The sequence below is a fragment of the Lagenorhynchus albirostris genome, chromosome 8 (assembly GCF_949774975.1).
Source record: "Lagenorhynchus albirostris chromosome 8, mLagAlb1.1, whole genome shotgun sequence".
In the NCBI taxonomy this organism is placed as follows: domain Eukaryota; kingdom Metazoa; phylum Chordata; class Mammalia; order Artiodactyla; family Delphinidae; genus Lagenorhynchus; species Lagenorhynchus albirostris.
Window position 1 is genome coordinate 26,847,070 of NC_083102.1, and position 123,094 is coordinate 26,970,163.

Genomic DNA, 123,094 nt, shown 5'->3' on the forward strand with positions numbered 1-123,094 from the left:
CCACCAGGATGTTGCTGAAAGCTCTCCAGCCCGATGCTCAATCTCTTGGGGTCAGTCTACCGCACGCAGGATCAAAGGCAACGCAGGAAGCCTAAATCCCCAGGCCTTCCTCCACATGAACATAGTTCATTCTTATGTGCCTGTGCTGCAACTTGGGACATGGCAGCCCGCATGTTTGCTTCCTCCCAGAATCTCAAATGGTGAGTAGAAGGGTGAAAGAGTACCTCTCCATTCTCTGTGTTCCTTGCACTTAAAGAATGCCTGGGTCTAGGCCAGAGCCAAAACCCAGAGAAGGAAAAATGCAGAGACATCCACTCTCTTCATTCTCCTACTGTCCTCTTCTTCCCATAATTACCCTTAGTTTGAAAGGAGTGTGTTTTACCCCAGAGAGGGCCTGGCTGGCCACCATAGGTAGAAGGGGAAACATCTCTCCATCACTGGTTAACTGCTAAGCTGAGTCTTCTAAGCTTATAAGGCTGAAGTCTTACTGCACAATCCAAATGTATACGTCAGAAGAAGAATTTTAATTTATTCTATTTGCATTCATCATATAAACAAATTTTAGATTCATCCTGCACAGATGGAAGCTTTCTTAACACCAAGGTAAAAGTCATGAGTTCAGAAAAGCAAAAAAGAAAATTATATTATTTATGTTAAAAATTACCAATCCTCACATCAAACTTCTAAGATTGGTACGCTTATTAATTCTATTTTAGAAAAGAAATAATCGATGCTCATAAAGGTTATGTAACACAAATTATAAGATGACATTATTGGGATTTCAAACAATTCTATCTACCAAGCTCCTGCTAAAATGCCTTTCCTTGAAATTTTTGTGGTTAATCCTTGCAAAGAGAAGAAAATGAAAGTAGAGGATTCCAACACAATATGTAATACAGATGACTATAGACTGACTTAAAGTCTACACCCTAACAAGGGCCCCAAAAGTAAATAATCTGAAACAGAATCAAGTCATGTATTGGTTAGGAATGACATAAGAGAGCAGAACATCCTTGCAGAGAGAAAGCTGGCATTATACTGGGCATGTGCTCAAGGGTTACGATCAACTCCAAAATCTGAGTAGCTTAACACATAAGTTTACATTTTTGTCCACATTACACCTCTCATATGAGTTGGCAGACTTTCTGCTCCACACGGTCATTGAGAGACCCAGGCCAGTGGAGATGCCGCCATGTTGTAGGTGCACCAGCCTGAGCACGCAGCTTCCTCTGGTGTTCAGTTAGGGAAAGAGGGAAACGAGGCACTTGCAAAGGCGTTTCAAATAATACACTTACATCCACTAGTATTTCACTAGTCAGAACTAGTCCTTTGAACCCATCTAATTGCAAGGTGACCAGGAAATGGCAGGAGAGCAAATGGGTTTGATCTGCCCCTGCCACGGCCCCATGAACATAATTCATGTATCCAGCCACCTGCCTCCTCCTTACTTAAGTTCTTTCATTTCCAAGGTTGCCTTTAAATTCAGGATAAATATTATTATCCTTGTTTTCAGGATAAATATTATTATCCTTGTTTTAGAGACTGCTTTAAATATTGTGATCAAGGAAAAATATTGCAAGATCTTTACAAAGCTTTATTAAATGCTAAATTACAGTTCTAAGATCATTGTAGGTAATATTTTGTGTGTGTGTTTTTTAATGAAGCAGTGTTTATGGCACGAGAACTCATCTACTCTTATACCTGTTAGGAATAAGGCACCACACAAGTAGAAGCGTGGAGTCTACTGAATGCATGGTTTCTATCACCACAGCTTGCCCATAACCTTGGCCTTACTTCTGGTTTAAATACACAAGAGTGACTTCAACGTTAAACATCTGATTGTGTTGCAACTGGCTTTTCAACTACAACTGACTGGTTTCCATTTACAAAATTCCTTATTACATTATGAGTCTCGAACAACAGAAGTTTGTGAGTCAGTATTAACACAGGGAACTTGAACCTACTATAAAAAGTTACTTCAGAAGTTGAGGTCTTTAGGAAATGTAAGGAAGTAGCACCACCTGGTGGGTAAGAATGACAGGAGAAATTGGAGATTTGCTTATTAAGAAATGAGCAGTTGTGGGCGCTTTTAAATATTATTACAATTGCTGTAGATATAATCAGTTTTCCAAACAAAAGCCTTTTGAGAGCTTTGGAATTGATACCTGAGGAATGAAATTCTCTCCTTAGAAAACAGGGACAAATAGAGGGTGTATGACTTTTCACCTTATCATTTCTGGTTGATGGCTGTTCACCAGGATCTGGGGAAACCCAGGTCAGTGAAAATGGCCTGTGGTAGTGATGAGAGGGTGGTTTACAACCAACCCAAGACTATTATCATCAAAGAGCCGAGAGTCTTGGTAATTTTAGAAAGTTTACACGTGCTAGGCCAAGGCACTGAGCATAGGCCTCCAACTCACTTAGTACTTATTAGTAAAGTGTGAGCAGGGGGCCCTTCCTCATATCTGTTTATTGGTCAGTATCAGAATTTAATGGTGAGATTCTTTTTGAAAAAGGCATGAACAACAAAAGTTTTCAGCTTTTCAGCTTTCAAGTATCTGTGCCCCATTTATTTAGCTGACATTTTCGCACAGCTTGAAGATTGCTTTGTTAACCTGAAACAAATATTTCTGCCATAGTTCTCCAGCCAAGATAGGTTTGTTTGGGATCAGTAAAGAACTGCAGTTCAGGGTCTGCAACCATGTCAAGCCATGTGCAAGTCCCTGCATGGCAAGGGAAGGAGCAAGCTTTTATACAGGGGAAAAGGAAGTTAGGAGGACTCTAGTAAACAGAGTCCATGGCTTTTCATTGCCTGAGTCCTTGCCAGGAAAGAAGAGGGGTCTTTTTCTGTCCAATGGGCTCTGTCATTTCTACAGGGTATGAGAGCTCCTCTTTCTGGTCTCCCAACTCTATTTAACTGAGGCTTCTGTTTATTAATTTTTCATAGCTTCCTTGAGAAATTAAATTTGGGGTTCTATTTAGCCATTTTTGAAAGCTGAACTTAAAGAGAGCAACAATGTAATGAACCTGCTCTGGAATACCCCACGGTAACACTTTAATCCCAGCTTTTTCTGATATGTTCAGCAGCAACAGGACAATGGTAGACCTGATCTACAGTAAGGAAAGGTACAAGAATAGTCAGCGAACAGATGTTGAAACCTCAACATGTTACCCATCAGTTTATCATTGAAACTCATTAAGCCAGGCTCCCTTAAGGGACTGTTTTCACCTGACTTCTCCCCCCTGTGCATATCAAAGCCAAATGTATTTTATAGTCTTCAAGTATATAGAGCAAGAAGTTGTAGTCAGCAGGCTTCGGGGGTCAAGAAAGATGCCTTAGTCCAGGAGCTGAAAGTCCAGATTTTGAACCAGATTTTTTTCTCTTTTGAGATCTTGTTACCCATTAGCTTTACCTTCCCCTCCCCACCCCCATTTCCCATCCCTCTCACCCTAAGCAACCACTAATCTACTTTCTCTCTACAGATTTGCCTATTTTGGACCTTTCCTGTGAATGGAATTGGCTTCTTCGTTATTGGCTTCTTTCACTTAGCATACTGTTTAGCTTCCTCCATGTTGTAGTATATATCAGCACTTCATTCCTTTTTGTAGCTGAATAATATTCCGTTGTATGTATGTACCACATTTTGTTTATTCATTCGTCCTCCAAATGGCATTTGGATTTTTCCACCTTTTGGCTATCATGAATAATACTGCTTTGAACGTTAGTGTACACATTTTTATGTGAACATATGCTTTAATTTCTCTTGGAATGAAATGACTAGATCCTAGAAATGGAATTGTTAGGTGATATGATAACCATGTTTAATAAAGAGTACCTGATTTTTAATCCTGGCTCTGGTGTTTCTAGCTCTGTGTTTTTAGGAAAGTTATGCCTCAGTTACTTTATAAAATGGAGCCAACAGTACTTCATATGCTTGTTTTAAAGATAAAGGAAGTTACTATATAAAAGGCTCATAGGGACTTCCCTGGTGGTCCAGTGGCTGAGACTCCGCGCCCCCAATGCAGGGGGCCCAGGTTCGATCCCTGGTCAGGGAATTAGATCTCACACACCACAACTAAAATTAAAAAAAAGATCCCCACATGCCACAAAGATCCCACATGCTGCAACTAAGACCCAGCGCAGCCAAAATAAATAAATAAATGTTTTTTTAAAGGCTCATAATATATTTATAAACATCACATAAGTGTTTTGTTTTTGTTTTTGTTTTTTTAATCAATTCCCATATCCTCTTCCCTGCCCCTTTTGTGACAAAAGGAATAGTTTCAGGTTTGGTCAGATCTGGACAATTCTTCCTGTATTGTCCCAACTCTACTAACCATTTTCTGTTTTCCCAGAATGTCTAACCCCACATTGTTCTGTGTTTAAATTGTGGCTTCTTTTCTTTAGTGCCTTATAACGGTTAATAAATAGTGCTTATTCTTTACATTGGCAAACGATCAAAGTTCACTTAAATATAAGCTTTATAGAGCCTTCGTTTCCCTGCAATATAGCTTGCAAACAGTTGCCTTCCTGCTTTACTTGTAAGCTGTGGGGAAGATATTTAATTATTTGCTTGGCCCAATACTCTTAACGCTAGTGTCTTACCCTATATGTCTCTGTCCCACAGGACTCAAGGAGCCAGTTTTATTCTGCTCCATTTTGGGTAAGAATTCCTTGTTTGTTGGGGTCCAAGATGAAATGGCTCCCACCATGGTGCAGTACCATGACTCTCCCCGGTAACTATTATACATTCCACTAATCATATTTCTGATTAAGCCAGTCATGCTTACAACCAAGGAGACTACGTTGATAGTAAGCTCTCAAGTCCTGAGATGCTCTATTTAACAATATGACTCAAAGGACATTGGGTCTCAGATTTTATCACTGTAAAAACAGTCCGCTTGGCATAAAGATAAAATATGCTTAAAGTCAACTATCTAGCAAATACATCAAATTGTTCTTAAGCAAAGAAGACAGAGGGGACTTTTATTTACTGAGAGCTTACTATGTGGCAGATGCTAGCTGCTTTAAGTAATATTTTGGACCTGCTCAAGGCTGAAGCATGAAGTCCTCTATTTGTGCCTAATAGCACAACTTCTTGTTACAAAATGTCCCAGGGGCTTTGTGACCATCACAGAATGCTCCTAAGGACTAACACAGATGCCCAGACACACATCTTATTTTGCATGGGCCCAGGATATCTGTAGGTGAGAACTTAAACCTGGTCCACATATTGTGTTCAGGCATCCACAAACCAGTCTAGGGGACTGGGATTCCTTGAAAGAGGCTGGGGACCTTAGAAACTGTGAGAAGATATGGAAGAGCAGGTCTAAGCTGGTACCTTGCCTGAATGTCAAAGGGAGCCATGGATGTGGCAGCAGGAGGCTGCACATGACCTTCCCTGACATTGTTCCTCACCAAGCGTGAGTGTGCTATGGCTGGGACCTACCTGCAGATCTGGTTCTAGGGGCCTAACTTGAAATATCTCTGATCATGAGACTTGAAACGAGTTTTTCTACTGTCCAGAGATGGAGAGAGGCATGAGGGCAGCAGCCTGGGGCTAAGAGCAGAGGACGTGAGAACAAAGTGACTGCAGGCAAACCTCACCCACAGGGCCTCCCAGACAGAATTAAATGAATGGGAAGGGCTGCCACCAAAAAACTGATTTTTCTACTAGTCGAGCAGCTGTGGACTCAAAGCCTTGAGATTCGGGATATTATTATAAATGTGAAATACTTATATGTCCTGTCAGGTGAAACCTAAGGCTATATGTGTTATGTGCATTTAACCTACACAATTGATTTTACAGAAGAAAAACTGAGGCTGGGTGAGGTAATAAGTCACCTAAGTGCACAGAAATAAGCAGTAGAGCCAAGAACCAACACCCGAGCTGTGTGACTCCAAAAGCCAGGATCCTTCCCCTATACAATCTGCTTCTGGAGATACAGAAGATTCAGTGGAGCATAAACAGCATGCACTTATAGTCTTCCAAATAACAGTGGTAAAAAGCAACACATGTTGAACAACTATTCTATGCTAAGTGATTTGCCTATGCATCAGTGTGATTTTCTGAGAAATTAATTAATATTTTGATTTTTTTCTATTGTCTTTACACCAAGAATAATGCTAGTGCCCTACGCCTTTGAAATCTAGATTCCCTTTATCCTCAGAGTGAGAGTAATAGGACTCATTTCAAAGCCCTCAGCCAATATAGGGATTAAACTGAACTATCCCAAAGGGGATGAAAATGGAGGCTTCAGGAAACTGGTCCAACCCTGGAGGTTGTTCCCCGATTGAATCATGGGGAGGACTGTAATTTCTTCAAGTGCCTGGACTCAGCACTCTGGAGATAACAAGTCCTTGTATGAGAATGGATGTTTGAATACCTGTGAGAATTGGCCCTAAGTGCTGCAGCTTGAGCACCTCGAGTAAGTCGTTTGTGGCTGAGGAGTCAGCAGAGAGGAACATCTCGAGTATATATTGGTCAGCCCACCCAAGGAGGCCATCTCCAGTATATGGCATAGAAGTGGTGCCCAACTATTGTTGCGCATTTAGAAGACTGAGCTACCATCCGTGTCTGTGAAGGTTGTGTCCCAGTATATAGCAACTAGATGGAACCACGGGGAAAAAGAGCCATCCTTATTGACCAAGAGCCAGGCCCTTCCCCATGTTCCTAGGAATATGTAAGCCCCAGGGATTTTGTAAACTCAGTTAATCACTTACATTGGACTTCGTAAGTCGACCTTGATAAGTTGCTGATTTGGAGATGGCTTTATTTAGAAAATAAGGAACCATGACATCTCTTGTACCTTGAGTGTTATGGAGATATTCATACTTATTATACACTTTCTATTCACATAAAACATTCTTGAGGTTCTAGTATCATCTTCTATTTTACAGATAAAGAAATTAGACCTATGAGAAGTTGAGCAACTTGCCCATGTTCACACAACTCATAAGCATTTCTTAATACAGAGAATTTAGGCCTTTCACACTTGCCAGCCATATAAAAGGCACTGAAACACAGCATCATCCACATGCCTTGAAAACTAATTCAAGGAGTCTGTCACCAGAAGCTATATAAACAAATCGTTACCTAGTGTAAATAGGATTTGTAGCAGAATTCACTCTTATAAAACACTTATTGATATTCAATTATATATAGAACATAGCGGGGTTTTCTATAATAAGCCACGTCTTAGAATTTAGTTGGCGAGTAGAACATATATCAGTAAAGGTACATTTAACTGTCAAGAGACTGTTACAGATAATCAATGCTATAGGAATTTGTACTGGATCACTAGTAGATGGTGCAATGGAAAGACCATTAGATAACGCGTCAGAAGACATCAGTTCCAATTCTGACACCAACTGTGCCACTTCTAGCTCCTTAACCTTCAAGATTCTGAATTTCCCTCTGCCTCAGATTTGTCATTTAGAAACTGTTGCTAGCAATATGCTCCCTTCTTTCCTCACAGGGTTTTTAACATTTGCAAAAATGTTTACAAAACTATGATGAACTACACAGAGATACTGTTTCCCTCTTTTCATTAGCGCCATGTTTTCATGATTTGTGGTAACTATGATTATTATTTTCATGTGTCAACTTGACCAGGCTATAGAGTACCCAGGTGTTTCATAAAATATCAGCCTAGATGTTGCTGTGAAAATATTTTTTTTACATTGTCATTTAAATCAGTAGACTTTGAGTAAAGCAGATTACCCTTCATAATGTGGATAGGCTTCATCCAATAAGTTGAAGACCTTAAGAGAAAAACTAAAGTTCTCTGAAAAAAAAGGAATTCTGCCTCCAGGCTGACTTCAGACTCAAGGCTACAACACCAACTCCTGCCAAAAATATCCAGCCTACCAGCCAGCCCTGCAAATATCAGACTTGCCAGCCCTACACACGTATGAGCCAATTCTTGAAAATAAATCTCTCTCTCCCCAACCAATATGAAAGGTGTATGTATATATGTGTGTGTGTGTGTGTGTGTGTGTGTGTGTGTGTGTACATACATAAACAGTCATCCCTTGGTATCTATGGAGGATTGGTTCCACGAGCCCCCCATGGACACCAAAATCCATGGATACTCAAGTCACGTATATAAAATGATGTAGTACAATGAATAGAGTTGACCCTCCTTATCTGCATATATGGAGAGCTGACCGTATGTGTATATACACATATATGTATATGTACACATGCACATTCATACACACACACACACGCACACATCCTATTGGTCCTGCTTCTCTGGAGAACACTAATACAATAGCTGCTCTGAATGAAGAACTTACTTTGACAAGAAAAATGTGAAAAGCAATCAAAGAAAACTCTGAAAGTACTATTTTATTCTTAACATATTTTCTGTTGGTCCAGTTTTGAATGTATATGAAATAGTAAATATATAGGATGTTACATGATAACATTTCATTATTCCAAAGAAATACATATACTTGATATACCCAAGTAGGAAATATGATAAAAAGAGAATGTTTGCTTTTCTTTGGGGGAGCATGTTGTGGCATGAGTGTATCTTTGCTCAAGGCACTCTTTGCATTTGGAATCCTTTCCCTCCTAGTCATCCTTTGTCCAAATGGTATGTAGCCCATTTTCTAAGGCACAGTTCAATGACGCTTCTAAGGGGAAATGCCCAATTCCTCTAACTGAAAGTTGTCACTACCTCTTTTGAACTCTGTTCCTCTTTACAGTATTCATCACTTTATGTCCTGAATTACAGTTATTTGTGTGTTTGTGTTGTTCCCACCTCTGGAGATAGCAATATTCTTGAGGACAGTAGTTACTGATAAATCATAGTTTTCATCAGAGCCTCCTATAGCTCCTTGCCTAAGGTATCTTGATAAATACGTACTGAATAAATAAACCTTCGTGGGTCATTTTGGTCTCTCGAGTTTAAGCTGTTTTCTCTAATTTGTGCTATAACAAATCCTATAAGTAGTTTCTATCAGAGTGACTGTAATCATTCAGATGTGGTAGTGGTCTGGTGGTGAACATTTATTAGGTAGTGAAGGAATGAAAAGCAGCAGCATGGGGCTTTAGCTGTGAGGCTGAAAGTTGGCTTAAAATGACATTTTAAATGAGGGAATTTTAGGAACAGAGGTAGTGAAATCACACAGGCTTTGAAGTGTACTCTGGTGACTGCATAGTAACCAAGGTACTTCCTTGTTCTCCCATGAAATGTTCTTGATATTTATCAGTGATATAAACCGGCTGCTAAATATGTAACAAAAGGAAAGTACAAGCATCTGTGTACACAGCAAATATTTCACTTTCAAAGATATTGCTCTGCCCTCAATGAACAGTGTGTACTTTCCATCTAAATTTGGAACACTTTACTAACTTCACATTATGTGAATAGACACAGTGTCACAAAGAGTTAAAATGACTTCTCAGGGGTAAAAGGCAGAGCTGAAATCTATTTTAGATCCCAGAATTTTAAAATTCCAACTTACACAACCAATATTGGCAACCAATATTCCTTACATCTCTAAACGAAAATTCATTGAAATGTATGGTTGGAGAGCAGGGATTTTTTTTTGAGTGCTATTCAACTAGTTTTACACTTTAATGCACCTAAAAGTCCTAAAACCAGCATTACTCTAAAAGATGAGAATAATAATCTATAATACACTCAATTCATGGATCCAGTATCTATTGATTGATAACATATAATAAGCACTATAAGCACATAAGCACTATACTGAGTGCTGAGGATCCATCCATGAAGAAAACATCGCTCCCACCCTCAAGAAGACCACTGACCACTGGGAGGGGGTGGACATACACACCAGACCAACTGGTCAATCTTGATTGTTGTTTAATGTTAGTTTTAGTTTTCCCTGCAGTCAATTCACTGTGGTAAAATAAATTATCTCCTCTTCTGCCTTGCACCTGAAAAGGTGAGATCTCTTCTCCCGTTATATTGCAATTGCCCCATCCCCACTCAGTAAACCCAAACGGAACTCTTCAGAAAGAAAGTTAAACTGTTCTGGATTCAGGCCTACTCAGCAAGATTATACTGGATTATCACAGAAGGGGAGTGGATAGAGGTTATTATTTGGAATTGAAGAAGGGGTGTGACTGAGACCTGGAGGTGATTTCCTGAGGTGGGTAGGGGCTTGGATCTTATTCCCACTCAGAATTTCATTAGGTGGAAGGACCCCTGATAGGGAATGTATGTAGGAAGCTGGTGGCTCAGTCTCTATTGCTGTGGTCTTTTGAGCCTTGGAGAAGGCTTCCGGGGTTGAGACGACAATGGAGGAAGGGTACTACACAAGCAAGAGAGTAGCCTACCTTAAAATAGGTCACGGGGGCTTGAGCAACGGACATGACAACTAAAGCAACTAGAATGAACTCAAGTCAAGATTTCTTTCCTGGGAACAATTCCCTGGTGGTCCAGTGGCTAAGACTCCACGCTCCCAATGCAGGAGGCCTGGGTTCGATCCCTGGTCAGGGAACTAGATTCTGCATGCCGCAACTAAGAGTTTGCATGCCGCAACTAAGATCCCGCATGCTGCAACGAAGATCCCTCGTGCCGCAACTAACACTCAGTGCATCGAAATAAATAAATAAGTATTAAAAAAAACAGAATCCTTTCCTCCATGATGACATAGGATAAACTATATAATCTCCCCTGGGAATCATGAACAACCTCAAGGAGGAGCTCTCTAGTAATTGGTATTAAACATGTTGACAAGAGAGTTCAGAGCAAGGCTTATTTTGATTTTTCAAAATAAGTTAATATGATTTTTGTTTCACCCAAATCTCATGGGGAAATTCATATTCCTTACAGTCAGATACATGGATATAGAAGTACTAAAACAGAGAATGTACTGTGCTAGAAATGTTCCTAGAAGAAAGGAACTACCCCACTTGCCAGATTTTAAAACTTGCTTGATCACTTTAGTGTTTCTCTATTGGAACATGTCTTAAACCTGATGCATATCTTTAACGTTCTATTTGTTTTGCTTCGATTTTCAAAAAACGTTGCTATTTTAGAATCAAGAAAATATTATCAATATAATTCCCTGTAGGAAACTAAGGGGGACAGGAAGGTATCATAGAGCAATTGATTTTTTTTAATGGACTCAAAAGATGGGTAGTGAACAAAGTAGAGTAAATACAAAATATTTGTAGATGGAAATATATGGAAAAAGCACCGTGAATGCAAGAAAATCTAAACATCATTGGCAGGCAAACGGCCTGGCACCTCTTTCAACCAATATACAAAAACTACTTGTTGAAGATTTACTTAGGGAGTGTGGAAAATTATATCAACAAAAAATTCTTCATAGAAACAAATTCCTTTACTGATTGACGTCTACTGGTCAAAGCAGTCAATGTTCTGAAAAAAATGTGACCACTTAGTGGGATGCTTATCCATAGATTAAAACTCTAAATAAAAAGATCAATCATGTCCCCATTAAGCAGCATTGTGACCCGTATCCTGGACCTTGGCATCTTGACTGTTACTGCTAGTTTGCGAGAAAACTCAGTATAGCTAGCTAATTCTAGCAAGAAGAGTTTTGTTTTGTATTTTTATTTCTGCTCAAGGGCTTGCCTCTTTTGGCAGAAGTGGGACCAAAATTTGCATTTTGCCAAGGATGGCAGGTCAAAGCCTGCATTATCTGGCAACATATTTTCAATGTAATTCAGGGCTGTGCAGCACTTTTATAAGTTGGCACCTGGCTGGGGCTGTCCATGTGGCCCATGCCTTAATCTAGCTCTGAGATCAAGGAACTTTAAGAAGCAAAAATGTGCTTATGGCAGGGATGGCAAATGAGGCAGTATAGTAAATTACTGTTTTAATGAAATACTTTGGCAACACACCATCTCTCTTGATCCCTACATCATCTGCTATAGGTATCATCACTTCCGTTTTAAAGATGATGAAACTGAACCTGAGGAAATTAACCTACCTTAGGATGAGACTAATCAAACAATAAATAAGTAGAAAATGGAGTGTAGGTCCTCCGAATCTCAATTCATGCACTGCCCACTAGCCCCCTTAACAGGCACTGTGATTCTCTAATCCAAGTGAGAGATTCCTTTGTTTGTTCAAAGAAATCAATATACTTAATTTTTCAATAATTGTTTATGCCACAAGTATTAAAGCAAATGAGAGAATGAAAGTCAATCATCCAACTGGTTTAGATTAGAAAAACACCACATCTCCCTTTTTGACACTCAGTGTAAAGGGGTCCCTACACAGTTATCAGGCTCCCAGTTGCTAATGGTGGAAGCTACAGCTCATTATCTGCCTTCTTCTAAAATGTGAACCATAACAAAAGGGACAACCACATAATTGGACCCTGTGACTGCCAGGGCCCCTCCCACATCCTGGAAGGTTCCTGGTTTTCAGTGGAGTTGGGAGCCGTTGTGAAAACTGGCAAATTCAAATCCAAGCAGTTGTGGTTTGTAAAGCTCTTTATAGAGTTAAGGTAAGCAAATTTATTTGTAGCAAAATATACGCAATGAAAGTCCTTTGGAATAAACATTCCTAAATAAGTCGCTGAAATACTGTGGATTTTTAACCACTAAGTAATTCCCTAGTAATCAGTTTTGAATGTTTACAGGCTTGTTTTCTTCCTCGTTTCTTATTTCTGAACCTTTTAATTCCTTTCCTTAGCAACAGTGAGAATATTCCAACGTAATTCTTTCCAAGGACTCTCTGTCAGCAGCTGTGAAACCTCTACACTTCTGTTCTTATTCGGCTAGTCATTAAGTGAGGTCAGTGTGGAGCTTATGTGACACTTTCTAGTGGAATTAAGCAGCTTCTCAACTGGTGAAAAATGAAGATTCTTGATTACAAACATCCCAATAGTTTCTAAAACCTACCATGGTATTGCTATTATGGAGTATACGAAAAGTCTGTGCTAAATTTCCAACATGTTGAACTCATTCATCTGACAACTTATTTTTTTATTGTGTAAATACACAATATGTTTAGTTTTTCCTTGCCGTCTTATTTTGGTAAATAGACTGAAATGAAAGAATTTGAAAAAAATCAAAACTAGAGATACTTTAATATACCAGGATAATATTATTAGACAGATGGGAAACTAAAGGAAATCACATTCAAACCACAGAATTAAGCCCCCTTTTACAAGTATACTCTGCTGCAGCAGCAGCAGCCAGGTACCTTCTGCAGGAAGTTCTTGCTAAAATAATAAGATTAGCTTATGAACACAGTTTATGACTATTATTTGATTGAAAGGGAGTGACTAAATGCTATTATGCACGATGGTGATTCAGCATATTGTATTGTTTTGGTAGAGTTTTAACACACCTACGGAAGTTCCTCTTCAGGATCTTAATGAGTTGTCTGAATACAGATGTGTACTCATCCAGGTCATAAAGTCATAGTAGTGAGAAGCATAGGTACTTCTCAATATTTCTTCAAGATCCTTAAGTGGTATTTAAAGAACCTTTATATTTGGTTCACAATTACCTTTCCAAACTTACATTTGTCCCCTGTCAACACCTAACCTACCCACAGCAGCATGAAACAAACTTTTCTGCCATTGCTTCTTTGTACAAACAATTCTCTTTGCCTGGAAATACTGCTACTCCTTCTGTGTCTGTGAGCATTTTAACGTTCTCTACTCACATAGCACCTCCTCAGTGAAGTACTTTTCAATGACCTTGGTGGGGTGGTGTTGAGCAGTTACCCTCTCTGTGTTTTACTAACACTTTGTTTATACCTGTGTTACAGTACTTAACAGGATAATGTGTGCTCTACCACTAAACACCACTAACATTTACAGAATTTTGGAAATGTGACAAGAACTAGAAATACAGTTAGAAAAAACAACCAATCAACCAAAACTTGGGGAAAAGTCCCTGATAGAGGAGGCAAATCAATCCATATAATTATGTGCAACTTGAGGCTAATGATCACGCCTGATTCATCTTTGAATTATCAGTACTAGGCCAGGACTTGATGTATAAAAGGCATAAAGTGAAAATTTATTGAATTGAATCAGAATTTCAGAGCTGAAACTCAGATTTCCTGATCATGAATAAAAGAGGAACATGTCCTTAAACAGGTATCTGTTCATGTCATTGCTACACTCTAGAAAAAGGCAGAGGTATATTATATATTTTATAGAGGTATAAGAGGTATAAAGGTATAAATATTTTATATTTATTTTCATAATGATAAAAAATAATTGTAACTATTAGTTAAAAATCTGGCCTTGAAAAATTCTAAGTATGGTTAAACCAGTTTTAAGTGTGTTCTGTGGGATGTTAATATGTATTACAGGAAAAAAGGAATTCCACAATTAAGTAAATTTAGGAAACATTGAGTTAAATGAAGTTAAACAAGTTTCTTTATTGTATAACTTCTCAAGTGCTGGTATGTGTTGTAAACTTCTAAGAGAAGGATGGAGCGTGATTCATTTCCTAAACTTATCTGATGAAGGAATCTTTTCATCAATGAGGATTTCATGAAGGATGACCATGAATTTATTGCTCAAACTGAGCAACTGCTCTTGAATGCAAGAGAGAGCTGTTAATAATTATGTCAGGACAGTAGGTGTAAACTGGGATTATGCCTGGCAAACCAGGATGTATGGTTATCCTAATTCTACAGGATTAGTTTTCTTTTGGAATGCACTTTGAAATAAAACTAAACTAACAGGTCAAAGTTCAAAATTATTTTTATGTTAATACATATCCAACATTAGTATTTGAGTTGAAAACAGCAACAGGAAGATCACAAAACTATTAAACACAATGATATATTTTTATTTTTCCAGCACAAGAATCCTCACCATTTTTACCACTTTTCCTTTGAAACTGTATAATTTGAATGATGGAAGTGATGACAGAGTTATGCTGTTGGGGAAGAATAATACACAGTGGAATTCCTCACTTAGCAGCTGGGAAGATAATTGAAAAATATTGGCTTCTGCCCATGAGGTCATCCCCATGCCACTCAAAATACTAGGATTGCAGAGACTAATGCTTTCTCCTTTCTTTTACGTTATGAGCATTGACCATATTGTAAATGATTTCAACTACAGAAAGGTAGCAGTATTTCACGCTTTGGTGCAAGGGTTAAAAAAAGCTCCATAAGCAAGTCAGCACTTGTGAAGTAACCCGAATTCTAGACTAGCACCGTCCATACAAACACGAGAGCCACTATGTAATTTTAAATGCTCCAATAGTCACCTTACAGAATGTTTTAAAATAACAGGTGGGACCTAGAGTCTGTCATACAGAGTGAAGTAAGTCAGAAAGAGAAAAACAAATACCGTATGCTAACACATATATATGGAATCTAAAAAAAAAATGTTCTGAAGAACCTAGGAGCAGGACAGGAATAAAGATGCAGACGTAGAGAATGGACTTGAGGACATGGGGAGGGGGAAGTGTAAGCTGGGACGAAGTGAGAGAGTGGCACGGACATATATACACTACCAAATGTAAAATAAGTAGCTAGTGGGAAGCAGCCACATAGCACAGGGAGATCAGCTCAGTGCTTTGTGACCACCTAGAGGGGTGGGATGGGGAGGGTGGGAGGGAGACACAAGAGGGAGGGGATATGGGGATATATGTATACATATAGCTGATTCACTTTGTTATACAGCAGAAACTAACACACCATTGTAAAGCAATTATACTCCAATTAAGATGTTAAAAAAATAATAAAATAAAATAACAGCTGGAATTCAATAATATTTTTAACTCAACATATCCATAGTAATATTATTTTAATATACAATCAATGTATTATTGAGATATTTTCTTTTTCATACTAAGTCTTTGAAGTCTGGTGTGTATTTTACACTTACAGCCCAACTCAATTCTGACCAGCCACGTTTCAAGGGCTCAGTAGCCATATGTGGCCAGTGGTTACCAAACTGGAGAGCGACTTCTACTATCCAGATGATTTCTGGGTAAAAATAAAAATATATCATTGTTTTTTTGGCATTTCTTATTTTCCTACATGCTAGCCACTTGTGTCAAGTGTTTTACATATATTGTCTGATGTAATCCCTGTGCCTGTGAGGTAGCTACTATTTGTATCCCTATTTTATGAAAGAGAAAACTAAGGCTGAGAGGGAAGAAATAATTTGTCCAAGGCAGTTAGGTGATAAATAGGGCAATGTAGTGCAGTGGATAAAGCAAGGATGCTGATCCAGCTGATCCAGTGGCCCAGCTTCGAATTTCTGCTCAATCCCTTATCAAATGTGATCATTTGGCAGGTCATTTCCTAAGCAGAGTAACTTCTGGTTCTGTGGTAAGGATTCAGTGAATACACTAATGTAAAGATTTAGCACAGGGCTTCCCTGGTGGCACAGTCGTTGAGAATCTGCCTGCCAATGCAGGGGACACGGGTTTAAGCCCTGGTCTGGGAAAATTCCACAGGCCGCGGAGCAACTAAGCCCGTGCACCACAGCTACTGAGCCTGTGCGTCTGGAGCCTGTGCTCTGCAACAAGAGAGGCCGCGACAGTGAGAGCCCCGCGCACTGCAACTAGAGAAAGCCCTCGCACAGAAACGAAGACCCAACACAGCCAAAAATAAATAAATAAATAAATAAATTTATATAAAAAAAAAAGATTTAGCACAAAACCTATCACATATTAAGCTCAATTAATGTTGGCCTTGTTAGTACATTATTTCTGTTATTGTTATTATAAATATTATGAAGTAGCAGAGCCAGGAATCAAACTCAGGTCTATCTGATTTTATGGTAATATATACTTCACGACAGCTAATTCCAAAAATACAATAATATTACTTGTCATTTTATGAGTTTTTGATGTGTACTCAATGTATTTGTTTTTATTTTGCAAACTTCCCTAAGATGTTCAAAAGGTCAAAGAAATATATGAGTATTCATGTTGTAAAAACCAGTCAAGGTCAATCAGTTTGAACTTTTTAGAAGAAAGATATTTACATAAATCCAAGAAAGTATAATTAACATGTTTTAAATTATTATGACATTTCAGGCAATCAAGCTTGATCCTCTCCTAAATCCATAACATTAAAAAGTGTATCTAGAGATGAAACATTTAAAATAAATTTGAAAATCTTCAAACATACTCAAAATAGAATTTTATAATGAACCCATATGTACCAACCACACAACTTCAACAGTTAAAGCACAATCTCATTTCATCTATACCCCTACCACCACCACACCATCATTATTGCCATTGTATTATTTTAAAGCAAATGTCAGACATCACATTATTCCACCTCTCATTACATACTTTTTTTTAACATCTTTATTGGAGTATAATTGCTTTACAATGGTGTGTTAGTTTCTGCTTTATAACAAAGTGAATCAGCTATACTTCTAAAAGATAAGACTTTTCTGTGGAGAATTTCAGGCTTATACTGAAGATACTACTGTCCAAAAGATAGACTTCATTTGAGAACCTCAGTTACAATTTCCCCTCATTGTCACTTTCCTAAGAAATTTCCAGATTATAGCAGTGATGTCAGCATTTCACTTGGTTCTGGACAATAGTTCTCAAACTTTTTGTTCTCAAGGCCCCTTTACACCCTCAAACTTATTGAGGATCTCAGAGAGCTTTGGTTTTTGTGAGTTCTTCCTATTAATGCTTACTATATTAGAAACTGTTGCTGAGAAATTTCTTAAAAATTCATTCATTTAAAAATAACAGTGAAGTTTAGTTGAAATGTGGAATCATAAACCCAATAATACATTAATATGAGTAGCATATTTTTATGGAAATAGCTTTATTTTCCAAAACAAAAATAAACTAGTAGAAGAGTGGCATTGTTGCACATTTTTGCAAATCTCTTATTGTCTGCTGGATAGAATTCATCTGGATTCTCATATCTATTTTTGTATTTAATCTGTTGCAATATATTAGTGGTTGAAGAATATAAAGTATAGTTAATTCAGGTAAGAATCATCAATATAGGATAAAAATAAGGGTGAAAGTTTTAAGAGGAATAGGACATTTAGATAGTTAAAGTATCTCCCTCCTAATTATTTATGAAGTACAAATTCATAAAAATTAAAATTTGGGAATTGCAATTGTAACTTAACAGTGGAGAAACCTAGTGGACACCACCTTTATAGAGCTGACATCATCAAAATGGGAAACTGACATCATGTTCTCCTGATGTGGTTCCTGAGAAGATCACCTTTGTTATACTTGTGTCAAAAGATTCATAATCTGCCTTCTAATCGCTAGGAAACTCCTGTCAAAGAACACCATACAAAACAACTGTCCCAGACTCTTAAAAATATCACTGTCATGAAAGACCATACCAAAACAAACAAACAAAAGGCTGGGGAACTTGCTCTAGATTAAAAGCAACTGAAAAAGACATGGCAATTAAATGCAATGCATGCTCTTGAATTGGACCCTGGATTGGCAGGGGTCAGGGGGTGGGGAAGTAGGGGGTGGGGATGGAGGTATAACACAAAGAGAATTGCCAAAATTTAAATTTGTATCGATTAATAGATAATTGCATTAAATTAGTGTTAAATTTCATAAGTTTGATCATTGTACTATGATTTTATAAGAGTATCCTTGTTCTCAGTAAATACTAACTTAAGTATTTTGGGGTAAAAAAGTATGTCTGTGTCTCTCTCTCAAATGGTTCATGAAAAAATTAATATGGATAGACAGATAAAGGATAAAATACAGAGTAATAAAACAAATGTGGCAAAATGTAAATAACTGATGAATCTGATTGAAGGGTACACAGGAGTTTCTTGTGCTCTCTTATGTCTTCTGTAGGAAAATTATTTCAAAACAAGTAGTTAAAAATAAAAATACTAATTTGGAATTTTAGAAATTCAGCTAAAATTTCTCCCAATTAGACTAAGTTATCAAAAGGCTTATAGAAATAAACACGTTAATGAAGAAAATTGCCCTAATGCCTTTCTTAACTTTCATTTTAAAAACTATAAAGAAAATGGATAAATGAGCTCATGATGGAATTAAAGTAATTGTTATTTATTAATACATTTTCTGAACTGAATACTTTTTGTAACAATACCAAGTTCTGTTTATAACCAAAATACACTTATCTAGGACACAATCTAAAAGTACGTCACAGTTTTATAGAAATAAACAAATAGTCTTTTTAAATCAATTCAAATGAACATGCATGCAGTAAAACCTATCACATACTATCAGTGATATAAGTACCTGGAAAAATGAAAAATAGAAACAGAGAACTTATCCTTAAGAAGTTTATAATTTTATCAACCTAAAAATTTTTGTATGCATAACTTAAAAAGTAAAATATATGGCATATGATTGACTGGCCAAATGTTAATTATCGGTTAGCCTTGTCCAATGGAAATACAATGCAAGCCACTTATGTAGTTTTTAATTTTCTAGAGCCACATTTAAAAACGTAAAAAGAAACAGATGAAGTTAATTTTGGTAATATGTTTTATTTAACCCACTATATCCAAAATATTACTTCCACATACAATCAATATAAAAATTATTGAGATATTTTACATTCTTTTTTTTTTTTTTTTTTTTTGCGGTACGCGGGCCTCTCACTGCTGTGGTCTTTCCCGTTGCAGAGCACAGGCTCCGGACGCGCAGGCTCAGCGGCCATGGCTCACGGGCCCAGCCGCTCCGCGGCATGTGGGATCTTCCGGACCGGGGCATGAACCCGCGTCCCCTGCATCGGCAGGCGGACTCTCAACCACTGCACCACCAGGGAAGCCCTACATTCTTTTTTTAATACTAAGTCTCAGAAATCATTATTTTATATTTACAGCACATTTCAATTCAGATCAGCCACAATTCAAGTACTCAACAGACCAGTATGGCCAGTGGCTACAATTTTGCACAGAGCAAGTATAGATCATGATGGGAGAATTTCTTCCATAAAAAAAAAAAAAAAAGCAAAAAACAAACAAACAAAAGAAGTAGACACATATGGAACAAGATATGTGGAACAGATCAATGGAACAGGATAGAAAGCCCAGAAATAAACCCATGCACTTAAGGTCAATTAATCTATGACAAAGGAGCAAGAATATACAATGGAGAAAAGACAGTCTCTTCAGTTAGTGGTGCTGGGAAAACTGGACAGCTACATGTAAAAGGATGAAATTAGAACACTCCCTAACACCATATCCAAAAATAAACTCAAAATGGATTAAAGACCTAGATGTAAGACCAGATACTATAAAACTCCTAGAGGAAAACATAGGCAGAACACTGACATAAATCGAAGCAATATTTTTTGGGATCCCTCTCCTAAAGTAAAGGAAATAAAAGCAAAAATAAACAAATGAGACCTAATTAAACTTAAAAGCTTTTGAACAGCAAAGGAAACCATGGACTAAACAAAAAGACAACCTACTAAATGGGAGAAAATATTTGCAAATGGTATGACCAATAAGGGATTAACATCCAACATATATAAACAGCTCATATATCTCAACATGAAAATAAACAGCCCAATTAAAAATGGGTAGAAGAACTGAATAGACATTTTTCCAAAGAAGAAATGCAGATGGCCAACATTTACATGAAAAGATGCTCAACATCGCTAATCATCAGGGAAATGCAAATCAAAACCGCAGTGAGATATCACCTCACACCTGGCAGAAGGACTGTCATCAAAAAGAACACAAATAACAAATGTTGGTGAGAATATGGAGAAAAGGGAACCCTCTTACACAGTTGATGGGAATGTCAATTGGTATAGCCACTGTGGAAAACAGTTCAGAGGTTTCTCAAAAACTAAAAATAGAACTACCATATGAGCCAGCAGTTTCATTCCCAGTTATATATCTAAAAAAGAGCAAACACACTAATTCAAAAAGATTCATGTACCCCAATGTTCATAGCAGCCAAGATATGGAAGCAACCTAAATGTTTATTAACAGATGAATGGATAAAGAAACTGTGCTGTGTATATATGTATACACACACACACACACACATATACGTATATATATACACACAGCCATAAAAAAGAATGAAATTTTGCCATTTGGAGCAACAAGGTTGGACTTGAAGGACATTACGCTAAATGAAATAAGTCAGAGAAAGACAAATACTGTGTGATATCATTTATATGTGGAATCTAAGAAATACAACAAACTAGTGAATATAACCAAAAGAATCAGACTCACAGATATAGAGAACAAGCTAGTGGTTACCAGCTGGGAGAGGGAAAAGGAGAGGGACAATATAGGGGTAGGAGAGTAAGAGGTACAAACTATTATGTATAAAATAAGTTACAAGGATATATTGCACAACACAGGGAATTAGCCAATATTGTATAATATCTATAAATGGAATATAACTTTTAAAACCTGTGAATCACTATAGTGTACATCCATAACTTATATAATATTGCACAGCAACTATACTTCAGTAAAAAATATAAAATAAAAAAACAAAATTTAAAAAATAGCACAATGGTAGTTATGGCTTAGACTGTACCTATATGACCCTTTTGTAAATTTAATCCAAGTTTCCCCTGGTGTCATCATCCTAGGGATACAAAAGAGTTGTTTTTATTGATAGCAATTACTCAGATTTGGTGAGCTTGTTGTTCTTTACACTTCACAGGACAATAGTCTGTTGCAATATTCCACTTCATCAGCATATTTTTTCAGTGTCCAGGGATGTCTTGCCTGTGTTCACCACCAATCCCCATACCTACTTCAGTTAAGAAGCCACTTGAAGGGATGCATCATCATTGTCAAAAGCCGTGTCTCCCAGTGCATCCCAAATCTACAGTTGAAGGATCAGAAGTGGCACCACATTCCAGTCACAATTTATTGTACCAGTGCAGCAATGTCTTGCTCCAAAATGTAGAAAATGTCCCTCTCCCAAATCTCACCTTCTGTCATAAAAACAGCTCCTTCAGCTTCCACCCAAATCACTTCTTCCCCAAAGGCTCTCATTTAATAGGAGATCGGGAAAGAGACATGGTGCCCTCCGTAGCATTTGTTTCTAGAGCCCAGGCTCCCATGCACTAAACTTCCTCAGACTTCCCATAACTCCAAACCAAAGTCCTCCTGACAAGCAACCCATGAAAAGCAGGCTCTTCTGAGGCTTGTGCAAGCAGTTTTCAAGAGATGCTTAGTCAAGACTAAATCCTGGCGGTGGACCCAGTCCACTTTGAAGTTGAGATCCCTGTCACATAAGGATTTACATGTAAATTAAGGTAATTCAAATGCAGAGACCTATAGAAATATACCTTACTTTATGTAGTATTTTCCTGAAACTTTTATATAAATTGAAAATTTGTAAATTAATTCCTATTTAAAATGGAATATAGAATAGTAAGTGTTTGATGTTCTCCGGGAATAGCCTCTTCTGATCCAATTCCTCTAATTTCCCAGATGAATAAAGTGGCCCAACCAGTTTAAGCCTGCCCTTGAGATAAATGTAGTCTCCCCTATTTTTCCAAATTGCTGCAGGTCTTCCACTTCTGGTTCAGTGGGCTTTCCATTACACCAGTTGTCTAGGAATGTTTGCTACTTTAAGGATTCATACGGAGAATGATGACAAAAAGGTGTGTGTGTTTGGGGGGGCACTCTTTTTGTGTGTCATTTAATGGGGAAAAAAAAGAAAAGGGAATCCAGAGATTGAAATTAAGAAACCTAAATCTAAGTCCCTGTCGAAAATTGGCTTCACTCAGCATTTTATACATGACACAAAGCAAAGTGACTCTATTCCTGCATGTATTTTTTTTTTGTCTTATTCCAGAACATGGTTGAGAACTAACAACAAAGTCATTAGTTATTTTCTATTTATAATCCTAGTATGGAGTATAGAACATAGACTCTAATGGCATTTTTTAAGACTTAGAAGGTTTTTTTTTAATATTTGAGATATTTGATGAGTTGTTCAATCATTCATTCATTCAACAATTACTTATTTAACACTTATAATGTAACAAGTACTAAGCTAGTTTCCAGGTATAAAGAGTGGAAAAGACAATTCCCTTGTCTCATAAAGACAAGAAGAGACATAAAAACAAGAAGACAAGGATATAAAGGATAGAAGGACAAGAAGAGTTTCAGGGAGGAAGTATCAAGAGATGAGGCAGGTGAGATATACTTGAGTCAGATCAGGAAAAGCCTTGAAGAATGTTAATGATATTGACTTCACTGTAGGAGAATGGAAGGTTTCCAAGGGGTTATGAGTAGCTGGTTTGCATTTCAGAAAGATCCTATGACTGCAGAGTTGAATAAGAATCAGAGGAAGAGAGATTCATCAGTCGTAGGTATCCCAGTGACAAAAGATAGACACTTGATCTAGGAATGTGGTAACAGAGACAGGTAGGAGCAGCAAAGGACAGATTTAGCAGTTGAAAAAGAGGCGGACTTGACAGGATTTGCTCACTAACTTAAGGGCAGGGCAGGGGAGCATACCTCACTGGTGAGCAAAGCATAGAGGCAAGAATCTGGCTTGTGAGGTAATGTCCATTCACTGCCTAGCCAACTGCCATGCAGGACATGGTGTGAAGCAAATATTTTATGAACGGATGGGTGAATATGGATTCACTGATTGACTGACTACTTACATTTATTCATTAAAAAAGCACAGAACCTGAGGGGAGAGATTAAAACAAAGAATGAACATTGCTAAAGAAGAAGAAAGCTCAATTTGAACAGCTCGAAATTCCCATCTAGGTTGAGATTTCTGTGGTATCTTGTGAGATCTGAATCATAAGCTTAAGGGATTTAAGTAAAGCAAATAGTAAAGATTTGACTCAAACAATGCATTGGTTGATGTAAAGAGAACACACACACACACATACATACACTAAGGTAAAACTGAGAAAGCTAATACCATGTGAGAAATGCATGCTAAGTAAAAACATTTTATGTGATGAGCATATAAATACACTGTAGTTATCCTTTTCCAAACTAGTATAAAATTGAGCTAGTACAATTTAATATAAAATTTAAAAACCAATAATGTAATCTCAGGTAGTGATACTTTACACTTATCTTATTTTCCATAGAAAAGAGGGAAAGAAATTAAAAAGAATAACAGAGCAAACTTTACATTACTCCTTCATATATTATTCATAATTATAATTATTAAATAACTGAAATAGTAAATGTCTAATTTTTTAAAAGTGTAAAACTAGGGACTTCCCTGGTGGTGCAGTGGTTAAGAATCTGCCTGCCAATGCAGGGAACACGGGTTCGATCCCTGGTCTGGGAAGATGCCACATGCCGTGGAGCAACTAAGCCTGTGTGCCACAACTACTGAGCCTGTGCTCTAGGGCCCGTGAGCCACAACTACTGAAGCCTGCGCACCTAGAGCCCGTGCTCTGCAACAAGAGAAGCCACTGCAACGAGAAGCCCACACACCACAATGAAGAGTAGTCCCCGCTCGCCGCAACTAAAGAAAGCCCACACATAGCAACAAAGACCCAATGCAGCCAAAAATAAACAAATAATAAATTAAATAAATTTGTTTAAAAAAATGTAAAACTAAGGCTCAAGCCTGATAAACTACAGCTTGTGCAATTCTTTCCCATACAAGTGCACAAACAGGAACTCATACAAGAAGAACATGGACCATTGTATTAACAGCAAAAACTTCTGAATTGACTGCCAAATCTAAAGAAGCAAGTAATAAGACTGAGCAAGAACCAGGAAAAAGATTAAAGGCTGCCAGTAGCTTCCACAGACAAGAATAGACTTAAACCATTATAAAAATATTCTACTGAGGCAATACAGGTTCCAGTGACATAGAAAAAAGAAAATCAAATCAAGACAACCAATGAATCTTAGGAGACATCATGTTGTGTCATCAATAGTTGGTACTATGAATCTTTTTTCAGAGGTGTTGTATAGTCTGCCATCAAATTCAGTTTTTTAACTGGAACATCGGCTATCAGCTTCCATTGCTCATCAGTTGGCGGATAGCCCTCTGGGTTCTTTGATCTGCTCACCCCATGGCACTTCCACTTTGACTTGAGGCAGAAAGTGCCCAAGAAGCTTTCATCAGGCAAAGCTCAGTTTTAAGCCAGTTTTCTATAATTCCGTTCCAAAGATACCTCACTTACCATTGGTTTCCCTTACTATTCCATAAGTCACAATTTCTATACCACATAGTTCAACTAATGGGACCTCTGTGCTGTCCACAATTCTCAGTTTCAATTCCAGTTTTTTGCCTAGTTGCTCATTCCCACCACTTAGATTAGGGGCCATTTATTTTTTTAAACTTCAGTCTTTGGGTTTGAAATTTTGTTCTAGAAACATCATTTTAATGGTTGGAATGCTATTATTTGTGCACCACCCTCACAGATGACAATTACATCTAGACGTCAGAGTATCACATGTCTGATGATGCTCTTTCCACCCACTGTAAATTTTGGTGCCCACTTTACTTGAATTGTGACCGGATATTGCAGTTATCCATGGATTCTATCCACTAACCACTCAGCTTCCAGTCTTAGTGACCTCTCTCCGAATCCAAGTAATTAGAATCATGTACAAACTACCCATAACAAAAATGCCAAAATATTATAACAACCAAAATGTTCTAAACTGCAACCAATATACTAGCAGGAAGGTGAAATGCTATAGCATAGCTCAACTATAAGAATATATATGGAGGAAAATTATAGAATTACAAACATATGCAAATGATGAGCTGAAGAGAAGAACAACAATTGATATGGATTGAAATCAAATACAATTTCAAACATAAATAATGGCTATAGAATTATGTGTGAGAGCAGCAACTGACAGATTCCCCTGATGTACAGTAAAGTTGTTTTCTCTCCTTTGTCATGCAAAATAATTATGAATCCATGAGGTAGAGATACAGAAGCACAAGCAATAAATTCAATAAATCTTATCAGTGACCATACAACTAAGGATAGTCTTTATGTAGATGTAATAAGGAAGGAAATGTTGGTCATGGAGTAGTTGTAATACCATCAATAGCATTTTACCATTAATCACAAACCTGGATCAGCAATGAGGCTCATTTCTAACTGTAAATGTCATTACATCTGTACATCTATATCTACATATATTGCAGTGGTTCTCAACTGGGGAAACTTTTGCTCCCAGGGGGATTTGGCAATGTCTGGGAACCTTTTTGGCTGTTACAATGGAGGATGCTACTGGCATCTAGCGGATAGAGGCCAGAGATGTTGTTAAACATCTTAATGCTGCACAGATGCCGCATTAAGCAGCATTTATTATATAAACATGGCTGCACTTATTTAAACAGTTGTCCTTGGGGGAGGGGGAGGGAAGACTGGGAGGTTGGGATTGGCATATACGCACGACTATATGTAAAATAGATCAGGGGTCCCCAAGCCCTGGTCCGCGGCCTGTTAGGAACCGGCCCACAGCAGAAGGTGAGCAGCGAGTGAGTGAGTGAAGCTTCATGTGCAGCACCCCATCGCTCGCATTACCACCTGAACCCCCCACCGCTTCCCTGAAAAAACTGTCTTCCACGAAAGTGGTCCCTGGTGCCAAAAATGTTGGGGACCACTAAAATACATAACAATAAGGACCTACTGTATAGCACAGGGAATTCTACTCAATACTCTGTAATGACCTATATGGGAAAAGAATCTAAAAACGAGTGGATGCATGTATATGTATAACTGACTCACTCTGCTGTGCAGCAGAAGCTAAACAACATTGTAAATCAACTATACTCCAATAAAAATTTTTAAAAATAAAAAAACACAACAAAAACAACAAAAAAGTAAACAGTTATCCTTGATTCTGATATTTCAACCTAACTTTTAGTTTAAAAACCCTCCAAAGCGAAGAATTAGCCAGTCCAAAATATCAATAGTGCCGAGGCCCAGCAACCCTAATATATAGTTGCTGAAATCCCACTCTTGAAGGTTTCAGCCTCATGACCAAACTACCTCCCCAAAGCACCACCTCCTGATACCATCATGTTGGGGATTAGGATTTCAACATATGAATTTGGGGGAGAGGAGACATAAACATTAAGTCTATTACAGCTGGTAACCATACCCTTTTTTACTTTAGAAACTATCAACCCTAGTATTCTTATATCTGGTGTGGGTGGAACTGACCCATCTTCCCCAGGTGCATGATGCAAATTTATTAGTCAGACACCGCAAAACTCCGTGCTACAGTGATTAGTTAAGTAACATGATGCTTGTCAGAGTAATGAGAATCAGACCTAAGACTTTTGCTCTAGTTGTGCGAAAAGAGGAATTTGCTTGTGTGTTTTCCCCTGGAATTATTGCTAAACTGGTAGGTGATAAGTCCTAGAGCTGCAGGGAGCCAGTACACTGAGAGTCTGACCAAGAATCATGGTCACATAGAACAAAGCTGAAAGGTAGAGAATGAAGGGCTGAGACCTACTGACATCAATGAATGACAGATCCAGCTAAGCCTTAAGAGGTCTATCTTGAACTTGTCAGTTAACAGACCCAGTTCTCTCCCTCTCCTTTCTCCTTCTTCTCCTTCTTCTTTTCTTTACATATGCTAGTTGCACTTAGATTCTGACACCTGCAGTCAAGAGTCCCTTTTATCAAAGACATTTTGAGGCAACAAAAGGCATACACAATAAAATTATTTAAGAGAAAATCAGAACCAGGAATAGGAGAGCAAAATAAACTAATCCTAACTTAACACAGTTCAATGTTTTCCAGTGCATGATATATGTACTACTAATAGTATGTGAGATGATTTTAAGCATTATACAAATCATTTATTTTGACAGTTTAATAATATTTTGATGTGGATTAAAAATATAGCTAGCATATCAAACCCAAGTTTTCTTTTAAAATACATTTGTTAAAGTAAAAAACTGCTTTGATTAAGATTAGAATATAAATTCTTTTGGAGGTATGAGGATATGGCAAACGTCATGAAGGTATCATGCAAATGTCTGAAATTTTGAAAGCATTGACATAGTTGATATGATAGCATCAAATTTTGCTCTGAGTATTTGAGCAGCCTGAGGTGGGCCAGGTGGGGTTGGGAGGGGGTGTGTGGAAAGAAATACATTATTTTACAACTATCATCGGAAAAGAGAAATTGTACCAATGCTTCTGGACAGCTTATTCTCTGTAACTAAATTCCGAAAGAAACTTCTCACTTAGCACTCTTATAGAGAGACTATTAACTTATATTACTTAATAAAAATATCCTGAACAACAGTTTTATCATCAATATAAAAGTGAATTCATAATACTTTTTCTTACAATAATCTTCTATTAAAATCAAGAGTTTTACACTATAACTTAGTGCACTTGATTCTATAAGTGGCTTAAGTTAATGCAGTACAACCATGCGGCCTCCCAGGGATTGAATTTAATGCAAAAATAAAAGTTAAGTTACCTAGGGATTTCGATGGAGAGCATTTCCATTGAAAACTTTTCAAAATCCCACATTTCTCACTGGGTTTTGAGAGTAGCTGAATAGCAATAAATTATGGTTTATGCTGTCTGAGGTGGTTTTGAAGGAATGGTGTTCTACATTTCTACTTGAGGACAGACTCAGACGTTTTCAAACTCAAGAAAACAAAGGCAACTATTATTGATGACCAAAAGAAAAGGCTTTTTGTAATTCAAAGAGTTCTGTAGCAACTACAATTAGGAACCTTGTCATAATAGGTAAGATATCAACATAATGTCCCTCAGAAGAGAAAATAAGCTATTAGAAATCCAAATTTAGTAGGCATCTTCAGTTAGGAACTATGGAATAGAAGTTGGAGAGTGGGAAACCTAACAATCTATTTGTTGGAGAAAGAATAAGTATTATAATGGAACAACAGCAACAGGCAAATGAGAGAAACATCAGGACTTGGCCTTGGAAAGCTTATCTTCAGAAGGAAATTAAAATAGCTTTAGGAAGAGTAAAGCGATAAAAAATGAAACCTGACCTAACAGAAAAGAGTGATAGAACATATCGATAGACTAAAGCTCCTTGGGACAATGTTTTGCTATACTAAGGAAGCAAGAAGAGTATATTGCTTTCTATTTTTAGGTATGAAAATAGTTTTAATCATAGCCTTAGTTTAAATAAATATGAAGACTAGGATAAAGACCTGAACTGTTTTTGTAGTGAATTAGTTGAAGAAATGATGACTCTAGAAAGATGGACTACAAAAGCAGTTATTCCTTTAAGTCTTCATTTCTGGTAATTTAAACATGTAAGTTATTTTTTCTTTTACTTGCATAAATATTTGCAGGAAAAACTACTTCATTAGCATATACTACTTCTCAGAAATTTATGGAAACTAAGAAGGGAATTAAAGGCAAAATATTAGAGTAAGAGACCATAAGTCCCTTTCTTATCATATTTCCCATAGAATTAACAGATACCCAATAGTGTCTTTTTTTTTTTTTTTTTTGCGGTACGCGGGCCTCTCACTGTTGTGGCCTCTCCCGTTGCGGAGCACAGGCTCCGGACGCGCAGGCTCAGCAGCCATGGCTCACGGGCCCAGCCGCTCCATGGCATGTGGGATCTTCCCGGACCGGGGCACGAACCCGTGTCCCCTGCATCGGCAGGCGGACTCTCAACCACTGCGCCACCAGGGAAGCCCCGATAGTGTCTTAAGAGCAGTGACTTCTCCACCCAATGATTACATTTTAAACCCTTGACTTGCAAAAACCCCTAACATACTGTATCCCCAACAACTGTATACTGTCAATTTCTCTATTTACTTATACTGACATGGTCCCTCTTTCCTACTCCTGCCCAACTTGCTTAGAAAACAAGAAGATTGTTCTATACAGGCAATATCAGTGTGACAATTCATTTTCTTTAGTTATCACTTGTAGCTTTGTTAATTCAAAAGAAATACAAGGCAAGAGCTTCCAGAAAAATGTATGTTCAGTTTTCCATGAGAAACTGACAAGTTTTTTGACTAACATATACTTTGAATGGTGAATAAAATGTCCACAGTGATTAGCTTCTATGTCTTTAATGTTGCATTTTTGCAGTAGAAATATATTTAGACAGATTATTTAAATATAATATATAATTCCTGGGCAAACCAGTACTACTATTGAATGTATTTCTATTATTCAGAGTCATTGTCACCTTCAAAATAAATTTTTGTTTTCTTTGCTTATGAGAGTGTTATGTATCAAGAGTGTCAAAGAAAAGCAAGTAAGATTAGAGAGGAAGCTGGTACCTGGCAAAAGATCTCCCAATGAAAATCGGAGAATTTTGAAGTCTCACCTGGCTGCAGAGGGTAGCTTCAGCATTTATATCCTGATGGGTGAGAACAGAAGTCTTGGCCGTGATTCAAAAATTTTGCATTGGGAGAGCCAGGATTATTTAGAAGAAAAGGATATTGAGAACTACAAGGATATGAAGCAGTTTCTTAGAACTCTGAACAGTCCTCCTTCAGTTTTTCCCTCCCTTCCTTTCTTTCCTCCCTTCCCTTTCATGTTTCTCTAATTCTTAGTCAACAAATATTTATTGAGAATCTGTGCTAGGCAGTGGGGGATCATGTAACTGAAAAATACACATATATGGGGTCGTATGCACATAAAAATACAGGATCCATCACCTTAGAGTCAAATGAGGAAACAAATGAATACACATCGGTTTAATTCATTTTAAGCTGTAGTGGAATTGCATGCAAGTTTCGATGTGGGAACCAAGGAGAAAAGGGCACCTTACCTGGGAAATTCAGAAAAGCCTTCACAAAAGTGGTAAATACTTGACCTGGTTGTTGAAGGAGGGCTTGCCACACAGACAACCTTAGGGAAACAGGAGAGGACACTCCAAGCAGAGGGAATAAGGTGTGAGAAATGTGGCCTGTTGAAGCAACTCTAAGCACTGACGGAGTGTGAAGTGTAAGGGGTTGGGCGCAGGGGGAAGAGTTACCAGAGCATAAGGCTGAATAAGTTGGGAGGGATAAATATTGAAGGGCCTTATATATCTGAGTGAGGAGCTTAAATCTTACCCTGTTAAGTAATGAGGAATCTCTGAAGAAATTTTTAGGGAGGCTAACATGATCGGCTTCTCACTTGCTTGCTGGCAAAAATATACAGGATGAACTGGGGGCACAGCAGTGAGACTTAAAACAGGGAGACCAAGAAGGCAGTCAATGATGGTCTGATTTGGGGCATAGGCAGAAGAGACGAAAAAGAGGTGATGATAGCGAGTGAATAGAAGGTAAAACTGACAGGCTATAGCGACTGGAGAGAGGACGGGGACAGTGTGAGGAATAGGAGGACAGGACGGTTTTGAGGTTTCTGACAGGAAAAGAGTACACAGCTGTGTTATTCACTAAGACAAGAAAACACCTTAAGAAGAAAGATTTGCAACAAAGATCAATGAGTTCGAATTTGTGCACCATGCCTTTAAGGAGCTTATCAGTCGGAGCTACAGATCTAGATTAAATCCAATGGTGCTTGGAGAGCCTGAGGAAGAGAAGATTGGGATGTGTATGAACCTGCATGAAAACAGCAAGTTGTGAAAGAATGACACATTCTCCTTACGTGTGTCAGAACACTATAATGTGCATGCACATAGACACCATCATTACGTAGGAGCTGAGTCATTGTACCAAGTCAGTCTGGATGCTTATTAGAACTTCCCTCTTTCATCAATTCAGAGTCCTAGTCTAATTGAATATAACGTAAACATACAGGAATTTCAGTATGAAGAGTATCCAGGTAAAAAAGAAGTGCCAGTATTCCACTGTCTTTATCTTCCTACAAATCTTAAAGGAGGAAAATGGAAATGGGAGAAAGAAAATATGAAACTTAATTTTTAAACAACTTGTTCAAATTAGTTTAAAATGTTATCTTGGTCAAGGATCTTTTAGGTGCAGGTAATAGAAATGAGACAGGAGAGAAGGGGGCAGGGCACAACCATTAAAAGAATGACATAGCCATTGAGGATAAGACATAAACTGGTTGGAACCAACTAAGCCCAAGACGTGGAAGATTAGACTTTCAGTAGACCTTGAGCCTCATTATACACTCTTTATAATACACTAGCATGCTAAATGACACACCCACAGGTGTTATGACAGTTCTGAGGCCAACCATCAAAGGCCAAAACATAGCCCAGTTCCTGGAAATCCCCACCCACACCCCCAAAAGAGTTGGAATTATCTTCCTACTCCTTAGCCTATGAAATTACCCAGCCCATAAAAACTAACCACTCCTGCAGCCTGGGGGTTCTCTCACCTCTGGGATGGTCCACACTCTTATCTATGGAGTGTGTATCTCCCAGGGCTGTCTCACTTTCTGAGACGGACCCCATTCTGCCTATGGAATGAGTATCTAAGTAAACCTGCTTTCACTTTATTCTGGCTCGTTCTTGAATTCTTTCCTGCACGAAGCCAAGGACCCTCATTTGGCGGCCTGTCCCAGGGACTCAGCTGAGACCCGGGATATGACCACCCTCTCGTGCCCCATTTTCTTGCAACATCTTTTAAGGAAGGTGGTCTTCTACTCTTCCCCACTTTTCTTTTGATTATAAAAATGTAGCCCACTTAGTTCTTGGGGCAGAGCCCTCTTGCCTGCCCGCTTGAATCCTTCACAAGCGTCCTATTTTAATAAATCTACTTCTTACCTATCACTTTGCCTCTTACTGAATTCCTTCTGTGCGAGACATAAAGAACCTGAGCTTCATTAAGTCCTGAGATGAGTTGTGGTTTTCAGTTGGAAGACTGTGGGTTCAAGTTCCAGCTGAGGTGCAACTGGGTTCCAGTACCACCTGAGGTGCACTTTCAGAGAGCTCTGGAATAAAGCAAAAAAGAGGAACTTACATAGGACGATGGAGAATCCAGGAACGAGAACTGATACTGGGCCTCAACTAGGAAATGGAAAGCTAGCAGGGATGGAGACTTCTCTTCCTTTTATCTCCCTCTCTAGAGATCACATGATCTCACATCTTTGCTTCTTTCTTTAAGTCCGCTTCATTCCAATTTCTCTCTGTAAATTGCTTTGTTCTTCTTTCATGAACACAGCAGAAAATGGCCACCCCACATTCCTTGAATTTATATGTCCTTAGTTTATGCAATTAGCATATACTAACATCTAGAATACATGATCCCCAGATCTCAGGAAACAAATTTGTTGGCCCAGAGATTATTTAGCCCTGGTCCAATCTTCTATGGCCAGAAGGGCCTTAAACCTTAGATGTGACCTTCTAAGGGCAAGGTCACAAAATATAAATGTGGCTACCACTACTCAGGATCATGAACATCAGCTTTTGAAAAAGAACAGGTATCTATTACAGGAAAATATAGAAGAGTAAAGATGACACATGGATTCCAGTGATCAGTAAGTGATCTGAAAGCTAGCAATGAGCACAAACTGAATGGGAAAAGTACAGCCAAAAGGAAATGATTTGAAAACATATATATATATATATATATATGCTGCTATGCCCAAAGGAGATACAGGGACTGGGAACTTAGACGGCCAAATACAACCTTCTAAGGTTATTTTAGCAAATAACTGTACTTGTCCTTGAGAAATTGCTATCGAACCAATTTCTCACCCTGTCTCTGCTCGGTGCTGTATTGTAGGGGGGTCACCCTTACAAGATACAATTCCCAGCTTCCAAATCAGCTGATTTCCAGCTGGGTTCACTCAGTGAGAGTGCTGACCAAGCAGAGAAAAACAATTATTGGACTTTGATGAAAAGATAACTTATATCCAAGTCCTATTTCACTTTAAACATGTCAGTATTGCTTTCCTTGCCCTGCTCAGGACTAGTTATTGAGGCCCTTCACTTGCAGCTTATGCTTTAGAGCTGTCACTAGTCTATTCAATGCTTTTGTAGGAATTAGCAAAAGATGTCTCCTCTGGGTGCCAGGGCACACGACTTGTCTAACAGAGTGTGAGCCAGATATCAGCTCATACAGATATAGAAATTATCATTTGGCATCCTGTGAGTGCAATGGAAAATCATGGATTTAGAAACCTTCCACTTAAAGGAACTACACTGTTGACAGTTTCCCTTGACCAGTTCATGCACCCAGCTCCCAGCTGCTGGGAGTGTTGCCTGCTAACAGCTCACAGTTGCTCCCTTCTCCAGAGATTTGGCATTGCTTTTGGCTAACGGGAGTCAGCACCCAAATCCCAAAGCTCCCTCTTCCCAAAGCCAATGGCTGAGTGTGTAATAAGTGACACACAAAAGGCTGATCCTCTTGCCTCAAGGTGACATTTCTGTGAAGTCAAATTTCATTTATGATCCAGTGTTTCATTGTCTTGGATCAGGCTAAGGCTAGACTTCATCAGACATGTCAACTGTGCAGTGATTTCCCCTTCCCTATGCAGCTTCCTTCATTCCCTTGTAAGTGTTTCCTGAAGAACGTTCTTTCAATAAAGCATGTGTGCCTGAACCCCTGTCTCAGGCTTTGTTTCTAGGGAACCTGCTCTAATACAAGCACTAATGATGATTTTTTTAAAAAAAATCTCTAGAGGACAAATAGATTCTGGAGAAACACAGGAATAATTTAAGCAATAAGATAAAATGGGTACTCTAATACTAAGATTTAGGGAGTCGATCCTTAAATAATATGCAAAGTTGTAATTATTGATGAGATGACAAAATATTTTGTTTGGTATTGGAAACTTAAGAACTGAGAAAACAGAAGGGAAATAAGTTTTAAAACTTGTTCTACACTCTATAGGGTGTTCAGGTTACAAGTTTACGGCTGAGTAGAAAAAAGGATTCTGGAAAATCTTTTTTTTTTTGTGGGAGATCCATTAACTTTAGTTCTATTTAGTAGCAATAGCTACCATTCAGTGAGCAACCATTAAGTGCCAGGTTTTGTAGCAGGTGCTGTTATATACATTATTTCAATTTTATTCCCTACAACCATGAGATAGGTATTATCTCTATTTTACAGATGAGAAAACTGAGCTACAGTGAAGTAATCTGACCACTGTAGAGCTGGTCTTCACCCTAGGTCTGTCAGACTATAAGGACTGCATTATTTTCATTGTATCATGCTGCCTCTCAGTGAAATTTTTAGACACATTTAATCGACAGCTGTTGCTAAATAACAAACCATATACATCCACATATTCTCTTATACTTTTCTGCCTTTTCCATTTTTAGACACGGGTGAACAAGGAGTTTGAACAAATAATTGCTAAGGCCCCTTGATTCCCAAACAAGGAATAAGGAACTTATTCTAACATGACCACTGACTTTGGCTATATTATTTGAGTGTTCAATGTTTTTCCTCAACTACTTAAAAAAAAACAAAAAAAACCCAAAAATATTAACTTCCAGCCATGGGGAATTGAGAGGCATGACTGATTTAACAATGATCAAGTATTATGCAATCTAGTTTTGAATATAAATGATACATATTAGAGCCATAATTCCATGAAACCACAGTCACAAATCACCCATTCCTTTCTACTGAGGTAATTAAAAGTAGGATATTTATGCTCAAGGGATTGTAATTCTTATCACCCCCTCTTAGAGGTAGGCTTATAATAAGGTTTACATATTCATTTCTATACCACCAAAAGGTTGTTTGTAAAAATAAAAAAAAATATTGTTTATATTCTCTTTTGCACTGCCTTTTTACCCATTACTTTTTAAAAAGCTGGATGTCTTTTCCCATGGGATTGATTATATAATTTTAAGCTGAAAAGGACCTTAGCAATCAGTAATTCATTCCTTTTATTTCACAAAGCAGTAAATGGAAGCATACAGAAGCTGAGTCACTTTACTAAGATTACATGGCTAGTTAATATCAGAACTCAGATTAGAACAGCTAATCCGTTTGCCCTAGCAGCTGTTTTGCCAGATGTGAACAATGAAGACATTGTCCCTCAGAGCCTACACTATCTAGGCTTCAAACTGACAAGAATATATCCCAGGGGGTTTTATAGCTCCCTCCCAAAAAAGCAATGGGATTCAGATACAGCCTGACATACACTACTGAGTGTCATATGTTGGGGGAGGAGAGGGAAGGTGCTTGTTGGTGGAGGTAACTTGAATCTTGAATCCCCTGGACGCCCTCATGGAGGCCCGGCCATCGTAATCACCCGGAAGGCTCTTTTAAACATGAACTGATGAGGTCTACCTCCAACATTCCTAATTCAGTTTCTGATTCAACGTGGTGCCTGAGATTTTGCATTGCTGACGAGTTCCCAAGTGATGCTACTGGTCAGGGGAACCACATTTTCAGAACTACTGGTCTATCCCCCCAAGATCCTAGGGATGGCCAGTCTACTATATCTTGTTCTGGTTCTTGTTCTTACTCCAGTATTTGCTTCCAGAGTTGCTTTCCCAAACCAAGTCAACCTTGATTTACTGTTCTGGCAATTGCACCAAGCTAAAAACTATTACTCCCAGAAACCCATAAAACATACCCTGTATTTCTCCTCTCAGACTGGGACCCTGGATATCTACTCCTGCTCAGGAAAAAAAAAAAAAAAATCACTTCATGCTCTGGACTTGCATTAATTTGCTGGTCATCCAAGGTGGAGGCCATTCCTGTCTACTGCTGTTAGCCACGACCCCTCTCCCTGCTCCCCTTAGGTTGTGTGCTGATTTCTGCAGATTGCATTTTCTCTCCCAGGGCTCGCAGAATATCACATGCTTAATACTCTGTGGCAGAGTCTGGACAAGACTCTAAGTTTCTTGACCTGATTTCAGACCATGTATAGCTATCTTTGTACCTCATGAAAAATATTCACATATTGTGCCTTGGATCAGATGTGATCACTTGATTTATAAGTATACATTTAATATTGTATAGGTTCAACATTAAGAAGATATCAAGGTGAATAAGACATGCTCCCAGCTCTCAGACAGCCTTAAGAATAACAATGGAGACAGACATTTAAAAAGTAATGATAATTTCCAAATGGAAAATCTGTATATCACTGGCTATGACAATATATTATATTAAAATGATACACTATGATTTTCTTTAATGGATTAGCTAGGTAGCTATTCATAGATAACTGACATCAAAATGTATTATCTTATGGTACCAATCCATTCAACCATTACTAGCTTTCCAAGGGCAAATAACCTAATTTATGTGGAGGGAAAAAAAATTGCTAGTTCATATTAAAGACAAAAAATGGAATAAAAAGGACTGCTTACTTCGAAGAGACAAAGTTTTATAATTCTCTCAGGTATGTATGTTATATGCATGTAATGCAGTACACAAAATGCTATCGTTATCACTTTCATAAAATTGGAAAGCAAGTACTATTTATGTTTAATATTTTATATTCTTGCTTTGTCTAAAAAGACCTCCTCTCCAGTCATCCAGTGTCCTAAAGTTCCTACTGTCTCTTGCTAACTTCTCCCCAACTAAATTAACTAGTTGCTGAGTACCTATAAATACTCCTCCTACGTTCAGGGAGCTTCTGACCTTATGAATCTGCAGATCCCTAAAGTTGAACCTGAAATCTCAGGCTCTCTTCCAGCTAGGGCACAGCTTTGTGACTTTTCTCTAAACAGACAACTCATGGGCAAATGTGACTTCAAAGCACATAAAGAAGCAGGTGGCACAAGGGTGGCAGCAGAAATATACAGCTTCTAGAAACCCAGAAGAATTCTAGTTTCTAGTTCTCAACTTTAGCATTGGATTTACAGTGTCTCTCCAGACATGACAACAGATCACTGTTCACTGCAGCAGTTCCAGAGTGAAACCTGGGTGTAGTTCCTAGTTGCATAGAGAATGAATCAGGAGGCCTAACATATGACCAACAGGTATTTCAGAAAGAGAAGAAAAAAACATCAAAAAGAGAAGAAAAGAGTGGAGAAAATGATGAGAAAGTGACACAAGAAAACTTTCCAGTACTAAAGGACATGAGTTTTTAGATAGAAAGGGCATTTGAAATACCCATTTAATACAATAAATGTTAAAAGATCCCACTGTTGGTATATCATCAAATTTTAGAATTCCATGAGCAAATAGAAGATCCTAAAAACTTCTAGAGACAATAGCCACACACAAAGGATCAGCATCAGAATAACATCATATTTGAACAGCAATGTTAAAATTAGAAATCAATGGAATAACACATCCAAATTCTGAAGGATAGAGATTTTCAATCTGAAATTCTAGACCCTGTTAAACTATCAGCCACTTGTGAGATTAGAATAAGACATCTGATGTGCAAGGTCTCAAAAATTTTACTTTTTACATATATTTGTCTAGGGAAGTCACTAATGAATACATGCTATCCAAACAAGGGAAAAAAACAAGATAGTTAACATAGGATCCAAGAAGCAGAGAACCCAACACAAAAGAGGCGAAAGGAAATCCCAGACAACAGCCATGCAGTCAAGAGAGCAACAGTCTAGATTAAGCGGAGGGCCCTGGGAGACAGGTCTCCGATTAAAACAAACAAACAAAAACAACATAAGTACATCTAATAGATTCCTGATACATTTGATTATGTGGAAAAGAGTATGGGGAGGGATTTTACAGTCGTTAAAGAATACAGAAGAAATGAAACAATTAAACAAAAGAAAATTTGAAGAAATCATCAAGGGGAAAATAAACCCAACAAAGTAAAAGCCCTACAGGAATGTAAATATTGTAATGTAAATACCCAAAGAAACAGTTCAGAGTGGAGGATGACTCTGGGGGGGAGTAAAGGGGGGGTAGAGAAGGAAGCATGGAGCTTCTGGGTTATGCTGTTGTTATAAGCTTTGTAGTATCGTTTTATTTTTTAAATCATGTGAATGTATCATTTTTAATAAAGCTAAAAATTGATTTTTAAAAATTTATATGTATTTTGCAATATGTACAAATATTGAATTACGTTGTACAACTGAAACTAATATAATGTTATATGTTAATTATATCTCAATTAAAAAAAAGAAAATATGTAAGCCTAGATTTCAACTCTGAAATGGAAAATGAACTACTAATAAACCTGAAGAAAAGAGTAATAAAAATGAACACAAAAATTACTGAAATAGAAATAACAAACTTGATCAAAATTACAACAAAAAAGTTATATGGTAGAAGAGTCCATATCCTTCATCTCAATACTTTCAGTGAAGTAATCCATGGAGACTCAAGACATCGTCAAAACATCATAAGTATCCAAACTGCCTACTCATCCATAAGGTAGACTGACCTTGAGCACACTAAAATAAAGAAGCCAATGTCTGCCCTCTCTCATTTGGAATAATCCAACTGAGAACCACTGAGTATTCATTAAAGTTAAAGAGCAGTGGAAAAGAAAAAAAAACAGTTAGCAGCATCCTGGGAACTATAACATACATATTTCAAATAATTTCTTGAATGAAGCTATGTATTAGGTATGTGGAGACTAGTGGTACTGGCCATGTAGTGGTAGTAACTATCACTGGTAATTCACTAGCACGATTAAGAATTCAGTTTTCCACTAAGACCAATAAGAAATCAGAATGGGTTGTAAATAAGCTGTCTATTTCTGAAAAAGTAAGCCCCAGAGAGGCTTGTACTCAAAATGAATTTAAAAGGGAGAGGGAGTGGAATATCGTTCGCTAGCTTACTTTTCAAGATTTTAGTTGATGAAAAATAAAACATTTAACTTGGGAGGACAAGGACAAATTCTCTTAAACATTTCTATATGCAACATTCGCATAAACGTGCAGAGGTATTTTACAAGGCGAATATTCTAAACCCATGGCACTTGGAGGTTGCGTGTGGGAAGTGACATTCACCACTCCTGCAGCAGCCAGGTTTGCTGTTGTTCTGTCTCTACAACTCAGCTCTGCCATGGGAAAGCAGCAAGTCAGGATTGGTAATTATGACTACAATGGCTGTTGAATGTCACAGATCCCTGTGCGCAGCTACCTCTACATTCCCCTACAAGGAAGGGTGTCATTCCATTTTTAAATGATTAACATTAGCAAGGGGGACAGGGTGCTTCAGAGGACTTGTAACAGTACATAAACAATGATATTTGTAAAGGAGAAAAGTGGATTAACAGAGCACTAGGACAGGAGAAATTGGCAAAGTATAACAGTAACGGCAGGGAATGCATCTGAAAAAAATGCCTTCGTTTCCGTAAATAAGCTACCCTAATGTTTTCTGTTAAAATGAGGACTTTACCTTAAAGGATTATAGCAAAGAGAGAAGAAAATAAAAGACCTAAAATAGATTCTAAGTGAGTCAAGGAGAGTCAATAGGAAAAATTAAACATGAATTGCCTTATTCTGAGTGATATCCATAGACATTTTAAGACAGCTTATGCATTTTATACCTATAGGAAGATAGAATCCCTACAGTCTTCTTCACCTAGCTTACAAACTTCAAGATACTTAGTTGAAGGGAAATAGAATCCTTCTTATTTCCTGGATCAAATCCAGTCTCTCAAACTGGGTAAAAAGAATTTGAGATAAGAAAATAACTTGCCAAAGAAAACAGAGAGAAGGTTGTCTTGTGTTCTGCCAAATAAAGGATATGCTCTCAAGAATCAAAGGAAGAAGGGGACTTGCTAAAACCTTTCAAACAAATACAGCTGGTACTGCTTGGTCTCAGGATGATCGTGGAAAAATAGAATCCTTGTATGCATGGTAAGGCAGGAAAATCCAAATATTGCTTGTTCACATGTTCATGAGAGTAAGGAAGTCCTATTGCCAATGCAATGTCCACGCTTACATTTCCCACAATTTAAGAATTAAGAACAAAAAGCTGGAAAAAGCCTAGAGAAAAGCAAAAACGACAATGAAGGGGTAGAAAATAAGAACTTAAATTGCAATTCTGTGGACAAAACCATATTTAAAATTTTGAGGAAAAGTTAAAGACATGTTTTGGGCTTGAGACAAAAGCCTATGGTCGTTATAATTTCCCATCCTCATTTCTAAAGAAAAAAGAACAAGGGCAAAAGAGTCAGAAAATTGCATTTAGAAATAGATAAGTTGTTGAAAATTTCCTGAAAGAAAAAAAATCAATTAAAACATAAATAGTCTAGACTAACAACAGGTTGTGAAAGGATTGGAACCCAACAGTTGTCAGCACGGGACAGATTCTTCAACTCATAGCTACTGTCCATTCAACTATCCTCCTATAGCTTCTTTTTTCAGTCCTTTTCCACATCTCTCTCTCCTATCTTCAAAATAGTTTGGTAGTCTGCAACGTTTAAAAGCTGGCATTCTGGCATAAAAATTGCTATCTTTCAGTTTTTATTAGAAATTAATATGATTCTGTCTCTAGATTGATAGTTTCAAAAAGTTTTGTAATTTCAGCATACTGGGACACATAAACCTATGTGACATAACATATAGCCTAACTAGAAATTCTGCTAACAAAGAAATTATGCCCCAAATTCACCACTATCTATCTGAAGAACTATATAGAGTCCCAAATACGAAGGACAATTTTCAAAGTAGCATGCTTAGATACGACCAAGGTAAAAGTACACATTTCAGCTCAACGCTTGCTCCCTTAGCTAAGGGAAGGCAGAGCAGACCACAGGCAAGGATGGTCAATGACAGGACAAATAGTATTTGAGTAACCACTCTGTATCAGGTATTTTACACGTTATCTTGGTAAATTTTGTAACTTTGAAGTATGTTGAATTATCTGTTTATGCTACACCTTTATTCAACAGAAATTATTTTCACTTTATGGATGAGGAAACAAACTCAGAATAGCAACTTGGCCAAAGTCCGTAAGGTTAGAATGACAGAATAAGAACTCCAACTTAGGCCTATCTGAAGCCTATACTTCTGTTACTATCCTGGTTCACAGGTTTGAAAATATTACGGAACTAATCTCTACTTCTCAAGAATTGGTAATGCTTTCCACTATCACTGTGGCTTTTATATATAGGAACCTCACTTTTTTTTTTGTTTTGCGGTACGCAGGCCTCTCACTGTTGTGGCCTCTCCCGTTGCGGAGCACAGGCTCCCTACCCGCAGGCTCAGCGGCCATGGCTGACGGGCCCAGCCATTCTGCGGCATATGGCATCTTCCCGGACTGGGGCACGAACCCCTGTCCCCTGCATCGGCAGGCGGACTCTCAATCACTGCGCCACCAGGGAAGCCCAAATTTTTTATATTTTTAAAGTGTATTGATAATGGTTTAGCAATCTGTTTAGTACATCCAAGATTTGTACTGGGAGCTTTCAGAAATATTAAAATCAAATAGTTTCACCAAATTTCATTTGGCAAAGGACAGATGTCCTAAGTTTAATATAGGTAACTCTTTTGTTTAACCGAATAGCAAGCAAACATGATGATAAAGTTTACGCAATAAATGCTAATTTGTTTAAAGTGGAGATGCTTATTTATAATTCATAGCAGTGGGTATTATTTATCATTTACATATTCCAAAACTTGGTTTTAATACAGCTGTCTAGTATTTAATTTACTGAACAAAGGGGGTTATCCTAGGTGGCTTTCAGTATTCTGAGACATACAAAAAAAAAAACAAAAACAAAAAAACTCCTGAGATCTATAAGTTCTAAGGATTAAATCACAATATGTATTTCCCTGGGTGACACCCCAAAATGGGCACATTCATTTTGGATAAAGAGAACACAAAGTCTTTGGGGTTTGAGAGAAAGAAAAAGACGAGAGGGGGGAAAAAAGAAATATTTTTTAATTCACAAAACAGGGGGGGGAAATGTGTGGAGGACCCTTCGAGAAGAGGCTGAACTGAAATGTTACAAACACATTTGTCCTACGAGACACACCAGCGGGCGGTAGAAATCTTTTCTAAGTGCGTCTGCTTTCTCGGAACATCCATCAGCAAGATCTCTGTTTCAGAATTCTGGGAGAGACCTGGTCCTTCACTCCCACTCCCACTGCTGAAGTCTGGACAAACTCTGAGAAACCGTAGGCACCTGCGGCTCTGACGGAACCAGCGAGGAGCACGGGGGAGCGCGTCCCTTCTCCCATTTTCCGTCTGCAGATTCCAGACCTTTCTGACAAGCAGCGTGAACGTCCGGCTGTCGCGCCCCAGAAATGCGACCTCGTCCGCGGAGGATGACCTGGGTCTGCACTGAAGCTCCGCAAAGGTGTGCGTCAGCATAAGACAGACGGGCAGCTCGGCCACGGAGACCTGACGCCAACTCCCTCCAGGGCTCTGCCAGCGGAAAACACCCGAGAAAGGAGCCCAGACCCGGGAGCCCGCGCCTGACCCGCAATCCCGCATCCGGCCGCCCCTCGGCCGGAAGGGGGTGTGGCCTCGGTCCGGCGCGGCGAAGCTAGCCGCGACGTGGGGGGGGGGTCCTCCCGGGGCCGCAGACGCGCGTTTCCGGCGCGCTCCCCCGCGTCTTGCGTCCTGTGGTCTCGCCCGTCCCCGCTGCCATGTTGAATTGTGCGGCCGCCGCCGCTGCTGCCGCCGCCGCCGCCGCCGCCGCCGCGGAAGGAGGGTTGGAGGAGGAGTTGGGAGTTTAGCGCAGTCGCCGGAGTGCGAAGACAACGAGCCTCCGGCCAGAGCCTGGGCCGGCCGGAGCTGGGAGCTTCCCTTTCTCAGCGCGGCCCGCCGTCGACTCCTCCTTCCCGTGGCCTCCTCCCCGCGCCGGCGGAGCTGCGAGATGCTGCGCCTCTGATTACCCTCCTCCCGCCCCTGTCACCGAGAAAGGGGACGAGCGCTCGCCCACTCGCTGGAGGAGACTGCCCTGGCCTCCCTACCCCGCCGGCGAAACCATGAGCTCCGGCCAGCAGCAGCCGCCGCCGCCGCGGAGGGTCACTAACGTGGGGTCCCTGCTGCTCACCCCGCAGGAGAACGAGTCCCTCTTCACCTTCCTGGGCAAGAAATGTGTGGTCAGTGGCCGAGACCCGCGTCGCCGCCCCCGACCTTACCTCACGGGCCCGGGCTGGAGGGCCGGGAAGTGGGAGTGGGGAAGGAGGCGGGAGCGGCGCGGGTGGGCGGTGGTGCTGCCGGCCAGGCCTCCCGTCGGCCCCGGCCCCGCGTCGGCCCTCCGGCCCCGCGTCGGCCCTCCGGCCCCGCGTCGGCCCTCCGGCCCCGCGTCGGCCCTCCGGCCCGGCTTCCTGGGTGCGGGCCGGCGCGGCCGGACGCCGCCTCCCGGACCTGCCCGGGGAGCACGCAGGGAAGTGTCACCTCCGCAGGCCTGCCCTGGAGCCTTGCTCGGTCGGACCCGGGTCCGTGCCCTTGCTGCTGATTCAGACTTTACTGTCAGGCCTCACGGGGATTTTCTTCTTGCCCGAGCTGCTTGATCTTAGTAACTGGGCCCCTGGACTGGCCCTCGCTTCTCCACCTACAGCCGATCTGGGGGCGCCTTCCTTCACAATGCCAGAGGTTTCAGGAGTGGGTCGGTCGGGGACCGAGGCCCAAATATGAATGAATCGGACCATAAGGTGGTTTTTTAATCTCCTTTGAGGATCTTCATTCCTTTGAGGAATGAAGTCGAGTGCGTCTGTTCAGAATGAGGGCAGGAAATGCTACTGCTCCCCATTGCAGAGAAACGAGGTTTATTTCTCCAGCGGTCTCGCCCAGGCCTGGTTTTTCTCTCCTCTCCACTGTTTTTTGATTTTGGGTTTTTTTTTGTTGTTTTCTTTTCTTTCTTTCTTTCCATTGGTGGGAGATGTTGCTCTCCCACACCAAGCGCAGAGGAACCGCAGCCTCCAGCAGTTCTTGGCCTTTGGGGGGTCTGAGAATGGTTCTTAGGTTGGTGCAGTGCGGCCTGGTCCAAGCCCCGATGGCCGGTTGGGAGCGAGCAGCTCTGCTGTGGGAAGCGGAATGTGTGTTGTTGACGGAAGCGTTCATTACACGGGCCGCTGGCACTTCTGCGGGTGGGGAGCTTCTGCTCTGCGGGGTAGGCCTCGTTAGGCTGCATCTTACTGCGCTGGCTGGGTTGAACTGTGGTTGAGTTTGTTGGAACGCTGTTTGGGTCCCTTTCTCCCCCCTTTACTGCTTAACACCTGCGGAGTATGTGCCACTGGAACCCGGGAAGCACCGAGTGAAATGCCAACAGGGCTGTACCTTTTACAGCTTTTCTTAGTAGTGCTAAGTGTGTCAAACCAGACTCCACCTGCTTGTTTGAGAAGTTGGGATTAGACAGGTTCTGGGAAGTTACCAGATTAATTGTTAATTTTCTAGGAGTTTACCCTTTGTATCCTGTGCCATCCAGTAGGAGATTGAATCATTACATTCAGTTCAGATGTGTTTCAGATTTCAGAAGTTAGACCTGATTAGAAGAATAAAATGAGGGGGGTGGCTTAAAATGAGAACTGGGGGAAACAACTGTAAGGGCAGTCAAGCCCTTTACTCCCCCCACACACTGTTTAAACCAATGAGAAAACTGAGCCAGTGAGCCCGAAGTCACCCAGCAATTTAGTAATGTAACCAGAACTAGAAAACCAGGACTCCTGATGCCTACTCTGTTGTACTTTCCACTACATCATGTTGTTTTAGAAGAGTTTTTTTTCTTACTTGTTATTGACTTATTTAAAAGTGGTATGAAAGGAATAGTAACTTCTATTTTTCATCAGAAACTGATATAATTAAAGTGTAAGACTCTTAAAGCAGCACTAATTTTTGAATATTTTCAACTTAGGAAAATCTTCAGTACTTTAAAAATGACATTATTTAAAGTTTGTGGGTTTACCACTTTTGTTGTGTAATCTGTATCAGAAAGCAAGTAGTTGTACCGTGTGTAACCTACCAGACGCATTAACTTTAAGCAGGAAGGACATTACATTTATACCCAAGTATACTGACTAATTGCTCTGTGCTTACCTGTAATGTTTACTGGTTTCAAAAAAATGACTGATGTGGAAGAATACAGCGATAGAGAATGAATTTCTGTCATTTAAAACCACACTGTTGTAGTTACCTGCTCTTGTGGTGTGAAATGGTTGTGGAGATTACTTTAATATTTGAAGTCTCCAATTACAGAGTAAAGAATGATATGTTAATTTTCTGGAACAGTCCTTTTTTTTTTCCTTTGCTGACTATGCAGTTTTTTGTACAATACTGAAATACATGGTCTCATTAAAAAAAAGAAATGAAGCAATGAGATTTATAGGTCAAACCAAATTTGTTTAGCAAGATGTATTCAGAACTCTATCTAAGAATTCAGGAAATGAAACAGGAGTAGTTGTAGTTCCAGCTCTCAAGGAGTTTCATTCCTTCTTTCACTCAGCAAATATGTATTGAGTAGCTAAATGTTGAGGTCAAAATCAGGGTTGATGCCTGCACTAAGGGAGCTTACTATATCTAAAAAGAGAAACAAATGTGTAAACTGATGAGTATGTCAATACTTCAGAGTGATGTGCAAGAGGCTGCATGTCACAATGGAAAATCCTGTATCCTGGCTTTGTAATCAGCAGATCAGGGTTTAAACTCATATGGTCACTTTGGACAAGTTTCTTAAGCCCCCTGTCCTAGCATTGGTTTTCTCTTTTCTAAAATAAGGATACTATCTCTTGGGGTGGTTGTGTGGATTAGAAGGACTATATGTGTAGATGCTATTATTTTTATAAAAGTTTAGGAGATCAGAAGAGAGGATGAGTAAACGCTTTTTAGAATGGTCAGTACCTGAACATTGAAGATTAGTAGGTATAGTCGTCATCGGGTGCTCAAGTCCCTTGCAGTCAGCCCTCCATGTCCAGAGATTTGGAGGGCCAACTACCCCCCAGATTGATGAGAGGTATGAAACAGCTTGGGAAGTCAGGGGACCTCCTAATAGTATGTTATGGAGCAAGAAGGGGTCTCAAGTTTAGGTATACATTGGAATCATTGGGGAGATTATTACAAATGCATATGGCTAGGCCAAATTCCTAGATAATATTCAAATTCATTGAGTCTGAGGTGTAACTTGGACATTTCTATTTTTAGCAAGCTTAATAGAAGTCTCCAACTTATATCACAGTTTGAGAACCACTGCTAAAATCCACTGTTTTCTAATAGGGTAATTCTGAAGCACTTTGGAAATGTGAATAGGTTTTCCCTCAATCTTTGGTCCATAAACTCTTTCAGGACAGCATTTCTCTAACCCCTTCAGATAACAATGTGTATTTCATAGGTGTAAGAGATGCAGTTGAGGAAGTATTGCACTAGTTAGTGGGGTACCACAAGATCAGATTTGACTTTTAGAAACTTTGGGGAGAAAGGTAGAGGCACTCTATTACAGAAGGTGGATTGAGGGTTGTTAGATTGGAGGCAAAGGAGATCAGATACGTGTTTACAATCACCTGCATGAAATATGATGATGGTGTGAATTAAAGCAGTGCTAGTGGGATAAAGGAGCAAAAGACTCCAGTAGGATTTCATCCCCCTTAGGTAGAGGGCATGAAGGAAGGGAACTGGGGAAAAGTCAGGTATAAAACCACCAGCAGAAAAAGTATGCAGAAACAGGCATGTGTCACTAGATGTAAATATGCCTAGATGTTAATGAAACTCTAGGTTGCTGATTGTTTTCATGGAGGAGGTGAATTTTCAGTAAAGCTATAGTTTTACCACAGTTTTTAAAAATAGATTTTGAAAAAGTTGAGGTTCATTTAAAGTTATATGTAAATATATGTTATGTAATTTTACATAAAGTTAATAGTTCTGTTGCAATTTATTAGCTGGTGGTATTTTCTTAGAACAATTAAGAAGGGTTAGAAACAAGATTACTAGGTCTAGTTTTGTAGTTAGTTCTGTTGCCTTTCATGTGTGTGATTTAACTTATTTTCTGTAAAGAGTATATCCATCTTGCCAAGAAAAGTTAAATATATACATTCCTGAATAAGTAAGAAATTAAGGATTGGGAGAAAACAAAACCTTATACTATCCCTCTGGTCCAGATGGATTGGGGTTAGAAATGTTAACTATTACCATTCCCTGCATACTCACTTGGTTTGTTTCAGGATTTAGTGATATTTAAGAAGGCATTTTTATTAACTAAGTTTAATTTTTATTTTCTTTAGTTCCTCAGCACTTGTTTTAAACTTGCTTAAAGTCTTTAGTTTTTTGTTTGTTTTCTCACCCTATATACAATTCTGGGAGATTAGACCTTATGCCTACATAGTCGTCTATAATTTTTATAATAACCAGCATACAGATCACTGAATACTTACTGATTGCATAATTATAATACCTAACTTGTTTACTCCTTAGGAGTTCATTCAGCATTTCTCATTGCTTGATCAGGTTGTTAAAACCTTCAGTTTCTAATACAGATGGTATCTGGACTTCAGTCTTCATTTATTAGGAGAACAAAGTGGTTTAATTCTTCTGCTGAACTAATGTAGTTGGTAGCAGTAGCTGTCCAACATTTGTTTCTGTGCTAAATTCTTAAATAGGTTTAGAGAGAGAGGTGCCTATGAGGGATGATTGTCTTGATGAAGCCCTAAATTGAGGCGGTCCCGGAGGGAAGTTAGTGCTGGGAATGTATTTCACCTTGAGTGATATTTAAGGAGAAAAAAAAAGGTAAAAATTCACAGGATTTGGAATAGACAAAGACATGAAGGCAACCTAGGCTAGTGAAGAGGGAAAAGGTGAGTACAAAAGTGAGTGTCATACGGGGTGAACTATAAGCACAGGAGATTTAGAAGAATCCAGCAGATATGGGTTTATATATCCTTTTTTTTATTATTCTTAGCTCTATAGTATAGTCATATTTCTTAACAAGTATGAGCCTTAGTGTCTAGATTTGTAAAATGGACTTAGTCAAGGATTTCAGAGAGTAATGCAATAATGTGTGTAAAGCTGTTAGAATGCCTGCCACTTACAAAGTGTTCTGGGAGTTGGAGAAGCATGTGAAAGAATGTTGTCATTAATACTATTCACTACTTGGTTTAGATTTCTTGTTACTGGCAGAGAGGTTTTAAAGTAAAATCTTGAACTGTATATTGTATTTGTTTTGATTTAGGTAAATTAATTCTAACATTTTGGCTTAAAGTCAGTACATTATAGAGTATGTAAATTAAGAGTTAAGCAGCAGCTGGAACAAATCTCTTTGGGGAATTTCTGGGCAGCCTAAGCCCCTCTGGCTGCTGACCGGAAAGGAAAAAAGGGATACTGGTATAAGAGTTAGGAGTTCCTGGGTTTTAGTCCATGCTCTGCCACCAATTAATTGTGAATGTGAACAGGTATCTACCTTCCTGAACCTCACTTTCCTGGTCTGAAAAGGAGTGGTTGGACAGGTAACACCACAGTCTTTCCACCTTTAATGTTCTACCACTCTAAATGTTCTAGTTGCCAGGGACTCTAGCAGGGAAAGAACAGAGCTTCTGTTAACCTTGGAATATGTGTGTTTTGCTCAGTGGAGACAAAGATAGTATATATCTAAGTGCAAGGTAGATAATCTACAGTCATTTCACTGCAGATTCCCATTTCTAACTCACCTTTTTCTTAGCATCATAATTTGATAGATATTTTACCGTAGAAAAACCAGGGTAAACAGAATTAAAAAGCATTAGTAATAGAATAATCAGCTCTCACTAACTTTGAATTATTAATTATTTATTCTAATTACAAGGAATTTTTGGCTTATTATAAGTATGCCTTTTAATTAAGATGGAGTTATTTTAAAGAGTTCCTCTTTTGTTAACCAGTTCCGTCTAGAACCTCATTTCTTGCATGAAACTTTATTAGTGATATGATAGTTTGGTGTTACCTTTTATTGCTTATTATCTAAGGTTAAAAATAAGTTTTTTTTTTTTAAGTTTTTAGTTTTAAGTGTTAGACTCAGTAGTTATAGTGAACTGACTTGGTTATTTTAGAATGATTAAAAGTTGAGGTTTAGAAGAGCAGATGGAGTTCAGCTTCATTATAAATTATTCTGTCTGAGAGTCATAGCTTTGATCCAACAGATAAGAACTCAGCATTATTAATAGAGTTCACTTTCATTGTAAAGGTTCTGGAAGCAAAACAAGTTTATACACTCTTCTCCAGAGTAATCTAATATATATTGTTAACTGTAAATAAAATTCTTATTGCTGTATAACTGAACAATCTAGTATTTTTTAAAGTATTGTTTACTAATTAGAAGACATTTGGCATATTTAACTATATTCATAAATGTAGTGTAACAAAAATGTATTGTTTTTCTTTATTGTATCTATCAGTATTCTTGGAAATAGAGGATTACATCACTATAGTGTTAATATAAGAGAGTGGAATTATTAGAAAACATCAGTTTCCCTTTGGAGTTAATGTGTTGTAAAGGACTTTATGACCCCTTATTTATTTAGAAAAGCATATTTAAAAAAATTATTTATTTATTTGGCTGCGCCGGGGCTTAGTTGCAGCATGCGGGATTTTTCACTTGCGGCATGCGGAATCTAGTTCCCTGACCAGGATGGAACCCGGGCCCCCTGTACGGAGCATGGCGTCTTAACCACTGGACCACCAGGGAAGTCCCTATTACCCTTTTTTTTTAAAGAAACCAAATAACTGGTGTAATGTTGAAGAGGTGAATCTAGAAGAACTCCCTTTAGAAAATAAAATCAAATGAAAGATTTGTAGTAACTTCATATTTCAATTACTATGACTATCTGTTAGTTTAATTGTTCTCTATGTCCTTGGTTCCTCTGCCATGATGATTTGGCTTTTTAACTTATTTTTTACTTGACCTGAAGATTACTATAGAAATCTGTCTCTATAAAAGGAGTACTCATTAAAGACCAGATAAATTGAAACAAAAGGAAATGCGAAAGACATCTGGGAATATAAAATGCTGTTAAAAATATGAGGAGATCGAAATTATCATCAGACAAATACACAGTAACTTTAGGACAATGAAATATTTTAAAGTTTGATTTTAAAGTTAAACTTTCATATTAAACTTGGAGAAGCTCAAATTATCTAGTGTTTTTAAGTATTAAAATAGAGGTGAAGTTGTTTATCATTTTTTTTGGTTCCAAAATAAAAAATTTTAAGTGAAATTCTCCCTCCAGTAAGGTGAATACTTTTGTTGCCATAAAAATATCAGAGGATACCTAAATACCTAAGAAATATTCATAGTAGTAAAGGAGCTTATTGATTTGTATGCAGTGCATGAAGCTAATCAAATGATTTCCTCTATTCTTATTAATAAAATATAGTCATGATCAAGAATTGAGGATTTGCTGAGTACATAACACCTTCCCGGTATCTTGGACTACATGGAAAGGGTAGGGAAGATTTAGTCCTTACCCCTCAGTTGTTCACTAAGCCAGGGAAGACAAAAATTATGCATGTAAAGATAGTTTTACAAGCCAGCATATAATAAAGTTTTGAATAATAGGAGAGATAGGTGTATCACTGTGGGTTTTAATACATCATTGTGGGGTTTGAGCATGAGAACCTTAAATGGCCTACAGAATTTATGTCAGAATAAGGAAGTAGCCCAGTTCAAGTGTAGGAAAATGTGTGAGCAACTTAGGAGTAGAAAATTTTCATGGAGTGTTCTGCAACACTGAATAGACTGACTTGGCTAGAACTGAGAATGGTATTTGCTTGAGGAGATAGTGAATGATAAGTTTGAAAGATAAATTGAGGCCAGATTTTAGAAGACCTTGAACGTCAAACCTAGGGATTGAGCTTTAGTCCCTAAGTAGGGAGAAGTCACAAAGATTTTGATTCAAAAAATGTCAAGATAGGAAGGATCTAGGAATGGGGAAAACCGGAAATTATTATTCGTAATAAGAATAATTAACACTTTAAAGTTTACTAAACAATTACTTATTCATTATCTTAGCAGACCAGACCTGGCCTGGCTAAGGAACCTGAATTGTAGCAGCATCTGGTACGGAAAAAGGATTATGAAGGATAGTAAATCCTTGGCCTTTGCTCTCATGGCAGACACCACTTATCACTAACAGCATTTTTTCCTACTTTGTCCTACACACAGCCACTACCAATCAGTCCATGTTCACAGTTGATGAAATCTAGTTGCCATTCCAAGGCTCTATTCTAGAAACATTGTGAAGAAAAAAATGTCAGTACTTGGTTGGCTTTGTGAATTCAAGATGACAACAGAACCTCCTTGTGGAAATGGCTAAATTGTAGGATTAGAGCTGTTGGAATCCTTTTTACAGTGTTGGTTGTCGAGGCCTTAGGAGTGGAGTTAGATCCGTGAAGGTGTCAGTGCACGTGAAGATTACAGAGGGAGGCAGTCTAGTCCATATTTGACTTGACCAACATTTGAAAAGGATGGGTTTCAGTGAGGAGTTGAAGGGGGAGAAAGATGTTCTCTTTAAATTACCAGAGAAGTGGTATTCTGCAACTTAACTTTTTCACTTATATTGTATATCTTTCAAACATTTCCATGTTCATTTATATCTGGTGCATCCTTTTCATTACTACATCCTATATTTTATGTATTTCTTATAGCTTATTAACCTCTAATAGTTTCCTAGGGCTAGTTTAACAAGGTACCACAAACTGTGTGGCTTCAAAAACAAATTTAATCTCTCTCATTTCTAGAGGCTGGAAGTCCAAAATCAAGGTGTTGGTAGGGTTGGTTCCTTTTGGCGGCACTGAAAGAGAATCTGTCTCATGCATCTTCTAGCTTCTGGCATCTGCTGACCATCCTTGATATTCTTCAGCTTATAGATTCATCACTCCAGTCTCTACCTATGTAATCATCACAGGATGTTTTCTACTTGTCTGTTTCTCTGTCTTCTTTTTGTATAAAGACACCAGTCATTGGACTAGTGTCAACCCTAATGACCTCATCTTAACTTGGTTACATCTGCAAAGAATCTTTTTCGATATATGGTCACATTCACAGATACAGGGGTTAGGACTTAAATGTATTTTTTAGGGAGACACAATTCAACCCATAACAATGGGTATTTTTATAAACAGTGTATTTTTAGAAACAGTGCTGTAATGAACATTCAAATACCTATTTCTTTGTATCCTTTCCAAGTATTTCTATAGAGTAAATTCAAAGCAGTGAAGTCAGAGAGCATGAGTATTAAAAAATAGTAATAGATACTGCTGAATTATCTTACAAAACAGGTGTTACCAAACTCTGTATAGTCACATCAACACTAGAATTTAAAAATCTTTTTTTGCTTCTGACAGTTTCACTGGTCAAAAAAATCTCATTGTTTGATTTGTAGTTTTTAGTGAAGTTAAATGTTTTTTCATGTCTGTTGGTCATTTATATTTCTTCTGTGAAATGGCTATTCTTGTCTTTAGGCCATTTTTCTATTGGGTTGTTTTTTCTTAGTGACTTAAAGAACTCTTTAGGGATAGTAATTTTACAGTATTTTTTGGCAGTCATCATTTTATTTTTCGACGAGTATTTTTGGTCATTGCATAAGTTTTAAATTTTGTGTAGTTAAATATGATAATCTTTCTAGTATATCAAGTTCTTATTTAATACTGTCCTAGTTGAGAACTGCAAAAATATTTACTCACATTTTCCTAGTACTTCTATGGTCTTATTTTGTACGTGTTGTCTTTGAGCTTTCTGGAGTGATTTTGGAAAACAAGGGTAGTAGAAAGCCAGTGCTACCTTTTTACAAACGATGTCATTTATTGAGCAATTGATTTTCTCCCATCTATTTGAAACGCTGTCTTACCAGATGTACTTAGATCCATTTCTACATTCTCTTATTTTTTGTTTATTTCTTTGCCAGTATACTGAATTTTTAATTAGTGTAGCTTTATAATTATGACATAGTTTGGTTAAAGTCCCTCATTACTCTCCTTTTCAGTATTTTCTAGCTATTTTTATGTGCCTATGCTTAGTATTTTTTCAAGACTACCTCCCACCCCATCTCCCACCAAAAGCATATTTGCTTTAAAATAGCATTGGATTTGTAGATTAATTTAAGAAAAATTGACATAGTGGGGATTTCCACTGGCAAGCAAGTCTGTTTTATTTGCCACTTGTCTTATTTCCTTCTGTAGTTATATAGTTTTCATATCATCCGTACTAGCCATTAAATTTTTTTTTTTTTTTTTTAGGTACAAAAGCGATACCCATTTATACTCATTGTTTAGACACACACACACCACGCGCACACACACACACATACACACACACACACACACACACACACACACACATGCAGTCTGCACTATATGGAGTTAAAAGGTAAAACAGCCCTTTACACTTCTCATCCCCTAATACAATTAGGCTCCATAGAAAGCTCTTAAGGTTTTGATGTGTCTCTTTCCCTTCCTTTTTGTTTGTATGTATGTATATGAATACGTATCTCTGCATTTTACCTGAAAGGGGTCATATTCTGGGCAGATTATATTATGTACATATAGATTGACCTCATGCTTTTTTTTTTTTTTAACATTTTTATTATGGAAACTTTTAAACATATACGAAGTAAAATAGGATAATGAATCTACGTGGACCTGTCACTGAGCTTTAGTAGGTATCAACTCATGGCCAGTCTTGTTTGCTGTATATCGCTACCCACTTTTGCCTTTCCTGTATTATTTGGAAATAAATAGCGGGCATTATATAAGGTTTTTTTTTGTCCTAATCAGTCTGGCTAGAGGTTTGTTATTTTTACTGATTTTCTTAACAGATTTAAGTTTAACTGATTTCTGTTGTTTTTCTTGTTTTCTATTTTATTGATTTCTGTTCTGATATTTATTATTTCCTTTTGCTTACATTGGGTTTAAATTGCTTTTCTTTTTTAAGGTGGTAACTACTTAGGTAATTGATTTGAGACCTTTTTCTTTTTCTAATGTAGAGATTTAGTGCTATACATTTTCTTGTAAATACTGCTTTACTGGCATCCCACATATTGGACATGTTGTATTTTATTTTTTATTTAATTTAAATTACTTTCTAATTTTCCTTCTCATTTCTTTGACCCACAGGTTTTCTAGAAGTATGCAATTTAGTGTCCAAAGATTTAGGGATTTTCCAGATGTCTTTCTGTTACTGATTTCTAACTTAATTCTATTATGTTAGAAAATACATGGATCCTTTTTATTGATAAGAATATGGTCTAAATTGGCATTGCACATGCCTTTGAAAATAATATGTACTCCACTGTTGTGTGGAGTGTTCAGAAAATGTTAATTATATCAAGATGGTCCGTGGTGTAGTTTAAGTCGTCTCTCTCCTTACTGATTTTCTGTCTACTTGCTCTATCAATTTTTTGAGAGAAAGGCATTGAATTCTTCCACTGTTATTACGAATTTGTTTCACTTTGCAGTTCTATCAGTTTCCCTTCACTTGTTTTGAACCTGTTTATCATGTACATAAACATTTACAACAGTTATGTCCTGTTGAAGAGTTGACCATCATGAAATGACCCCCTTTGTCCCTGATATACTTTGCTCTGAAATCAACTTTGTTATTAATAAAGCTACTGAAGTTTTCTTTTGATTGGTGTTATAATGTTTTTTGCATTCTTTTGTTTTTAATCTCTTTGAGTCTTTATACTTAAAATGGGTTTCATATAGGCGGCACATAGTTAGGTCTTGCTTTTTAAGCCCAGTCTGGTAGTATTTACTTTGGGTGTTTAGACCATTTACATTTAATTAGATGATTATTGATATGATTGGGTTTAAATCTACCATCTTGCTACTTGTTTTCTGTTTGTCTCACATTTTCTTTGTTCCTTTCCTCCTCCTCTTTCTGGCTTTCTTTAGATTGGATTAGTATTTTTAAATTTTCTTTTAACCTCCTTTTCTGGTTTATTGGTTGTAACTCTTTATTTTGTTTCTGTAGTTGCTTTAGAGCTTACAGTATATAACTTATTACAGTCTACTTTCAAAGGCTATTATATCACTTCACATTTAGTATAAGAACTTTACAATAGCACAGTTCCATTTCTTCCCTTCAAGCCATTATGCTATATTGTTGCCATACATTTTACCTTTAAATTCCTTGATACATTGTTATTTTGCCATAATGATTCAAGTATCTTTTAAGGAGATTTGATGGTAAGGAAAAAAAATTCTTACATTTATCCACTTGTTATCATTTCTGTTGCCTTTAATTCCTTTGTCTAGATCCAGACTTCTCTCTGCTATCAGTTTTCTTCAGAGTATTTTTTCCTCTCCCTCCCTCCCTTCCTTCCTTCCTTCCTTTTCTTTCTCCCCCCCCCCCAAACATCTCTTGTAGTACAGGTCTGCTGCTGGTAAATTCTTTCAGCTTTGTATCTCTGAAAAAGTCTATATCTTGCCCTGAATCTTGAAAGATATTTTTTCTGGATATATATATAATTCTAGATTGATAGTTTTTTTGTTTTTCTTCTTTCTGTAAAGATGTTGCTCCAGTATCTTTTGGTTTGCAGTTACTGCTGACAGGAAATTTGCTGTTGTCCTTTTCTTTAATCTTCTGTATACAACATGTCTTTTTTCTCTGATTACTTCTAAGATTTTTCTCTTTATTACTGGTTTTAAGGACTCTGATTATGATGTGCTTTGCTCTAGTTTTCTGATTGTTTCTTATGTTGGGATTTCTTAAACTTCTTGGATATGTGAGTTTATAGTAAGTTTATATCAAGTTTGGAAAATTTTCAGTCTTTTTTCCCCCCAAATATCCACCCCCCCCAAAAAAAACCCTTGACTTCAAAAAAGCTAGACACATATAGACTGCTTGAATTTGTCCTAGACTTCACTACTGTACAGCTCTTTTTTTTTCTTTCCATCTTATTCTCTCGCTGTTTCTTTTAGATAGTAGCTAATGCTATGTCTTTAAAGTCACTAATCTTTTTTGTCTACAATGTCTAATCTGCCATTAATACCATTTAGATGTTAGTTTTTTCATCTCAGATGTTATAGTTTTCATCTCTGGGGTTTAATTTGGATTTAAAAAAGTATATTCTGTGTTTCTACTTAACATGTTCTATCTTTGCTCTAGCATGGTAAGAGCTTTTTCACATACTTGGTAACTTTTTTATTGGATACCAGATATTGTGACACTTATCTTTGAATTTTTAATGGTAAGGTGTTATTTTTTATTTTCCATCAAAGTATTCTGCATTTGCTAGTTGCTGTATTTTAAGAGCAGCCTCCCCCCTCCTTCTGCAATAATAACTAATTAAATATATCTGAAGATACTAATTTTTTTTTAAGTTCTCATCATTGAAAAAAATTTTCAATTAATATTCATATAGTTGCTCTCTTCTTTGCTCCCGTTTCCTCAATTATCTGATTATTCTTGGCTGTGGTCCAAATTTATGTTTGAAAGTCTGATTTCTAATATAGATAGTTAGCTTGTATTTTTTTTTTATTAATAGACTTTATTTTTCAGCTGGTTTAGATTTACAGAAAAATCGTGTGGAAAGTGTAGAGGGTTTACGTTACCCTGTCTCCCTCTCCCCACCCCCACTTTCCCCTATTATGAATACCTTGCATTAGTATGATACATTTGTTAAAATTGATGAACCACAGGCTTCCCTGGTGGCGCAGTGGTTGAGAGTCCGCCTGCTGATGCAGGGGACATGGGTTCGTGCCCCGGTCTGGGAAGATCCCACATGCCGCGGAGCGGCTAGGCCCGTGAGCCATGGCCGCTGAGCCTGCGCGTCCGGAGCCTGTGCTCCGCAACGGGAGAGGCCACAACAGTGAGAGGCCCGCGTACCGCAAAAAAAAAAAAAAAAAATTGATGAACCAATATTGATACATTGTTACTAGCTAAAGTCCATAGTTTACACTAGGTTTTAGTCTGTACAGATATATAAGTTTTGGTTTTCACAAATGCATGTCATATACCCACCATTGCAGTATCACACAGAATAGTTTCACTGCCCTAAAACTACCCTCTCCTCCACCTATTTATCCCTCCTCTCTCCTGCTGAAACCCTAGGGTCCATTGATATTTTACCTTCTTTATAGTTTTGCCTTTTCCAGAATGTCATAGTTGGAACCATGCAGTAGGTGGTATTTACAGACTGGTTTCTTTCACTCAGCAATATGCATCTAAGATTCCTCCATGACTTTATGTGGCTTGATATCTTGTTACTTTTTATTGATGAAAAATATTTCATTTTAGTGTGGATATACCACAGTTTATTTATCCATTCACCTATTAAAAGAAATCGCAATTTCTTCAATGTTTGGCAGTTATAAATAAAGCTGCTATAAACATTCATTTGCTGGTTTGTGCATGGACGTAAGTTTACAGTTGATTTTGGTAAATATCTAGGAGCATGATTGCTGCGTCATATGGGAAACATGTGTTTAACTTTGTGAGAAACTGACAAACTGTCTTCCAAACTGGCTGTTGCATTTTGTATTCCTACCAGGGATAAATGAGAGTTCCTGTTGTTACACATTCTCATCAGCATTTGGTGTTAGCAGTATTTTGGATTTTAGTTATTCTAATAGGTTTATCGTCATAGCTCATCCTTTTAATTAGCAAGTCCTAATGCCATATGATGTTGAGTATCTTTTTGTATGCTTATTTGCCATCTGTGTATCTTCTTTGGTGAGGTGTCTGTTCAGTTTTTTTGCCCAAGTTTTAGTTGGATTGTTAATTTATTCTTATTGAGTTTTAAGAGTTCTTTGCCTATTTTGGATATACATCCTTTATCATATATGAATTTTGTATATATTTTTATTTAGTCTGTGGCTTTTCATTCATTTATCAGTTTCTTTTGCAGAGCAGAAGTTTTAATTTTTTTTTTTTTTTTTTTGCGGTACGCGGGCCTCTCACTGCTGTGGCCTCTCTCGGTGCGGAGCAACAGGCTCCGGACGCACAGGCTCAGCGGCCATGGCTCACGGGCTCAGCCGCTCCGCGGCATGTGGGATCTTCCCGGACCGGGGCACGAACCCGTGTCCCCTGCATCGGCAGGCGGACTCTCAACCACTGCGCCACCAGGGAAGCCCCAGAAGTTTTAATTTTAATGAAGCCCAATTTATCAGTTTTCTCTTTGACAGGTTGTGCTTTTGCTCTTGTTCCTAAAAAGTCATCATGAAACCCAAGGTCATGTACATTTTCTATGTTATCTTTTAGAAGTTATTTAGATTCACACTTGACAATTAAATCTGTGATCAACTTAGAACTAATTTTTGTGAAATGTGTAAGATCAGTATCTAGATTTTTTTTTTTTTTTGGTAAGTGGATGTCCGTATTTCAGAAAGATTATCCTTTCTCCACGGAATTGTTTTTGCTCCTTTGTCAAAGATCAGTTGGATATGTTTGTATGGGTCTACTTCTGGGCCCTGATGTTATTAATTTGTGTCTTATCTCTTTTTTGTCTTTTGATTTCTTTCCTCCTGTTTTCAATTGCATTGATTTCTGCTATAAATTTTATTTTTCTTCTTTTCTTTTGTTTACTTTGGATTTAATTTGCTCTTCATTTTCTAGTTTCCCAAAGTAGATGCTTAGGTTATTGATTTTAGATCTTTTTTTCTTTTCTCATACATGCATTCAGTGCTATAAATTTCCCTCTAAGCATTGCTTTTGCTGCATCCCACAGAATTTGGTAAGCCATGTTTTAATTTTCATTTAGTTCAAAATGTTTTAAAGTTTCTTTTGAGACTTCATTGATCCATGTGTTATTTAGAAGTATATTTAATCCCCAAATGTTTTGAAAATTTCCAGCTGTCTTTCTTATATTGATTCCTACATTGTTGTCTGAGAACAGACAACAATGTATGAATTCCTTGTTGTTGTGTTTTATGGCCCAGAATGTGGTCTGTCTTGGTGATTATTCCACGTAAGTTTGAGAAGAATGTGTGTTCTACTGTTGAAGTATTCTATAAATGTGAACCAGATCCAGATGGATGGGATTGAGTATTCTCTAAAAGATGAGCACTGTCTATTTTTTAGGTTCACTTGAAAACCACAACATTGTTCGTTTATTTAAGTGAATGTACTGGAAATTATTTCCTGCTTCTGTGCTCATCTTACTGGCCTTGACATGCTTTGAAAATTAGTGGGGAAAGTACATTCTTATTTTTAAAAATATGTTTTGACTTTGGTATGCTTTTTTTGTCCCCAAACCCTTGCTCACTCCCCTTTTCTGTGGGTGGAGGTTGTGGTGGAAGCAAATTCCTGTGTTTTGTGGCATTTAAAATATTAGGAATGTGGTTGCATTGACTGAAGTTTTTCACTATGTCATGTAGATGTTTTTTTCGGTCAGTGAAGTGCCAAGAAGAGAACTGTTGTCATCTAAAAATAATTTAAATAGCACAGATTAGCAATTTCTACCTTTTTGAAAAAGTATTTAAAATAATTTTGATAATGTAGCAATAATTAATATGATTCTAAGAAAGAATCCTTTCACTTTTCACCTTTCTCAGTTTATTTCATCCAGTGAATGAGTGCACACTGCATTTTAAGTACTGTGCTAAGGCTGAGGGACATACATGGCCCTTGTCTTTAGAGGATGAACAGTTTATTGGTGAAGCATACCTCACATAGGAATCTATAACAAGTCATTCAGTGATAAGTGCTTCATTGGATGTGTAAATGAAATGTTATGGCTTAAGGAAAAAGGAATATATTGGCTACCAGAGGATCCCATGGAATCCAAAACAGAATTGAACAATAAAGTTTCAGGAACAGCAGGAGGCTGGGAAGCTCTGAGAACAACAAGAGTCAGTGGAACTTCTCTCAACTCCATTCATCTCTTCCCTGAACTCCTCAGTCTTATGACTCAGTTTGGAATTCTAAATTCCTGGGAGAGAATCTAAACTGACTGAGCTGTAGCGCCTGTGCTTGTCCCTGGGAAGAGGCAGCAGTTCTCTAACAATTAGAAGTATTGGGGGTGGGGGACAGGCAGGACCTGCAAGATAAGTTTATCATATATATAAAAGCTAGTGAAAATCCTACCAAGATACAGTACATGATTATTTATTTGGTCTCTCACTGACCTAAACCTTCTTTAGGTGCCATTATTAAAAATGTTTACTCTGTACTATACTGGCGTACTTTTTTAGTCACAACTTTGATCCTAGATTTGCAGATAGTAAAGGTGTAAGAGTATCTTTCGTGTTTTTGGAAGCTTGGGGTTTTTCCTGGTTCTCTTTATTTTCATTGACCAACTTGCTGAAAACTGAGGAATGCTGGAACTCCAGTTACTAGTTTTTATAAGCTGGTAGTAGAGCTGTTCTTATTATATAAAATCCTCACATCTTCCCCACTCCCCTGCCCCTGCTACCCACAAGTTCTTGATCTATTAAATGGTAAAGTTCTTAAAAAAAAAAAAAAACTAATATGATATACCTTTTAAGTACAGTCAGTTTCCTACTCCTTTGTAGGGGTTGCAGTCTAACATCTAGATATGCATGGTCATTCGATTTCAGTAATAATAACCAGAGTTAGAAATGTTGGCTCATGCATTTAGAATAAAAATTGCCTTTTGAAACTAGCAACATTGAGCTTTCTGAGGAAGTATATAAAGCTTGTTTTGTTGAGTAAATTTATTTTTCAAATTACTGACTAGATCATTATTAATGTTTTACACTACAGTTTTAAGTCTCTGAAATTGTAATAAAGTGTAAATCTTTTTTTTTTAAATAGGTGCATGGAAGCTTGTACATATCTTTTTTTAAAATATTATTTATTTATTTATTTTTGGCTGTGTTGGGTCTTCGTTTCTGCACAGGCTTTCTCTAGTTGTGGCGAGTGGGGGCTACTCTTGGTTGCGGTGTGTGGGCTTCTCATTGTGGTGGCTTCTCTTGTTGTGGAGTACAGGCTCTAGGCATGCAGGCTTCAGTAGTTGTGGCTCACGGGCTCTAGAGTGCAGGCTCAGTAGTTGTGGCTCATGGGCTTAGCTGCTCCATGGCATGTGGGATCTTCCCAGACCAGGGCTCGAACCTGTGTCCCCTGCATTGGCAGGCGGGTTCTTAACCACTGCACCACCAGAGAAGCCCTATAAAGTGTAAATCGTAAAAACAACTTCAGAACTGTTCTTGCCTATCTGCAATCCCCACCCCCCTTTTTGCCTATCTAATTCTTATGCATAATATATGGGAGAGTCTCAGATGTTGTACTTAAAGTCCTTAAGTTAGGTTGTACATTGAATTTAAACTGTTACTGACTCTTAGATTAACCTTCTCTTTGCATGTCCTTCCCCAGCTTGATTGTACATATGAAAGTCAAGCAAATTAAATGTGCTTATATATATAATATATAAGCACATTCCTGTGATTGTCTTTAAAAGCTTGGATAATTATGAATTGCTGCATATATAGTAACAAATATAGGCGATAGAGCCAACTGTATTTTAAACTTGCTTACTTGATTAGTCATGTTTAAGAGTTCAAAAGACTCAAAGGGAAAGTTTGTGAAAGAAATCATAGACTTTGACCTTCATTACAGACATAGGCTATCTCCCTGTACTAGCCAAAGTTTGCTTTTCTCTTACTTTATAGCTTTAGACACTGTAGTATGTTATTTTCATCAGTGTTCACTTCTAATTCTTTTTAAGGGGAAGGCTTTTAAAAGCTACTAGAAATGCTTCCTCAGTTATAGTTTTCTAAATCAGAAAGATGATGTTTTTATTTTTCTCAGACTTATACCACGATATGACACGAATAGGTCTTTTGTTTTTCTTTTGTGTGTGTATTTTTCAAATCAATATTTAATTTTTTGAAAAGCTGAAATATTTACTTGGTTTAAAATTAAGTGTATGAAAAGTAAGTGAAAAGTTTCTCTTTCATCCTATCCTACATTTATTTGCCCAGTCCCTCCTTGCCCGACAAAACCCATACACACACAGAAAACCCCTAAACAGCTGGCAACTGTTACTAGCTTTCTGTGTCTTTTTCCAGATGGTTTTATGCATATTTAGGCAATGCAAATTATTTATTCTTGCTTCTGCTATTGCACACAAATGCTAGCGTACTATACCCTTCATTTTATATCTTGCTTTTTTCTCACATAACAATGTATCTTGAAGGTCTTTCTTTATCATGAGTTAAAGAGCCTCTTTATTTTTTTTTAAGCAGCTGTATAATATCCCATTGTATAGCTGAATTGTGGCTTATTTAATAAATTGAGTGGGTATTTTTCTTGATGATCTAGAAAATTCCAGTTGCCTGAGTAATTTTGGATAATTTTAAGGTTCTGAAGGTTTGAATTAATAAATGTAAGATTTGAATTATTTTAATAGTTTTGATGGAAGTGTTTCTAAAATGAGTTATTCCTTTACCCTGGTTTAAATAGACCGAACTGAACTTATTTTAACGCCTATATGATAAGGTAGGTCATCTATGTGAACATTTTGGGTACCATATATTTTACTGTGTTGTATTTCCTTGCCCCAAAGTCTGTTGTTACTGTAGGATGCAAATTATCTAATCGTCTTATGAATTTATTCATCTTGACCATGGTAATACTTTTTAGGGTTATTGCCAATCAGTTACAGCTCTTCTTTTATACTGTATGTTATATTATCTTTGATTATGTAATATTTCTCATCCCTCTTAATTACTAAAAACTTTTGTCTCAGTGTTTTATAAATTTATTACTGTTCCACATAGGCAAGATTGTTTGAGTAATGCTTGCCTATATTTTTCGAGTGCATGGGCTAGACTGCAGAGGATTTATGGCAACTCTGCTGTCAAGGAAACATTCCATTAGGCTTCCTTCTAGGAGAGTTGTTCTTAGTATCTGTGAGTGCTAATGGGGAAACCCCTGTACTAGCTACATCAGAGATTGTAATTTTTCCTGTTCCAGGCTTTTTTTTGTTTCCAAATGAACTTTAAGTTTCTCAGCATGTTTGCTTCTTGTTGGCTTTTAATTCTGTATTTCATTTTATTCTTTAGTATTTCCAGTCCACTAAAAAATATTTAACCCACTCATTTGTATAGTTTGAAAGGACCTAATTACCTAACCAGTCCATTGGCATTTTTGAAGAGTCTTCTTTGTTAAGGCCTAGTGAAAAGAGGCACTGCTTTCTCCCTCTAGTTTTTGATGGCTGAAGCTGACCAAAGTATTTTGTTAGGCAAGCTCATGTTGCGTATCCTCATAAGTAGTAGGCTATAATAGTAGGTTAAGTGTTAACACTTAAGGCATCCCATAGATGACCCCTGAACTGAGATTTGAAAGATGAATAGAGTTAGCCAGGTAAAAGGAGGGTGAGATGCAGGGTGTTTTGCCTTTGGGAGCATGGAATTGAAATGGAAGATCAGGATATGAGAAAGGATAATGAGTTAGACAAAGACAATCCCGTGTGTCTCCAATATGCAGTGTGATAGATGAGAATGAGGCTGTACATGCATTCCTTTTTGTGATTGGGAATAAATTATTTCCCCATCATTTAGCTAATATCCTGCATTGATGAGACCACATCTAAATATCATCTACTTCATTTTACCAGACTGATAAGGAATCCATAAATCAGGTCAGATGATGAATGATCAAAATAAATTTTAGCTGGAAAGGAGATGACCTGAGAAATAGGGTTGTGGGGACACATCTCTAGGGAAGTGAATGTTCTTGCCGCTACACAGGAGTCAGTACGCTGTAATTAGTGAGGACAGTACACACCTCCACTTTTATATTGCTGTAGCTACAGTACCTAGCGCTGTGCCTATCACATAGCAAACGCTCAACAGGTGTTTAAATGGATAATTAAAGATTAAAATACCTATGAGTGGTAATTGCTAGGAAAACAGGTTTAGGTTACGTATTAATAATTTTCTAACTGAGCTGCTCCATGATGAGATAGTTTTTTCCCTCAAGTTGTAAGCTCCTCATTACAGCAGGCGTTCAAGCAAATGCTATTTAGTCATCTATTAAGAATGTTATATGAAGGATTTGACTATAAAAGCATCCCCTCCCTCCTTCCCCCCCCAAAACACATAACTGGCCTTTCCAGCCTGTTTTATTTAGTGGGTTTTTTTTAAGTTGCTTAGCCTGTTTTCTTAGTGGGGAAAGGTCATTGTATGTTAAAAAATAACTATGTTAAATTTGGTTTGGCAAAAGGAATATATTAGCTTAGATAGTTCATTTTCTTTAGATTCAGAATTTTGTTGCTCTAATTGATGCATCATTTTCTCACTCCAGGTAAGGCTGATCCAGGTTTTGTGGTCTGAAACTTACTCAATTTGGAGAGGCTGTCTTTAAGAAAAAGAATCCAAAAACTAAATACAAAAATGAATGGTTATTTAGTATGAGCACAACAAATAAAAAATACCATAAACATTACAAAATTCAGAAAAGTAGCTCCTTAGTATTATAACTTATTTCTGCTACTACTGACTGATACACCTCCTTAATAGTTTTTATCTACTGTTTTTGGCCACATATTTATCAGCGCCTCTTTACATGACAACAATCTTATATTTTCTATAGAGAGAACCTTTCCTCTTGTCCAAGGCTTGGCAAACTATGAGCCTAAAATATTAACTGTCTGGCACTTTGCAGAAAAAGATTCCTGTCTAGTACATTTGATCAAAATTTATTGTTTCTTATTATTTATTGATAGCTGTAAAGCTGAAAGAAATTTTTTGAAAGCAGTTACAGGTAATGGCACATCTCTAATTTCCTTCACTTTGCTTAGAGGGTGCTTCTTGCCTTGGGAAAACTCCACCTCTTTGATCTCCGTTGGCTGGACCACTGCCACCACCCCCAGAAATGTCCATGAAGTTTGGTCATAGTATTCCACCCCCAGCAGGGAGCTGGACAGCACTTATTCAGATCCTTCTGCTTAGAGTTAAAGGTTGGGTCTGCGTGGATCATGTGGTCCAAGAGGGACAGGTTATTTCTGGGGCTGGGCAAATGTTGGGATAAGGCATCATTGGTGGAAATACCAAGATCACCACCAGGGATAGCTGGAGAGGATCCCCTGGGAATGAGAGGGGTTGCTGCTACTTCATGTGTCCTCAAAGGAGAATAAGCCAAGCCTTATAAGGGACTTTTCCAAGTAAAGGAAACTTAACTTAACCTGACTTAAACTTAATTGACTTCATGGTAAATCTGCCTATAACTTAAACTTAACTGACTTCATGATAAATCTACCTGTGTCCTCAGAACATAGAATGTATATCTGTTTGAAGTTTTTCTTTTCACAAAGATCCTTTTCTCTCAGGCACTAGCAATCTTCTATTTCCCACCACCTTCACCACTGCCAGCCTCTCCCTTCCCTCCCCCAAAATAAGGTAAGAATCTTAAACCAAATGGGATCAGTAGAGAAATAAAATTATATTAAGAGTATATTTTTCTTAGAGAATCATTTAGATGGGATAGGGCAAAAATATGACAATATAGGAACTAGATGAATCAATGAGTATGGTGTACAGTGAATAGAAAATGAGCAGCTAATTGGAAAATGCATCCAGAGCTGACCAATATATGACCTTTGGCAAATAAAGTGACCTCATCTATAAAATGAGGGGATTGTTTGTCATCAGAGAGCTTGGGTCTCAGCTGGTAACGTTAAACTTTGGTTAGCTGAGGTGAGCATCCTAGGGAACCCTTCCCACCTTCATTCCCTGAAAACCCAATCCTAAACTTCAGGTTTTACCATAAGCCAACTGACCTTGCAAGAGAGAAGCAGACAAAGGGAAGAGGCAACAAGAGAAAAACCCCTTTTAAGTAGGTCCACTTAAGCTGCAGCGAAGGGAGAAGCAGAAGAGAGCAAGCCATACCTGTGTGCTCACACTTTTAACAGTGTCCTCACCTGCTTGCAAATGTGACCCAGTCTGTAATGAGATCAGTATCCCTCTCAGAGCCTTAATCTGTATATAATTATCCTTGAAGTAGAAAATTAAGAATACAGTAAGCCTTGCCATTTGTAGTTTTAGCATCTGTAAATACCAGCATTTGCAGGTAATGCTGAAGATCTGTGCCATATAGTTTACAGTGTTCTAGATGTATGAATTTAAATCACAGGCACCGTGTGAGATGATGTGTGGCTGTGAGTTTACTGAGCGAGCTTCGTCTGTTGCACAGCGTATATCTTTTAGTAAGGCTTTCATTTATAAAGTGATTTTTTAAATGGTTTCAAAAAAGAGAGTGTACTGGTAATGAGAGTGAGCTCTAGAATTTTTATGATTTTACTTGTAATTTTAAACACAGGTCCAATGTAAATGGAATGGAGGCAGGAGCTACAGTTACCTATTATAGGTTACTGTGCTTTTTAGTATCTTAAAACAATCCCCAACATCTGTTATGTATTGCCACAAACAAAGCGTCTAAAATTTTTGTGACTTAAAGCAATATCAATTTATTTTGCACGATTCTGTGGACTGGCTGGGTGTTTAGTCTACTCCTGTCATCTGGGCTCACTCATGCAGTGGCGTTCACCTGGCAGGCCTGATGGGAACTGGGCTCAGCAAGTGCAGGTGACATGATTGGGCCCATGTTCTCCGTGTGGTCTTTTACCCCAGGGCAGCAGTTCTAAGAAGGCAAGGCACAATGTGCAAGTACTTTTCAAGCTCTACTTTGCTGAAATCTTACTGGTTAAAGCAAGTCATATAGACATACCCAGGGTCAGGCGGGGAGGAGAGTTTATAAAAGAACTTGGATTCTGAGAGGAATCAAGGGCCAATATAGGAACGATTAACCCGCTGTACCACATCTCCAAACTGTGTATCTCTGTTTATCTCTCTCAACTGGAGTTGAACTGTTTGATGTTGCTTTAATATTGGCTGTAACTTCATTCCATACCACTCTTTTCTTTCTTATCTCCCACCCCAAACAGCTTCTAAAACTCCCCTAGCACTTTCCCGTGGCAGGGTCTTTGTTGATGTGTCTACCTAGAATGCTGTTTCCTCTCCACTTCCCCCCAACTCTTTGCTCACCTGACTCATCCCTTTTCATCCTTCAGGTATAGTGTCACTTTAGGGAAGCCTTTCCATGCTCGGTAGACTGTACACACTCCTTTCATACTGGATTTTTCCTTTATAGCATTTGTAATAGTTATTAATGTCTGTCTGCCCATTAGAACTCATGTTTCACGAGGACCGTGTCTATCTAATTCACTTTTGTGTTTGACCCCACTTTTATTCCTCCCCACCCCCATTGATCAGTTCTGTGTTCATAGTAGGTGCTCAGTAAACATTTGATGAATGAATACATCCAGCACCAGTTTTCTTAAATAGCTAATAAGACCTAAAAGACTACTTGTGCTTGGTCCTAAGGCAGTAGCTGCTTTTATATGGCTCCATTTTTCCTCACTGTTGGGATCCTGCTTTTTACTTACTGCTTTTGTGCTCCTCCTCTTTCAGTCCTCCAGCTTTGCTTTTTTAAAATTACTACTCCTTGTGGAGCCTTTTGTCTTTGATGTATTCTTTTTCAATCTCTACCTTTTCTATTGTTTTTTTTTCTTTCTTTTTCTGGTTATTTCTCATTGTGGAAATTACCAGGTAATAAAAATCTCTTCTTTCCAAAGTGAATTATTTGTTTTCTTTTTCTGGATAATTTTTACTGGTACTTACCACTTATGAATCTTGGTTCTGTTTTTTAAATGGGTGGTTTCTGTATTGGGTTTTTAGGTTGCCATGTAACTTAGGTGGTGTTATAATTTAATTATTTAGGAAATTGCTCTTTGAGATCACTGTATAATTAAGTAATTATAAGAATTCAAATTTTTTACAGTTAAATTTTTTTTAATTGAGGAATAACCAAACTCCTTATCTTTCTTTACTTTTAAAATTTCTTTTATGTTTCATATTAAAATTTCATGTTCAGGATAATAATGGGACATTTCATGTGAATGTGTCATCAGAGTATCTAGGAACATATTTAAAGCTTAGTTTTTATGTATTAAGAAAACTTAGGATGGATTTTCCCAGATTCGTTTTTAGGAACTTGGGGCCACACACGCACGTAAAAAAAGCTGAAATCTTTTTTTTTTTTTGCGGTATGCGGGCCTCTCACTGTTGTGGCCTCTCCCGTTGCGGAGCGCAGGCTCAGTGGCCATGGCTCACGGACCCAGCCGCTCCGCGGCATGTGGGATCTTCCCGGACTGGGGCACGAACCTGTGTCCCCTGCATCGGCAGGCGGACTCTCAACCACTGCGCCACCAGGAAAGCCCAAAAGCTGAAATCTTTTTGACTATTAATCTAGGCCATTGTGATTGCAGAAAAGACTTTTATTTATTCAATCATATGATTTCCTTTTCCATACTCAGTTTATTTTTCATATTCATTGAAAATATATTAAAAATTTTTTCTTTAACACCATTGTATGTTTTTTGATTATTAAAACAGTAATCATTGTAGACAATTATTCAGTATTAAGTCATAGTACTTGTTGTAGACGGTTGTCAAGCAAGGATCTGTAACTCCTGGTGTTTTTCAGTCTTTTCCCTGTCATTAGCTGATTCTAAAATAAAAATCTATTTTCTTGACCTAAAATTCTTATTCTGACCTGTTATATAGTATGGTTGTTCTGATAATATGATTTGAGTCTTATTCAAGATGAAACTCCTTTTAACAAAGTTAGTATTAGTATAGAGGGACTTGGAAGAAGTGGCAGTTTTCTTAGTTTTGGGTCAGAGTGGCAGTGGCTAACGTGTAGAGGTAGCATTGACTCTGAGAAGAGAGCCACCTTCGCAAGCCTGTCATGACTGTGGAAGGGGGTTAAGAGTCTTGCATTGTTTTGAATCATTTGTGCTTTTAAAAATTTTCTATTTCAAAATAATTTCATAACTTACAGAAAAGTTGCAAATGCAGTACAAAGAATTCCTGTATATCCTTCGAATATATTTGTCAAACATTTATAACATTTTACCATGGGTTACCATTTTACCATTTATAACATTTTACTCTTTGTGTGTATATACGTGCATATTATTATTTTCTGAATCACTTGAGAATAAGTTGCTGATATGATGCCCCATATACTTCAGAGTGTGTATCCTAAAACAAAGGTCAGTCTCTTTTTCATTATCATAGTATCATTATCAAAATCAAAGTATGCAGTTTTTAATTTAATTTAACACGTGTCTGCTTACTTGGGGCAAAGTATAGGTGACGTAGAAATATAGGCTTACAAAACTATTTTAGGTGCTTAAGGGAGTTACAGTCTACTTAACGGATAGTAAATCAATATAGAAAATTCTGTTTTAGAATAAGATCTGTCACATGACAAGATTTTATACAAGATACACAAAAAGGTACTCTAGAAACACGAAGAAAAAGCAGTCGTTTCAACCTAGAGAATCAGCCAAATACTTCTTGACTGGTGCAGTCAGCCCCAGAGAGGTGGACATGCCATGCTGAAGGAGAGTGGGAGGGATTCACATCCCAGAATTCATCCTCCATTTTATTTCTGCCCTTGACAGTGAAAGTTCTGAGGACGGATGTGCTATTTATTGCAGTAACTCACTACTGAAATATCAGGAATGTGTGAGATAGGGCAGGTTCTGTTTCTACAAAAATTGATAGAGTACTTTTTTCCCCTTTTAATTAACAAATTTTAACCCTAACATTATTGAGCTAATAAGAAATAGGTTTCCTTTCCTAAGCACTTGTCCTTAGGTTGTTTTTCAAGACTACCTTCTTGATTATGAAAGACAAAAAGTAATAGAGTTGATTAGCTATAATTACTTTAAAGGAATGGAAGGAATGTTTTTAAAAACTTAATTAAGCGACTGTCAATCTAGAGTTCTAGGGATAGTCACTGTTGTTATTATTTCTGGCATTTGTATATTAAATGTTATGCTATTCTTGCATTTACTATAATTATTCTGAATTAGTCAGAAAAGGCTTTTATAAGGTATTATAGTATATAATTTTCAGACTTTTGACAGGTTAAGATAAGAAGGAATGAAATAGGCACACTTAGACTGACAATAACATTGTAGCAAAATTTTGAAAATCCCATTACTGAAAATTGCTGGTTAGTTGAGTTCTTTAGTATTAAAAGTTTATGAATTGGGGCTTCTCTGGTGGCGCAGTGGTTGGGAGTCCGCCTGCCGATGCAGGGGACGTGGGCTCGTGCCCCGGTCCGGGAGGGTCCCACGTGCCGCGGAGCGGCTGGGCCCGTGAGCCATGGTTGCTGAGCCTGCGCGTCCGGAGCCTGTGCTCCGCGACGGGAGAGGCCACAGCAGTGAGAGGCCCGCGTACCGCAAAAAAAAAAAAAAAAAAAAAAAGGTTTATGAATTGTTTATAATGCCAAACATGTTTGTGTGGAAAATTATAACATTGTTTCCAGGGTCTTTATTTCTTAAAAGCAGATGTTTTAGATTTTGTTTTAAATTTATGTAAATGTTTAAATGGGATTTGGGGGGTTTTGTTGTTGTTGTTATTAAGTTCACATATACATCCAGACAGTGTTTTACATTTGGTTTTATATTTGGTTCTTTTGACAAGGGGATTTCCATAATGGAATTTCATACTCTATTTAATAGCATATTTTTTTCTTCATATTTTTTTTCTGTAACTTCTTATTTTCTAGTTAAAACGTAAAGTAAGGTTCTTAGAACTTTATCTTGGTATCTAGTTTACTAATTGCTTTTCTGTTTAGAAATGACTGCAGTTTGACAGCACCATACTAAAAAGGGCTGTAATTTATATGAATTTTCCTTGGAAAACAAATTTTCTCATCTGATTTTGAAATTTTTCAGCTTGGTCTTTAACATCTTTGTATAATGTATGCAAAATCCATTTTTCTGATGGTTTCAGTGCTAGGGGTTTAGGGTCAGGGGGCCTGTGGAGGTATCATGCTGAGACTGTGCACTTGCAGCACACTGGTATGTTCTGAGCAGGCCAAAGGCACACCCACATTCTTCAATCTACTTTTTAAAAACCCAATGTCCTAGTTTCTAAGCTATCTTCATAATTTTTAAAATGGCTCTTGTGGAACTTTTCCTGCTGCTTTGTGTCCTGTTCATGACCGTCTATGAAATTCAAAGATGAGTTTGGTCTGCAAAAGTTAAAAACAGCATCGATCACTGTTATCTGGGAAAGAAAGTTCTTCTGAAATTCTGATCTCCAGCAGTACACTGATCTTACATTTCTGACTTTATTATTATTAGAAAAGACTCGCGTGTAGAATAGGTCTTTGGAATTCTCTTGTCAAAGGAGGGCATTCCCTAGGCATAGTTAAGTAACCCAAAACAGTGTCATCTCCAAATCTTAATGTAGTCTGTTTTTTATTACAGTGCCCAGTATTCATTGAACTGATGTACCAAGTTACTTAATTGTCTCCTATTTCTGGTTATTTAAAAAACCATAATTAATATATATTCATATAACTATTTTGGTTTTTATATTTATATTAAAAATACAATTTTTGGTTTTATTTTAAATTGTTTCCTTAATTTCTAATTTAGGAGTGAGATTGCTGGATCAGAAGAAATTATCATTTTTAGAAGATTTGTAAGTGCTGTACCAGTAATGGGTGTATTAATAACTCTTACAGAAACTGGGATTGAATAGTTAACATTCTAGATTATAATATACAGGAAACTTAAATTAGAGTTAAATGAAAGTTTCCACTGGTTCATGATATAGTCATGAGGGAGGTGGCAGCGTGGTGTACTGGAAAACCCTAATGCACGTTCTAAGGTGTCCATTGTATGTAATGAATTAGCTTCTTTACTGTGCATCTAAAAGAGTACTAGTTAGGTATATCCTTGGGATAATTGGGACAGTCGTCACTCAAATCACTTTCCATATCTTCAGTATAGCTTTCAAGCTGTATGGCCAGGTGCAGTTCACTTTAAATCTTTTTTTCCCCTCAGTTTTATCATCTTTAAAAAAGATGTTTGGGCTTCCCTGGTAGCGTAGTGGTTAAGAGAATCTACCTGCCAATGCAGGGGACACAGGTTCGAGCCCTGGTCTGGAAAGATCCCACATGCCGTGGAGCAGCTAAGCCCATGCGCCACAACTACTGAGCCTGCGCTCTAGAGCCCGTGCGACACAACTACTGAGCCTGCGCTCTAGAGCCCACGAGCCACAACTACTGAAGCCCACGCGCCCAGAGCCCGTGCTCTGCAACAAGAGAAGCCACCGTAATGAGAAGCCAGCGCACCACAGCGAAGAGTAGCCCCCGCTCACTGCAACTAGAGAAAGCCTGCATGCAGCAACGAAGACGCAACACAGCCAAAAATTAATTAATCAATTAATTATTTTTTAAAAAGGAGATGTTAGAATTTATCTTCATATGATAATATGTTCAAAGTTTCCAGCACTGTAATTAGTAAACATAAATCTTGCTTTCAGGTTTGACTTAGTATCTTTACTTAAGGGGTTAACTGCTTTATGATGTCAGACTTTATTGATACTACTACTTTGTTGATCAAATGTTCATTTTATTGGAAAACAGTATATAGTACAGGGAGTAAGAATACAGGATCTAAAGTCACAAATTGCCTGGATTAGAATTTCAGCTCAGCTGTGTGATATTGGGCAAATTATTTATCCTCTTTAATCTTGGGTTTCTCAAGCATAAAGTGAGGTTATAATAGTAATAACAATTGAGTTATGTTGGGTTGGCCAAAAGGTTCGTTTGGTTTTTTCCATAAGATGGCTCTAGTAGCACTTAATTGTCTTTAACTTCATTGCAAACAATTTTGTTAGATTGTATGTGACAGCTGTCATATCAGTGTGCATTAAAAAAAGACTTATCAAAATTGGTGAATTTTTGTGTAGCCATTTTAATATTGAAGATGGAAGAAAAAAAGCAACATTTTCAGCATATCATGCTTTATTATTTCAAGAAAGGTAAAAACACAACCGAAACGCAAAAAAAAATTTTGCAGCATATGGAGAAGGTGCTGTGACTGATCAAACGTGTCGAAAGTGGTTTGCGAAGTTTCGTGCTGGAGATTTCACACAGGATGATGCTCCATGGTCAGGTAGACGAGTTGAAGTTGATAGTGATCAAATCGAGACATTAACTGAGAATAATCAGTGTTATACCATGCGGGAGATAGACGACATACTCAAAATATCCAAATCAAGCGCTGAAAATCATTTGCACCAGCTTGGTTTATGTTCATCGCTTTAATGTTTGGGTTCCACGTAAGTTAAGCGGAAAAAACCTTGGCCATATTTCCACATGCACTTCTCTATTTAAACGTAATGAAAACATTCCATTTTTAAAACAAATTGTGACGAGCAATGAAAAGTGGATACTGTACAATAATGTGGAGCAGAAGAGATCGTGGGGCAAGCGAAGTAAACCACCACCAACCACACCAAAGGCCAGTCTTCATCCGAAGAAGGTGATGTTGTGTATATGGTGGGATTGGAAGGGAGTTCTCTATTATGAGCTCCTTCCGGAAAACCAAATGATTAATTCCAATAAGTACTGCTCTCAATTAGACCAACTGAAAGCAACACTAGACGAAAAGCATCCAGAATTAGTCAACAGAAAATACATAATCTTTCATCAGCATAACACAAGACCTCATGTTTCTTTGATGACCAGGCAAAAACTGTTACAGCTTGGCTGGGAAGTTCTGATTCATCCACCGTATTCACCAGACACTGCATATTCAGATTTCCATTTATTTTGGTCTTTACAAAATTCTTTTAATGGAAAAAATTTCACTTCCCTGGAAGACTGTAAAAGGCACCTGGAACAGTTCTCTGCTCAAAAAGGTGATAAGTTTTGGGAAGATGGAATAAAAAGATGAATATATTGTTCAATAAAGATCTTGGTGAAAATGAAAAATGTGTCTTTTATTTTTACTTAAAAACCGAAGGCACTTTTTGGCCAACCCAATATTTTAAAGTGCTTATTAGCACATTCCTTACACATTTTAAGCCTAAATGAATGTTAGCTTTCAATAATTATTTTTAGTATAGTTATTATATTAGTTATTACTACATAAGAAATTACTTCAAAAAGTAGTTTAAAATAACAATAAATGTTTATTTCTTCAGGTCCAGAATTTAGGAGCAGGTTGGCAGGGGGTCCTGGTTCAGGGTCTCTCACGAGATTGCAGTCAAGGTGTTAGCAGAAGCTATGGTTATCCTAGTGTTATTTTGAACCTAATGGCTATAAATTTTATATTTTGCAGACTATGTCTTCTGCAGTGGTACAGTTATATGCAGCAGATCGGAACTGTATGTGGTCAAAGAAGTGCAGTGGTGTTGCTTGTCTTGTTAAGGACAATCCACAGAGATCTTATTTTTTAAGAATATTTGATATCAAGGTGAGTTTTATTTTGCTTCCACTTAAACTGTAGGGTTTTCTACCTCAATTGTAATTTATAATAGTATAGATTTGTTTATCCTGTATGTAATATTTATATTCTACTTCAGTTAACACTAGAAGAGTGAAGCTTGGTTTTAGATACTGAACCATGGGCACTGTGACCAAATTGGGAATACATTCTAAACCAGGACATGAATAGTTCCCCATTTTATCTGTCTGCACACTAAAGGTTTTGTTGGTTTGTCTGTTTTTATTCCTTTGGGTCTTGAGCTTTTCCCACATTCTCTCTTTTTCTAATGATACTCTTCTTATCCCATCCTGTCCATTACAGACTAGTGTATATAGTTCTTTCAGAGAGCTACAAAAGTATATTTAGCCTGGTGTGTACTTACTTACTTCGGCCTGGGTTTAAAGCATTATACAATATCTATAATAAAGTATTTGCTACCCATTTTATGTTGTTTGTCAACATAGGTATGTTCTGATTTTCACAGCTTTGTATCCCTCACTCTTAAACATAAATCCACCTTGTCTTAGATTGGATGCCCTTTGTCAGGAATTCATCTCTGATAGTCACTAAAAATAATTTTTTGGCTGAGATGAAGTCTCCATTTATCTTTTAAAATCTTTTCCGTGGGTAAGCCTCCTTGCTTAATATTCATATGTGGCTATAAGTGTAATGGGATTGTAGTTACAGAAAAATAAAACTGAGTTTGAACTCCTGGACGATACTTATGGTTAGACAGATTGTATTCAAACTGGTTTACTTCCCTGGGCTCCGGCTTACTTATTTGTAAAATGGGATAACCATCTGGATCTGTTGCACAGTATTCCCCTGAGATTAAATGATATTTAAGTTACTGCACTTTGTACATTAGAAATTTGTAACATCCCCTTCTCCATACCCCAAGACAGCTGAGAGATGTGGCATACTCCTGTTACTAACAGTAGCTTACTTACTATGGCAGTGATTCTGGGGGATGGGGAACACATGCATAGTTTGAAAGACACTCCTAAGTCCTTTGATATATTTATTTCTCACCACCAAGGAGAAGCACTGTTTAGAAATCAAACGTACATATAACTCCACTGAGAAGAAAGGGATTCTATTACAATGGTCATAATGTGTGTACAACATTTTAAAATATTTTAAAATTGTGGTCTATGTAGAACCTTGCATTTCAGAATAGGACAATGGGGGCTTCCCTGGTGGCGCAGTGGTTGAGTGTCCGCCTGCCGATGCAGGGGACACGGGTTCGTGCCCCAGTCCGCGAAGATCCCACATGCCGCGGAGCGGCTGGGCCTGTGGGCCATGGCTGCTGAGCCTGCGCGTCCGGAGCCTGTGCTCCGCAGCGGGAGAGGCCGCAACAGTGAGAGGCCCGCGTACCGCAAAAAAAATAACAACAACAACAACAAAACCAGAATAGGGCAATGATTATATTTGTCTAACCATTCATCTCCAATTATAGATAGCCATTGCTAAGTACTTGGAATTAGCCACCTTTGGTATTAAGGTTAATTATATTTCTTGTACTACAGCTATCAATATGACAATCACCATGGATCTCCTAACCATAGTTTAACCTCGGTGCACTTTAATCCTCAGTCTCCTTCTGCACGTGATTGATACTGTTTATACCAATGTTTAATTAGACCACTCTGCAAAACTTAGGAATTCAAAGATTGTTAATGAGCAGTACAGAGAAGACTTATTTGACCCTCCCAGCATCTACAGAATTGAGGAAAAGAATGAAATCCTTCTGTAATATTTGATAGCATACAGTCTAGGTACTGCTGATGGAACTATGCATTGATAATCAGTGCATATATAAAAGTATCCTACCCCTTCTATCTGATGTTGATGATCTAGTAAGTGTTTGGTTATGTATTTGACCAAGTAACTATATTTGGAAATGCTTGGCTAATGAGATTATATCTTAGCATACTGAATTCAACTCACTTGGTATGTAGTTTTTATGAAAGAAACATTATCCAGTATTTACTGTTACTACTTACTAAATTATGTGATATGTTACTTATGTATTATACATATATGTGGTCTGTGTGTATGTAAAAGCTAGTATTAATATAAAGTTTCTTTAATATGAGTCATCTGCTTTTTTTTTTTTTTAATTGGCTGCATTGGGTCTTCGTCGCTGCACGCGGGCTTTCTCTAGTTGCAGCGAGTGGGGGCTACTCTTCATTGTGGCGTGTGGGCTTCTCATTGCCCTGGCTTCTCTTGTTGCGGAGCACCGGCTCTAGGCATGCGGGCTTCAGTAGTTGCAGCATGCAGGTTCAGTAGTTGCAGCACGCGGGCGTTAGAGCTCATGGCCTTCAGTAGTTGTGGTGCGTGGGCTCAGTAGTTGTCGCTCGCGGGCTCTAGAGCGCAGGCTCAGTAGTTGTGGTGCATGGGCTTAGTTGTTCCACGGCATGTGGGATCTTCCCAGACCAGGGACTGAACCCACGTTCCCTGCATTGGCAGGTGGACTCTTAACCACTGTGCCACCAGGGAAGGCCCATCGGCTTTGTTTTGTGTGTGTGTGTGTGTGTGTGTGTGTGTGTGTGTTTTTCCCAAGAGGCTTACTTATTGGTAGTTCTTACTTTAACTTTTACTTTTTTCTAGGATGGGAAACTATTGTGGGAACAAGAGCTATACAATAACTTTGTATATAATAGTCCTAGAGGATATTTTCATACCTTTGCTGGAGATGTAAGTCATATTTTCTTTATTGCCCTGTTTAATGTAATTACTGTTACATTTGTCTATGGAAAGTATTTTTGAGCTTTTTGTGTAAACATTGTATAAAATATAAAGAATTATTTTACTTTTAAAAGCCTCCATATTATGGCTTAGTAGGAAGCAATGGCTAAGATTTTAAGGGAAAAAAAAAGGTTTCAAAGAGTACTGTAAATGTAATTTGGTATGTAGAAAAGAGGTTTGTTTTTTCGTCTTCTCTTTCTTTAGTTAGATAGTTTTACCTCTGTGTGACTTTGGACAAATAGTTTAACCTCTCTTGAGTTTTAGTTTTCTTATCTATAAAAGTGAAACCACTAATCCATGGTAACTTTTAAAAATTGAAGATTATATTGCTGTTCAAATTATTTTGTGAAAGAATATGATCTAGAAGAGTACTAAAATATAATAAGTAGAAGGATTTTTATACCATATACTCACAGGACTTGTCTGAGTGACTGGATTATGGGTGACTTTAATTTTTTTTGTTTTCATATTTGTATTTCCTAAATTTTCTACAATAAAAGGTTGGATTAGATGATATGTCCATCTTTTCAAAAAGTGTTTTCTTCCTTATTTGTTATTTTTCACATTTTTCTGGATTGTATATAAATATATGTACATATATAAAAGTGTGGACTAAATGCCATAATAATTCAGGGTGTTTCCACACTTCTAATAATTTACATGAATTAAGGTTATAATTTAAATAATATCTGAAAAACATAGAGTTGATCTGCATTTGATCAATGTTTCCAGCATTTGCCTTTTCAAATCCAGATGTTCATAGAGCTCTTTTGAAGGATCAAATTCTATTTACTATTTTGTTTTTTTAATTGAAGATGAAGTATTCAGTTTAACATTTGAGTGTCTACTGTGATAGGTAACCTCTCTAATAGTACTCTTTTACTCTACCTTCTCTATGCTTTTTGCCTTCTTAAGTTATAACTTTTAAGTCATAAAGTAAGTTCTTGTCTGCTAATAAAGTGAAACTTTTCTTCTTCAGAGTGTACTTTTATTGGTTATTAATTTTTTTGTTAAGTAAAGCTAGATTTGTGGTTTTTGTTGTTTACCTTTTTTGATGAAAATATTTCAGACCTGTCAAGTTGCCCTTAATTTTGCCAATGAAGAAGAAGCAAAAAAATTTCGAAAAGCAGTTACAGACTTGTTGGGCCGTCGACAAAGGAAATCTGGTAAACTTTTTAAACAAAAATTCCTTTAAACAGGAGCTGGCTATGGCTCATGGGGCAGATCTGGCCTGCCATCTGTTTTTGTAAATAAAGTTTTATTGAAAAACAGCTATGCTTGTTGGTTTACATATTGTCTTTGGCTGCTTTTTTTCCACAACACAGTTGTCTAGTTATGACAAAGACTATGTGACGCATATCTGGCCCTTTACAAAAAACAAGTTGCTAATCCTTACCTTACAAGAAATACTGTTTTCATTGAGAGCTGATTTTTTTCAGGTTTATTAAAGAACTCATTCCAATAACCTTTTCTGTTGATAACATTTTACATATACTGACTCTTAACTTTGCATTTTTATGACATTATTTGTAACTTACATTTACAAAAATATTTTATAGTTTGTGAACAAATACTTTAGGCAAGCCTAGAAGCAAATAAGCAAAGTTGCAAACAAGATCTGTAAACATTGCCTTGTCTCTATTTTGTCCCTAATGTTGTATATTGTAAAATTATAAGGAACTTAGTTTAATGCATGAGACTTTAATACATATAAGACAATGAGAGAACGACGCAGGATAGTGTAAAGCTTTAAATTCATTGATGTGGAACTATTTGACAGCTGTCACATACCAGGCCTTTCTGTTGTAACGTGGGAGAAGGGTGATTAGGAAAGGTGAACCTCTCCAAAATCATCTTCTTAAGCAGGTCACTTTTAGGAGAAATAACATATGGGAGTTGAGATCAGCAAATAAATCCCCTTAAAACTAACCATGCCCATATATTCTTTGAAAAGTTTGTACATCCAAGTATACATGTTACCCCAGTCTGAAAATCACTGTATTCAAGGATGTGCTTTACCAATAGGAGGGAGTAAGTCATGAAAAAGGAAGGCACTGGATCCTGAAAACAGAAATGTAAACACGTGTGTTACATTTTATATATGTTTATTGTTATTTTAATGGGTTTCCGAGAGGAAGGTAATGTAAAAATGAAAATGAAATGAACTAAGTTGTTGCCTTACTTACTGCCATCTTATATATCCCCCTTGTCATGAGTGAATAGGAGAATGATTAGGAGCCTATTGTTTTTTGTTACTTCTTTTTGGGGCCAAGGGTGTTTACCACTTGATTCCATGCTGTGGAAGAATTTAATTCTGTGGAATAATTCACGGTTCAGTTCTTATTTCAATGACATGTTGTGGTGCCAGGCCAGGGACTCCCTGGGACTTCTTTTAGTCAAACTGTGTGACTAAATTTTCAATTAAAAAAAAAGTAAAAAATACTTCTTAAAATATCGAATAATTGACTTTTGAAATAGATAGGTCACTTGAAGGTGTCTTTTAACTGGTATGGGAATTCTGTTTTATACAGTTCCTAAGCTTTTAGGCATCGTGTTTTCAGAAGCAGAAGATCACAGCATATGGGAGACAGCTGATTGATTGTGGGGTAGCCCCTTCATGCTAAGTCAGCCTTCAGCCTTGCCTCTCTTTAACTTAGATGCATGGGGTCCAACTTTTGGAGCAACAAAGAATTAGTGTTTTCTTTTCCTTCCATTAGCCATTTAATGTTGGAAGCCATCTACCATGCCCTCCTTAGGCCTACACTTCTTTAGCTTAACCAGTTCCAGTTTCTTATTCCTCACATGATATGATTTATAGACTCATCATACTGTATAACTCACAGACTCATCATACTGTAGTCAGAGCACTATATACTGTGCTCTGAATGCCCTGTACATTTTTATGTCTTCTTCAAATGATGCAGATTTGAGAAAATGGTCCAGCTCAAATATGATGTCCAGATTTGAACACAGTAATCCAACAGTAGTATGACTAGTACTGTGATACTAAAAACGTCCCCTAATATGATTAAACACTGTTCTGCTAATGTTTCTAGCAAATACATCACACCATCAACTCCCATTCTTAGTTCAACCAAACCTTCTCTTTTTTTCATAAGAATGGCTCTCAAGCCACGATAGTGTCATGTTTCTAAGTAATTGCTTTTTAGAACTTATACTCTGAACTTTACATTATCTCAGCATATTTCCATATTTGTGGCACTGCCAATGTAAGAAGTATTTCCTTTGTGGATGCAGAGGTAACATCACCTTGGAAATTGGGGATTTGACATTCATTGACATTAGATAGGATGTGCTTACATCAAATGTTTCAGAAAATTACTTCATCAGACCACCAGATGGAGTAATACATTTATATTTCCCATTGCCAGGATTTTCAACTTGTCCCTCAATTAAATCCAATTAATTTTAGGATTGTGGCTGTTTATAAACTAAATATTTTATTATATTATTATTTATGGCTATTTGTCTTATAATTTTGGAAATTTTTGTATTAGAAAAATCTGTGGAAATTATATTTGTTGAAAATTCTTCAACCAGTTTTGAGCTTTCTTGAAACCAAAATTGTGTCAAACCTGATATGTAAGAGTATGAATGCAAAGGGTTAATAGAAGTTCTCCTGGTATTACTCCTACTTAATTGGCTATAGCTTCTAAGTATTATTTTGGTCTCCCCCATAGCTCAGGCATCTCTAGGTATTTTCATTATCTTTATGCTTTCATTCAGTCCCATAGCTTTGAACACTGTCTATATACTGCTGACTCCCACAGTTTTCTCTCTCCTGTTGACCTCGCCCCTGACTTTCAGACTTGTGTGCTCCAGCTGGGTGTCAGAATAGCCTTCAGACCTAGTATGTGTGAGCAGAACACCTGACCCGTGTTTCCCAAGCCCCAGTTCGACCTGCTCCTCCTCCTCTCCTAGCCGTCCCCATCCCAGTAAAAGGCGTTGGCTCCACCTTGTCAGTCTGGCTCACAGTGGTTCTTCATAAGCCCTATCAGTGAGTCCCATTTTCTCTATCTTCAAAAACAAGTCCTGGATCTGTCTCACCACCTCTGTTGCTACCACCCTAATCCAAGCTACCGTTGTCTGTCATCGGGACTATGACGGACTCCCTGCTGTCACTGTATGCCCCCTAGTAGCTCTCTCCCACATAGTAACCAGGCAAAACTTTTAAAAACATAGATTGGATCATGTCACTTCCCCTATTCAAAAACCTGTAAGAGCTTCCTATCATGTATAGAACACTATATTCCTTAACCCATGCCCTGTGGGACCCTACACGCTCCAGTTCCCTGGTTCTCCTTCTGACTTCTCTCCTTCCACTCTTCCTTTGGCTCACTGCAGTCCAGTGTTATGGTATTCCTTCATGTTCTTCCCTCCTGAGGGCCTTTCAATATGTTGTTCCCTTTCTTGCTTTATTCAAATGTCTGCTCCAATGTCAGTTCCTCAGAGAAACTTGTTAACCACTTATATATGGACGTAGGAATAAGACAGTTTAGATGAGTTGATTTTTTATGTTGATTTTTGTATTGCATATGTCTAATAATATTCCTTTATTTCCTAACAGAGAAAAGACGAGACCCTCCAAACGGTAAGCACTTTGATAATTATTGATCAAAAAGATTTTAGATTTAATTTAATCCTTGTGGAAACATGTATCATATATTAATACCTAGTATTTAATATCTACGATTAAATACTGTAGTTTATTGTGTTCTTATTTTAAAATAAATAACAGATGGGACTTAGAAATGTACTATTCTTTGGCTTTTTTCTAGGATGAGGGAAGACTGTATAGGGTGAATATCACTATTACTTATATCTTAATTCCTTATTCACAGTTGTTTAAGTTTAGAAATTGTACAACCTGGTCTTAATGTCTTCCTTAAAAGTGGTAAGTTTTATCTAGCATATTTGTTCATTTCCTATTTTCATGTTAGTCTTTTTTTTTCTTATTTCAAAAGATTACTTCATACTGGGAATATAAAACTAGTCCCTTTCAAGAATGAACACTTAACTATTCTGGTGTGTTTAAACAAATAGTAGCTATGCTTACTGTGCTGGTGCGTTTAGAACACATAGTAGCTGTACATAATTCTCCTTAATTTGCTAACGAATACTTGAAGTAATATGGATTCATTTAAAATATATATATTTATACCAAAGAATAAAAGCAGAATACGAAGGTCCCAGATCTCTAGGGCATAGAGTCTCATCCTGGGCCCCATAAACCCTCGCTGAAACTTTGTGCCAAATATTGTAAGTATATATGTTCTTTTCTCTGGGGAGAGAGGATCCGTGGATTTCATCAGATTGAAGTGGGACCCCTGACCCTATGATAGTAAAGAACATTGCTCCAGGAGCCTTCGTTATAATGGGGAATATAGCTGCTGCTTTTTAAAGGCATCTCAAATTCTCTCATCAGAATTTAGAGTGATTATTCAGGGAAACACTTAATATAGTACAGAGTCCTTAATATATGACAACTGTTAGTGGTTGTTGGGTATTTTTTCTTTTAAACCAATATATTGCCTTCTGATTTTGTCCTTAAATTTGTTTTCCTGATACAAAAACATGAACCAAATATTGCTGTATTAAATTTTGGTTTACTTACTTAAGTATAATTTAAAAAAACTCTGACTGTACCTTCAGTAGTGCTTACCATGTGCCAAGTGTTGTATACTTTGACTTTCTCTTTTAAATGGAAATTTTTAATACGTTATAGGGCTGCTTGGAGATAAATGAAGTAATCAAAGTGTTTAGCATGGTGCTTAATCAGTATAGTTATCATGATGAAGACAATGACAGTGATAATAATAGCAGCTACTATTTAGTGATCACTTACTACCTGCCAGGCACTGTCCAGAAACCATATGAAGTAGCTGCTATCATCCCTACTTCAGATGAGTAAACAGGCACAAATAGGTAACTTGCTTAGGGTCACAAAAAACTAGGAAAGTGGAGCAAGATTCAGTCTCAAGTGTTCTAACTCAAGAGCCTGCCCCCTTAACCACTGTGCTGTGTCAAGATGATTTTGAAGGAGAAACTGAGACCTGGAGAGAGTAAGTAACATGCCTTGAGGTATGCAGCTAGTATGTCACAGAAACAAAGGAAGCAGAAGCAGCTGAGCCAGAAGTCCTTCATCCGTGAACCTTTAATGTGGCGTTAGAATTTTCCCCCCTTGTTCTGTGCTCAATATTTTAATGTCTTTTTTAATTTATTAAACTATTTGGCATTCTGTGAGCATATATTAAATACCAGTGCAGAAGGCTTCCTAGTGGTACCATCTTTGGGGAAAGTAACCTGAGTGAGATTTTAAAGTGTGGATGTTGTACAAATAATATAATTAAAGTTAAGGATGTAAATACTTCATGATTTTTTTAAAATTTAATCTTTTCAATACATATAAAATATATTTTTGAAAAGGCACCTAATCCATAATAGAATTTGGATATTCTTTATGACAATGGTGTCTTACAATTTTATTACCCATAGTAAGAGAGATACTCATAATTAAATGCAGTTTCTTTCTCTGAGTTTGTTCTTGGTTTTAAATCTTTAGATCTAAAGTTTTAACCCTTTGATACAGTGGTGCCAAACTTTTTTTCATTAAATGAAAGAGTTTAAAAAAATGGCATTGTTAAAATGCGAAATTATACAGCATGTCTTGACAATATTTGCATACTTATATATTTTTAAAATATACATAACATAATTATTAATAGAAGTGCTAATATTTTCTCCTGCTGTGCAGTGGGTTGCCTTGCTCTCCTCATGGTGTGGAGACCACTATTTTGCAGGTGGCATATTACTTTTTTGCATTTGCTGCACTGCCACTAGGTGGCAGTGGACACCTTAACTGCCTAGCAGTGTCCATACAGGAGCTTTGTCCCAGATCCTCATTTAGAAGATCAGTTTAGCAAACCTTTTTCACATTGTTAACTATTAAAAAGACACTTTATGTAGAAGTAACATATATTCCTGAAATACAATTCAGTGTCTTCCTCATTAACTCCTAATCCATATATTTTTCTTTTTTTTCTTTATTGGTCAGTCTCACCTTTTAGCTTAGATGCTTTCCAATGATTTGTTCTCAGCTTCATGACTGCTTGACATTAGAGGCCTCTAGGCCCCCTATTTCTCAACTATTTTACCTTGGTGAGAGCTCTCTGCTTTTTATGTAATTAAGGGGAAGACTTTAGTTTGTTCTTTTAGTTTTAAAATTAACTAGAAATGCTGTTCAGTGAGAATATTAAAAAATCTTTTCTCTGACAGTTGTCCTTAATCAGAAGAAGGTAATTTGTCTTTTGACTGCTTTTTGAAAAAGAAGGGAAACAGTCCCCTTTATTATCTATTTACTTAGTACATGTTCTTAGGATGAGTGTAATTTCAGAAATGGAATAATTAAACTTTACTAGATATGATTTGAGTATTTCCATTACCATATCTTTCATAAACTTTATTAAAAAATGACTCTGTGCCTTATACAACTTATCACTTTTTTGGTCTGTCACTTTTGAAACAAATATTTAATTGGGCTTTAGAACATTATTTTAAATTTATTTCCTAACATCTTCAAACTGTAAAATGACGCTTGTCAACAGGAATATCCAAATACCTAATCTCTTAAATGTGTAAAAAGCCTTTTTTCTAAATTTTGAAAGTTATTCGTAAGTATTTCTTGAATGATGAACTGTTGGACTGCAAACTAAGAGAACTGATAAATTGGTAAAGAAATAAAATATAACATTTGTAAAGTTAGGATTATCAATCACCTTGTCATTTAACTTTTGTGAAAAAAGTTATAATAGTTAATAGAAAGAGTAGTGGAGTAGGAACCAAGATAGTAGAGTCCACCTTTCCCTTTGTCACTAATTGTGTGACTTTAGACAGGTCACCTGACTCTTCTTGTCCTTAGTTTTTATCTATAAAATGAAAGATTTAGAAAAGCTCTTTAATTTCCCAGCTAATATCAATTTTCTGTACATCTCTGTAATCTGGATTTTTCTATGTAGACTTAATTAAATAATGTTTTAACCAGTACTGATGAAGTTCATGTGTAAGGACACTAAGGAGCTAATGCCACAGCTTTATGAACTGCTTGGTGGATGCATAACAATATATCCACACCTGATTTTGGGGTAGAGAGAGGAGGGGAAACTTTGGTATTCATTCTGCGTATCACTTATATTTTATACCTGTCTTCTTCATCCTTGAGCTTTCTTCAGAGATGGCTGAGTTATTTTCTCTAGTGAGTTATAAATCAGGCTTATAAGAACCTTAACTTTATTGTTTTCCCAGAAAAGAATTTACTGGTTTGGATAATTTAAACTATTAACCTTACTAGCTCTATAGCATTTATGACATCCATAGTATAATTGGTTACTTTTATGTAAACTAAAGTAGCATCAAAATGTTTTTATTTTTGTTTTTTTCCTAAAAACTAATTATAATTTTAAAATTTTTGTTTCCATTTTTTTGGCATGCCACATGGCTCGAGGGATCTTAGTTCCCTGACCAGGGATCAAACCCCGGCCCCCTGCAGTGTAAGCGTAGAGTCCTAACCACTGCACCGCCAGGGAATTCCCAAATTTTTTGTTATTTTTTAATGGTGAATCTGGTTGTTCCTTCATTATTACTATTTGGACACCTATTTCAGGAAGGATGACATGTATAAAGAGAGTGCCTAACTCTGACTTACCTAAATCTGTCTCAAGGAAGTTCTTAAATGTTATTAAGTGTAAAGATAGGAGAGTAATAATTTGCAACATCTTAATTTGGATGGTGTTGCTGATGATGATTGGTAATGATAAACTATAAGAGGAGAGAAAGCAGAAAGGGAAGAATGAGAAGTGAAAACATATTACTAGATTAAGTCTATGAAAATGTTAGTATCACCCCAATTCAACCCTCTAACGCTCAAATTCTGGATATTTTTAATAAGTCCCTTATTTTGTGAAACTACAGTGAATTCTGAAATCTTGAATCTGAACCAGTTTGAAAATCCAGTTTTTCATCTGCTATTTAATAAGCCTTCTTTATTGTTTAACTAACCTTTAACTTTTGATCCAATTATTTTCAGATTATTCCTTGACACTGAATCAGCTTTTAAAGGTTTTATCCGTATTGTTCACTAGCTTCCATTTTTTCCAAGAAGAATTTTTATTTCTTGCCAATATGAGCAACTTCCCATGGAATTTTGTGTGAAATTATAAATAGAACTTTAGACATTTACATTATTATACTTATGTAATTAGACTTTGAATATTAAGGGAAAATAGATGAATTTTGCACCTCTTTCAAAATTGTTTGTCTGATAAAGTGGCAGATGGCATTTATAATTTTATTTTAACTCTGTTTTGTCTTTAATAGTAGAGTTGAGGGAGAGAAAATTAGTTATATATAATTTCCCATATAGGTAAATATTTTATTGCAGACAACTTTTATGAATAGGATGCATTTGAGGTTTTCAGCATAATTGAAGAATTATAGTCAAGTTAGCATTTAGTGATCACTCGATATACATTAGCCTGTAATGTCTTGGGATTTCTGTCTGCCATTCTATGCTTGCGTTGGGGATTCCACAGACCACTCCTCCAGTTGGTGATTCATTAGGGCTCACAGGACTGAGCACATAGAGGTACTCATGGCAAAGATTTATTACAGTGAAAGGATATAAAACAAAAATTAACAAAAGGGAAAGACACATGGGGTTAAGTCTGGGGGAAACTACACACAAGCTTCCAAGAGTATTCTCTCATTGGTCACAGGGGATATGCTTAATGTCTCCAGCAATGAATTGTTGCAACACACATGAACTGTTGTCTAAAGAAGCTCAGTGCCTAGGGTTTATTGGGGGCTAGTCACGTGGGCATCTTCTGTCTAGGACATACCAAGATTCTAGACTCCCAGAAGGAAAGCAAGTATTCAGCATAAACCACATTGTTAGCACAAATAGTTGAGACACAATGAGCCCATCTTATCAGGGGATAATGGGAACCCTCTTGAAATCCTAGATCCTAGATGCCAGTTAAGGGCCAACCTTGCAAAGCAGGCCTTTCTAAAGATAGCAGTCTCAGGCCTGCTATGTTGACTGTTTCTCTGCACAGTAGTGATTATATTTTATACAGTATTTTAAAAGTCATCATTAATATCATCTCAGAGGAATTTGGTCTAATAGGAAGTTATGTCAGAGAATCATATGTTAAAATGGGATCTCTAAGGAACATGTGTTGCCCTTTGGTTAAATTTTTTAAGGAATTTTTAAGATGAATATATTTCTTTCAGACTCATACTTTTAAGACCAAAATACTTTTGTGAATTACAAAACAAATTTTTGTGTGCTACGTTTAGTGTCATTCCTGAAGATGCTATTAATAATACCTGAAGATGCCTGAGATCTTTTTACTGTTGATCCTTGTGGAAGATGGAATGTTTTGAGAATTTTTCTATTTTAAATTTTTGAGGTCTGTACTTCTGCTAGCCAAAGTGTATGTATAATAATGGGGAGAATACTACTAGACTTAAGTATGACAGTTTTGGAAAAAAATGGTAGTAATATTTGTATAAATTTTTGTTCATCATAGACTAATAAAGTTGAAATAAAGAAGTAAGACTAGACTTCTTTACTAGATTTAAAACAAAGTAGATGCTTCTTTTACTCTTCCTATGTAATGTATGCCACTTTACCAATGAGTAATGTGTTGGATGTGAGGCTGTTACAGTCAAAATTTGATGGATCAGATCAATTAAATTTAAATTCTTGTTGAAAATTTATATTCATGAGATTTAATGTTATAAAAAGAGTTTGCTTTGAAATAATGTATCTATGCTAATTTGTTTAAGAATTTATTATAGTTGAGGTCTATCCCGATGGGGCTTTTTCTGTAAACCTACATCGTTGGAAACGCCTCATAGATTAACTGCGTGGTTTCCTTTACTCATAGAACTACCTGTTAGATCTGTGGGAAAGAACTACAAGACAGCTGCCAAGTAAACTGTGAAAAACCTAACAAACTTTTTATCTTAGGTATTGGCATATCCCAATGATCTGTACTAGGTTGTGATGGCTTAGGAGTCACTATGATTTGAACCTAATATGTTTTTAGAGGGTGTCAAATTCAGAACCAGGCAGATCCATCTCCTGACCCTAAACATGGTCCTAAAGTAAATTGCTTGAGGAAATTGGATCCCAAAACTTACAGGTGGGGAATTTTGAAGTGTGTCCATATTTCATTGGAGATCAAAGAAGCCTAACTAAAAGAATTGTGGGCTGACTCACATGATAACTTCTTTTTGAAAGGGCTGTTTTATCTTGAAGATTATGAGTTTGGAGGAACTAAGGTGATTGGCAGTGGAAAGAATCAGAACGTGTGAAATTCCTTAAAAATTTATTGACTTAAATAACTTTGTGTTACACATAATAAAAAAAAAAACCCTTTACACTTTGTACGGAAAGTCAGCATATATTTTTGGCTCGAAGTGTCTCTAATGTTTTCTGTGGAGGGAATAATAACATTTATCAGTTATAGTTCTGATGTGCCTTAGACATAAAAAATTGGGGGGAGCGGTGGCTGCTCACCTTATGAAATTCTTTTGCCCTTGCTCTGTTTTGGGCATATGCGTCTTGCTTTGCTTTCTCTTTTGCTTTTTCACTTCAGGTAACTGATGGTATAATCTGTAAGAAAGTTATATGGAATTAAAGACAGACACTTTAAAAAAAAAAAAGAATTTATTATAGACTTTGGAAATATAGGAATTTTTGAAATTATAAAAAATTAACATGCAGGTTTAAAATTTAAATAATTTATAGTAATGAAGTGGTCCTACCGCAGGAAAAAAATATTTAAATTATAAATTATGATTGTAATAATTGTTATCTTAAATTATATCCCTTTTATATTATTTTGACTTTATTTGCAGGTCCTAATCTACCCATGGCAACAGTTGACATAAAAAATCCAGAAATTACAACAAATAGATTTTATGGTCCACAAGTCAACAACATCTCCCATACCAAAGAAAAGAAAAAAGGAAAAGCTAAAAAGAAGAGATTAACTAAGGCAGATATTGGAACACCAAGCAATTTCCAGTAAGACAGTTCTTTTATTATTCTTATCTTTACTTTTGATTTACTCATTTCTGCTCTTGATTTTTTAAATTAGTTAGAAAGTTTGGTTTGCTTTTTGGGAGAACCCTTATATTTATCACTTGCATACCTTTTCAGCTATAAATTTTGTTGGAGTTTTTTAAAGGCTATTGCTCAATAGACGTTTTATTAATCTTAGTTTATTTACTTTTCCACCCATGAGAAAAGAAAAATTAGAGTTGTTTTTTCAACTAATTGTTGGACATGAAAAGGAAATCTCACTTTTCCCTATAAATGATATTTGGAAATTGCCTAAAGGCATTGTCCTAATCTGTTTGGGCTGCTAACAGAATACAATAGACTGGGTAGCTTATAAACAACAGAAATTTATTTCTTACAGTTCTGGAGGCTGTGAGAAAGGAAGAGGCAGGCAAGATTCGGTGTCTTGTGAGGTCCCACTTCTTGGTTGATAGACAGCCATCTTCTCACTGTGTCCTCACATGTTGGAAGAGGGCGAGAGAGCTCTCCAGGACCTCTTTCTTAAGGGCACCAATCCCATTCTTGGGGAATCCACTCTCATGACCTCCCCAAATCCTCATCTCCAAGAACTATCACATTGGGGATTAGGTCTCAAGATAGGAATTTTCGGAAGACACACTCAGTCTATAGTAGGCATCATACCTTTGGTATTTATTTGACATATTTCAAGCATTCTCTTATCCATTATTTCATTACTTCATTACAAAACACCTGTCCTCTCATACATATAATGCTTGTGTTCTTATGCTAGTTTGTCAGTTAAGGAAATGGATACTCAGAAAGATTGTGTAAAAATGTTACAGCCCAATTAGTAGCAGAGCCTGGGCTAGAATCCTGGTTTCTTGACTACTTGTACAGTTTTTCCCTGAATATGGTTATGTCTATGAGAACTGTTAGTTCAGGCCAAAAATTCACTGAGTGGATTGGATTTCATATATATTAGGTTTTTAATGCCATTTATGCATTTTATTTTTCTATATTTTTCTATCTACTGCTTTAGGCACATTGGACATGTTGGTTGGGATCCGAATACTGGCTTTGATGTAAGTGTCTTTTCAAGCCATAAGCATTATTATTCTAAATATGTGGGAATGTCATGGCCTATCTTTAGACTTTTATTCTTATTCATTTTTGTTAACTCTAGTGTTTATTGGAATGTGCTTGTATTTATGTTCATATTCCACTGAGGTTTTAAATCATAGACTGTTCTATCATTGATGGCTAAGTCTCTAAAGAGAAAGTTTTTTTTAACTCCTTGGCTTTATCTACTATAATGTAAAAACTCTATGTTTTGAAAGCCAAGAGAAGAAAATTATTTCTGCAAAGTGATCATTCAAGGGGAATATATGCCAAATTACTGGAAAGTACTATAATAAAATTCTGAATATCCAATTGTTAAAATTATCTAGATCTTTTTATTCTATTATTCTTTTTGGCAATTTCATCATTCATTAATTTATAGCATTGTGAGCAAAATAGTTGAAACTTGGTTACCTAAGTTACGTATTTAACATTTGGCAGATAATCAGGGTTTGGAAAAATTATTTGAAAAGAAATATTATTTGTGATTGGGGTCAAAAATTATTTTGGTTATTTTTGTTAGAACTACAATGTTAACACCACAGTGTTTTTGAGTGCCTCTTTGTGTTGGGCACTGTACAGGGTGCTTGGGTCATAAAGAGGTCCTTGACCTCAAATTTTCAAATGATTTACTTTTTTTGTGGTATTTGTGATTATACCTAAATCTTATTTAGGACAAGGTGGAATAGTAGGTGAGCATTAGAGGTGTCTGAGTCATGGAAGGATTAGTAAAACTTTAAATGATATGCCTTCTTTTTAAAGGTAGGGAACAAAGAGATGAGATAAAATATAAAACCTATTCTTTGTTCTTATCTTTTCTATTTTTTGTAAGACAGTTTAGTTAGCATATAAATTAACTATATTAAAAATTTATAAACATAAAAGAAAATAATTTCATAAAGGGCATAGATATGAGAATAATATTTCAACTTGCTATTGTAAAAAATTTGACATAGGTTTTATAGTTAGCAGTTATTTTGTCTGTTGTAGCTGAATAATTTGGATCCAGAATTGAAGAATCTTTTTGATCTGTGTGGAATCTCAGAGGCACAACTTAAAGACAGAGAAACATCAAAAGTTATATATGACTTCATTGAAAAAACAGGAGGTGTTGAAGCTGTTAAAAATGAACTACGAAGGCAAGGTAACTTTTATTTCTATTCAGACATTCTGATCTATTTTTTCTTTTGACTCTTTTGAGGTCAGTTTCATGGATGACAGCTACATACATTCACGTGAACCTTCCTTAAGCAGAATGTTCAAATTTATGGAGAACTAGTTTGGCCCAGTGTACTGTGTTTTACATTATTTCAGTATAATTGAAAAACTTGTCAAGGCTTTCCTTATCATTAAAAAGTCTTATATTAAATTAATGAAAATTCATACAAAATCTTCTGGCTATTTGTTTTAGAATAAAAAATAATAGTTGCATAATATTTCACTTACTGAATCTTAGAGACCACTATCAATGTTGTTTTTATTACAATTCAGAAGTAGTAATTTAAATATAATCATGAATTCTGTAATGTATAATAAGCATTTTCAGAATATAAATAATGAAAAATCTATTTATTTTGAAATACATTTTTTTTCTTGGCTAAAGTATAAAATTTGTCATTCGGTACCTGAGAGCACAAACAACTTGCAACCTTTTAAGATCTGATATTTTATTTAAATCACCTTGTTTTTTGGTCATATCTTAATAATTATCACAGTAAAATGCAAATACAGTTAATTCTGAGTTTTCTAATATAACTGTTATCTCTTTGCCACCTTATTCATTTGGGGTTACTTTTCTTCTTCCTAGTCTTTGCATACTCATGATAGATAGTGTAGCAAAACAAAAGCTCCAGTTAATCATAGCTTTCTTCTGAAGAATTTAACTCATTTTCAATTAGGTATTTGACTTACCTGTATCTTTTTCACTGCTGATGTTCATTCATTCACTCATTCATATATTCAGTAAACATTGTTATGTCAGCACTGGTCTCTACTCAGGATATTTCGATATAAAGGTACGGTTTCTGCCCCCAGAAATCTTAGTCTGGTGTGACAACAGGTATATAAACAAGTATACAGTCATAATTACTGTTGTGGAAACACAATGCTAGTCCCACTGAAACTAGTATGATGCTAATTTATCTTATTTCATGAAGAGATTACATTTCCAAATTCTGTGGATTTTTAATAAAAACATCTGGGGCACAGCAACATTATTGTTTTTTAATGCGGCCAGAATGAGTTGTAGTTACAGTTAGTATACAGATGATGGAAGGTCTTGTGGACCTCTAGTTTGTTCCTTGACTCTCTTTTTCTCCACTGTTACCACTCACCTTCACCTTATACCAAAATATTTTCAGGGTCTCTCTGAGTTCTCTGAATTTATAAGTTTATAAATACTCTTGACATTTGTTAGTCCATACTGCTGCCCTCTCACCTGAATATCTGTAACTGAGAGTTGTCTGTATTAACTTAATTGAGTTTGTTTTTTAAACTTACTATTACTGCTTTTTATTCTAATTGCTTTTAAAACATCAAATTAGGCAAGGTCTTTCCTCAATTAAATTACCTAAAACAAAAAAAATTCACAGGCATTACATAAAACATGCTTTGGGAACTTATACTCAAGATTCATATACTCAAGAATCTAACTCCCAGTTTGAAACCTTTTAGACAACCAAGATTGATTTTATAGAAGGTACATTTTTTTAGAGGAAGAATAAAAAGACAGATTAATGATTTTTATTAAGGAAATGTTTTCTAGGCAAAACATATAGTGTGTTCAGAAGTATGAAAAAAAATTAGAGACAGAGAAGTTTATGAAGTTATCATAAAAATATATTTTGTAAAACTTAAATCTCTTGAAATTTATTTTGTAAAATCATGTAATCAAATTTGTAAAAAGTAGGAGACCTTGTGATTTCCACTGTATCTTTTTGTGTGTGTGTCTTTGCAATTGTTTGAAGTCCATTAATTTCTAATAATCTGTTCTTAGGTCCACCACAGTGGAGTGGTATGTATGGGGGATGTTATTTGGCCCAGTGTACTAAATTATGCATGTGTTTATTTTCAAAGAAGCTACAACTCATTTATCCTGCCTCCAAATCTAACATCCAGTAAGGTTTTCTGCCTTCTATTCAAACTAATGTTTGGGGCTATGTAACTAATGTTACATAGATGCTAAAGTAAAAAAGGAAGTTTATTTCTATATGAGTCAGAGCTCATATTTCATCTGTAATTTAGATAATTTTTTTGAAATTCTGTGGATTACCTCTTAACGGCACCACTGTTTTTATTATTAATATACTTATTTTTAGTGATTGCTTTTCACAATTGGCATTATTTCAATAACCTACATAAAATATACTTACATTTTTACATTAATTTGGGGCAGTGGGGAGGACTAAACATAAGCAAACATGCAGTTATAAATGACTACTCAGAGAGTTGTTAGTATTCCCATAAGTTTAAATTTGTCTTGAATAATACTTGCCTGGTTTACTTCATCTTCATGAGAGTAGTTTCCTGAATTCTATAAAACTACATTTCTTTTAAATATTAGTTATATTTATATTATTTTACAATTTCTGCTTATAATTCCCTTAAATAAATATCTAGAGTTATCTACCAATTACTCTTAATATTAATTTGATCTGAAATAATATCTGAAAGTTAAGTATATCAACTTTTCTTTATAGTGCAGCATCAAGACGGGGTTTTTTCCATAAGCCTCAGTCTTTCTTCTTTTCTAACTAAGCTTTGATAGTAAGAACAGTTTTATTTGTTGTAACGTTTGTGTCATGCTTTTTACTTTATGTATTTATTAAATATCTAAGAACTATCATTGTCATTCTGATTCTGGTGTTTGTGTGACTCAGTTTTGAAAATCTGTAGGCCGCCAGACTTTTTCACAGTGGTGTGTGATCTGCTCAGCAGACATTTTTGTGCATGTGAACCTAACGTGCTATCTCTCCTCTCCTCCTGTTTTAATTCTTTCACATTTTTACCTTGGTATGATATGGCATATCTTCTGCATACTTTCCTTTTTTTATGTAGGCATAATACAGATTTTAAAAATAGAAAGTTGGTAATAGATGTTTTCCTCATGAAAATACAGAGATGTTACTGCTCACTTTTCAGATAATAGAAATGCTGAACTTGTGCTGTACCCAAACTTGGTGCAGTTGATAATTTATTCACTATCAATTAAGGCTCTCCCTTTGCCTGAACAATAATTTACTGTCTCTTTGAATGGGTATTAGCTGAGTCCCAAATTATTCCAATAAATGTGCTTATTCCCAGTTCAAAAGAACTTTAAATCTATCTATTGAAGAGATACATCATTGTACATAGAAAAGATTATGGTTCCAGAGTCCTTGGTGAAACCACAGGAAATGATGGACTAATACCTTTTGTAGTAGAATAGAGTGGGTCCTTTTCCTCTTGATTAACAAACAACTAAATCATAAAAATGCTAGTTCAGACAACATTGATTTTTGAAATGTAAACCTCAGCTGATTAAAATGAAATCTTTGTATCTGCTTGAAGGATTTGATGTACTATCTTATTCAGGGAGTATACATAATATACATATGCCATATCCTCTTGGTTTTACCCTGTTATTACAAATTATGTTAGGAAAAGAATTTGGTTTTAGCAAGTTTAAACCTCCTTGCCTTGGATCTGGTGAGAAAATTGGGTGAACCTTAGCTGCAACACCCAGATCTCCAGTATGCCTTGAGTGTAAATCATAGGAACTTCCCTCAGTGATGGCCTGTATCCAAGTAGGATGACTGTCCTGTTTGCAACTATATATTATTTCCAGTTTTAAAAGTTTCTATGCCCGGAGACAGTACCCTTGTGAGCTTTGGCCTTTCCATATATTTCATCTAATGTTTATGACTATATTTGATAGCATATTTTAGAGTGTATTTCCATGATAGTCCCAAATAAAATCAGAAGATAATGTTTGATTTCCTTTGAACTGAGGGGGGCCTTTTCTTCTCTGGTATCATTGCATTATTGAGCATCTGAGCCTATTATTATTTGAAATTAAGGTAGGTATTTTTATTATATAGATTGTCGAAATATCCATCAATAATATATTAGTTGGTACCAGTAAATACAAATAGCTGTTATGGGTTTTAGGATTTCTTTATTCCTAAAAATAGTTATTTTTTCTAGTCACTCTTTAAATGAATGGAGAAATAATGAAGTTCATTATTATGTAAGTTTGTGTATGCTGTTGGTAAAATCATGTCTCTAGAAATGTAATAAATTTTGTACTTTGAATTTGTTTCTCTATTTTAGCTTACATTTTCCCTTAAGTAAAATAAGAATGTATATGTCATTACTACCAGGATAATGTTAATATTTTATTAATAACTTTAATTTTACAGTGTTTAGAAATTCTCAGTTAATTTGTTAATGGATAAGTAGTTGAACATTTCAGCTGAGCAACCAGCCTCCCTTAATGCCATCACTGGAATTGCTGACCATCTTTTATTAATGTAGTACAACAGATACAATATATACATGATATATTGTATTATATATCACTATAATATATATTTATTACATAACTTGTATTATATGTTATTATATGTTCTATACATGTAAAAATGTAGGACAATATAAATTACAAATGTAAGTTAGGTGACAAAGATTTACATTGTCAAAAAGTTTTGAGTTTAGCTCAGATTAACTTGAATAAATTCTAATAGATTATACTACATTAGCTATTTAATTCTGAATGTAAATTAATTTTATAAAACAACTAAATATACTTGATTCTTTAAAGAGAGAAGGTATCCATTTTTATGAAAATGTAAAATGTCGCTTATTGCCCAAAATGTTTGATATCATTGTTATAGTTTTATTATTATTACATAAAAATGTGTTTATTCCCTTACCTTGATAAGTGGTGCTGATTCCTAAAAACTAAATTCTACTATTTTAGCTAGTATTTTTTCAAGATAGACCACGAAGGCGATCTTCAGGCCGAGTAGTCCCAAACAGAGTTGTAAGATATCATCTGTGCCCAGGTATCTTTGTAAAGTAACATACAAAGATGAGGCCTCTTTTTTCCCCCTCATATTGGTTTTTTTTAATACATGTTGAAATGAGCCGCTTTTTCAGTGTCATGTTTTGGGGGGGGAAAGCATGCTTTTCTTTTTCTGTTTTCATTGCAGCACCACCACCTCCACCACCGTCCCGGGGAGGGCCGCCTCCTCCCCCGCCGCCTCCGCACAGTTCGGGCCCTCCTCCCCCTCCTGCCCGGGGAAGAGGGGCTCCTCCCCCGCCCCCTTCAAGAGCTCCCTCGGCTGCGCCGCCACCGCCGCCTCCGTCCAGGCCAGGTGTCGGGGTGCCTCCGCCACCGCCAAACAGGATGTACCCTCCCCCTCCTCCGGCCCTTCCCTCCTCAGCGCCTTCCGGGCCGCCGCCACCTCCTCCGCCAATGTCGGTGGCGGGGCCGGCGGCACCGCCCCCGCCGCCTCCACCTCCCCCGCCGCCGGGGCCGCCACCTCCCCCCGGCCTCCCTTCCGATGGTGACCATCAGGTTCCAACTTCTGCAGGAAGCAAAGCAGCTCTTTTAGATCAAATCAGAGAGGGTGCTCAGCTAAAAAAAGTGGAACAGAACAGTCGACCGGTGTCCTGCTCTGGAAGGGATGCGCTTTTAGACCAGATACGGCAGGGTATTCAGCTGAAATCTGTAAGTAATCTGTTCCTTTCGGTTTATACTGCCTGTCTTAATGGAATTTTAAAGCAATTATAAGACATCTTTGAAAAAAATTTTTTTACTTTTTCTCTTGGTGTGTGTTTTTCCAACCCTTACATACCCTAAAATGCATAAGTTTATACCTTTACCTGTGTGGTCCATACTTCTGTATCAAAATATCACCCCAGAAAGTTCCCTCATGCCTCTCCCTTCTCAGAAAGGATCACTGACCTGATTTCTATCACCATAGGTTTAGTTTGCCTATTCTAGAACTTCATATAAAGAATATTGCACTATGTTTGCAATCTGTCGTTCTACACTTTTAAATAAATTTTAATTTAAAGAAAAATCTTTATTAAACTATACAGAAGTAAAAATAGCCCTGTTGAAACCAATTGTAATCATTTTGGCAAAGTCAAACCATTAACTTTATGAAAACTAAACCATATTTTAAAGTTTATGTGTCTGAAATTTAGATTAGTAGAGAATGAGACTCCACAGAAAATTCAAAGAGTTCTAATTAGAATTTCTATAGTGACAGATAATTTTGGATTCTCTGAATTGGTTGAGGTCATCGTTTCATCTTCCAGAGCAGAGGTTGGCACACTTTTTTTTTAAAGGACCAGATAATAAACATTTTAGGCTTGCAGGCCATATGGTATCTGTTACAGCTGCTCAACTCTGCTATTATACCACAAAAGCAGCAGCCATAGACAGCACATAAGTCAGTGGGCATGATTGTGTTCTATAAAGCTTTATTTATGGACACTGAAATTTGAATTTCATGTAATTTGCACATATCACAGATATTCTTGTTTTCTTTCAACCATTTAAAAATGTGTAAAAAATCATTCTTAGCTTTAAAAAAGTTATACAAAAACAGGGGACAGGCTAGATTTGGTCCATGGCCGTGGTTTCCTGACTCCTGACCTAGAGCCTAACCTGGCTAACATTCACATGCTTCCTCTGGGCCTTTATGTGTGGTCTCTCAGTTCCAGGAGGAACATTTGCTCTGCAGGGCTTCAGGCAGGTTACGGATGGTAGATTTTTCTATGAAGTAAATGGAGCTGAAAGGAGATTTTAATTGAAAATTATTTTGCAGTGTGTAGAGAATTATGATAACTTACTAAATCTCAGAAGCTTTAGCTAGGAAGAGAATGATGGCTAGGGAACACAGCTAATCGAAGGAAAGCATTTAAACATCAACCTAGCACAGATTTAAGAAACTTCTTTAAAATGTGTCTACATCTTTTCTTAATATGTATTCAGGATGATACTTAGATCAGCCTGTGAACAATCACCTCTGCTCCCTCTCCCCATTTAGTTCAGACTACAGGTTTCTCAGGAGCAGTTGAAGAACTTTGAATAGTTGTTGGGGGGGGGGGGAATTATTGTCAAAATGACCACAGCCCAGGTGAATAGCAGATTTTAATGGGGTCATATACTTTAGAATTTCAAATACATAAGTTGACCCTTGGACAGCAATGGGAGTTAGGGGTGCCAGCCCCCTGAGCAGTCAAATCTGTGTATAACTTTTGACTCCCTAGAACTTAATTACTAATGGCCTACTGTTGACTGGAAGCCTTACCAATAACATAAACAGTTAATTTAACACATATTTTGTATATGTATTATATACTGTATTCTTACAACAAAGTAAGCTAGAGAAGGGAAATGTTATAAAGAAAATCATAAGGAAGAGAAAATACATTTACAGTACTGAACTGTATTTATTGATGCTGTAAGTTTACATCATCTGTTTACAAGATGAATAATCTATCTGTTAGTACCTACATCAATTTGGTCAATATTGTCTTATTAATATAATACAAACACTGTAGATGTTATATGTAATACTAACAGTAGACATCAAAAATGAAAAGAATGTGAGAAATTTATATTTATTTACATGTATAATAATTCATGCAGCGTTAACGGAGAGGCAGCCATATGATTGCTTTATGGTAGCCTAGCATATTCGATATGGTTGCTTCACAGTAGCCAGCCTATATACTAGTGAATGAATCGTTATAAAATTTTTATGGCATATGTTAGTACAGTCATATTCATAATACTGTATTGGGAACATTGTTATATGTTTTTTCAAAAACCACTTGCCTGTGAAGGTAGGCCGATACGCAGTTTCTCCAGTTACGAGAGAGGGGGGCATACTGTATGGTAATGTAGTTCTCCAAAAGCAAAGTTGTAGAACAGTAAGAAAACTAACACAGTATTAATTTTATATTAAATATCCCTCACCTTACGCCTATGTAAGGAGCGGCTATCCACTTCAACTCTTACACACAGTGTTCTACATGATGAATACTTAGGTGATGATGATGACACAAAAATATTTCATACACTTCTTGCCATATAGTTATTAGATTTTCACACAGAGACACACACAACAGATAAATTTATTAACTGTACAGCATGATGATTACTATTCATTAAGTGGAAGTAGGTCATCGTAAAGGGCTTCATCCTTGTTGTCGTCACGTTGAGCAGGCTGAAGAGCAGGAGGAGGAAAAGGAGGTGTTGGTCTTTCTTGCTGTCTCAGGAGTGGCCTCAATGGAAGATGTGGAGGGAGGGGTAAGGGGAGGCAGGAGAGGCAGGCACACTAATTTTATAGAACTATATCATACTGGGTTGGCCAAAGAGTTTGTTCGGTTTTTCCCGTAAGATGGCTCTAGTAGCGCTTAGGTTGTCTTTAACTTCATTCAAAACAATTTTATTAGATTGTATTGTGACAGCTGTCATATCAGCGTGCATTAAAAAAAAAAAACTTACCAAAAATTGGTGAATTTTTGTGTAGCCGTTTTAATATTGAAAACGGAAGAAAAACATTTTCAGCATATTATGCTTTATTATTTCAAGAAAGGTAAAAACACAGCCAAAACGTAAAAAAAGACTTGTATAGCGTATGGAGAAGGGGCTGTGACTGGTTGAACGTGTCAAAAGTGGTTTGCGAAGTTTCGTGCCGGAGATTTCACGCTGGATGATGCTCCACGGTCAGGGAGACCAATTGAAGTTGATAGCGATCAAGTCAAGACATTAATTGGGAACAATCAGTGTTATACCACGCGGGAGATAGCCGACATACTCAAAATATCCAAATCAAGCGGTGAAAATCATTTGCACCAGCTTGATTTATGTTCATCGCTTTGATGTTTGGGTTCAACATAAGTTAAGCGAAAAAAAACCTTCTTGACCATATTTCCACATGCAATTCTCTACTGAAACATAACGAAAACATTCCGTTTTTCAAACAAATTGTGATTGGCAATGAAAAGTGGATACTGTACAATAATGTGGAACGGAGGAGATTGTAGGGCAAGCGAAATGGACGACCACCAACCACACCAAAGGCCGGTCTTCATCCAGAGAAGGTGATGTTGTGTATATGGTGGGATTGGAAGGGAGTCCTCTATTATGAGCTCCTTCCGGAAAGCCAAACAATTAATTCCAGCAAGTACTGCTCCCAGTTAGAACAACTGAAATCAGCCCTTGATGAAAACATCGGGAATTAAGTCAACAGAAAACGCATCATCTTCCATCAGGATAATGCAAGACTGCATGTTTTGTGATGACCAGGCAAAAACTGTTACAGCTTGGCTGGGAAGTTCTGATTCATCCTGCATATTCACCAGACATTGCACCTTCGGATTTCCATTTATTTCGGTCTTCACAGAATTTTTTTAATGAAAAAAATTTCAATTCCCTGGAAGACTATAAAAGGCACCTGGGACAGTTCTTTGCTCGAAAAGATAAAAAGTTTTTAGAAGGGCTTCCCTGGTGGCTCAGTGGTTGAGAGTCCGCCTGCTGATGCAGGGGACACAGGTTCGTGTCCCAGTCCGGGAAGCTCCCACATGCCGCGGAGCGGCTGGGCCCGTGAGCCATGGCCGCTGAGCCTGCGCATCTGGAGCCTGTGCTCCACAACGGGAGAGGCCACAGCGATGAGAGGCCACAGCGGTGAGAGGCCCGCGTACCGCCAAAAAAAAAAAAAAAGTTTTTAGAAGATGGAATTATGATGTTGCCTGAAAAGTGGCAGAAGATAGTGGAACAAAAGGGTGACTACATTGTTCACTAAAGTGCTTGGAGAAAATGAAAAATGTGTCTTTTATTTTTACTTGAAAACCAAAGGAACTTTTTGGCCAACCCAATAATTCCTTGTTTTAGTTTTAGTACCCATATCATAGAAGGGTCCGTGTTGTAAAGGAAGTCAAATGCAGTCTTGAATAATCCGAGAACCCTTCTTTCTTCCAGATTGTCTCATGTCCATTTGTTTTCCTGGCACTGCTTCTTCTACATTTTCTTCATCATCATCTGGCACTGGTTTGGAAACACTCATCTTCATCAAGTCATCTTCTGTTAATTTTTCTGGTGTGGTATCTGTTAGCTCTTTTATTTCTCCAAGATCCATATCTTGAAACTCTTCACCACCACTGCCACCACCTCCCGCCACCTTTTTTGCCATATCAATGATCTCTTTCATGATTTCCTTGCTTGGCTCTGTTGTAAATCCTATGAAGTCATATAGAACATCTGGACACAGTTTCTCCAGCAGGAATTTATTGTTTTGGGCTTGATGGCTTTCACCACATTTTCTGTAAGAACAATGGCATCTTCAATGACGTAATCCTTCCAGACTTTCATGATGTTCTCTCTCCCGGAGTTCTCTTCTATAGTTGACAGTTCGTCACATAGAGTACCATGTGTAATGAGCCTTAAAGGCTTTATGACCCCCTGATCTAGAGGCTGAATTAGAGATGTTGTGTTGGGGGCAAGTAGACCACTGTGGTGTTGAAGTCATGGGGTTCTGGGTGGCCTGGGCACTCTCCAATATCAAAAGAACTTTATAAGGTGGTCCCTTACTGGCAAGGGACCTCCTAACTTCAGGGACAAAGCATTGATGAAACCAATTCAGAAAAAGTGTTCTCCTTGTCCAGGCCTTTTTGTCATCTAACCAAAAAGACTGGCAGCTGGTGTTTATCTTTTCCCTTCAACAAGAGTTAGCAAATTTATAGATAAGAGCAGTCCTGATCGTAAACCTGACTGCATTTGCACAGAACAGCAGAGTTAACCTATCCCTCCTCAATCGTGGTGCTTGCTTCTCTTCCTTACTTATAAGTGTCCTTTGTGGCATTTTTCTTCCAGGGCACTTCTAGGACACTTTCGTCTACATTTAAAACCTATTCAAGCAGATATCCTTTCTCCTCTATTATTTTCTTAATGGCATCTGGGAACTCCTCTGCTGCCTCTTGGTCGGCAGAAGCTGCTTTTCTTTTAAAGCCAAACCTCTTTCTAAAATTATCAAACCGTCCTTTGCTGGCATTAAATTTTCCAGCTTTAGATCCTTCACCTTCCTTTCATTTAAGTTGTCATGTAATGACTTCACTTTTTCTCAAATCATTAGAGTCTATAGGTGTGCCTTTCTTATAGCAATCCTGCATCCACATGGAAGCTGCATTTCAATATGAGATATAAAGTTATTTCACAAAAAGTGCAAGGTTTTTGCACCTGATGATGTAGCTGCAGCGATGGTTTCATGAATTTCTTGTTCTTTTTTTTATTATGGTCCTTAATGCCAGATTCATTTGTCTTGAAACAGTGGGCAGCTGCAGCTGCAGACCTCAGTCTACAATACATATCACACAATTCAGCTTTTTCTTGTAATGTCATGACTTTTCTCCGCTTCTTCGGAGCACTTCTAGCATTACTAGTGGTGCTTAGTATGGGTCCCGTGGTTTTGGTCAAGGTTTGCAGTATTGCACTAAATACAATGAAAAATACATGAGAACTGCGAGAGATCACTTTTTACTGTGATACGCAATTTATTGGAGGGACAAACTGCTCACACTGATAACATCACAGGGAGTTTTAAGCATATACTTACAACACTTGAGCATACTGAAATAGCAATAGGAGGTGGGTACAAAATTATTACAGTAGTACAATGTGCACTACAGTTAATCTTATGCAGTTATGATTTAAAACTGCATCTTTATGTTTGTTTATATTTCTCTCAACAGGGAATGGTGCCGTGTACAGTCTGTGTATAAGCTTTAATAAATTCTATCTTTTTATAATAGATTCGTGTATATTTTATGGTAGTAAATGATAAAATAGATGTGTATATATGTTTTATGCAATCATGACATATCTTTTTCTTAATTTTTTCCATACTTCTAGGCAGTGTGATTCATCTGTAAGTTTTTTCAAATGTAGCAAATCTTTAAAAAGTTTCCCAATATATTTGTTGAAAATAATCTGCATATAAGTGGACCCATGCAGTTCAAACTCGTGTTGTTCAAGGGTCAACTGTGTGTGTGTGTGTGTGTGTGTGTGTGTGTGTGTGTGTATGTAATTATTTAGTATAGCTGTGCTATTTCATTTTTAATTATACCAGTATCATCCCAGGGACAAAGTTAACAAAATGACTGTTTTGTATAAACGACTGCTCATTTTAGTCAGAGTGCACATACAGCAATAGTTTCTAAATTGTATTTTTTTTTCCTAAATCTCTACAAACTTCCTGTAGTTTCTTTTTTAATGAGTGTTGGAATCAGGGATTATTTTATATAGAAATTAGATTTTAATGAGACCCTTTGATATTGATTTTTTCCCCCCAGATGTAGTTTATATTAGGTAAAGTACTTTAGTTAGGGATAGTTAGTTGCCTTGTGAGGTACATTTTGAAAGCTACGCATCTGATCTCCTCCTCCTACATGATATGAGAAGGAAGGTTCATTTTGAATTCTAGTATATATATTATATATTGTACATATTTACATTATAACTTTATATTAAGTATAATATTTAAAGTTATAAAGCCTATTAGTAAAGCTGAGTTTTTCTAGGAAACCATAAGTCTCTTTAATTGCTCTTAGATATCCTAAAATGTTCTTCTCTAATAACTTTAGGCATCTAAATACTACCTTAGTTTTGTAAAATGATGTCCTTTGATAATCGTTTTAAAGTTTCTCATCAGCCAAGGCTTTGTGTACTAGAATGAACAGAAGTAACCCAGCTGTAAGGGCAAGTATTATTTAGGAAAAAGTTTGACTGTTGTATTAAATTTGGAAGTGTATTAATGGCTTATACATTAAGAAGGGGAAATGTATCTTGGAGAATTATTTTAAGGCAGCAGTTTTTTTTCTTCTTAATTTTGTTAATCCTATTCTAGGCTTGATTGTTTGCTTTTTTTGTTTTGTTTTGTTTTAAAATAATAAAGTGATTCTAAGAGAGAAAGATTTTCTGGAGACAGAGATTTGTTGCTAAGGATGTGTTACTAAATTTTGCTGATTTTCCTTTCCAAGGTATCTGACGGCCCAGAGTCTACACCACCGACACCTGCACCCACTTCAGGAATTGTAGGTGCATTAATGGAAGTGATGCAGAAAAGGAGCAAAGCCATTCATTCTTCAGGTATATTTGCATGTGTATATATATATTTAATAAATTTGAATATTTGAAGTTCTGCTTCTCTTTTTATTCTGTGACACAGTCTTTGCTAGATTTTCCCCTGCTATTGAATAACTTATTGATGTAGGTTCTAGGATATATTTTAAGTTGTTGCAACTGTGACTAGTCTATTTGAAGCTTAATGGATGTCAAGACACCACTGTCATAATCATAAATTGGAAGAACAGCTTTAGCAAAATGACAATTTTGTTTCCTGAACCAGAAATACTAATAGAATGCCTGGCAAACAACTTGTAAACAAGGCTGGAGAGTTCTGAATCTCATTCCTGTGACATTCTTGTGACATAAGAAATTTAGGTTTCCCTGATTTGCAAGAGTTGGGGCTGAGAAATGAGATAATTTATACTGTTTCTAGGGTTTAGTAAAGAATCCTAAAGTTTTTTGTTTCCTCTTTTTTTTTTTCCTAAAAGGTTTATTTGAATTAACTAGTACTCATTTGAGGTTATTAAACATATACACACCACCACGTAAATGAATATCACTTTTAAAAGAGAGAAAGAATATGGGTTTTGCTGATGTGATGGTTGAGGTTTACTGGAGAGCATGATGTACTAGAAGCAGATCTTTGTTCTTATTAAATCTATTACTTACTCCCTGTGGTGGACCTCAATTCTCCAGTTTGTTACATGTAGAGAATTCATAAATCAGATGATTGATATGAACAGTAAGTAAACTAATATGCAGCTAACCAGCAGATTGCCTAGCACATAGTAGGTGTTCAGTAAATGTTATTTTCCTTCTCTTTCTTTCTCCTTAAGGATGTGGGTATCTAAGATCTTTTAGCAACATTTGTTTTTCTTAAATAGGCATTTTTATTTCCATACCGTGTTACAAAGATAGGATAGGTTAATTCAGTCCACAAATATTTATTGTGGAATAATTATAAAATAACAAAACAACAAAAATTCCTGCCTTCATGGACCATGCATTCTAGTGAGAAAGAGAGAGACAATAAATAAAACAAATTAGAAAATATGTATATTAAATGGTGATATGTACTAAGGACAGAAATTAAGCAGAAAAGGGAGATATAAGGACTAACAGGCCGTGAGAGGGAAGTTCATTTTGAAATAGGATAATGAGGCCTACCTAAGATGTCATGTGAGAAAAGACCAGACGGAGTTCAGGGAGTAAACCATGTAGAAAACAGGAAAGTGTGTACAGCCAGTACAAAGTTCCTGAGGTTGAGGAACAGTGCCAATCAAGGTCAGTAGGGCTGGAATAAGAGAGCAGGAGAAAGAAGAAGGAATGTAGTTTGAGAGGTGGCAGCGGGTCAGGAGTAAGGCTTTGGAAGCCATGAGTGTGAGGGGAAGCCACTGGAAGGTTCTTAGCAGAGGAGTGGCAGTGATCCAAGCTAGAGATGATGCAGGTTTGAATCAGGTTGGGAGCACCTGAGAAGTGGTTGGATACCAGTTATACTTTGAATATGGAGGTCGTTGGGTTTGCTGATGGATTGGAAGTGAGGTTTGGAAAAAAAGGAGTGATGGATAACTCTGAGGTTTTTGAACTGAGCAGCTGAAAGAGTGAAATTTTCTTTAACAGAGTGGGAAAGATTTAGGAGTAGCAAGTTGGAAAGGAAGGATTAGGAATTTGATTCTGTACAAATTAAATTTGAGATACTTATTAAAAAATTAAAAGTAGATATTGAGTAGACATTTGGTTATGAGTCTGGAATTCAGGGGAGAGATGTGAACGGTTAATATAAATTTGCATGTCATTAAGATATACATGGTATTTAAAGTTATGGAACTGGATGAGATCATCAAAGTGGGTATAAATGGAGAAGAGAAAGTTTAATGAGTTTGGAGCACTGGAGAGTGTGGTATCTTAGAAGTCAGGTGAAGAAGTGTTTGAAGGAGGATGGAGTGATCATCTGGGTCAGGTGGGTGTGATGGGTCAGGAAAATGAGAACAGAGAATTGAGCTTTAGCTTTAGCGACGGTAGGTCCTTGGTGACCCGGAAAGAGCGGTGTCAGTGGGTTCAAGGGAGAATAGGGGGTAGAAGAGGAGATTAGGTACTGGGACTGCCTACTCCGTTTCCTTTATGGCTTAGTGCTGATGCGGTTCCCACCTGTCACTGGAATTATAATTAAAATTGGTAGCCAAACAATGTGCTGGTTATATTTTTTACAACTTTTCTTTAAAGACAGTCATTGAAGGGGCCTTTGTTGGGTTTGCGATATGTGAGCCTAAAATTCAGAGAGATCAACTCAAATGTGATTTTACATATAAAGAAACGCAGGTTGAAACTGGTTACATAGATACTTAGGGACTAGAACCCAAGTCTTCTTAGTCATGTTCTAATCTTCAGCTTACTATCCAATACTCTTTAGATGTATTTTACTGATTCATTTTAAACCATTTTAGTAACTAGATTCCTCCAGGTTTGTGTTTTAGAAACTGAATAATTAGAGAAGTCCCCTAAGAATTATGAAATGTCATTTGATTTATACATACGTTTTAATTGTTTGTATTAATGATTCTCTTCTAGATGAAGATGAGGATGAAGATGATGAAGAAGATTTTGAGGATGATGATGAATGGGAAGACTGATCTATATATTATATATATATTTTTAAGGTGAAATACTAAACACTACTTTCTGTCTATGGATTCTGTAAAATTATCATGTAAATGTTCTACCAATTTGCTGTATATTTTTGTTGCCTTTTTTGCTTTTTTTTATTAATCTGTGCAATACCTCATTTAATCTGTAAGGGTTTGTCATAATCCTCTGCAAAGCTACTCCCTGTTACTGTGTGCACGTTTACACCAGGATGCTCACTTAATTTGTGAATATTTCTCATTCCATCAACAAGGGAGTTTAAATATTATATGTGAGACTGACAAAAACCTTAATGTAATTTAGTTATAATGCCAGAAGGAAAACACTATTTTCATACCCTACTTTTTCTGTACCTAAATTTTCTTATTAAAATCTAGTATAGCACTACATTCTTTTTTAAGTGATGCAAACTTTAGTTTATTTAGCCCCTTCATTTCGAACACATGCCACATGAATGTTGAAGCTGATACATTGCACAGTTCTCTAGACATCACTACACTGATGCAGTTTCTCAAATTTTAGCAATATGCGCTATGTAAAATCACTACAGAGATGCTAGTTGGGAAAATGGTAACACACCTCTTACAGCAATATTGCCTGTTACTGTACAGATGTGGTATTTGGAGGCTGGAATCATAAGGAGCCCTTGCATACCTATGCTTGACTGAGGTTATTTTTGTGCTATAGCAAATGTGGCAGGCTCTTTTAGGCAAAAATTTAAAAAATATTTTTGGTACTATTCTGAAACAAAAGTTGTTGAGGTTTGGGGATCTTAGAGATAATTTCGTTCTACATGAACTGAAGGAGGCTATACATTGTGGTTACTTCAATATTTGGTTAAATATACTGTAAAAATCAGAACATCATAAAAGTGGTATGGAATTAAGTATTTTTATTTTGCAGTCTGTATAGATTGAGGTATTCAGAAATACCAGACATAAAAATCTTACCTATTTGGCAAAGGTATACACTGTAATGATGAAACTATTATGCTGTTTTTTTAAAGTTTGATAATTTCTCAAGATTTTTGTCAAATGTCAGGTGAAGGGTTACATTTTTCTTAAAAGATTGGTGGTCCCAATGTCAAATTTCTTGAAATACAAAACTGAATGACAGGTTTAAAAAAAAAAAACAAATAAAACTTTACAACCTGCACATTTGTTATGTATGCTAAATGATACGATGCCTCTCTACAATACACTAGTCTGCCTAAAGGTGGTTGTTTCATATTTATAGCATTAATTATCATACCTACCTACTTTAAATTTTAGGTAGAAAAATTATCTGATTTACATACAGACACCTATTTTTCTCACATTGAGTCATACTCAGAATGTAGTTGCAAATGTATTTCATTACTATAGTCACAATATCCAACTAAAAATTAAGCTGTCTATAATTGTACCGACCAAAATCTGGTGTTGGCATGATCTTGACAGGCTGGACCTGCAAGATGTGGCTTGAATTTTAACCAGTTATCACATAATCTCTAGTGATCATGCGTCTAGTTATCATGAGAAATAATTTAAAAGGTTTTGTTGCTGAAAGCAGTAAGTGGTGCAGTAAAACAGTTAAGTTATTCAAAGAATGTTACCTACCTTGCAGGAATAATTTAAGAACGTGGGAAAGATTCTAGACTTTTTGTTTCTTGCAAAAACAGTGCCCTCTGCTGCTGGAAACCTTTTTCTGCTTACTCTCATTTTTATTGTGGCTTGAGCTCTGTGGGTCTGGTGTGGATGAGGCTGGACAACTACTAACCAGTAAAATTAGAAATTTGTGCAAATGGTAAATAGAACATTGTAATTATTTTAAGTAATAATAAACGTGTTCCTTTCTTTTATTTTAGACATTATACAGAATTTTTAAAATATCTTAGAAATATCTTTAAAGTAATGCCAATCTAAGATCTCTGTTAACTTTGGGGCAAGGAATTCAGGGTTTCCCCGCTGACTTTGTTATGATAAAGATTTATCAGGAGCTGCTCTGAGCAGAGGATATCAATTCTTTGAATTGGAAACGCAATTTGAAATACGTCAGGTGGGTATAAAATTTGCCAGTGATAATCGAGTTTATTCTTTCTTCTTAAAGGAAAAGTAAAAGACTTTGTTGTTGTTGTTTGTTGTTGCACAAAGTCTGAGGCGCTATTGGTTTAAACACAGCAGCTGTGGAGCTCCGTCCAGCCACGAAGACTAAATCCGCTTTAGACGTAAAGGTTGCATGTTTCAGTCCCCCACTGCCTTGCGTTGTGGACAGCACTACACCTGTGCACAGCCTGAGGGCCTCCCACGTGTGCTCCAGCTAAATGATTGTCTGACAGCCTTCACCTTTAACAAACTAGCATGAGGCTTTTTATATCTGAATGCTGCGTGATAGTTTCAGCTAGCCACATGCTGTATGTATGAGATTCATAAAGACTCTCAATCATTCACTTCCATTTATCAACTGAAATTTTGTTTAGTATGTGAAATATTTTTTTGAAATGTATAGTGAATAGGATGTTGCACTGGTGGCAATTCATCATGGAGCATAATAAAATTAATTTGACCCAAATAGTATAAAATAGTGTGTTTCTTATTTGTTTATTGTCAAGAGATTAAAATGGGTAAAAAAATCTTAAACTGTATAGTAACGGGTTCATAGCAGTGAACAATAGGGTTGAAAGTTTTAGCTGACTGCATGCCCTGAGAGTTGGAGCGTGCCATTAAATAAACATGGTGAGCAAAAGAATGTTACACCCTGTTCTGGGAAACGTGACGGCTGCTCAGCTGTTCCCCTGGGAGCCACTGCTGTGGTACACAGAGCATTCACATTGCAAGGTCAAACCAGAACTCTCACACACCGAAAATGTTGCAGTTTCCTAAATCAGAGTAATAGTGGAGTTTACTGGTAGTTGCAGTAGAAACCAAATGTAAAGTTCATGTGGGACTTAAATAGCTTTTTTTTTTTTTTTTTTTTTTTTTTTGCGGTACGCGGGCCTCTCACTGTTGTGGCCTCTCCCGTTGTGGAGCACAGGCTCCGGACGCGCAGGCCCAGCGGCCATGGCTCATGGGCCCAGCCGCTTCGCGGCATGTGGGATCTTCCTGGACTGGGACACGAACCCGTGTCCCCTGCATCGGCAGGCGGACTCTCAACCACTGTGCCACCAGGGAAGCCCTTAAATAGCTTTTAATAAATGGTATCAAACATGGTGCTTCCTTTTAAATAGGAAATTCAGTTTTTGATAAATAGAATTTTCTGTTCTCCTGGCCCTGGCACAAGTGGGTGTCTAAAGATTAAACTGAGTTACGGAATCCAGCGTGTAGGATGCTACAAAAATGCCTTCTAAGAGTGTTAGTCAAATTTAAACATTTCCATAATGATATGTCCTATTACAAATTTTGTTTCTTAAAAATTTTTTTAAAGAGGGAAGTGCCTCAGAATTGCTCTTGTCGCATTATATTAATCTAATCAGTGAAGAAATTCCTGAAACAACTTACTCTGCTTTAGAAAGGGAGTTCTTAAAGGACAACTATAGAGATAAGGCCTGTTTATTGTACAATAGAAAATTATTTATGGAAAAGTTGAGACATTTTATTTTGCACACCTATCTTACTGACATTGTCACATCATACCTCCAAAACACAGCATACTCTTTGTAATCACTTGTTCTTTTATTCATAGATTGTTTTTTTAACTTTGCTTTTAGTGAAGCCACTGGAAAAAGGTGTAATAACTTGGCTGTTATGAATATGATGGGGAACTTACTTTGCAGTTAATACGAAGACTGCCTTTACTTCCATATGTGATACATGGTATCCTCCCTTGCCATGAGGAAACCCATTGCAAATTTTGGCTTTAGAACAAAATCTAGATAAATCAACCATAGCTTAAAAAAACATTTTTTAATATATACCAATGGCCATACTAACTATTGATACACATATAGTATTACTTTTTACACAAGTCCCGTGTATATCTAAACTGGTCATGTGTACCACCATCACGATTGACAAGTCAAGATATGAATAACAATTATTTTGAGTAAAATGTAACAGTAGCTTATGGGTGGTTTCTGGCTTAGATGTTTGTGTGTTGGGGAATTTCTAGTAAATCGAAGTAGCCCCTTAATTTTTTAACAACCAAAAAAATTTAAGGATTTAAAAATTTTTTTTATTTAAGAAGAAGTACAGCTTTAGCAGTATCAAATTGCATTGTGGAACTTGAAGTTCCAAGTGTCATGTTGGCATTTTCTACCTTGAATTGGTTGGCATGTCCTGACCTAAATTCAGTTTTATCTTAGTTATTGCTAGATGTGTGAGGATTTTCATCAAGGCCTAAAGTCTAAGATTTTTGTTTTTGCAGTACGCGGGCCTCTCACTGTTGTGGCCTCTCCCGTTGCGGAGCACAGGCTCCAGACGCACAGGCTCAGCGGCCATGGCTCACAGGCCTAGCAGCTCCGCGGCATGTGGGATCCTCCTGGACCGGGGCACGAACCCGTGTCCCCTGCATCGGCAGGCAGACTCTCAACCACTGCGCCACCAGGGAAGCCCGAAAGTCTAAGAATTTTTAAGCATCAGTATCACCTTATTTAAACAACTGTTTATTAAAATTAACTATGTGATGGGTATTGTAAAATATAACAGTTCAGTCAGCTTCCCTTCCTCCTGAAATCTAAAATATTTAACTTCACAATTGAAAGACAGTTGGAGACAATCGAGTTATATCAAACCTATTCTCCTTTCCTGGGTGAGAGGGTATCCAGGGTAGTTGAGGGCCTTGCCTGAAGCCCATTAGAAAGCTAGGTACTAGAAGCCAGATCTGGCTACTAGGTCAGTTGCTCTTTTCCATTTATTACCATAATACTGTTTTATCCTTGTTTTCTCTATTTTCCTTAAGTTGTGGATAAATTGCAGATTTACTTTGTTTCTGAAAGATTTATGGCTACAAATGTCACCCATGTCAGCTGGGTGTTGATAGAAGCCTCCAGCACATCCTGTTGTCATCTGCCCGGGAAAGCTGGCTTACTTTGAGGAGCCAGCCTCTGACTCTAAGGCATGTGGTAGTATTCTGGCTCAGTGATGGTGGCCACCCTACATTGTCAAGGCATTCAGTCGTCACAGGACACTCCTGTCATTTAGTACTGGGTCGAAATGAAATTGAGCTTTCTATTCTACATCCAAATTATTTTCATTCGTTTCTTATAGATGTAAAATGGGCATTGCCTTTATATAAACATACGTATTTTGTAAAACCTTAGTCAACGGCCTCACAGAAAATTACTTTGAGGATGTATTAATCTTTCTGTATAATTTCCAATCAACAGCTGTACTGTCAATTTAAAGACCAAGAGTTCTTCCAAGGAGTACAAGGACAAACTGAACACTTTAAATCCAATTTCCTGGTTTTCTTATTAGTGAGACAGGGGAGATTCTAATTTGGTTGCATGTACTTCACCCTTATTGTAAAAGAGGCAGGAAAATAAAACATTTAGTATTTGTGGTGTTGAAAGAAACAAGTGAAAGGAAAAGACATTATGTCCAGTTAACTGTAGGGAAACAAATCATCAAAGCTGTTCATAATATCTCAATTCTGTAGTTGTCTGTACGACAATTCTGGTTCTTAAATCAGTTTCTGGGCCTAAAAAGAAGCAACCTTTCCTTTTTCTTCTCTTTCTTTTTTTTTTTTTTTAACTAGAGTGGGACTCCAAGGAGGCAGAGAACAGAAAGGATTTGTGTCTGCTGCCAGAGTTTTGTTTTCAGAATGGGATTGGGAAAACACTCGGCAAGTAAAATTAAGAAGTATATTCAGATCTCCATTTTGAAGGATGATAGCTCGTTAGGGAGAAGCTGATGAAATATTTAGCATATCTGGGTTTTGTTTATTGCACAAGGATGTAAATGTAGAAAGGCCAACATCTTAGTTGTATATTCAGCTAAAGCTCAATCCATACTAGCCCATTCAAATGGAAATTAAAAAAATTTTTTTTCTTTTTAAGACTCCTGTGAACTTTGCTATGGATATTTGCTGAAGGTTGTGATGTAGTTAACATTAAGTTAAGTGATTATGAGAGTCAAGACTTCCCTGGCGGTCCAGTGGTTAAGGCTTCGCCTTCCAAGGCAGGGGGGTGCAGGTTCTATCCCTGGTCGGGGAGCTAAGATCCCACATGCCTCATGGCCAAAAAAACAAAAACATAAAACCAGAAGCAGTATTGTAACAAATTCAATAAGGACTTTAAAAATGGTCCATATCAGAAAAATCTTTAAAAAAAATAAAACCAACTAAAAAAAATTATAATTAGAGTCTAACTTAATAAGCGTAGTTCTAGAATTGCAACCACTTTCCAAGCCACCTGTAAATGGATTCTCTTCTGTAAGTGGTCTTGCCTTTTTCATGCATGAATGCCTCTGGCCCCTATGGAACATGTTTATAAGGACCTGTTGCCTCAAGATGTTTAGAAAGTTCAAGTAGATTCTGAGCCCGATGAATGCTTTAGATGTGTACCAGTGCCCCACGGTTTTACAGCCAACATGTCTGGGACAGCCTGATGAGGTTTATGCCAGTTAGACCATGAGCAAAGAGAAATTCTACACACAACCTGAGCCCTTTCAGCATCCTTTTTACTTTCCATTTTCATCACTTTGTTTTCCAGAACGCAGAACAACAGAAAAACTGGTTTGACGGGAAACACTACAGTCAGCTCTCTGTTCCTGCAGGTGTCGCATCCTCTAAAGACAAAGGGCCAACTCTATTCCCTGTACTACTCCATTTTATTTTATTTTATTTCATTTTACTTTACTTTTATTATTTTATTTATTTACTTTTATTTTAAATTTTTTGCCTCAGTGTGCAGCTTGTGGGATTTTAGTTCCCCAACCAGCAATTGAACCCAGGCCCTTGGCAGAGAGACCACAGAGTCCTAACCACTGGACTGCCACTTTATATAAGGGACTCGAGCAGCCTTGGATTTTGGTATCCATGGGGTTCATCCTCTGTGTGTACTGAGGGACCGCTTTATATTTTTCTTATATGTTTCTTCATTTCCCAGCTAGCTAAATCTGAAACCAATCATCATTACGTTGGCTATTCCAATAGCCTGCGTGGGAGAAGATGGATAGGGGGAAACATTATGCATTTGAGTTCAGTTGTAATTCTGTAAAGCTTACTCCTCAAGTGGGATTTGGTGGTTGTTGGAAAAGATAGGATACTTGTAGGAAAAAAATGTGGTGGTATTCTTTCCACTGCATGGCTGGTTAACACTTAGATGTAGCACTGTTTTCATATCTTGGTCTCAGTTCATGATATGTGGTAAATTATAATTGCAGTAATGACCCCGCATATGAACTGTCCAACATTATAATAAAACTTTGGAGTATCTTTCAACACATGAAAACCATTGCTGTGTCTTTATGTTGATAAGATTTTCCACAAAACTGAGGATGGGGATGGGCGTTGTAAAAACTGTTAACATTTTTGGAGAATCTTGCCCCCAAAGCCTTCAAATACACAAGTTTCTTAAATATTAATAGGAACCAGTGAATCAAGCAAGAAGAAACAGAAACATAAGGACATGTTCTCCTAGATCATGTTCCCAAGTTGTCACAAATTCCCAGACATCGTATTTTCAGAGCTACTAGGTGAATGCACTTGAACGCAAGTGTTATCCTAATGCCCTATCCTAAATCAAACTATTTTAAATGATTATTGTCACTGTAAGTTGGAAGTAGGCTTCAGAATAAAACACATCTCTCATTCCATGTATTAATATATCTACATCAGGGTAATAGAGGAAATTCATGTGACCACGTAATTCTAAGACCCATTGAGAAATCAGGCTCCCCTCTCAACCCCGCCTGCCAGCTCCCTAGCAGGTTTCTGTAGTTTACTCAGTTACCTTCACACAATCAGGAATAGAAGGTGTGCTCATGACTGATCATGAAAGAATGGCAAAAAGGCACACGGTGAAGAAGAAAGAAGGGCTGGAAAAAACGACACTAGATGTTGGAGAAACACTTGTGTGGGTTCCTCTAGCAGGTCACTGGGGAGACACTTGACATTATTTAAGAAATTTTCTTTCTGTTAGTGTGTATGAACAGGAACATTTATGTATTTTGATGTATAGAAAATATATTTATGGAACTATCCCGGCCTGTGGAAATTACTAACTTGCCCAGGCATAAGTAGGAGGAATTAGTGCACAGTTTCTCAGCTGACTCCATTTAGATTGAGAAATAGCATTTTAGCCATAGGTCATGATTCTTAGGGAGTTCACAGGACTGCACTCAGCATCTAATGAGAAAATGTGGGGAAGACAGAAAAAGATAGGGAAAAGGCTTCTATCGGTAAGCGTTACCCACAAGATTGGCAATGAGCTTAGTGATGAAAACTTAGGCTAGTTTAAAGAGTTGGTGACTCCAGACTGTTTTAGGTAGGAGTGTTAACATCAAATTGCCATAAGATTTATCTCTAAATATGGCAAGAGTTTGAATCACCGATGTAATATAGGAAATACATCTCAAGCTTTGTCAACGCTATGTCAGCATCTCTCCATGGCTGTTCGTTCTCTTATAATTGGGAAAAACGACCAACCGTTAGACATGGACAAATCTCGATACCCTACACACTATTCAGTGAAATGCAGGCCCAGGCAACATTTAGACTGTCATCTATTTCTTCTGGAATAACTGGCCTGAATAAATGTGCGCCTTGACGACGGTATTAATTGACTCGAGATCTGTTCTGACAAGTCTGAAGGAACAAAAATAATGCCATGTAAAGTTCAAAATACAGAAAACTTTTCCCCAAGTTGTTTGGTTTCCATACCTGAATTCCCAATGGCATTTTTTTCACAGCCTCTCCCCCAGAGATAGAAATTACTACACAATGTTGACTACGGAACTGGAAGCAACAACAAGTTTCAGAAAATTATGGGGGCTGCTTCCCAGCCTTCAGTTACTGCTTCTCTTGAAAGCATTGTCCCAGCTTTCATCCTCCAGCTTTACTCTTTCTCTGACTATTAAAGCAATAACCTCCATTCTGCTTACCTCTCCTAGAAATTATCCCATACAATGTTTTTCGTTGTTGTTTTATGGTTCCTGTCATCCCCTCCTACATCTCTCCCCCATGACAGACGTTAACAGTAATTGTCTGGTAACCAAGAGAGCTAGGGGGTATAAAATGCACAGAAGAGGATTTGGTTTCGCACGTGTGGGTTCTTGAGACTTGTGAGTTGATACTGGGATTTGGGGAGTGCAGTGAAAATTCAGTGGATTTCTTGTATAAGTAATGTCAAGAACACCTTCAAATAGGGACTCCCCTGGCAGTCCAGTGGTTAAGACTCCATGCTTCCGCTGCAGGGGACGCGGAACTAGGATCCTGCAGGTTGCACGGCGCAGCCAAAAAGGAAAAAAAAAAAAAAGAAAGAACACCTCCAGGTATTGGTTCTGCTTTGTACAGGGAGTACATTCCCTGCCCATACAAGTGTTTTTCTGATAAACACTGTCCCCAGAGGGCACAGTCAACACCTGCGCACTTAGTGTGCAATTCCCAGTGTAGACTGCTCTCTAACTTCCACAGGAAGGCATCCCCTGGCCCTGTCTCCTTTCTGCAGGGGATACTGTAATGTGAGCAATCAGCTAGTTCAGACCAAGCCACTTTTTGATGATAATGATGATGATTTAAAGGGGCTTCCAGAAGCCCCTTGGCTGTGCTTATTCCACTCCCGGACCTTTCATAACTGAGATGTTTTTCCTTTGAGAAAAGTCATGTTTAAAAGGACCCATCATAATACTAACCACTATTTATTGGACCACTTATTAAGTGTTGGGCATTACATGAAATGTTTTACATGAGGAGGTTATTATCCCAATTTTTCAGCCAAGGCAAATGAAACAAACAATTTGCACCAAGTTAAATAGTAAATGGCAGAGCTGAGCATCAGACTTAGGTCTGTGTTAATACAAAGGATGTACCCTCGACCACGATAGTTCCCAGCCTCTCAGGTGCATCAAGACACCAGCAATGATCTGGATAAAAAATATTACTCCGATATCTTTACTTCAAATGTAGGAGGCTTGGGATTGTTCTGCTTTTGCACATGTAAAGACCCAAAGGGAAATGCTGTCATTCTGTTTTCCAAAAGAAAAAAAGCAGGAAGGGAAATATGTTAAAAATCATGCAGCCAAACCAACAGCCACTAAAGCAAAAGCCAAGGCCAGTTTTGAGATTGGTACAGCCTCAGATGGTTGGAGTATTCAGTAAACAGAATCTTTCATAATTGTTGTGTTTGCTCATCCCCAATCCCCATTCCTCCTTCCATCACCATTAAAATTTTTTTTCCATTTAAATATTAGATTAGGTAACTGGCATGTTTGAGTAATCCCAAATGCTTAATAAATGATTACACAAGAATTTATTTGGAATTACCTCAGAATCTTCTCTCTGAATTTCAAGTAATCTCTGTCAGTGTGTCTCTTTCCTTGAGCATTTTTCATGGATTTCATATTTTTCATCACCCCAATGGTGACTTTTAACTTGTGAATATCACGTGTAGAGAAGAAGCTGGATTTGTTTTGCCTTTTTTTTTTTGCTTCTGTTAAAAATCATTTGCATTTCTTTAAAAACAAACTTATTAATGACAGCTTCTGGGGTAAAAGCGTAGTTACCGTCCCAACAAGTTCTGACAGATCAAGATTCTTGTTAACCTTCTTATGAGTGTCGCGGAGAAGAATCACCAAAACTTCCTGGCAGCGTTTAGAGAAAGATAAATGAACACGTTGGTGAGTATGATCTTGTTCTTTCTGACTGTGATATTTTCAGCTTTCTGCTGGTCTCCTGCATAGTCTGCAACTATGAGGCAACAGCTGAGGGCAAATTTCAAATTGTGACTTGAGACTGACTTTAGATCATTTGTTTTTGTGTTTATGTAATGATGATTACTCAGATGGATCAGCTGAGATTTCATTCAGGAAGACAGAGAATTTAGCTGTGGGTACGAGTGACAACAGTATTTCGATCAGAGGAGATGGCTAGACTTCAAATACATGCTTCATTTTTAAAACTTCTAAATCTATAACCCCACAAAAGTCGTGTTGCTAAGAACCTGCTGAACTTGTCATAAAGACTAGATGGCTAATTACACAAAGTTCCAATATGGAACAAGTGATTAGTCATCTGAAAATTAGTGCAAAATAGCCAATGTACGAATAGATAGTATATCAGAGTAAAGACTTCTGCTTCGGCGTGCAAATCTGTGTAATGAATTCAAGGGTTAGGGGTTTAAGGATGATACTCATTTGACCTCAGGATGTAGAGAACAGGACTTCCATCCGCCAGTTGTCAGTCCTCGGCTTACCCGAACACTCTCCCGACTGTAGCTTGCGCAGCCGCTCGTGACTACATCCTGACCATGGCCCCAGATCACACGGGAGAAGGGGTGGAGTGAGGCTTTGAGAGAGGAGGGCCAGCAAGAGTGGATGCAGATATTCTTAGAGCTCTGGCCCTGCAATGCACACAGAGGGAGTGCCTACCACTGGCTGCTCCCTAGTGATGCACTCCTTGGAGCCCCTCAGCCTCCACATGTAGGTCCTGCCCTGTCACAGACCCTGGGACCAATCTCGCCTCTAAGCTTGGTTTCTCGACCATGATCGTTTTTGGTCCCACATCACCCTTTGGCCACCCTGGGAGGGATGGCGAGAAGATACTGTCATTGGTCTCTTCATTGTTGCTGAGCAGCTAATCATCTCCATCTATTCAGATATATGCATTGGGTGCTTGCTGATAAAGTCCCGGATCTCCACGATATAGAATCCAGTAGGATAGTAGGAAGATTAAGACACCTACACAGGTAGTATATAACGCAAGGTAAAATGTATTGCGAGATAGTGGGATACAGACTATAACAGGAGCAGTGTTGGAGGAAAAAGATGAGTTCAGCCTTAAATACGTTGTGTCTGAGGTACCTGTTCTTTTGAACGTATGGGTTTAGAATCACGAGGGTGGTATTTGTGCTGGAAGTAAGGATTTGGGCATCATGTGGTACGAGTGGAATTTAAAGATAGGAGTTTGGTTGAGGTCACCCAGGGAGAGTGTGGAAGAGAATAGAGTCTCCTTTGAAAGGCGCCCTGTTCCCCATCTCCTTGGTTCAATTAGCTACTCATCCTTCAAGGTCTCTTGAAGAATGAGTAGGCGCTCCCCTGAGGTAAAGAGTGGGAGGGGAATTCCAGGCAGGTAGGATGGTATGTGAAAGGTGTGTGTCAAGAGGCAGCATCACTGCTTCAGTGAACTGCACGATGCTAGGATGGCTTAAGCACAGGGCACGTGAGGACAGATGAGGTCGAAAGATCAGCAGGGCCATGTTTGCCAGGCCAAGGGATTTGAAGTTTATTCTGCAGAATATGGGTTACCACGGAAGAATTTCAAGCAGGTGACTGATGTCAACAGAATTGCATCTTGGAAAAATCTCACTCTAGCATGTGGAGGACCAATGTGGGGTGAGGGAGAATGGAGACAGAGAAACCAGTTAGGAAGCAACTGGTTAGGAACCAGTTAGGAAGAAGCCAGTTCAGAAGCAACAGTCCGGATAACAGATTGTGAGTGACCCACCAAAGGTTTTTGTGGTGATCAATGAGAGGATATGTCATTTTCAAGGGGAGAAATTCTATTCACAGCCATAACCTTAGGGAGGCTCCTGTTAAATAAAAGCATCTTTTGATCTGCACCCCTCTGGCCAGTTTGGATATGCAAAGGTAAACTGGAGCTGCCCTTCGCCAGGGGTTGGAGAGAGTTGAATTTGCTGTGCAAAACAAAATGAAGAGAATCTGGAATTCCCAGGAGTGACTTAGGAGGATACTAATGAGGGTGAATCATGAGAGAAGAGGAAAGTATAATAAACTAACAAGAAAATACAGACTATTATGTGCGATAAAATAGCCAGTGGGGGAAGAAAATCTCTGATGGGGAATTAGCCCCTCTGTTATTGTTATAACATCTCATGTTTGATACCAAGTCATTTGTGTTGCTGTAATGTCAACCTTACCTTTATTTCCCAAATTTTCATGTAATGTTGAACCTGTGGAAACCAAGAAAGAGGGCTGATTGCCACAGGTCCATTTCCATGTGGTTTGAAATAGGGCCATTAAACCATAGGTTTGCTAGATGCATGCTTGGTGCGTGGAGCCAGAGACAACGATGGGCAGATAAACCTCCGGCCCCCAGCCCCTTCATCCCAGAAATTCTCAGAAACCTTGCAGAAGACCTTGGACTGTCACAGAGGTGGACTGAGGTTTCCAGTTAACTTTATCTAGACTGTATATATACATGTATGTGCACATATATGTCCTTTCTATTTGACATGAGGAAAGTATGTATATAATATATAAATGTATTTACAGAGAAACATATATAACATTTTTTTCTCACATAAAGTAAAGATGATAATGTATGTATATATTTGTGTATGTGAAAATATAATATAATGTAATATAATGTAATGACATACCAGGAAGATGTGCCTTTTTAATTTTGAGATTTGTGGACCGGCTGACTCTGCAAGAGAGCAGCACACCCATTATTTGAAGCATCGCCCTACATTCTTCATTGCAGTGGTAGAGTCGCCCCACTCTACCCCTACAGTCTAGTTTCCATCTCCACGGCTCCCATGGACTTGCTCCCACCAAGATCACCGGCTCAAGTAAACCCTGTCAAGCTGCAGAACTCACTGAGGCATCTTATGCTGCCGACTGGCCCTTCCTTAGCGCAACTCTCTGCTTTGCCACCTGACTCTCGTCTGGTTTCTCTCTGGACATACTCAGCCTCTGCCCTTCTCCACGGTCTCCCTGAGTGACCTCGTCCAAATCCCCATCTTTAAATGCTACTCATATACAACCCCCAAATCCTCACTTCCAGCCCGAATCCCACGCCATGATTTTAGACCCCTACTTTCAAATGGACAGGCACCTCAGACACGATACTATTCAAAACTGAGCCCACCTTCTTCCTCCAAGCCTGCTCCTGCTGTGTGCCATTGTCCCATTTTGCGGCACCACTACCCACCCAGGTGGCCCAGCCAGGATCGGATCCACCTAGACTTCTCTCTTTTGTTGCCTCCTGCCCCCTACGTCTAACCAGTAACTAAATTCTGTGGAACGTGCGCTTTCTCAGTCTCTGCTCTGTTCTGACCTCTTCATACCTACACAGCGGTCAGTTCGTCTGCATTACTTTGTTTCTAGATCATTGCAATGGTCTCCTAACTGGTGTTCCTGTTGCCAGCCTGGGCCTCACTGAGCCCATCCTTCTCTCGGTTACGCAAGCCATATTTTTGTAAAGCTGTATAAACATCATGTCACTCCTCCTCTTGAAATCCTCTGTGCTCTCCGTGACTCTCATAATGAAGCCACATTCCTTAGCCCACACTGAGTTGTTCAGGACGGACTTTTGTGACTCTCAGCCCCTCCTAGGCTTTTTATTCAGACATAGAAAATTGAATGGACTTTTTGAAATGCGTCTTACCAACGCATGCCTCTGTGGTTCAGACAGGCGTATAATTTGACCGAGAGGAAACTGGTAAACATGACAATTTAGTTGAAACCTAATTTCCAGTTTTGGTATACCGCAATGATGATGTACTCGCAACTCTTGTCTAACTGGGAGATGGCTACTTAGCTGTGATTTTTCAGTCAATCCTTTCTTCTAAGGGCTTTTTGGAAAAGTTAAAAGTTAGAATAACTCAAAAAGATAAGTTGGAACAAACTAAATTCCAACATCAGCGGTCTAATCAGAATAAGCTGAATATTCAAGCTATTGAAATTGCTTAAATAAAATATGCTAGGCTACAAAATGGCATGTGTGTTATTTTCCCCTTTTTGTAGAAAAAAGTTATATGTGTGTTTAAGTATGCATTAAGAAGGATCTAAAAGGATATACACTAAAAGGTTATCAGTAGTTCTGTGTGGGTGAGACTTTGGGGATTCTTTATGTTTTTTGCCTTATCTATATATTCTAGTTTTTCTTAATGATCACATACTATTTTTGTAAAAAGAAAAGACCATACTGAAACCACATACTAGTACTATTCTTAATCCACCAAAATTATCAATACCAGAAAAAAAAAACTAAAATATTAAACCTGCCAAATTCTTGTTTTTATAGAATTACATTAACCCTATGATTTTCTACCATTTTCTATAATACCCTGTTTTCTCAAACTTAAATATCTCTCTTCATTCATCACCCCTACCATCTGATTCCTTTTTTAGCCTGGCATCTTCTCTATTCTTTAAAAATCCAAAACAAGTGTCACCTTCCCTGAGAAGCTTCTCTTGACCCTTATCTGCTTTTGGTCAAGGGTCTGTGGTAAACTGTGGCTCACAAGTCAGATGCCTCCAACATTTGTTTTTGTCCAGTCTGCAAACTAAGGAGAGTTTTAACATGTTTTAATGGCTGAAAAAAATCAAAGAAGAAAATTAACAACACATGAAAATTATACGGAATTTAAATTTTAGTGTCCATAAATAAAGTTGTATTAGAACACCAACACACTCATTCACTTACATATTGTCTGTGGCTGTTTTCACCCTACAACGGCAGG

The 123,094-nt window shown here is 37.4% G+C and overlaps 1 protein-coding gene and 1 non-coding gene across 4 annotated transcripts; both read left to right on the forward strand.

The window, feature by feature from the left end:
- The first annotated feature begins 43,170 nt into the window (after window positions 1–43,170).
- WASL (WASP like actin nucleation promoting factor) lies at window positions 43,171–114,840 on the forward strand. 3 transcript variants are annotated; one of them, XM_060156772.1, is made up of 13 exons: window positions 43,171–43,663; window positions 74,639–74,773; window positions 77,399–77,485; window positions 78,606–78,702; window positions 82,125–82,148; window positions 89,480–89,648; window positions 90,685–90,727; window positions 91,755–91,908; window positions 93,760–93,777; window positions 96,956–97,476; window positions 104,802–104,910; window positions 107,458–107,546; window positions 114,161–114,840. In XM_060156772.1, the coding sequence occupies exons 1-12, from the start codon at window positions 43,547–43,549 to the stop codon at window positions 107,517–107,519; spliced, it is 1,536 nt and encodes a 511-aa protein (XP_060012755.1). In that variant the 5' UTR covers window positions 43,171–43,546; the 3' UTR covers window positions 107,520–107,546; window positions 114,161–114,840. The 3 variants fall into 3 exon arrangements, with proteins under 3 accessions (XP_060012755.1, XP_060012754.1, XP_060012756.1); XM_060156771.1 differs by lacking the exon at window positions 114,161–114,840 and having other exon boundaries at window positions 43,173–43,663; window positions 107,458–110,092; XM_060156773.1 differs by lacking the exons at window positions 93,760–93,777; window positions 114,161–114,840 and having other exon boundaries at window positions 43,178–43,663; window positions 107,458–110,092.
- On the forward strand, window positions 88,414–88,544 carry LOC132525038 (small nucleolar RNA SNORA18). Its single transcript, XR_009542167.1, has one exon. It is a non-coding gene; the product is annotated as a small nucleolar RNA SNORA18 (small nucleolar RNA).
- Window positions 114,841–123,094: the final 8,254 nt, after the last annotated feature.

What these genes read in the sequence shown, in the direction of transcription:
- WASL (XM_060156772.1), top strand. Translation starts at nt 43,547, where the DNA reads ATGAGCTCCGGCCAGCAGCAGCCGCCGCCGCCGCGGAGGGTCACTAAC. An exon ending in TAAGAATATTTGATATCAAG is followed by an intron (nt 74,774 to 77,398) that starts GTGAGTTTTATT and finishes ACTTTTTTCTAG; the next exon opens with GATGGGAAACTATTGTGGGA. An exon ending in TTCATACCTTTGCTGGAGAT is followed by an intron (nt 77,486 to 78,605) that starts GTAAGTCATATT and finishes AAAATATTTCAG; the next exon opens with ACCTGTCAAGTTGCCCTTAA.